Source organism: Pholcus phalangioides, unplaced genomic scaffold, assembly GCF_987345545.1.
Source record: "Pholcus phalangioides strain wild (caught in Gottingen) unplaced genomic scaffold, Ppha-v1.0 ptg000011l_1, whole genome shotgun sequence".
Classification (NCBI taxonomy): Eukaryota; Metazoa; Arthropoda; class Arachnida; order Araneae; family Pholcidae; genus Pholcus; species Pholcus phalangioides.
In genome coordinates this window covers 61,136,562-61,280,740 of record NW_028301604.1, presented here as the reverse complement: position 1 = coordinate 61,280,740, position 144,179 = coordinate 61,136,562, and the positions used below count along the sequence as shown (strand labels likewise).

The 144,179-nt window shown below is 36.0% G+C and overlaps 5 protein-coding genes across 6 annotated transcripts; 1 reads left to right on the top strand and 4 right to left on the bottom strand.

The window, feature by feature from the left end:
• Positions 1 to 4,790: 4,790 nt before the first annotated feature.
• Positions 4,791 to 20,045, bottom strand: LOC149080662 (mitochondrial coenzyme A transporter SLC25A16-like). The gene is made up of 9 exons (XM_089239849.1): positions 19,667 to 20,045; positions 17,186 to 17,278; positions 15,880 to 16,013; positions 15,287 to 15,350; positions 11,692 to 11,813; positions 7,977 to 8,043; positions 6,754 to 6,916; positions 5,484 to 5,552; positions 4,791 to 5,344 (listed from the first exon to the last, which is right to left on the bottom strand). Exons 1-9 carry the CDS (start codon positions 19,734 to 19,736, stop codon positions 5,170 to 5,172), a joined length of 957 nt encoding a protein of 318 aa, XP_089095975.1. The 5' UTR covers positions 19,737 to 20,045; the 3' UTR covers positions 4,791 to 5,169.
• A 28,451-nt stretch (positions 20,046 to 48,496) lies between these two features.
• Positions 48,497 to 59,676, bottom strand: LOC149080661 (uncharacterized). The gene has a single exon (XM_089239848.1). The coding sequence runs from the start codon at positions 59,467 to 59,469 to the stop codon at positions 58,048 to 58,050; it is 1,422 nt and encodes a 473-aa protein (XP_089095974.1). The 5' UTR covers positions 59,470 to 59,676; the 3' UTR covers positions 48,497 to 58,047.
• Positions 59,677 to 65,806: 6,130 nt separating this feature from the next.
• On the bottom strand, positions 65,807 to 81,289 carry LOC149080660 (transcription factor A, mitochondrial-like). Of its 2 annotated transcripts, none has more exons than XM_089239846.1 (7): positions 81,123 to 81,289; positions 74,035 to 74,198; positions 73,866 to 73,936; positions 73,609 to 73,758; positions 72,515 to 72,610; positions 69,466 to 69,522; positions 65,807 to 65,988 (listed from the first exon to the last, which is right to left on the bottom strand). In XM_089239846.1, exons 1-7 carry the CDS (start codon positions 81,272 to 81,274, stop codon positions 65,815 to 65,817), a joined length of 864 nt encoding a protein of 287 aa, XP_089095972.1. In that variant the 5' UTR covers positions 81,275 to 81,289; the 3' UTR covers positions 65,807 to 65,814. The 2 variants fall into 2 exon arrangements, with proteins under 2 accessions (XP_089095972.1, XP_089095973.1); XM_089239847.1 differs by having other exon boundaries at positions 74,035 to 74,130; positions 81,123 to 81,247.
• A 4,312-nt stretch (positions 81,290 to 85,601) lies between these two features.
• LOC149080659 (phenazine biosynthesis-like domain-containing protein) lies at positions 85,602 to 102,430 on the top strand. Its single transcript, XM_089239845.1, has 9 exons — positions 85,602 to 85,758; positions 86,653 to 86,752; positions 91,351 to 91,449; positions 91,980 to 92,092; positions 92,304 to 92,333; positions 95,009 to 95,094; positions 98,273 to 98,466; positions 100,631 to 100,693; positions 102,046 to 102,430. The coding sequence occupies exons 1-9, from the start codon at positions 85,663 to 85,665 to the stop codon at positions 102,153 to 102,155; spliced, it is 891 nt and encodes a 296-aa protein (XP_089095971.1). The 5' UTR covers positions 85,602 to 85,662; the 3' UTR covers positions 102,156 to 102,430.
• An 83-nt stretch (positions 102,431 to 102,513) lies between these two features.
• net (atonal bHLH transcription factor 8-like protein net) lies at positions 102,514 to 143,308 on the bottom strand. The gene is made up of 2 exons (XM_089239844.1): positions 141,692 to 143,308; positions 102,514 to 105,185 (listed from the first exon to the last, which is right to left on the bottom strand). The coding sequence occupies exons 1-2, from the start codon at positions 142,805 to 142,807 to the stop codon at positions 105,180 to 105,182; spliced, it is 1,122 nt and encodes a 373-aa protein (XP_089095970.1). The 5' UTR covers positions 142,808 to 143,308; the 3' UTR covers positions 102,514 to 105,179.
• Between the last annotated feature and the right edge of the window lie 871 nt (positions 143,309 to 144,179).

Sequence of the window (144,179 nt, the reverse complement as noted above, 5' to 3'; positions counted from 1 at the left end):
GCAATTTCCATCTCCCATCATATTCAATCCAGCCCGTCCTAAACGGTTTTTCATCTCTTACCAATTCCAAGTCTTGATAGATAATTTTGACTGCGTTGATTTCTCACCATTGAAGACCATTGGCTAATTTCGTTAAGAAGTGTGACCGTCATCATAATATATCCTCTTCAAAAAAAAAAAGACACTCTTCCCCACCCTATCTTCCATTTTTGCAAATGCTTATTCGAAAAGTTTCAACTGTGAAATGAAATTACACTAGCACAATAGCATTCTTTTTCGGCATTTGAAGAACTGATCATGGTTCCCCCCCCCCACCATGTTGGAATGTGTGTGTGTGTGTGTGTGTGTGTTCTGAATCAAACGCGAAGATTGTTTCTCAGAAGTGCTTGTTGAGTGTTAAACTAGTGCTGTCATCTGTCTTCCGAATTTGGAAGACAACTTATTATCAAGGACTACAAGAGGCTTGCAGTGCATCTGCATTACCTTGTCGAATAGTAGCAAAGTTGGTAAAAGCCTTTAGAGAGGGATGCATAAATATGTCGGGCAATAGATCACTCTCTTCACACCATCCAGAGATTAGACAGTAGCAATGGTATCGAAAGGCTTCTGCATCACTGGGAACTCAATGTACGCAACACTTGTGATTAAAAACTTAGGCATGCAAAACCTAGAACATTGCATATAGTGACACTTTCGACATGGATACTTTAGTGATGGTATTGCGAATTTTTTTTGAAAATGAACTTTCACTAATTATTGGCTCTTGGGAATCGCTCTTCGCGATTGCCACAAAAAAGTATCCCCTCTGGATACACACATGAGCCAAGGCAGACATCTTCAGTCGCGAATAAAAAGCCTACGCATATATATTTAGGTACAAATGATGCAGAGACAGAAATTATCAGTGGCAAATAAAGCCGAGGCGATATCTTCTGCTCCGAATGGAGCTGAGAACATTGCACCCTTTGCAGCAGTAAAACTATTTTCCTGCATTTAACACGGCTCTTTCCCAACTTTCCGAATGTGAATATCTCAGTGAATATCGCAGTTAGAAACATGGAATTTTTTTTTGTTGGCATCAGGGAAACAAAGACAGGGCAATAACTTCCTAATTGGGTTGTGAGGCACATGGGAACTGTAAAAAATTAATTTTTTTATTTTAATAACTATACAACCCCTTGAAACAAGATTGTTATTTGGAAACTTTCTAATTGGAAGTATACCTTTAGGATATAATACCTTAATTATAAGAAAATTCCAATAGACCAATCGGATAGCATTATTCCGCTAGTGTCCAATCAGGACGCTGCATTAGTATCTCACGCAGGCTCACAGCTTCATTCTGACCACGACGTTTGAAGTGAACAGACGTACTTCTTCCGCTGAGCAACCGAGCGTTAAGATTTGGTATTCAACCCAAGTGGGAAACTCGGTCAGCATGACTAGTGGTTATATTTTATTCTGAAGACGGCACCCATTGGTGTTGAAATGCATTAGGACTTTTATTTTTGTGTATTTGCCTTATTCTTTGGTGTCTTCTTAATATTCTTGGGCAAAGTTGATCAACTCTTCTATACCTTTAGGATCAACGGTTTGCCAGCAAAATGCTATACCTCTTGTTTTCTATGCACCAACAGGGTGCATGGAATTTTACTGTGGCAAACCTTTGATCCTAGAGGCATACTTCCAATTAGAAAAAGTATCCAAATAACATGTAGTACTCACATGTCATTCATGTTGCAAGGGGTTGTATAGTTATTAAATGATACGATAGTTGTGTGTCATATCAGACTTACTCAGACAGATTTAATAGTCACAAACTCATGAAAATAAAGACTTAACTAAATAATTCATGCTTACTCATATTCATTTAATGGTGGTCCATCCACTCAAGATTAATTACTTGTTTGAAGTATACAAATGACTGGATACCGAGTGAAGATAATTAGAAAGAAAAAAGTCACAAAGTAAACTACAGACATTTTCTTTCCTAAGAACTGTGTTTCTTTGTTCTGAACAGGACTGCGCAATAGACAGCCTCCTAACTCAGCAGCAGCTTGTAACGAAATTAGCCTCCAGGTGGCGACATAGGGCAAAATGATGAGAACCTCTCTATTAATTGTACGAAGTACAAATGACTAGATACCAAGCAAAGATAATTGGAAAGAAAAGTCACATTCCCAACTGAACTTATTCTTAGGAAAGAAAATATCTGTCCTCTGTAGTTTAATGGTAGAACACATGCCCAGAAAGTGTGAGGTTGGTGGTTCGATTCCCCACAGAGGAATGTGACTTTTCTTTCCAATTATCTTCGTTTGGTATCCAGTCATTTGTACTTCATACAATTAGCAAAGAGATTTATCATTTCGTCCAAATTATTTGTTGTTACATTTCAATTAGATGGGGGCAGGAAGTGAGATAGATAAAGAGCAACTTATGGCAGGAAGATCTTTGTCATTGGCGCTCCCAATAAGAACCAGTCTCTGTACCCAGTACTTGTTTCTTGCCAACAGCACTCAGTGTCGAACCATGCTGTGTGGTTCTGGTGCGAATGTCCATTACATGATCAGGATCCTCATGTTATTGCATCATAAAATAAAAATATGAACTCTTTATACAGTCCGTGTGCACAAAACCGCAATTAGAAAGTTTTCGTATCTCTCCTAATCCCAAGAGAAAAAATTCTGCTTCTAAGTTATATTCACGGAGATATTAAAATTTGAAAAACAGACAATTCAGGAAAAACAGCATTATATGCGGGTAAACCATGTGGAATTCTTTTTGTTATCATCGGGTGAGACAGGGCAACAACTTTCCAATTGGGTTTTTGAGCACAGGATGTCTGTATAAAAAGTAAACATTTTTATTTTAATAACTATATACAACCTCTTTTGCAACCTAATGACATATCCGCGAGTACTACATGTTATTTGGATACTTTTTCTAATTGGAAGAATGCCTTTAGGATCACCGGTTCGCCATTAAAAAATCTCATGCATCTTGTTATCTACCCTGTATATATTTTAGCTTTTTTTTGGAAAGTATTACTCATAATCTACAAAAAAACTAACAAAATAATGATTTTGGGAATTCCTGTGAGAATTCTCAGGAAATAAAATTCCCTGCTTCTGATTGGCCCCAAAATGTTGGGAATTTGGAACCCTAATGCTTACAATGTTTCCCCGTAAGGTAATAAATATGCCTGACTATTGCTATTCTTCTCTCCCCCCCCCAAGCAAAAAAATCTGTTACGGCTGCAGCACCATAGCCTTCTTTCCACCATACTAGATCTTAGAGGTGCAACACAAGTCTCTCTGATGGATGATCAAACAACTAAAAAACAGTAATTTCAGTCTTTTCTCTCCCAAAGACCTCATCAGTCAAGGACTGTGGTCATTTGAGCCAAATTCAACATTTTTTTTGTTGAAAGCAAAGTATATAGTAAATTTCTCACAAGTGACCATCACTATATGTGAGTGAGCAAAATGAAAATTGAGACTTCACACCCTAGATAACGTGTGCTTTCACTGTCCAATCAGCACTGTCAAGTAATGCATATCACATGATAAGCAAAAGACATCTGGCAGCCTTCACAGCTTCAGAGAGAAAGAATTATGCATTCTCTACCTTTTTACTTTCCATTTGATTGGCTTCTGTGAAAAATTTGTAGGAATTTTTTTAAACTAAGTTTTTTGAAATCAAACTGGTTTCAACCCTATACAATGGATGAAAGGTCACGCACACACACAAATGTTATTTTCCATTACAAAACTTATAAAATTGTAACAAAAATATTTTTTTATTGCTTTATCTCCTAGGAATGATTGCTGGACCACAGTACATAAAATTTACAGGACACTCAGTATATTGCAGAAATATTCAAAATTTGTTGAGGTTCTGCAAGAATGTTCATGTTAAAAACATCTGCTCTAGGGTACCAAGCAAGGGTCCAGTTCCCTCCTCAAAATATGTTACTGATAAATTTAGAATTATATGAACTGTACAATCAGTTCTCCCCAAAATAAATTTCTGGTTGCTGCCAGGGCCATCGCCGGGTTGTCTTAAGAGCATCCTGGTACTCAGTGACTTCTCTGAGGCCCATCTTTCAAAATATATTTGCTTACAAAAATTTTAACCAGATCTCATTTTCATGATATCCTCTTTACACTTCAGGCCATGCCTGGGTGGGCCCGTGTTAGGAGGACACTGAGCGAGCGTGAATCTTAGCACTCCTGTAATGTTGAATGGTAACAGGGAATTCAGTGACCCCCCCCCCCCAGTTTTGCCCAGACTATAAAACAAAGTGACTGATCACTGATAGCGTGGGGGATGTTTTAGTGGATATTGAATGTTTAATCGAATATTATAAATTGTTTAATTCTAAAAAAATGATGGGATCATAAGCAAAACTATTGTATGATAAGGACATCTTCAATGACCATTTAATCCTCATATTTATGGGCACCTCCCCTCCTGGCAAGAAAGCCAAAAATAATGGGAATACAGGACCTATTGTGATGATCTTTACTCCTATCAATTCACCCAACAATGACACATCTCAGTGATCTGAAACCTGCATGTAACAAAACAAAGAAACTTCCATTTATTTATTTGAGGAAGTTTACTTTAAAATATATCAAGACTTCCATGATTTTTTGCCAATTTGATTCATACCTTAAAATTACTCATAAGTTGAGATATCTTGGTCATTTTTGCATTCATTATTATTTTGTTTCCTCTCAACCATAAAAAAAAAAAAATGCATGAATAGTGCTGATGAAATAATGAGATAAAGAATAAAATGTGTGTTTATTTCTGTGTAAGACAGAGATTTTGAGTTTATTCAACTGAAACCAATGTACAACATGTTGTTATATCTTTAATTTCAACATGACTGGTCAGATATCCTTCACAGCCCAAGATAAAAAACATTTTGGCAAAATAAACTATATCCAAGTCATGTTTGTAAATAATTTACAGAATGAACTACAACATAATGGAAGTGTAAGTACAAAATAAATATGAGACTCCTGATGTAGTTTCAACATCTATGACTTGAGAAATATATAAATATAAAATACATTTATAAAATGCTGGATGAAAGCATTCAATATTAAAATGCAATAGGAACAACTTAAATATATAAAGTGCATATAATCCATTATCTAATCAAGACTCTATTCCTGTGTCCAAACCTAATAATTGCTTTGTAACCTCATAAGTGGAAAATGAGACAGCAACCATAGGTATTGCTCGTAAATAATTTATGCTCATTCCTCGATAGAGTCCATGTACAATGCCATCTTCACGGAATGTCAACACTAATGTCGTTACCAATCCTTTCCTGCAATGTTGAAAAACGAGATTATCTTCTATATTTACTAACTTTACAATTATGCATTACAGTTTTCTTTGACATTTTGCCAATGTATTAGAAAAAATATTTATAGCTATGCATAAGGAAATTTAAAAAAATGTATTACCCAAATCTGTGGGTTTCCGGTCGCATCATACTGAGTTGCATTTTCCTCCGAGCAACATCCAAAGGATATCTGAAGTAGGAGAGAAATTAATGTATAAAATGTTTTATATCATAGAATACGTTATTATAGAAATTTTAATTTTTTTTATCTATGCATCAATTTTTATAATCCTAGCCCTAAGTGAATAAAAAAAATAGTTCTCTTGGATGAATACAATAATTTAATCCAGAAATCAGCCACTACTATAACCAACCACACATGCTTCCCATAAAAATTCTCCAGAGAACCTCTAGAAAGTTCAGTACTATAAATCCTGACAATATATGTAGGTCTGGGGTTTTGCTGCTATGTGTTCATAAGAACTACAATCTATCTTCCAAATTGAAAGAGAGAAATTCGAAAATTAATGAACTTTTCTATATATGCATTTATGACTTATTTTTAATCTACAAACATACGTTACTGTGCATGGCAAAAATGCTACTGCACACACAAAATCACCATATACACCATTGTATACAATGGTTGAATATCTCATTATATTCTCATACCAATGGGGAAAAAAATGGGTCTGCACAGGTGAAAAATTAAAAAAATTTGAGGAAATAATTGTTTCAGATCTGGTTTCCTTTGTTAGTAGACTTTGTTTTTACCTCTAACTGTTCCAACCATAAATAGGTAACCAGTAAACAACTGAATCACTTGCTGATGATTTGCGATAAATGGGGGAAAGGAAAACACTTTATTTCGTGAACACAGAAATGTATATTTCTGACTACTAGTGCAGTTAATAGGGGAAACACGCTACGTTTGTGTATGAGGCATGTGTGTGAAGCTCAAGCTGAAAACCACAGGAAACAAACTACAGCCACCCATTAATGTGCAGCTATCAAGATTTAGCCCAAGTATTAGTGATATGAAGCTATCACAATGCTCACATAACCATGCATTGACTACACATCATTACTGTTTAACAATTGTAATTTACTACAGCAATTTTAAATTATTAAAAAGATACATACAGTTGATGCTGTTTATGACAACTATGAGTTACAGTGACTGTTCCATTACAATGACCGGTACAATAAGTCTAAATGTTTTCACATAATCACTCTCTTATATATTTCCCCTTTTAATATGAAGACCACCCAATAAAATTTATGTTTTCATTGAAATGATGGAAGTTTTATAACAAGCATCAACTGTATTACAGGTTATTACAGTTTATGCTTGGCAATCACATAACATACTAGAATGGAGACAAACTCACGAAACTGTTTGTGCTACAGCTCCTGCAAGACCACCGCAGATCAGCTTAGCTGGAACTGCTAAAACAATTCCTCCACTGCTTCCAGAATGTGATCGTCCACAAACATTTGGCATATATTCCAAACACAAGAGCTTTAACCGTTCAAACACATAAAATGAGAGGCCTATAATAATTAAATCAATGGTTCTATCACATACCAAAACATGAATTTTACTAATTGGTAAATTAATCAGAAATCTAATTTTCAGAAACAACAAACATTAGGAGACAAAAAAAAGTTAAAGAATGTATAATTTCAAAATTTTAACTGCTGCTGAAATGATTACAGCATCTTTTGATCTTACATAGTCTTTATTAAGCACCCTTGAGACTTACAAACTGAAATTGGTAGTATTTATCTAATGATATACTGAATATATATATATGGTTAGATACTGTGTGTGTGTGTGTGTGTGCATACACAAAGATGGACTATTAAGTATACAGGGTAAATGATTGAGTCCAAACACAGCCAAATAGTTTACAAATATAACAGAAAACTTGATTTTAAAAGTTTTAATCTATAGCAAAACAGATAAGTTTGATCCAAGAGGTGACTACAGTTCCCTACAGTGAATGGTTAAAAAAACATTATTTTGAAAGTTTTTGGCTATTGCCTGAAGTTAAGTTGAGAAATTTCAGTATTTATTATAGAAATATATTTAATTTGATATAAAATGTGTGAAAAAAATACACAATTTTGAATATATGATATGAAAAAAAAACAATGCTTGCACATAAAATTCTATCTATACTTTTTTTTCTGAAAGCTGTTGATATGAGAAGAAATGCATAATGTAAGAAATGCATAATGTAAGAAATACAGATCTTCCTATTTTGTATGTCAACATCATCTGAAAGAGGAAATTACCAAGAATCTGCAGTTTTAGCCTTTGTAATTGTGTTACTAACTGTAACTAATCAAAATCAAATTATTTGTGTGAAAATAGTTTCTATCCAGCTTATACAGGGTGATTCAGAAAAGATGGTAAAAATGTTAAGAGGTGGTAGTACACACAAAAACAAACAAATGAATAAAAAAAAAATTTATTTTATTTATTTTTTTGTGTACACTAACACCTCTTAAAAAGTTTTTCCCATCTTTTCTGAATCACCCTGTATTTATTTTTGTTGATTGTTATTTCTGTAGTAATACAGTATTTTACAGACAGGATTATATATACCTGCATAAGGAATCATTCCTAATATAGTAGGTGAAAGTCCTTTATACAGAGCTCGAACACCTCCTTCCTGTAATTCATTACAAAAACCAATTTAAGAAAACTAAAATAAAATTTTAAATTAATAGCTTTTCATTTCATGGAATTTCTCTAGGAATCCAAAAAACCATTCTAAATTACACTTAATGCACTTAAGTTTTCATATTTTATGAAAATAGAAAAAATATATAATTTTACACCTCAAATTAAATATCACTATTTCTTATGTAGTAATGCTAAAGTGCTGTAGAACAAAACCAAAATTATTATTAAAAATAAATCTGTTTTATCACTCAAATAATATTTCCTCCCAGCATAATTGTCAAGAATGATTTTTTTCATTGTAAAATATATTAAGTAATTTGTGTCACCTTTCATCAAATTACAATCTATGAGAACTTGATCACAAATAAAAACCTGTGAAAATTGTAATCTTCATATTCATTTCTTGAACAAAATTCACACAATTTGTTTGGAAACTTGGCAGTCATTTAGTAAGGAATTGTGCAGCGTTTAAGGCATATTTATAACCACTAAATTTATATAGTGGTGTACGTTCTTAAAAATCTGATCAGGAAATTATATGCTTATGTCACATACTCTAACACCTAAACACAGCATTTCTGGACACACATTCTTTGACAAAATATGTAAATCTTAAGCTAAACTACCAACCACCCTCTAAAATTTGGCTGTTTATTTCCATAACACCCAGCATAAGTCCTTGAATACACGTGGATTATTTCAGAAAAAACTGTTTGCAAAAGCAATTAGAATCTCAAAGTAATAACTATTGAGATAAAATGTTGTCAAATATATTTTGACTACCATAAGCAGAGTCATAACAATTCTTTTAGGTGGGGGGGGGGGAAATGTTATTTCTCCGCTCCCTCTACTGTAAAAGTTGATTTCATAATGATCATTTGATCATCTTTGTCGCACCACTGTCATTTCCTGCACACGAGGGCTAATTACGGAGAGACCTACAATTTATTGACAACTCCGAGCAGCAGCCTTTTTTATACTCACCGAGGGGTTGGTGCGCTAACTCCTTGATGTGGGAATCCCTGCAGTAGCATCTTTTTCTGTAGTCATATCACCGTTTCTGTTGTACCAGTCAGGAAAGTTTTCTGACAAGGATGAACCAGGTATCAAACTGATTTTGTTACTTTGTTTTGGGAAATCCCCCCCCCCCCAATGAAACCTCCTAGTTCTGGTCTCCCACTACGAGTATAAAAAATCAAAAACTACTCAAATTTTCACTCATTTTCCTTAAATGTCAACAGTAGAAAACTGAGCTTTTAGTAAAATGAATAGCACATTGCTTCTCAAATAAACAGTGGAACTTGGTTAATTCAAAGCTCAAAGAGGGACTGAAAAAACGTTTGAGTTATCCGAAATTTGAATTATCCAGTTCTTACAAAAAATCAAAAAATCTAGATAATTATAAAAATTTATTGAATACTAACACTCACTCCAAGTTTATTGTTGTAATTGGCAATTATGGTATAAAATGTAAATTGTCATAAACAATATTTCATTTAAAGAAATTTGTAATTTTCATTTGTTTTTCTTTGGATGCTCTGACACATTGCACAAAATCTGCAAGTTGGTTTAGAAAACTGAAAGATGTAATTTTACACATACATATATATATACAGTATAAAGCTTTACTTTTAACTTTACAAAATAATTTCAATGGCTATATCATTACACTGCTTTGAGAGTCCGACAAAAAAACATTTTTTTGGGTCACACTCAGTAAGATGCTCCAACAACTTGTCGAGTCATTTTTCTACCTTTTCTTTTTCAACAGATACTATTTTTCACTGTCAAGTTATTTGTGGCTTTGAAATTATCAAACCAATCTGGCTTACCCTTTAAAATTAAAAACCCATAAATTTAATTTTTTCTAGCAAACTCTTAAACTTTGAAGCAAATCACAGGGTAGCTCAATGATGTATTATGCTGTTTTTAATTTAAAACTGCTTCAAAATGCACTTATGTTCTTCAGGGTAATCACAGGTCCTCTTATTCAATTTTTTAAAATGAAAGTCGAAAAAGAGTTAAAGGAGACCCTCTTTTTATTCAAAGTCTTTATGATTTCATTGTCCTATACACACATACTTTTGTATTTTCTGAACAGCGGCATTTGCATCTATCCTAGCAAGCACTAATATAGTCATCCAAAATCTGATAAAACACCAGTTGCCCTTGGAAAGACAAAAGACAGTGTGTGGGACCAGTAATGAAATCATTGCTTTTAGCTTAGAGCCATAACAAAATGCTCAATTTTTGTTCATTATAATTTCTTTCAATACAGACTACATGCTATATTCTGGATAAGTAAACAACAGAATAACGAAAATGATGACTAAAAGGTAGCTAAGGATTCTGAGAAAACAGAAATTCTGCAAATGACATTTTAGTCAAGCTTTAAATTATCCAAAATATTCAAAAAAATCAAATTAAAAATGTAATATCAACATAAAATTGAATAAGAAACTCAAGGAAAACTCCTAAAGTTACAATGGCTAAAACTTTAAATGAACCAATTTCTCTTGTAATACATGAAATTGTACAATTTATCATTTTGAGAAAAATCTGGAAATTTAAAAATAAAAACCTCTTCCTTTTCTGTTTTACTATATAAATATAAAAAACTAACATAATGTATTGCTGTGCATATCTGACATGTTTGAAAAATTGAGGGACACTAGTTTTTTAGTGTTACTTTATATTTGAAATAGTTGATTTTGACATGCCAGATAAAACGTGGTTTTGACATTAGAGTATTGATATTTATCAAATTTATATTCATTAAATTTACTTTATTAACCACTTTCTTGTGTCAACCAAATGCGAATTTTGTTTTCACTTCTTGAAGTAATTTTTATAAAAGTGGCAATTTATTAGGCAAAACTCCTTTGCATATTTTTTTTATTTTGTACAGTGATTACTTTCAATTTAAGTGATATTTTTTAAGAAACTTTTCCAATGGCTCATCCATTTGAAGAATTGAAATCATCATTAGACTTCTATGTCTTGAATTAGTCACATTGCACAAACTTTCATATGCACTCCAGTAAATATATATTTTTTAATTTCTCAAGAAAGTAGATAAGTTCAGCTAATTGTTTTCCCAGTTCTGGGAATTTCCGTTTCATCTTCTGATCATAAACTGAAAACTGGATGCAAGTCTCTCTGACCATTTTAGGTCTCTTTCATCTAAGCATTTTTCTAATTGATCTGTTTTTGACAAATCTTGAACATTTGTTGGTGGTATACTCGAGAACTGGCCAAGAGACATGCCATTAATATTTTGAAGAAATATATGAAGAAAATTTCCCTAATGGATACCGGATATTCTTTTGATAAACCCATCATTGCATTCTTTTGTGTGAATTTCATTGCATAGGTCAAGTTGTATTGAGAAGATTAGCTACATAAAAAAGCACTGAATTTTTGAATTACCAATAAAAGAGGATTATTGAACAGATTTTTTTTAGAAAAAGTGAGAATTATTCCAGACTGAAGAAAGTCATGTTCTGAAAAAATGGTGAACTTTTGTGTTGATTTTTCCAATATGTTGCACAATCTCATCATTTTTAGACATTCCATAAAAAATGCATGGAAATATGTATTTCATAATGATGCAACAGTTATGAATACTTCTTACTTGTTTGATTATGCATGACAATGTGTCCAGAATTCCAGAATATATGTCTTCTCCAGACACTTGAAATGCCAGTCGTGCTCGCACAACATCCAAGGGATATGTAACTACAACTGCAGTCACTCCTAGAAGAAAAATATTTGTAAGCAAACATAATTTTTAAAATTTAAAAAATGAATTAGGAAGTAATTGTGGGAGGCATTACAGTGCCTCCCACAATTACTTCCTAAAAGCTAAACTCCACATATTGGCTACATAATCGACTATGACTGTCTAGTCAACAGCTCATGAAAAAAGTGTTACAATTAAATTTAAGTACAACATTAGAGATTTTACATCCCATAACAGATTCCCTAAAAACTAGTTGGATGAGAGCAATCTCAAGTAACATCATAAGGATCTGGGTAAATTGATGTCCCCTACCACATTGTCGCAATGAATTTTAATGCAATTTAATAATAAGATATATATACATAAGACCATTCAAGACTATCACTCCCATGCTCCTGAATACTACTCAAGTAGTTGCCCATGACTGAAGTGAACTGAAAACCCATATAATAAGCTAGAATTTATACAAAAATTATTTACAAAGTTGCTATTCAACAAAGTTTCTTCAAAGCTGCATGCATGCGTGGCTGTGCGCAGTGAAAATATATGCTTCCATGCACAGAAAATCACTAAATACACCACTGGTGTTTATGGAATATTGTCATACCATACAGAAAAAATGTGCCTTTCTATAATTTAAAAGAATCTCTAATTAATATAGACTTCACATATAAACAACAAAACCGAATTCATAAGTCAGAATCAATATTTAAAAAGTAGTAAATTAATTTAAATGAGGTTTCTTCCTTACCTCCATTCTTGATATCTTATTACATTTTATTCAAATGAAAGATCTAATAAATACAGGGCGATTCAAAACTCAATGTACAAACTTTTAGAGGAGGTAGAAAACACAAAAACAAAACAGAATCATAGGAATGTATGACCGGAAACCCCAACCTGATCAGCTGGAGAATAAACGAAGATGCAGAAATGACAAGCCAATAATGGGTGGGAAAACTCTTTATATTTAGCGATACTTTACATATTTATATATATATATTTATATATTTTTATGGGCATCTTTTTCTCAGCCACCTCGTGGGGCATTTTGTCTGTTGTGGCGTTGTATTTGTATTAACAGGAGGACAGTACGTGTACACACTAAGTTTCCTAACAAGTGCTCAAAGTTTTTACCATCCACAGTTATGCATGCTTCACAACGGTGATGCATTGATTTTCGAACTCTTTCAAAAATGCCCAGCATTTCGCAGACGTTTGCAGCTGCAACAGAGATTCTTGCAATGAGGTCTGTGTTAGAGTCAACAAAAATCCTGTAGACCATGGCTTTCAGGGCCCCCACAAGAAATCCAGGCTAAATATTGCTAAATAAAGTTTTTCCACTAATTATTGACTTGTAGTTTCTGCATCTTCGTTTATCCTCCAGTTGATCAGGTTGGGGTTTCTGGTCATGCATTTCTATGTGATTCTGTTTTGTTTGTGTTTTCTACCTCCCCTAAAAATTTGAACGTTGAGTTTTGAATCACACTGTATGCATACAAAGAAATAAAATTAGGCAAAATTTCACGAATTCTGCATATATATTTTCAGGTTTCTTCACAGATAAGATGATAAAAAGTTTCTTTATTGTATTTATGCATTTATAAATGCATCGATTTAAAATAGTGTAAGCGTTCTTTGATATTTCAGACTTATTTCACAAATTGTTGATGATATAACTGCAAAAGAAATAAATCTATCCTCAGTTCCCTACAACTTCCAGCATACAAATGCATCTACATTCAAAGCAATGTAAATATTTTATAACAAAAATTACAAACAAAATATATTAAATAAAAACAACAGTTTTGCATGCACAAGATGCGATTTATTGTCTCACGTCTTCTGAGAAAACAACCTGGATTCATGTTTGGATGATGGTTCATCATCTGCACTTGAAAAATTAAAAACGTTCATTCACGTCTCCAGTCTTCAAAATTTGGCAAATGAAAAATGCCAATACACATCTCCCTTCAACAATGTGTTAAAATAACAATTATATTATGGAATTATCAGAAAATTATTCATGAATAGAGATTGTTTTAAAAACACATTAATTACATTTAAGCAAAGATTCATCAAAAAATCTTGCCTATAAGTTATTCACTAATGCAATAACCTAATGTTCCCATACCATCAATGTGTGCTATTGTTGACACAACTAATTATCCAAGTGCATCATCACAAGGGCACATGGTGATAGATCAAACATTTCATTACTTATCTCATCACTCTAGCACAGTTGTTCCCAACATTTTATACTTCATATACCTCGTGGTGGAAATACGTAAAAAGCTTATATATCCCTTGAAATGTGTTGAAGGCTTGCATACTTCACAAATGTTTTCTATGCATTTATAGAACTCTCTAAATATGTGTATAGGAGCAGGTATTCACACATTTTTTTCCACCACTGTGGATTATTTTTCAACTATCCCTGAATGGTGCGTTATATAGGCTACCCTTGGGGTACATTTAACACAGGTTAGGAACCACTACCCTAGCATATAAGCATAAATCAATCAAGGATAATCTTAATTCATGATGCATATTGAGATATGAAATCATTCAAAAAGATATTAATGTAACTGAACAAATTATGGATTTCTAATTTGGTTTTTTGCATAAGTATAAAGCTGTCAAATATGGCAAGATATACATATTGAAAATAGAGATTTTTCAAAAATAAAAATGTGGAAACATCACAATTAATTTATTCACATGTTCTTCTGATGCATGTAACTTATAAAAAATACATTAAATCTGACACTACATAGTCATTCAGACAAGACAGATTTGAGAAAAACAACAAGTAATGTTTACAAAAAAAAACATGTTCTCAGAGTATGTGAAACCATGTATGCTAAATACTACTACTACTAAACTGTTCATGCCCCCTCGTATACATTCCTCTGTGCAATTTCTGTAGAATCAGTTCATATCGGCATGTGTGTGTTCTGAGACCCAAGTGTATTTGTGGTCACCAACAAAATTTATGTTATCAGAGTTGTGTTTATTTTGTGTTCTTGCTGGAGCTGCTATCTGCCTTTTATATTTTGAAGTGAAGATGGTAAATGCTTGAATTTTCATGTTATATAAGTATTATGTTGAAGAAGCTTAGAGATTTTTCAAATCGGAGACCAGTTTGCATTGGGCCTCGAAATTGGAAAACCAACTTTAGCTGACTACCAGTGTGATATCAACTGGGTTCGAACCTGAATCCTCACGATACCCACACAACTAAAAAGTGGTTGTGTTACATACTTCAGGCCTCATACTATTTCTGAATAAATATTACATGTTAACAACTTAAATGTTTCATTACTGTAAATCTGAATTAAGTCGCATTTTTTACAACTTTGTGCAAAAGAAAAGTTTTGCCTGGAACTATACTTTTTGACAACATCAGGATTTATAATATGTTGTTTCATTGGGATTCAAATACATTTCAGGAATTGCCAATTTTTTTTTTAAATTTGATACCTACCAGCCATAGAACCGGCAAAAAACTTTACAGCATGGGACTTTGTACAAAATGTGTCTCTAAGTACCTGCAATGCATATCATCTTAAACTCAATACAAAATATATTTATGAAACTACTCACACAAGTCATATTTAGGAATACATAATAACATGAAGGTACGATTGGGGTATTACAAGAGACCTGACACCAAATCAAAACAATCTTGATGATTATTTGTGCCAATTGCTAAAACACATCATATTTAGAAAAACTTCATTTGAAAATACTCAAAAAAATTATTAGCATTAATAAAGAAAATTCAGCAGAAAGAAGGAAAGTCTCTAATATTTTACATTATATGATATGATACATTTGCAATCTATCCTATGGCTTATTTTGTAAAAAATGGCCAAGTGAAACAAAGTTTTCATTTTAACCTGTCCATTGTTGATTATATCAAATACAGTTGATTCCCATTTTAACAAATACTGTTATAGCAAAAATCTTGTTATAGCAAAAAATTTTCTAATCCTAAAAAAAGTTTAGGCCTACATAGAAACTGTAAAAAGCTGGAATTCCATTATAATAAAACACTGTGTGTAAATAAGAATTTACCTTTTTGTATAATTCAAAAGATAAGAACTGAACAGCCCCGTATGGAAATATTCGAACCATTTGTGCTCCATTTCCTTTGTACAAACCGAAAACACTTTCTTTTTTTACAATACCTTTTAAGCCTGAAAACACTCCTAAATTTTGAAGAAATAAAAAATGTATATTTTATATAAGCTATATTGCATTAAACTTCACATCTGATTTATATAAAGCCATAAATAAAATCTTTTAATGCTTTAAACAACATTGATGATACCTCAATTCTTTGCCTTTTATTTCAGTATTGACAAGCCCAAATATTTTCCAAAGTTGATTTCTGAATGAAAGACGTTTCTCTATACCCCTTAGTTTGTATTTGCTGAAAGCCTAAAGCCTACTTCATTAAAAAAGATATGGTATTTAATAAGGGAGTTTGACAATTTCTGCAGTCGCCCCCCCCCCCAGTTTAACGGGTTATACTGACGTCTCCCTCGTTTGATCATTTTTGTTGCACCGCAGCCATTTTCTGCACATGAGGACAAGAAAAACTTGGGCCTACAATTTATTTGAAATTCTGAATGGAAATTTTTTTATTATGTCTGGCCGAGAAGTTTGTGCGCTAATCATCTTGTATTTTTGTTGTACTTCTGTGTCACGAAAGATTCTGACAAGAACTAATCAGATACTGACATTATGGTCCTTCTGAGAGAACATCTTCAGCTTCAGTACTACTAGTACATCACATATGCACCTTGTCCATATTCCTCTCTGTGGTACTTCTAAACGTTAACAAATTTAATATTGAAGAGTCTGTAAAAATCCTGGCTGGGGAGCCGACCTAAGCCTTTGGGCCCTGCTTTAGTATGTGGGGGGGGTATGCCCTTCAGTTGATCAATATCAGACACCAGAACCTAAGGTCTGAGGCTATTTGATCCCCCCCCCAATAAATTTTGTAGGACGTCTGCGCAACCCCCCAATAATGTCCGAAAGTGCAATGCACCCTTCCCTCTCCTGCGCACGCACTAGAGTCCTGTATATATACGGGACAACCAGCAACTTTCAGTCCCCCCCCCCCAAGTGTTTTCTTCATGTCAGTGCCTCTGATCAATATACCTAGTGGAATACATTTAAAATGAAAGATCTTCAGAATAAAAATAAAATTTTAGTTCCCTCCCCCCCGATATTAGCAATGCTCACATACCCCCTTTTCCAAGTTTCTTAAAATAAGGATGTACTCTTATCAAAAATTTAATTGGATTTTAAGAAATTGCATAATAAAACTCTGATAATAAAAACAAATGTAAAATAAAAATTATCAATACATTACCAAAATGCTTATAATGATGATTGTGGGCTTGAAGAAGTATTTTTATCCTATCCAATGGTGCAACTGTTGTTTTAGCACACATACCTGCTACTCCTATTAACACAAATACATGCATGTATTACAAATGTATAACATACTATATGTTTAAATGCAAACAAACATCATAATTCACTGTCATTAGTGTCAGGTAAATATATTTTGTCTATTTCGATCAGATTACATCATTTGGAAAAAGGTATAAAAAAAACTAATTTATACCAGTTATGTTACAAGTGTAAGATAGAAAAATTTCATGAAGACCACAAACAGATCAGGAATATTTTAAACAGTCTTCAATTACATGACGAAGGGGTGTTATGAGCATAATAAATTGCAAGTAATAGAAGTTGCATGCAAAAAGGATTCATAAAAATGCTTCAAGTTGCAAAAACCTACAAGATTGAAATGTATGGGAAAGGTTATTTCACACACCATAGCTCAGATATTTTAAATAAGTTGAAACCGACAGTGATCACATCAACAGTAGTGTCTTTAAGCATGGACCTTCCTAAGGTTCTCAAGTGCAGAAGGACCTCACGAAAATGAGATCTTAGCACAATTTTTGAGAGCAAGTATGCCAATCGGTAGACAGTTATTTCTAACCAGGTAAAGGGGGAGGGGTTACAATGCTCTTAATGCTTTCAGACCTTGCATGCATGAATGTGGTTGTTGCTTTTCTCACTGCAGAATTTTTTTTTTAACCTCAGGGAGTTAAGCCCTAACTTAAGGAGATTGTGCAAGTTTTGAGTAGAAATATGGTGAATATGAACTTTATAAGTGCTGCTCTCAGATGAAAGCCTCAACGTTGAACTTTCAGGTGGTTTTGAGATGGCTTCTAGGAGAAAATTCCAGATAAAATTGTATTTTAATATGAATATATCTTGCATCATTTTGGCTGAATAATAAGTGAAGGCTAAGTTTTTTCAACAGGCAGTGAATAATTTCTTTACAAAAAAAAGTAAAAACATGAAAAAAAAATATTTGCTGACATTTATGTTTTTAATGTATTTTTCGAGTGTCAAAAATGCAAAAACATCTTGAAAATTCCAAAAAAAATAGTTGGGTCTGAAACGGTTAAGATGGTCCTGATCATCAGCTGTATTGTGTGTATATTGTACTTGCGTAGTAAGCACATAACTACTTATATAATGCCCATATTCCTTATATAATGCCCTGCATTGTACCAACACTACAATTGCGCTTTTTTTTACAATAATTATCATTTTGGGAAGCATAAAAGAAATAAATAGTAACTCTCAGGAGTGAAATAAACACAAAACTTGGGGAAACATTGTACAGTATTTTGAAAATAAAAATGTATTGATACAAAAATAGTGATTGAAAACTAAAATAATCAATGAGAAAAATTGTTGAACATGAAATGACAAGAAAAATTATTTTCATAAATTTGAATAAGGATAACAAAATGTTGTTCTCAATGGCATATAATGACAGACTAAAAAGAAGGTTTTTGAGAAAGTGTGAGAACAGCCTGTTTTAACCAGTGAAATGAAACATGGCCAGACTAAATCACGGGTTCAGTGTTCCGCGGAACTCGGAGGGGGAGGGGGGTTCACGGTAACAGAAGCTGGAAAATTTTTATTGTTTGAACAATACAAATATCAATATCTATATTCGCATTCTTTTTTTGGGCTCCATGTAACAGTCTGGTAAACATCGAGGGTTCCGCGGAACTAAAACGTTGGAAACCTCTGACCTATACAAAACTTCCGCTGTCTTTCCCCCCCCCCCCCCGCACTAAAGAGCAGGTGGCGCCGAAATCGAAACTAAAAACACTGTTTTTATTAGTTAAGTGATCTTGAGGTTACTCAATTCTAGCTTTCAACCCTTAAACGCAAGTTAGATCGCAAGTCATATGTAAATTCAGCTTACTCAAATTCTCGTAAAAATTTTTTTCTACAAAACTCCAAGTGGCGCTAATTAATCATAGCTAAAAGAGATCGTGCTCAATGAAAAGTCGAAGCATCTACTCATACATCTATTAGATAACGTCATGTTAACTACTGTGAATTTCTTTCAAGGTAACCTTAACTTTTATTACTTCAGTAACGTCCAGTTGTTTAGAAATTCTTAGTCATTCAGTTCCTAGTAAATAAGTTACCGCACGAAAAAAACAAACACGGGCACGATAACAGAGTTGGACAACTGACAACTGGAATTTATCCAAGCTTACAGAACTTCAAGGACCTCTACAGGGGCGCGAGCATTTTTTAAATCAACATCATATAAATAAATACACAAGTACAGGTAAAACTTACACGATGCCTCACAACAACTTATTCACATGTAAACAAACGTAACGAACGTGCATTGAAACGTACCTACTAACAAAAATTAAAATTGTTCCATACTCGTTTTAAATAGAAAAATATATATGTATCTCCGGAATGACTAATGAATCATAAAAATGTATTTTCTTACCACCAGCAATGAAAGATTTCATATATACTTCGTATTGTCGAACTTCATTTTTCTTTTCGGCACCCGCCATTGTAAACAATTAAAAGGCGCGGTTGTAGGAATGGAAGCGAAATGTCAAAAAAAAAAAAAAAAAGACTACTGTTTTGATTAATATTTTTATTTTCTCCGTTAATGCATAGAAGAAAGCCACGTCGGCATTAACTTAAAAGATATTGTATGTCGAGCCGTAAAGAATATGTAACGGGAAAAACCAGTCCGCTCTGTCATATTCGTAGCCTCGAGGACTAAACAACACCGGCGCGCACATCTACGTACTCACTCCACGTACAACAAACGAGCTTCTGCCGTGGACTGTAGAGTGTCGGCAATCAGCTGTTCTAATGTATGGTTGTCTGGATGAGTAGAAAAGAAAAATGTCGCCAACGTTCGACCAAACACTTGCCAACAGGATGAGCTTTTTGGCTATACGGAAGAAACGACCTCCTGATATTAATTGAGAGGGTAACGTAAAGGTGTTTATCCTCGGGGTAAAATTCTTCGCTTTTTTGATTTGAACTCCAGGCGAAATCTACGGGACCTTTTTTAACATGGAATTCGCTCCAAAAATACCTAGTTGCTTTCTTGGTTAGTCAGCGATTGCGTAAAATTCTTCCCTACGAGTTAAACGATCCTTCGAGTAAACTCAGATCTCGATACGATCTCGAGTCTTTAATTACTGTATGTGCGTCACTGAAAATTCGCGAGGGGGGGGGGGGGAGAGGAGAGAAACAAACAAATTAGGCCATTGAGTAATCTTATGAATGAGATTTTGGTTTGATTATTTCAATACATGAGTACGTTTTTAATTACCGTTTTATTTATTTTAGTAAATATTACAAATTCAAATAAGTATTGTTGAAAAAACTAATCGGGACAAATCGTATAAATCGTAAAAACGGGACGAGTATAAAAAAATCGGAACAACGGAAATAACAGGAATGCCCCGTAATACAGGACACAAGTGGTCCATCAAATTGTTTCAGACATTTTACTGGCATTTGTTTTCAGAAAGGTAGAGAAATATTGTGTTAGACTATTCTGGGCAATCGCGAATAAACGTTGCATAGGGTAAGGGAGCCATTCAAGTATTACGTCAGCAGATTTTTAGCCATTTTCGACCCCTCCCCCGCCTTGTCAGCAAACGTCAGCACAAAACACTGACCCCCCTTTCCCCCCCCCCCATTGTCAGCAAAATTTCGTCAGCAGCTTAGAATATTTCATATCTTCAAAGAAAAGGGTGGTTGATGACGTAAGCAACCTCCAAACCCCCCCTCCCCTTGTCATCAGACATCAGCAAATCCGAAACCTCGCCCCCTCGATGGTGATGCAATACTTGAACAACCCCTTAATGATCTACTGTGGGAGTGCCAAATCCATGGGCGGAGATATGGGGGGGGCAGTGCCAAAGGAGGGGCCAACTGATCTAATGTGTATGCGCGTATATACAGTTGATGCTCGTTATAACGACACCACGTTATAGCTATCATTCCATTACAACGACCGGTAGGATAAGTCCCAAATGTTTTCATAGAACGACTATCATATATTTTACTTTCGATATAACAACCCTTCCAGTATAACGTCCGTTTTCGACGGGACGAAGAGGGTCGTTATATCGAGTTGACTGCATGAATTGACATCATAATGCCCCCTCCGGCTTTCAAGTCTCTTCTGCCTATGGGTCAACCTTCCCTTCTACACCCAGTGCCATCTTAACATGCATGGACTCATCTGGGCACGGTCCGGGGGGCCTCACGAACATTCAATCGCTCAATCTGGTTAAAATTTTCGACATTAAGCATGTAAATTGGAAGGCAGGCATTTTTAACCAAGTAGGGGCCTCAGAAAAATTGCATCGCCCTGGGCCCCATAATTCTCTTGTGACGGCCCTGTCTAGACCAGTGTTTCCTCAACCACCGTGCAGAAAAATAAATCATCCCGTAAGACAGTTGTTCTTCAAATGTTGTCACCCGCGGCTCCCTTGCCCTAGGCAACGTTTAATCGCGATTGCCCTGAATAGTCGAACACAATGCTTCTTTACCTTTCTGAAAACAAGGGCCAGTAAACTGTCTGAAACAATTTGATGGACCACTTGTGTCCTGTATTCCGGGGCATTCTTGTTATTTTCGTTGTTCCGATATTTTTATACTCGTCCCGTTTTTACGATTTATACGATTTGTCCTGATTTGTTTTTTCAACAATACTTATTTGAATTTGTAATATTTACTAAAATCGTGAATACACAGCGTTTTCATAATATAAATGACATGGTTTTTGGCAAAAATTATAAATGTTCATCTCGCCCATTTGTCAGGCTTAACGTTTTGTCCTCAATTTTTTTGGAATTTTAATTATGATTGGTGATTGTGCCTACTTTTTTCTGACGTTGTTTTTGATGACAATTGGCGATCTATATCGTATTTTACGGATTATTATTTAAGATCCACACATTTAACAGAATTTTATTTTTCATAATGAAATAGTCATCAGATCCTTAGAATGATCTTTCGTGACAAATTATTAAACACACTTATTGTTTTTTGCGATTTATAGCAGCCCTTTATTTCCAAACCCTTCAGCAGTTTTAGCATTAGTTAGCAAATTGCATTTAAAGCAATAAATTGCGATTTTTGGCAAAATTTAGTGAAATCCCCTATTTAGGATCGCGATCATATACAGTCAATTCGCGATAACTCGAACTTCGATAGCTCGAATATCTGTTCAAGTCAAAGTTTTCACTCAACCGCAAAACTTTTTCCGTATTTTAGTGTTAAAATTTTCCCTTAACTCAAAGTTTTCTTCCTTTAAGTCGAAGTTTTTGGAAATGAGAGAAATTTAAAAAGTAGCATTTAACAATATAGAATATTTAGCAGATTCATTTAACGGATTCACACACATTTATCTGCTTGCAAATTGTGAATGACTTTCTCACGAAAGAAGAGATAACTAGTCAAAAATTACTGCATTTTTTGATAGGAAATATAATCCTGTATACACTTTATTTATGATTCGTTTCATTTATACGAGTGTCATTCATGCGTCCGTTTTCATAATACAATATGTAAGTCAAGTTTATTTCTAAATACAGTATTTTCATTCAATAATTAAATATGATTAAATTAGAATAACTTATCTTTTCGAATTTCTTCATCTCCAGTGTAGTTTGACATTTTTCACCAAAACGGTATTCATAAGTAGGGCTGTTATTTTAATAAATTTTATTTTTCCCTACTCTCTGAAATCGGAATTTCCGATAAGTTGAACTAACGATAACTCGAAGTTTTTTGTCGGCTGCTGCACATTCGACTTATCGAGATTTGACTGTAGTATTGGATAGCAATTAGCATAGCAATTAATTGCTTATTGATTATTTATTGTCTTAATTTGAATTTACTATGCTGCAGTCTCAAAAGTATGAGAACCACTATTCTATTCTAGACAACGCGGCCATTAAACTGATTAGATGACCAGCCGCTGACCATATAAACATTTTTGTAACACCGCACACAATCCATGAAAAAAAAAACCGTTCATAATTTTGATTTTTTTTTGAAATAATCAAAGCAACGCAAATTTTGGATTTTCATCAAAAGATGTCCTAATTCCGTCCCCTCTTTCCAGTTATTATCTACACACATTTATTTTAATTGCTTATATTTATTATATATAATATAATTAGTTTATATATATATATAATTAGTTATATTTATATTGCTTATATATTTATTACTTCATGGTATTTATATAATTAGCTTTTTTTCATGAATAAGACATAGAAGTATTAAACACAGTACAAAAAGGTCCACAAGTGATCATACATTAATCAAAATTAATCTAAGTAGTCAGGAAAAAATATATGTCACAATAATATACATGGTATGAGTTTCCCTCTGATACTCGGAGCAGGACCGTCATTCCAACTTTTTCCATGGGGGGGCAAAGAACATGTACTCAATGTATGTGTGTATATATATATATACCATTTCTAGTGTATTTTCTAAACCCCGGGGGGGTCAGGCCCGTCATTTGGGGGGTCGTTGCCCCCCCCCCCAAATGACGGGCCTGACTCAGAGGGGACGGATTTAGGAATTCAGCTATAGCAATAAATTGTGACTGCTCCTGACTAAACGACTACAACTACACGACTATGACGACTATGCAACGCAACATTCACGTAGTGATCTATAATTATCAAAATCGCTAACTGATAAAAAACTTTATATACGGCGTAAATAATAACTGTTCAAAGTGTTGATTGTACTGTAACAAATTATAACAAAAACTATTTTTGAAAAATTGAAGCATAAATAAATAGAGCAAAGCAACTTCGCCACTGCAAGTAGTCAACCGGATGCTTCTGAAGAGTTTTTTAGCACTCTCGCACGATAGCAGCTCTATACAGGCAAATTAGTAAGAAGACGAAATTAGGGCACTTTTCTCTATGAGTGTGGACATACCCGAAAACCCCGATCTTCTGTGTGGGATCAATCTTCGTTCAGTTGATGAAGTTTCACCAGTGAAGTGTTTGTAATCCATAGCAGAAATATTATGTATAGTATAGGATATTCTACTGTTTAATCAAAATGACAATAGGGGGATGACGTTATTATATATTTGAATACCAACCTCGTTTAAATTTTTATAAGGAACTCGGGTTTCAGTTTTAACGCCAGTCGTTCTTTCTTTTTAACTCCGATTTTTATTAATTAATTAATTACCATGTTGGGTTTGAGATCGTGGGCCGCATAAACGACTGTGAAGGCCACATTTGGCCTGCAAGTCATGAGTTATCCTGTATAATCTGCGTATCTATGGCGATGTTTCTCGACCACGGGCCCTGACATCAGTCAAACCGGTAATCGGGAAGTGAGTGGTTCACCGTTTCATTTTTATCCATTTATTTCCCATAGTCTTGTGTACGATCGGGCCTTCCACTCACAAAAAAGAAATCAACCGGGCCGCGGGTTGCCAAAGGTTGAGAACCACTGATCTACGGGAATGAAGATGCAGCAAGCTATCTTTAAATACTGTACTCTCGAAACACTCGGTGCATTTATGCAATTTCTCGTGGTTGATTCGACACGAGATAAGATCAGTGTTTCGGCATCAAAACAATTGAAAACTATTATTATTACTAATTTTTTTAACAAACTTTCGAAGAAATAAATCTTAGCTGTGAGACGTTGATTATACAGGGTGCATAGGTAACAGGGTATGTGGTATTTTACTGGCGAACTGTTTATCCTAGAGGCATAGTTCCAATTAGAAAACGTATCCAAATAATGTGTAGTACTCAGATATTTCATTCATGTTGCAAGGGGTTGTATAGTCATTAAAATAAAAATGTTAACTTTTTATACGAACACCTTGTGCTCAAGAACCCAGTTACAAAGATGTCCTGTCTCTTCTGATGCCAACAAAAAAAATTCACGTTTGCAAGTGCATTCACTGAAGTATTTTTGAATTTGAAAAACGGACGAAAGTTGGGGAAAAACAGCATTAAAAATGCTGGTAAACCGTTTAGTGAACTACGACTGGTTGTAGACGCAATAATTAAATTTGATTTAAAAAATCATTCAAAAAATACATGTAGCCCATGTAGAAGAACCACAGTTTATTTTTTAACGCTGTATTTTTCATTGATTTTCAAGGTTTTCCCCCGTGAAATGTGCACAGGATGATGAAAATACATATTCAAACATATAATACAAATATTGCCGAAAGTCTTTCTCGTTAAAAATAAATAAAATATTTTGGCAATCGTTCTATAGAGTTCCTATAATTCTACAACGAATTGCAAACGTCCGCCAAGAATCGATTTCTACTGTCTCACGCCCCTTCTCAGTAGCGAGATTTAAAAATTATTTCTATGCGGTAGTTGCGTGGAATACCTTATATTATTATCAGGATTTTTTTTAATTATGATTTTTGCTTTCATGAAAATGTCACTTAAAAGTACATTTTAATCCTCTTCATCCCACTAAATCATAGAAAACCTCCTGCTTGGATATAAGTTGATACGTATTTTATGAAATTTCTATCCTATCCGATTTTCGAAGATATAACGCTTTAGTGGTAACTACCACATAGCAACAGGCGACAGGAAATTTAAGTAATTAAAATTTGAATAAATACCCCAATACAATTATATTAGGGCTGGGAATAGATTAACATTTTTAACAGGTTAATCAAAAAATTTTAATCGATTTTAATCGGATATTTTTCATAACTATATAATATTGATTGATGCTAAAAAATGTAATTCATTCATTTTATGCACCTATTCGTTAGATGTAAATAAGTATAGGAATAGACTGAGAATTAAGGCTGTCACTTAAAGTAATTTAATATTCGTATGCTGAACATATTTTGTTTAAAACCTGGAATTTCTTCATTTGGATCTTGTGGTTTTTTTTAATCGACTATTTTAGGTTAGTCACTGTGATTTCGAAACTACTTTCGATCCTACTGTTACTGTGTATTCCCCTCTTCAAACTCCTCTTCCAACTCCTCTTCCAACCTTTCTCCTCCCAAATGGTGCTTGTGAGGAGAGGAACTGATACTTCCAAGATTACGAACAACTACTGTTCATAGTGGAGACAATAAATTTTGGTCTTCCCTTTTATAACTTCCATCTCATACTCAATTTGAAACTAAATTATCATAACTTTTCGTTGAATGGACTTTTATTTCCCAATACTGAAAAAATTGATCACAATATTGATTCAAATGTTTTTAAATATGGCCACTTATCGAAAATGTTATATATTGGTACAATGATTTAGAACATTTAATGGGTTTCGTTATATATATATGAAGTGAAATTACTAACTTTTCACTCAAATTTTAATGGAACTTCAATCGTATTGTTCGAGTCGATTAATTCAACTAAAATTTTTAACTGTGATTAGCATTTTATCGATTTATCGACCCGATTAATCGGACAAGTCCTAAATTATATGTGATTTGAGTTTGAGTCATATAATTCGAGTAATTTAACTTCCTTTGAATACAGTAAAATGTATTTCAAGGAGACCTTAGAAGAAAGAGAATCATGGAAGAGTATCATGTCTGCCTTTATATAATACATCATACAATAGTATTCTAAAACAGTTTTTTCAATTAACACTTATCCGAGTACCCACTGGTCAAATACCGAAGGAACCACGAACTCCCACATCCCGGGCTATGCCATAGCTGGCCGCTATATTTTCATTCTAATTTCAGCTTTGTTCTGAACAAAGGCGCATTTATAGAAAGAGTGGATAGGTGTGTGCAATAGACCTCGAGGTGGACAATAGACTTGAGGTTAAATCCGATATGTATGCGAAATGCAGTAGGCCTACAACTAGGTGCGCTACGAACATTACTTGTACTTGGCGTCATATATATATATATATAGGTGCCGGAACCTAGGGACTGAGACCATTTGAGCCCTCTCTCCAATAAATTTTGTAAGGGGGCTGAGCCCTCCCAATATTTTCTGAAGAACAACGCAATGCACCCTCCTTCACTTGTGTACGCGCTTGAGTACCATATATACAGGACGACTAGCAACTTTCAGCCTCCTTAATGTTTTCTTCATGTCTGCGCCTCTGCTAGGCGTTCATTTACTAGTGTTGAATGGAAAGGATTAAAATAAAGCCATGTTATATATTTGTATGCATTGTAGCCGAATTATATTACGAATTTTCAAAAGAAGAAAACACCAAATTCGAACATTCAAATCTGTTTTTGACACAAAAATATCGGAGAGGAAAAACATTTAGGCAAATAAAGCAATGAGTCATTAATTCCATTGAAATATATGATGAAAAAAAAATATATACAACGAATGTTTTCATCGGAGTCAAAATCATCGCAAAAGTCAACGAAATTTACAACGACTGCATCAAATACGCAGAACAGGTGGTAGCAATGAGATGATGCAATTGGAATCGCAATAACATAAAAGCATCGAAAAAACACGCTTCAAGCTTTTTAAGAGGTGGCCATTAAAAAAACTGTGATTTTCTAAAGCGACTGACGTAAATTATCTTCATTGGAAATCATGATCTCACCTCTATATAATGTGTGCATAGCTTCCAAAAAAAAAGTATAATGCAACCCATGTAGTAAAGGTGGCGTCGGAACCGGGGATGCTATGGGTACTGGAGCACCCACGGAAATTTTTTGAGCTTCTCTGAGCATCCCCAGAATTGATTTGAAAATCAAAATTTTCTACACAAAACTCAGGACGAGCATCCGCAGGTTCGAAACACTTCCGACACCACTGCATGTAGTAGGATACCATTGGTTCTTTTCTGTTTATTACAAGTAAGTTTGTAAGTCTGTCTTAAGACGAGACGAGAGCTTCCGGTGCTTTGGTATAACTTCTTCGAAAAGTAGCCTTCATCAGAGATGATGAATTTTTTCTCTTGATGTACCGAATATTTTTTTTTTTCGGATATTCACGCTATACCTGCTGAGAGAAAGAGATATACTGCACATCTCCGACTATTTTGTTATCACTTTGTTTTGACCAAATAAGAGATACTGAGAAATGCATTATTGCTGAAGCCATATCAAATACCGTGTATGTTTTTCGTAAATGTGATAGAATAAACCAGGAATTCTTTCTACGTTCAATTTAATGTTAATCATTAATGTGTATAATATGGAACCGTGTATATTTGAATATACATGGCAAATACATGGTAAAAAAAAACCCCATGATACCCATTTCTTTTCTCAAATTTTTTTGGTATTTTAGAAAGTATTTTAGTATCGTTGCAGTACAAAATAACGGTTATAGTATAAGAACAATACTTTTTCATCTAGAAAGAGTTGGTTCCTTGTCGGTGTCATTTTTTGAGAGCTGTTGAAATTTTACGTGTTCAGAGATTTATAAAATCGTACAAAATTCGGGGAAATATAATTCAAGGTAAAAACTATATTCAACTTTGCTAAGCAAGATTTTATCTGCTTATAATTAACACTAAAATCAAGACACAAACTATATTTTAGCTAATTGAAAAATCCACTTTAATTAATTAAATGGCTGTGCTGGTGTATTTTTCAATTAAAAATATGCTAAAATAGCACCTATTTACACATCCGTATTTTCTAAAAAAAAAATTCAATACATTTTTTTGGGGGGTCGAACCATAGAGGGTTAATTAATCTCTAAAATTTCTCGTGACACTTCTGACCCATCTTATAGCACACTGTTTGAGGATCACTGGAATAAACTGTACCTGAAAATGAAAAATATACCTGATTTTTTTCTGGTATAAGATTTACATTGTGTGAGATTTCTTTTATTGTACATATATTGCTATATTATAGTCTGTGTGTGTGCAACATTTGTTTTATATGATTGTATGCTTGATAAATTTTTTTTACGAAATAGAAACACTAGAAATACACACGTTATTCGATGATTCGATAAAATAAAATCGAATTCGCTGTTGGCGTCAAGACGGTATTTCTCAAGAGCCAAAAGAGCGATCGGAGAAGCCTGATGGAACGATTCATAAGATGAAGATAGTCATTGAATGACGGATTCTGTTGACGTCACGGGTCCATTGAGGATGTGATGTTAAGAATATAGGCTGTGTTTATTCTCTCTCTCTCTCTCTCCCCTGTGTTTAGTGTTTCAATGGCATGCCAAGCACCTGAAGTTGCCGTGATTCTAGTTCGCCAGCAGGTTCATGTACGCGGAACTGCTAGCCGAAATGTCAATCTCCTGTTGTAGACGCACAATAATAGCGTTTTGTTAATTAGCTTCACCTTTCGTGAAAAAAAAAAGAGAAACATTATTTAGTTTTTCATTTCTCCACTAGGTGCGGAAGAAAATTTCTTCACGGATCACCTCTATTGATTTTGCAATAGATAAATGAAATTAAAATTATTCGCGTTCAATTGCGAAGAAAATGTTTTCTTTCGGGCCATGGCCCACAATTATTTTGCCTAGTAGAAAAAAAATGAAGAAAACTCACCCCGATTATGGGAATAGACATCCAAAAAAAAAAAGTTCATATATTACTACCGAATATACAGGTATACTGAATATATAATGTCCGTACAAAAAAATGTAAACACAATTTAACACAAAAATTAATGACAATTTCAAATTGATTAAAAAACAAAACTGAAGATAATTTAAAATTAATGAAAATTTAAAATTGATGAATTAAAAAAAAATTGAAAGAAATGATTCCTGCACTTATGAAAATTCAGAACTACGTAATGAAAGAAAAATAATTCCAGAATTGATGAAAGTTCGGTAGAAGAAATAATATATAGGAGATTGGTGAAGATCTCTTCAATAATTTGGCTTCCCCTGTTTGATTCGGGGCTCCGGGACCCCAGTTAGGCCCAGTTACTGGCTCCACAGTTAGAAACAAAAACGCTTTTAGTCACCCTGGACAAAAATATTTTTTGTCTCCCCCCCCCCCCTTCCCCCACGATTTTAGACGAAAAAGGGTGCATTTGGCGTCCTGAGCATCAAATACATCTGCCTTTCCGTAGTTATGGCTTTGCGGCGGAGTTCCCCTTTCTCGCGACGAAATATTTTCCAAAATCTGAATTTTTATATTTTCGTAGTTGAAAAGTTTAGACACCTTGTTTTTTAGTTTTGAGAATTTTTTTTTGCAACAGCACCTGTCGCACACACCTAAGGGCGGCTCTGGTACAAACATCCGATAATTTCAACGGCGTTGAAAAATAAAATGATGGAAATATATAAAACGACTTCCTTCACGGAAGAAGAGCTCATTAAAACGTGGTTCGACTAACTTTTCCGAAATTTAGTGATTCTCAAAACATACAGGGTGTCCCGTAAGTCCCGATTTGGCCTTTATCTTATCAACCGTTTATCGTAGAGGTATGATTTAAATTTAAAAAAATTCTTAAAATGTGTTCAGAAACCACACTGTACCAGTTTCCAGAGTGAAATATAGTGTCATAAGATAAAAATTTAAATTTCGTTCCTCTAGTCCTCTAACTTCCAATTAAAAAGTTGACATTCATATTACAAGGGGTTGTATAATTATTAAAAATAAAAAAATTAACTTCTTAATACGGACACCCTGTTCCCTGAAACCCAATTAGAAAGTTGTTGTCCTGTCTCTACTGAGGCAAATTCCACATTTTTAATTGTAATTATTCGTAGAGATATTTGAATTCAAAAAATGTAGAAAAGTTGAAAATGAAACAGGATAAATAAGGGTAAAACACGTTTTACCCGCAGTTATGAGGATAGGGTGTCCGTATAAAAATTTTTATTTTTTTTTATTTTATGACACACTGCACTTTTACTCTCGAAACTGGTACAGAGTGATTCCTGAACACATTTTGAGCATTTTTCAAGTTAGAACCATACTTTTCCGACGAACGGTACATGAGATAAAGGCCGAATTAGGACATACAGGACACCCTGTACATACCGACTAGATGAAGCTGCAATGAATATTTCGAAAGTCAGCATCATAATAAACCTGATTATAGAAGAAAATCCCGCTGTTCTACGCTGGGAGACAGAAGATTGGCTGAAATTAATAAAGAAATATGATGCAATAAATGTCTTGAATGTCATCGCTGACATAAATAATTCACAGGAGTGACTAACGAGATCTACCTTTTTTCTTTTTTTTTTGTTCTAATACCGCCTTATTCCATTTTTCAGATTTCGAAATAAATATTTCGGGTGCTTCCGGAATTGTCAAAAAAACGGTTGCTCAAGACGTTATGAATGAACTAATAATAAGTCTACCTAATTAACGTATGCAAAAATATGAATGACACGCGTGATTCGTGAAAGCAGCACAAAATAGCAATCGTAATAACTGAAATCTCTGTGGGACATTTGGTTTATGACGCATGACTGGAATATGTTTGATGTAGGAAAACAGAACATAAAAATACGGATGCAAATCCACGTCATATATACAGGGTGTCCGAGTAATGGCTTATTCCAGGAGGTCTTCAACGCATTTACCCGCAGGCTACATTTGGCCCTCGGAGCTTTTTGTCGTGGCCTACCGATCATTTTCAGAAAATGGTTGAAAATATTGAAAAACGATTAATTCTAGAATTAGGCCGAGTATTACACTACAAAAGTTTTATTAAAGTTCTTTTAAAAACTTAAAAAAATGCAACCAATAAGCCTATTGTTTACCGATACGTTTATTGGTTGCTTTTTTTCAAGTTTTGTAAACGATTTTTTATCGAACTTTTATAATGTAATCCCGGCCTTAATGAAAGAAAATAATTTCGGGATTGGCGAAAGAAATAATTTCTGAATTGATGGAAGAAATAATTCTAGAATATTCATGAAAATTCAGAATTATTGAAAGAAATACTTAAAAAATTTTTAAACAAATAATGTTAGAAAAATAACTTAATAGGAGAAATAATTTCGTAATTTCTGATAGAAATTATTTCACAATCAATAAAAGAATAATTAATTGCATAATTATTGAAAGAAATGATTTCTAGATAAATTGAGAAGAAAAATAATTTCAGAATTACCGAAATAAATAATCAAAGAATCATTTTAGGTGATTTCAGATTAAAATTAACCTCTGAATTAATAAATATAATCAGTAAGTAATTAATCAAAAAAATTTCAGAATTAGTAAAAAAATTATTTCAAAACTAATCAAAATTGGTAATTAATAAAAGAAATAATATCAGACTAAACAAAAGACTTCAAATATTTTTGTCCCTGTTCAATTCGGGGCCCCCTTTGACCCCTTTTATTAAGATATCACTAAATTACATGAGTTGGTAGCCCGCGGGGTTCGTGGATAGGTTCAATTTGGCCCGCCGTGTCTGAAAGGTTAAAGACCCCCCTGGCTTATTTTGATAGAACTACACATGCTTAATTATGCCGCACCGTAGACAGGGTATTATTCCAAGTTCCCCTCCCTCCAAATTTTCTATGAAGGTTGCGCATGAGAAATGTCGATAATTGCTTTGTGATGCTTTTCGCAGCAGTCGCGCTGACTGCCAGTCAGACCGAGTACCAGTCTGACTGGCCAGTTTGGACATCTGCAGAGCCACTAAAGATGCTAACATTGAACTTTATTAACCTGCAAAAAAACTTTACTGAGGAGTTACCCTCTTTAATGCAACAGAAATTCATAATTAATCATGTGTGGTTCTCTCACTGTAAGCCGTTACTTTTGGATTGCTCGGACACCCTGTATATAGAATGAAACATGTGTGTTCACTTTTTAAATATATTCACGCATCTCTTATGACAATGAAATTATTGAAATATCGAATATAGACTGTCCATTAGTTTTTGTTATGCTACACCAATATTTCTCAACTTTTTTTTTTTCCCCCTCCCCTTTCGAACTCGTTGTTTTCCAATAATTTCACTGTCTTTTATTTTAGTTCTTTTTCTCCCTTATCCAAAGACTCTGGGGGAGATTTATTACCGTTTTACCCATGCCCCTCCCCACATACTGGAGCTAAGACCATAGGCTTGAATTTTTGGTGGAACCTCAGGGGCATCCCCCCCCCCAGTCTTTTCACGGGCCCCTGTTGAGTAAATTTATAGATTATTACAAAATAAAAATAATGGGATTCATCTCAAGCTGGAGCCACGTCGCTCTCTTCTCCACCTAAGTGAGGGCCATGGTTTTTCCTCACAAATGGGGGAGTTGCACTTGGAATATTTAGTTGGGTATGACAACCAGTGTATAGGGTGATTATAATTAAAGTTCCCGTACTCTGAGTAGTTTTTCTCAAAACTGCTTATCCGAATACAACCAAATATTTTGGATGTCTTAATGAGACCATGGGAGAGAGATTTATGAAATAAAAAGTAGTAAATAAGTTCAATTTTCGACCACCAGGTGAAAAAGTGGTTTTTTTATTGCATTTTACATTTTCCTATGGTCCATATAGTGTATATACCAAGTTCAAGTTTCAATGGAATATGTCTACCAGAACGGACGCTATATAGGTCTAAGTAGTTTCAGTTTACTGACACTCAAGGCCGTCTTAAGAGCATAATGGGCCCTCGGGCCAAGTGATTTTTCTGAGGCCCTATCTGGGAAATTCTTGAAAATTTCAATCAGTTCTCATTTTTGTGAGGCCCCGGACCGAGACCGGGTGGGCCCATGCGTTAAGACGGCACTGCTGACACTGCTCAGACCAATGTAGCACACGTCAGTATACAGACACCACTCCGACCTATAAGCGCCTGTTGTGGAGGACGTATTCCATTGAAACTTGGTATATATGCTATATGATCCATGGGAAAAAGGAAAATTCAATGAAAAATCTCTGCTCTTTCACCTGGTGGAAAAAAATTGAACTATGTTTTTTTTTCATTTCATAAATCTCTCGTCCATGGTCTCATCAAGATTTTTTGAGAAAAACTACTACTGAGTACGGAAACTTTAATTATAATCACCCTGTATATGTATAGGGTTACCAGATGTCCTGATTGTCGATGCCATTTTAAACATCCTCATACGTTTTGAATTTTCTTCCTTTTGTCCTCATTTTCAGGTTCCCGGAGTTACTTTTCTTTTCTTTTAGGAAAAAATCCCGACAGCATCATGGGCTCTCAGGCAAAGTAATAATTGGGGCCCCGTCTACATGGCTCGAAATACCAACTTACCAATTTTAATTTTTAAAATCATGACGCTAAATCTCTATCTTGGAGTAACCTATGCAACCAAGGCAGTGCCCGGGGGCAAAAGTTTAAGTATTAAATTTTCATGGTAATTTTTTGACGTGCAGTTGACGTTTTCAAAGTGGGCATAGTGACCATTTTTATCACGTCAATTTTGATACAAATTATAACTTACCAAAGACGTCTTCGTAAATCGAGAAGCTATTCATACTTAGAATAAGACAACCATGAGTATTCTTTATGGGCATTGTATAATTTTTATCACGTGTATATATTGTTTATAATTTTTATTAGTTGCATTTTTAATTGGGTTGCTGTATTTTTGAAATATATGACATCCATATTTTTTTGGGCATCTTTTTCTCAGCCACCTCGTTGGGCGTTGTATTTGTATTTGTCAGGCGTCAGCTTGGGGCCCTGGCTTTTACAATGCGAAGAAATCATATTTGATAATGTAGAAAATGTACCCAATCTTTGTTTGTACATGAGCCAGGGCGATCTTAAGTGAGTCATAGGCACCTGGGTCGAATGATTTTCTAAAGCCCCCCCCCCCCCTGCTTTAGCAATACCTCCAACCCTAGAAATACCTGCCTACCAATTTACATACTTTCTGTCAAAAATTGCACGCGGATCTCGTTTTTTTGAAGCCAGTCCTCTCGACCAAGTCAATGTCCCTATGTAAGTATAGTCTCCAAAACCTAACGGCAACGACAAATTTCAATCCAGGACGAACTAAGCCTCGGAAAAGTGGAAGGATCACTTTGGGGGAATGCGAAGAGACCATTTTTTGGGAATGAAACAGTACATAATGTACCCTTTTTTTAACCGCTGCTGAACAATGTTCAGAAAACCTGAGCTGCTCGTCAATGAGAATTCCCAAATCGGTGATCCCAGTTGCATCCGGAATGGCACCACCATTCAACTCGTAAGTGAAAAGTGAGTTGTTCAAACCAAAATGAGTGACCATGCACTTGTCAACGCTAAAGGTCATGATTCAATCGTTAGCCCATCTTGCTATCATATTAAAGTTTTTCTGGAGCCTCTCCATTTTGCTTTGATTCCCAACTCCCACATAATCTTCACGTCATCTGCGAATTCGCTCACAATCTCATCGATACCCTGATAGAACTTATCGATAAAAAGTAAAAAAGGAATACGACCAAGGACACATTCCTTAAGGTACTCCACTTTTTACACCTGTCCAATCAGTAAATTCCCCGTTCACCATAACCCGCTGCTACCTATCTCGCAGCCACTATTCTATCCAATTCAACAAGTTGCCCCCAATCCCAATCTGGGGGCACACATCTCTTTTTATTTCCAATCTGTGTGTGTGTGTGTGTAACCAGTGCGTTTTCAAATATGGGCCCACCAGTGCTCGGTCGGGGGTTCACGAAAATGAGATCTGATAAAAAATTTCGGGAGAAAGCACGCGAATTAGTAGGCAGGCACAGGGACGGGCTTATGTATTTTGCGGTCCATTGCGAAAACAGCTTTGCGGCTCTCTAAAACTGAGTTTCTCAATACCCCAGAAACTATGAACGCCTTGGTGCACGCACCAGTGGCACCCGACGATAATGAATATCAAGCTCTATTTCATGATTATAAAAAACATAAAAAATGTCATTTGACAATAAATTCGGGCGATAGTGCAGTCTAGCAAAAAATTTCAAGTTTGCCCTCATGCGCTTTAAAGGTTACAGGGGGCTGTTGGGCAAGAGAACCGATTATCCGCGACCGAAACTAGATACCGTACTTTCAGCCCGGCCTCCCACGTGTAATTTTGAATAATTTTTAAAAAAGAATTTAGTGTCCCTATCTGGCCCAGCGCCCGGAGGGCACTAGATCCACCTGCATCCTTCTCTTATCTAGGGAGGGGGGGAATCTATGAAAACCCTATGCCAGAGAGGGTTCGATGTCAGAAGTTTGAGTTCTTGGATAGAATTTTAACTTATTTGCTTAGTTAACGTCGAAGCCAAAATATAATCAACGTATTTTTATCCCGTTTTTGGGGTCCCTAAAATTTAGCGACTCCGTGCGGCCGCACCTTTCGAAGTCCAAGTCCGACCCTGGGAGGCATTTATAGCTTGGTAGAGGGCCTCATAAGAATCACTTCGCCCGGGGCCCTCGATGCTCTTTAGACCAGGTGTTGTCAACCTTTTTTTGCCCATGACAGTGCCGTCTTAAGATATGGGCCCACCCGGGCACGGCCCGGGGGCCTCAAGAAAAGAGGAACCTCACAAAAAATGCGAAGTGGTTGAAATTTTCGAAAATTTTCCAAGTAGGGCCTCATAAACATAAATTGGCCCGAGGGCCCATGATGCTCTTAAGACGAACCGGGCCCATGGCCACTTTCAACCATTTCTCATTCCTATGGCACCCACCTTGCAAACATGATTAATTTTTCCTCCCCCCCACCCCCGATTTCTGGTTAGAATATATTTATTCAGTTATTGTTTTAAGTATAAATATGTTTTAATTTATTTTCAATTTATGAAAATAAATGAAAAGAAATAAACATAATATATATACACTACAGTAAAAAATACAATAAATTATTCTCAATCAATATGAACTTGGTGCTTGAAGACGGCACAATGTCATCAAATTACTGTACTGGATAGAATTTATATTATTTACAAATTAGTTTTTTCGTGGGTAAATGTTAATAGTTTTATGAAGAATTACCAGTGTTGTAGCTTTCAAAATACGCATTCTTATAGTGATAGAAATTGCAAAAGGTGGTTTTGCAAACAGTTTTTTTACTTTTATTCTCTTCATGCAGATGAAGTAGTAATGAGGAAGTAGCCACATACAAATTGAAAGTTAAAATTTCAAACTTTCACATCATTTTCAAATATAATACATACAGGGTGCCCTGTAAGTGCTAATGTGGCCTTTGTCTCATCAATCGTCTGTCGCATAGGTAGTATTCTAATTTAAAAATACAATTCTTTCATTTTTGTCGCACCACGGTCATTTTCTGCACACGAGGGCTAATTAGACCGGGACCTACAATTTATTGCCGATTCTGAACGGCAGGCTTGTTTTTTATACTCATCGAGAGGTTGGTGCGCCAACCCCTCGATGGGGGACTCCCTGCGGTAGCAATTTTTTGCTGCGGTCAAGTCGCCGTTTTTTGTTGTACCCCTGTGTCAGGAAAGTTTTCTGACAAGGACGAACCGGGTATCGAAATCGCGACACCTCTAAACATCCTTTGGTACTTTAGGCGAGTATCTTATCGACCTGGGCTACCGCTCCCTAAAAATTGCTCAAAAGGCGTTCAAAAATTGCCCTATACCAGATTTGTGAGTGAAAATACAGTATGTCACAAAGTAAAAAAAAATAAAATTTTTTATGCAATGCACTTGTTCTCTAGCTTCCAATTAGAAAGTTGTTGCCCTGAATCTTCTGAGGCCAACAGAAAAAGATATTTGAATTCAAAAATCGGAGAAAAGTTATGAAAAAACTAACGGACAAACCTTTCCCTCATTCATACTGTCTTTTCCCAACTTTTCTCAGATTTTTGAATTCGAATATCTCAGCTAAAATTGCTTTAGAAACTTGGAATTTTTTTTCATCAGGAGAGACAGGACAACAACTTTCTAGTTGGAAGTTAAAAGACAGGGAACCATATAAAAATTTTGAATTTTTTTTTCTTTCGTTACACACTGTATTTTTACTCTCAAATTTGGTACAGGGTAATTTTCTAATGCCTTTTGAGCTTTTTTAAATTGAAACTATACTTCTACGATTGACCGTTTGCTGAGATAAAGGCCACATTAGCACTTGCAGGACACCCTGTATATCAAGGATATAGTAACAGCCTTTATTTTTTAACTTTGAATTAAAGAAATGATAAGTGTGAGATTTACAAAGGCTCGGTTTGCGAACAAATCGGTTTACGAACAACAAAAAATTATTCGGCTTACGAACTAGTCTTGGTTTACGAACACACGAAGAAACCTGAATCTTGAGTAAAGGATATTTCAAAAGTTCGTGGTCCTGTATTTTTTTTTTATTTGAGAGAAGAGTTAGTTTGAGAATTTAATTTCATCTGAGAAGTCCGTTCATGCCCCAAATACGACTTCTATTATCCACTCTGTGATCCATGGATCAGCAAGTGATTCCAAACTTCAAGTAGCTTTACGTCAGAAAACATATTTGAAAATGTTTTACAATAACTTTTGCATAAGCCTTAATTTTACACCCCTGGTTCCATCCCGAAGGGTATTCATGTACTTTGCGTAAACCGGACGCCGCCATCCTACTCAGTACAGATCTGACAGTGCGAGACGGTAATATTCCCCGAGTCGAGAGCCAGCGGAGCCAGATTCGAGGGGTGGTGCCAACCCTCGCCGGTCTTGACGGCTGGTCAAGAGCTGTTGACCCCAGGGCTTAGTGCAACGTACACCAAGCAAACAGCCTCACCCCACCGTGTCAATTCGGAGAACCCCGGGCTATCAACAGTAGGGTAAAACTAACCTATCTCACAACGGTCTTTCGCATATAAAACTAACTTTTTCATAAAACTAACTATCTCAATAACTTCTCAAAAGATTATTTTATTATTGACAAAGCTCAGCAGCAACTATTTTACATAAGGGGCCGTTCAAGTATTAAGACCCCCTCCCCCCCCCCCCTGTCAGCAAAATTTCGTCATCAGCTTTGCCCCTCTGAATCCTAACTCATATTTTCATAAAGGGTGGTTGATGACGTAAGCATTATCCAAACCCCCCCCCTTGTCATCAAAAGTCAGCAAATCGGAAACCACCTCTCCCCCCCCCCCCATCGACGGTGACGTAATACTTGAACGGCCCCTAACTATGAATTTGGCTTACAGGATGTTGTGGCTAGATTGTGTTGCGCGCAGATATTATGAAAGCTTTGGCCAGAGACGGGTTAAGGTCGGTTGAGGCCCGGACGCGGATGAAAATATTGGATTACTTAAATTAGAAAAAGTGTAAAGTTTAATTAGAACCTCTAATTCGAAAAAGTGTAAAGTTGGGGATTTGCGGGGCCATTCAGAAGTCGGGGCCCAGGTCAGACTTCACGGTAGGTTCACAACACGTACGCACATTCCAACATGTACGAATTTCTTAGAAGTTCCGCAGAGGAATATGAACGAGGTGCATATGTGGTTTAGTAGTCGGGACCCAGGAAGCGTGACCGGTGCGCCTACCATTAAATCCGATTTTGGCTTTGACAATGGGATTATAGATGATATTAATGAAAACAGACATGACCCTAGCATCGGAATCATTTCTTTTCTTTCATATTATGGTTATTTTTTCAGTAGCTTATTAATAATAAGTTCATTATTTATTAAAATCATTAAAGTAACGAGTTATTATTTCAATGATTTTCGTTGGTCTCACGTCATGCACAAGAGATGCTGTAAGAATTAACACTGAAAATCTTCGTGGTGTCAGGAACGTATAAATTAATTTTACATTGATTTCTATGCCTATGGTAAAAATTGTGTCGGTTTACAAAGAGTTCGGCTTACGAACGGACATCAGGAACGAATTAATCCCTTCGCTTACAAGTGATTGGCAACAAATTCGGATGATCTCTACTTCACGAATCGGCAATAAACATGGTAACCTTGTCCCAACCTAACTGCACGTTAGAAAAAGGAGAAGGAAAAAAAAGTAGAAGAGAAAAGGAAGAAAAAAAAATTGAAGTTTAAAAAACAACATAATAGATAAATAGATTTCTCATTTCACACCCTCACCCCACATGTTCTCTTTCACTCTTATATGTATATAGTAGAACGATATACATCATATGTGGGAAAAATTACAGTACTATTAGGGTATAAAAACGAAAAGGGAAGGAAATTATAGGGTTGTTTTGAAGGTTCTAGTGGTTATTTTCCGTTTTTTGTTTTCTAAGTTCGGGAAAGGTGTCTTGTGAATCGCAATCAGACGTTGAAACTCTGAAGAAAAGGTGTCGTTAATCCAGGCACTCACAAACGTAATATAGTACACAAATCACGAGTTTAAGACAAAGAATATGCCACTTACAAAGGTAAGACAATCACTCAGAAAACTCTTCCTGACAAAATCAATTACAAATCTTCCGGCAAGCATTGGCGTACGCAAAGGGGCGTTTTGGGGTTCTAACCCCCCCTCAAGTTGAGATTATAGTGTTATTTTGCAGGAAAAAACGTAAACCCCCCCCCCCCACCTTGAGAAGAAAAAAAAATTGAAAGCCCTCAGAAAATTCTGCGTATGCCGGCAAGTGTTTCAAACTTGGCACCGAAGAAGTTTTGAGTGAAATTTGAAGTAATTTCTACTCAATGTGTGGAAAGCAAAAACATACAAGATGAGTATCATTGAAAAGTAGTGAACAAGAAAAAAATTGATAATCTGCAAAAGCTTGCTGAATGTACATTCAGCTGAATATATATTCTACCACAGACTATGCTGAATTCTACGACATGATTTTGAGTTGGCCGACATCTGAAGTTAAGATAAGAGAAGATTCCTACTATGCAGAATAGTGAATGATATTATATGATTATTTTATTTCTAAAAAATATATGTAATTGACCAACAGCAAATGCAATGAATTTATTTTATATGACATGAATGTCGCTCTCCGCTTGTTAATACAAGATATGCAGGAACTGGATTTTGTGAAGATATTTATTATTTGAGATGTTAATTTTTTTTAAGGAAGGAAAAACTCATCTCTGCCTCTACCGGGAGTCGAACCCGGGTTCCTCGATTGCCGGACGAGTGCTCTGAACACTAAGCTACAGAGGACACATACACCGTTCGGCACATATATACGCTCTAGCGAAGGAAAATCGCTATCTCCTCTGTAGCTTAGTGTTCAGAGCACTCGTCCGGCAATCGAGAAACCCGGGTTCGACTCCCGGTAGAGGCAGAGATGAGTTTTTCCTTCCTTAAAAAAAATTAACATCTCAAATAATAAATATCTTCACAAAATCCAGTTCCTGCATATCTTGCATTAAATTTATTTTGTTGCAGAAACCCCCTAAGTACAGAGACTGGAATTTTTTTTACCCCCCCCCCCATAACCTTAATGAATATATATCACGTTTCCATTTCATGTATAGAACCGTCCTTCCCATTCAGGAATTTTTTCGTAAAAAATATGTTTTTAGTCAAGTTAGGTTTTTCTTGATTATATCAAAATTAGAAATTCTGCATTTATATATGGTGTTTCTGAAATAAACGCTTCAATTATGATAATTGATACATGTATATTCCTCGCGTACACTAGATTCACCAAGAAATATCAATATTTGTGCAAATCCTGATATATATATACACTCATTGTCATAAAAATTTGCGCACCAAGAAGTAATTGTCGGATCGTAACGAAACTTGGCGTGAAGATACGTGTCTGGCAGATATGCAAATGATTAGATGCAAAGCGTGATTGAATAATGTGTAATACCACGAGAGGGCGTTGAACTTCGTTCTCCATGGCGTATAAAGCAGGTACGGAGAGGAATTCGGCCTGTTCTTAATCTGTTGCAGAGGGATGCTTTTTCATTAGAGATGCCGTTACGCCACCTTCGAAGACAATATTATCTAGCTGTCAGAGTTCGAGAGGGGAAGAATCATAGGAATGATAGAAGCCGGGTGGTTAGCTCGGCGAGTCGCCCGCCTCTTGGGCCGATCTGACTTTACTATTAGGAGGTGTTGGGACCAGTGAATGAGAAAGGTCGCAGGCACGGCGGCCAGGCTCAGGACGCCCTCGGCAGACCAATATCAAAGAAGACCGTTATATCACTCGACAAGCACGCACAGCGCCAACTGCATCATTATCCGCCATTCGGACACAGGCAGCAGCTTCACTCCAGGCCCGTGTCTGTCCGTACCGTCGCGAGGCGCCTTGCTGAAGAACATATTGTATCCTGGCGCCCATTACGTATGCTACCAATGGAACCCATTAGCCGTCGCCTCCGTTTGGAGTGGTATCGAGCTCAACGGGATTAGACCGCAATCCAATGGAACCAAGTTGACTTCTGCGACAAATCGAGAATCAATTTGGGCAGTGATGACAACCGTGTACGTGTGTGGAGGCCCCATGGCTAACGCCTCAATCCTGCCTTCAATACACTGCGGCACACCGCTCGCACAGCTGGTGTGATGGTATGGGGTGCCGTTGCATACGACACCCGGTCACCTCTAATATTCCTCCACGGTACCGTGACAGCCCAGCGGTACGTTCGTGACCAATGTGTTGCCACAAATGACAGGGCTCCCAGGAGTCATTTTTCAACAAGACAATGCTCGACCACACACAGCAAGGGTGCCACATTAACACCTTTCCTTGGCCTGCCCGATCCCCAGATTTGTCACCAATCGAGCACATCTGGGATCACTTAGAACGGCAAGTTGGGCAGCCTAGGAATTTGATTGAACCAGAGGCGAGCTTACAGTAACTGTGGAATGAGATGACGCAGGACCTGTATGCTTTCCGTATCGCATCGTGTATTCAAGCTAGAGGTGGCCCAACAGGGTACTAGAGCCTCCATTCATTTGTAGTTTTTCTTGCAAAAAATGATTCTTTTGCTTTAATTATGTAATCACTTACTTATAATATCAGCGTTGTACACACCCCCCCCCTTTTTTTGTTTCTGTGTTTGTAGCTTTTTTTTCTCGTTAGCTTTTCATTTTTATTCCAATGTGTATCTATACTCTATAATATAAGATCACTAACTCGAAAAGGACCCGTTTCTATGCAACAGAAATTGGTGACGATTTTATGTGACAAACGGAAATCAGTTACGTTTTTTGTGTTACGGAAATCGGTTAGGATTTGGGTCAAATTTTCATTTAACAATCCTCAACAAATCGGGAACTGTTTGATTTGACCAATCGGGACCAAGTTTTGTGCATGTACCGAGAGGTATGAGGCCGTTCAAGTATTGCGTCATCATCGTTGAGGGGGGAAGGGGGTTTCCGATTTGATAAGTGGGGGGGGGGTTTGGATAATGCTTACATCATCAACCACCCTTTATGAAAATATGAGTTAGGATTCAGAGGGGCAGAGTTGATGACGAAATTTTGCTGACAAGGGGGGGGGGAAAGGGGGTCAAAAATGGCTAAAAATTTGCTTACGTAATACCTGAACGGCCACTATGTATATGTTACCAGTACTCCCAATACACAGGGTCCGGGTACCCAGGGTGGAGGACTGGACAGATACCTTCATGGAGAAGTCGACAAGGTTTGATTACGAGATTCGCGTCGATGAATCTCATTGTTTTCTTCCTTTTCATTGTGTATTGTACTGTACTGTTTATTGTGTGCACTGCAAATAGTGGTGCATTGGGTATTGTCATTGGCGTACGCAAAGGGGGGGGGGTGGGTTCTAACCCCCTTGAACCAAAATTGTAGTATTATTTTGCAGGAAAAAACGTACACCCCCCAGAAGGAAAAAAAAATCTGAAAACCCCCGTCGAGATAATTCTGCGTACGCCTATGGGTATTGTAGTGCATTGCATGCTGTATTGATTGTTGTAATGCAGCGGTTATTGCGTATTGAGGTGCATTGCATATTACAGTGCGTTGCTTATTGCGATTCATCGCCTATTGAGCAAATAGTAGTGCATCACTGACTGTGGTGCATTGCGTACTGTTATGCATTACGTATTGAAATACATCGCATACTGTATTTCTTATTGTAATGCATTGCATATTATGGTGCTTTGCTTATTGCGTGTGTGTGCGCGATATATAACGTATTGTGCTGTATTGATTGTTATGGTGCATTACGTACTGTGTGCTGCATTGCTTATTGTGGTGCTCTGCTGATTGTAGTGCATCGCGTGCTATATTGGTTCATTGTAATGCAGTGCTCCTGGCGTATTGTGGTTCATTGCGAATTAGGGTGCTTTGCTTATTGCGATGCATCGCGTTCTGTGCTGTATTGCGCATTGTGGTGCACTACTTCATGTAAGGCACTGCTTAGTGTTCCGTAATGCCCATGGTGGTGCAATACGTACCGGGCTGTATTACTTATTGTGATACTGAATATAGTGGTGCACTGTATATATTTTCATTGCCGATGGTGGTGTACGGCATATTATGCTGTATTGCTTATTTGGGTGCACTGCAAATAGTGTCGCATTGCGTGCTTATTGAGATACATCACGTGTTATGCTGTATTGCTTATTGTGGTGCATCGCGTATTGTCAGGCATTACGTTTTGTACTGTTTTGCGGTGCACTCTTATACATTGTATATTGTAGGGCATCGCTTGCTGTATTGCTTATTGTAATGCCTTGCTCATTACGACATATTGCCTATTCGTATTGTGGTGCATTGCGTATTAAGGGCCCTACACACGCTCAGTTATACCTGCGCAGTTATGCCTGTACAGGCCAACTGTGCAGGCATAACTGAGCGTGCACAGGCGACCTGAAGGGAATGGTTTTTCGATTCGGTATAACTGAGCGTGTGTATGAGCCATCAGGTATAACTGCGCAGTTATTTTTTCCCGCTTTCTTATATTCGCCCTACTTTCTTCCCTCTTCTTTTTTCACTGATAATGTAATAGAACAATAATAACTGAATAACTTGTTTTGGAGAGGGATTCCATTTAATTAGAAGAAATTTTTCTAATGGCGTAATTTTCACGATATTTTCTTACAATTTCATATCGAATAAAAAAATCGAAATAAAATTTTAGAAATATTTCGACCATTGTTAAAATTAGCAATTTTGTTTCTGAAATCACTCTTTTCAATAAATTTGCCCGAAATTATGCACCGAAACACACAAACTCTATATTCAAATAATGTGCTATGACTATTAATTGTTTATTGATTATTTAGAGAGGAGGTCTCTAACCAGGGTTCTTGGAGATTTTAGGGGCCCCGTGGCATCAGATTATTTTAGTATTCTTTCACATGCACTTCCTTTAGAAATCAAGATTCCTAGAAATCAAGCAGGTGTTTATACGAGTTAGTTAATGTTTGCAATTTCAAACGCAGGATTCCCACTCCTTTCTTGACCGAAAACCAGCAAGCATCAATAGGACAAAAATCACTGTAATTTATTATTTTCTTTTACATTTAATGAATCTCATTGAATTTGTTTTTTTGGACACATCTCGTCAGATTGCAACGAATTTCAACTTTCAGCTCAAACATTGGAAGAAAAAAATTCAGATGAAATTACGCTAGTTAAACGTAAGAAAACAATCGAAAAATTCTTTGAGAGAGATACGATTGATAATATAATTATATCATTGAGTAATACTATTAATATACATACTATGCTTAATAATAAATCAATTTCAAATTGAGTTGAATTAATCGAAAGAGGTCGCGTGAAAATGCAGTTTTCTTTCAAGGAAAAACACTACGTAAGTTACCATAAAAATTTTCAAGTCAAAAAAATTTTTTTTTTTAAATCGACGCTATCGCGAGAAAAAAATGCTATCATACGATGCTGAAGGAGCATGTATCCCCTATCTGTATATTCAGAGGAGAAACGATGCTTGTTTTCGAAGATACAGTCGACGCTCGTCAACTTCACGTTATAGCGACAAAGACTGGTAGGGTAAGTCCCAAATGTTTTATGTTTTACTTATATAACGACCGTCCCAATCAGGCCCGACCACAGCCCCAAGTCTCCCCCCCTCGCTACGACCTTGCTCCAAATATAACGTTCATTCTCGATGGGACGAAGGGGTCGTTATATCGGGCGTCGATTGTAATACCAAAATTTCTCTTTTATTGCCTATACGTATTGTCATAATCACTGTAGATATGGATAGCATTCTTGATAAGCATGAGTAGGCAGTAGTGCCTTTTACTTAAGTCATGAAAATCGGTCGTTACGAGAGGTTTTAGTAACATAAAAATACATTATTGTACTTATGGTGTAGATTCAACAAACATCTTCCGTTACAGCAGTCTTCCTCAAAGTGTGCGTCGCGGCTCTTGGGCGTCACCCCCCTGCCCCTCCCACATCCTGCCGCTGGGCACAGAGGCTATTCTCTTTGCCGAGTCGCCACTATAGTGAATTTTTTAACGTGGGAAAAAAGAATGATTGGAATCATCTCGGGCTCTGAAACCAGAATCCTGATCCCAATCCGATCTTTGTGGGGGTTGGGGGGGAAATGGCTCGAATAATGACAATATTCATTAGTAAAACCAGCCCCCGGGGATGCAGGACCCCAGATGGTGTGGAGATCTGTGACAGTAGGCTTTACCGATCAATTTACAGTTACAATACATCTGGAATGTACAGCGCACATTCAAAGGGAGAAAAACACTTTTGCTCTGATGAAACAAGTACGAATTTCTGTGTGCAATATTAGTTTTCTTTTCCTTTTTTTTGCCCAAGGCCCATATTTACAAAGGCTTCCTTGGTAAAATGGTCTGAGTTTTCGAAAACTGATGTTTTCCTCTCGTCCCCCCATCACCCCCTTGTGTCCATTCATAGCCTGAATAGTCCTACTTTGGGAAACACCGATTTCAACACTCCACCAGAGTTTAGTTTAGTTTTCACGACTCGAGGTTTATAATGACGAGTGATATTCGAAACGGGCAGCGCGAATGTTTGGAAGAATTCATTGAAATGTATAGGAATAAGAAATGCTTGTGGCAGGTGAAAACTAAAGATTACCATAACAAAATTAAGAAAGATGATGGTTATGAGAGATTGGTGTGGAAATAGATCCTCTAGCGAACAGAGACAGTGTTGTTAAAAAAATAAACAGTTTGCGAAGCAATTTCCGAAAGGAATTTAAAAAACAAAAAAAAACTTTGAGTAGGTATCTTGATCCATTCTGAGAAAATTGTGCCAATCTTTTGGTGCAAATCTCAATTCCTGTAATAATTTAACGTGCGAATATTGTTGCCTTTTTTTAACCAATCTTTGTACCACATTACCCGTTTTTTTTTTGAGTTAATAACTTTCAGTGCCATAACCAATCCAACTACACCCAAAGCATCATCCGTGGAAATAATACTAGAAAATTCCGAACTTTATAGACTATGAAAAAATCCGAACTGATCAAAAGACCGCGAAGACAGAGATCGAGGAATGAAAATATCCCCACAGATTGCCTAGAATCGGTTCCAGAAGCTTCGCCTGCACAGGTATAACTGAATGGTGTGGATGCATCGAACCGTTCAGTTATGCCTGTACAGGTATAACTGAACGTGTGTAGGCCCCATAGACTTAAGATATAAATTATATTCCTACCACAGAGTATTATTACTCTGTGGTAGGCCCCTTTATGGTACTTTGCTTATAGTGTGCTGTCATGCATATGGTGGTGCACCCCTGATTGTAGTGCATCGCGTATTGTGGTTCATAGCGAATTATGCTTTGCTTATTGTGGTGCATGGCATATTGTAGTTCTTTGCTTTTTGCGATACATCGCTTATTGTGAAGCCCCCCGATTGTGGTGCATTGAATATCGCTATGCATTACGCATTGTTGTGTATCGCGTGCTTATTGTAATGCTTGCGGCGTATTATGGTACTTTGCTTATTGCGCGATGCATCGTGTATTCTGTATTACTTATTGTAACGCAGTGCTTATGGCGTATTATGGTGCTTTGCTTATCGCGACTGACTGTATTGCCGATGGTGGTACGTTGCGCATTGCATGTTATGATATACCACATATTTTGGTGCTTATATATATAGTGATGCATGCCCATTATCAAGAGAAGAGTACCCTTACAGCAAGTTTAACATACGAATGCATAAAATCAAGTTGATTTCAATCCTTGAATGAAATGGCATTTAATGTTAAAATTAAATTGATCAATTGCTGGCGAGCACGAAATCGGACACAAACATCGAGCACTTTGAGCACCGCGGTGCTCGCGAGCAACGGTTCGCCAGTTAAATAAGTATTAGTTTTGATATATTCTTTTATACTGGGTTGCTGTATTTTGGTTATATTTGACATCCATATTTTTCATGGGCATCTTTCTTCAGCCACCCTGTTGGGCAATTTTAGTTATCGCTTTTTTTGTAACAGCATAAGTTCAGTGGCACCAATCTGGCGCATAATGGTGAGATGCATGATTAATCTTTGAGTGAGAATAAAAATGTCCAAAGAACTTTGACGATGAAAACTTAAAAAAAAAAACTAACACTAAATGTTATGAATATATAAATCACATTTCACAACATATTGACTTCAACACTCATATATATGCTTTTAATGAACAACATTCAGCTACATATATAAATTTGCACAACATTTAACATAATGATACGTGATAAAGCTACCTCTAGACGGAAAAAAAAATGCTGAATCCTATGAATTTTACAGAACTAACAATTTCAACTACACACACACATTGACTTTAAACTATCTATTTCATTATAAACACTGTGCATATAAAATTCTGATGTGAGATCCATATAGATACACTAAAACAGATGAACTCGCTTATAACCAATCAATGAAAACTATGGCATGTTTGATGGAAACTTTTGAATGATAAAGAAACAATCTTGAATATTTTAAATAAATGATGGAATGCCAATTCACAAAGATTCTCAATTTCTTACTGGCACAGGAATAATATACAAGTTGATCAAATGAAAAAGTGGTGAGTCCACAATTGCAACGAATATGATGTAACAAAATCAACCATGCAGAAGGTTCAAGTTGTAGAATCAAAAACATATACTCCTTTGTAAAGAACTTTGGGCTATTAGGGCAAGTAGTAATAGAATTAGGGAAGTTTTCTTTTTAATATGGGATTTATAGTATTAAAATATACAGGATGTCCTGCAAGTCCTATAATTTGGCCTTTATTTCTTCAATCGTTCATCGCATACGTATGGTTCTAATTCAAAAAATGTTCAAAATGTGTTAAAGAATTATTCTGCACTAGTTTTTGAGAGTGAAAATAGTGTGTCATAAAATAAAAAAACTAAGTTTTTATATGTTCCCCTGTCCTCTAACTTCTAATTAACCCTGCCTCTTCTGAGGCCAACAAAAAATATCGATGTTTTCAAGTGCAATATTGTTGATATTTTTATTCAAAAATCTGAGAAAAGTTGGAAAAGAACAGCATAAATGAGGGGAAGAAGCATTATCAATTAGTTTATACCAGTTTTCCAAACTTTTTGTTCCATCGCCCCCTTCAGAATGTTTTCTCTCTCTTTGCTCCCCCCCCCCCTCCTCAAGCAAACCCATAGGATCCTATGTTAAACTTGTAGCTTTCATTGCCCCCAGACCATTCCATCGCCCATTTTAGGAAATACTGGTTTATATTGTTCTTTCCAAACTTTCCTTCAATTTTTTAAATCTCTCAGCTAATATTGCCCTTGAAAACATGGATTCTTTTTGGGTTACCCTCGGGAAAGATGGGGCAACAACTTTCTAATTGGAAGTTAGAGAACAGAGGGACCATATAAAAATTTAGATTTTTCATTTTATCTGTACACACTGGCACTCTCTCAAAACCATACCTCTATGATGAATGGTTGATGAGATAAAGGCCGAATCAGGACTTACAGGGTCTCCTGTATAAAGGAATTACAAGATTGTAATATTATTATTAAATTATACAGGTGGTGTGAAACATGCTGAAGCAACATAATGAAGATTTCCACACTTCATGTTAGAATTTGCACACTCACTGGTATAGATAGTTACAATGTATCAACATAACTCAAAGAAGTTAACAATTCTTAATCTTAATTTTGATTGCTGTACAATCTTTGCAAAATTCTATATTACATATTACAATTTTTCTTTAAAACATAAATACTTTAGAACATTTCTTGTCATTCAAAGAAAAATTTTTACTCATTACATTTATAGAATTTAAAAATCATGGAATTTTTTTTAGATTTTTCCCAAAATATTAGCAAGATCATAAGTTATGATGCAAATCATATTTTACAATTAAATGAATTGTGTTACCAACAGTGTTAAATTCAATTTAAAAAATCCCCTTACATTGATCTAAGGGAATGTTAAAATGCATTACTCCCTTTCTCATTTGATCATTCTTAGACATCATAATTGAACCTAAGTAGTGGATTTTTTTTTATAGTAATTTTTTTCAAACATACATTTTCAACTTACCAAATACATGGGATTTAATGAAATAACTCAAACATGTCAACAAAACAGGAAAACACAGCATATTGAATACATCAATACTAAACAATGACAAAGATTGCATGATAACAGAAATATGTTCACTGAATATTGCTGACTAGTATAAATGCAAATACCTTCTCTATTAAGGATTACTCAACAAACAATAGACAAAAAATGAGAGATAATAGGATAAAAAATATTAATGTGAGAAAAGAACAAGTGTCAATATGAACAAATAGACACGCACAAGACGAGAGAAATAAAATATTCTTTTAAAAACTAAATCAAAAAATTTTCAAATAAATTCAATAATAAAATGTATAAAAATTTAACAAAATAAAAACTGCATTATAAAATAAAGTGTCAAAAGTATGGTTTCTGAGCCAAGACCGTAGCTTGTCTTCTCAGGGCCCTGAGGCAGATATTTCCTTGGGGAAGGGGGGATATTAAAAGAGAAAAAAATATGCAAAACAAATGTACATTATTTGTGAGGCTCCCATTTGACACAGGCCCCGGTTGTCCCAGCTTAGTTACGACACTGTTCTGAGCATTAACATAACTAAAACATGAAAAATAGGAATATTAAAAATTCAAAAATATTTTCAATTAAATTGCAATACTGCAATTTCAAAGGGAAGACTGGCATAACAGTTCTAGAATGCTTACATGAGTTTTTGGGGAAATGATTACAATCTCAACCTTCTTTTCTGCAATTACAAGATGTTTGGCCAAACTTGATGCTTTGTATTTCAGTAATATTGAGATATCTTGCCTCCTTATATCACTCTTCTTGTGGCAATGATAAGCCCAGAGACTGTGTTTTGGTTGTTTCGAACTCAATCTGTTTTCCATCCTCCCAACCTGTTGATCAACAGCCAGTGGGCAGAGCCAGATTTTCTCATTATAACAGAAAAAGAGTGTTCGAAATAGCCTTTTCACTTCCTGTTGAGATGGCAAAAGAATATATGTACATTATATATCATAGAAAAAGCTGGTGTTTTTCTCTTTTTTAGTTTGTTGCCTGTGAAGTTGGGGGGGGGGAACGTTCTTTGTGAAAAAAAAAATATGTTGCATTTGTGATTGACATGAGATTTTACAGAAGGTCATTTCTACTGTTACCAATTACAATGTGGATATCAGTGGAATTTATAAAACAGGAAAATTTTAATGAACATTGTATCAGTGATAGATTAATTATTGCATGGTACCTAAATACTATTTCTATTATAATGCAGATGTGCCACATAGAAATAAAACTAAACAGGATTACTAGCCACCTGCTTTTATTTAGCACAAAGTCACTCCTTGGGTTCTACATTTCTTTTAATGTTTTTTTTTTTAAAACTAAGATTGTTCCGGTGTTATAATTTCCGTGTTGAAATGTTATGAAAAAAAATCCATATTACTCTTTCTCTAACATGAATTTATTTTAGTAATTTCATTTCCGTTAGCCCTCTCATTTATTTATCAGTTTAACATTTTAAATGTATTTTCCAACTTAATATTGCATTTTTGGATCTCATTATGTGAAAACCAGCATGAATTATAGAACATTCTGATACACCAGCTGTTAATTTCATCATTTTATTTTTTTAAATATGCTCTATATGTTATAGGAGAAAATAAAAAATATCTACAGTGGATCCTGCTTGTTTTTCAAAAACTCATTGAAAAACGTTTTATGCAGAAAATCTTAGAGAATTGGTTAGAGTTGAGACCATGAAAATAAGTCTTACTAAGAGGGAAAATGATTTAACTGGGAACATTATAAGCAGGATGGACTATATCTGTATACTTCAATCTGGTTCAGCCATTTTTAGTCAATCTTAACTTTAATAAGAGATTTGACATGATATAAAAGGCTAACTTCATTCAACCAGAGATCCAAGTGTTACATTCATGCCAGTAATTTAATACAGACAAAACGTATTCAATGGCTTTGATCCCCAACAGAATATGCCAAAATCTGCATCGTACATCACAGAAAAATCAGTGCTACTGTAGAACAATCTGGAAAATTTTTAGAAAAGTGTAGAAAATGCTATCATGGGAATTTTTACTGCAGAACATTTCCAGTCAGCTGAGGGCTCATTGCAAAACATTCTGCTTTAGGGGCTTTGATGTAAAGAATATACCTGGGATTCTTAAAATTCTGGGGCCCACTTGGAAATACAGTAAAACCCCTCTTACTCTTTGAGGCACATGATTTTAAAGAAAATAAAAACCCTAGTTGCACAGAATTTTTTATTATAAAAAAACGGGAAAAAAACATTCATTTTGATTTAACAAAACATTACTCAAAATAAGAAAAAAAATATTTCAATAAGTCCTTTTTTACAGCATAGCATTGCCAACTGAAAGAAAAACTTTAAATAAAATATTAAACAATATGACTGAGTAACTTCAACTTTTCGAGGTGGGTTAAAATATATCCCACCTCATGCATAAAAAGCTAAGCAAAACATGGGACAGCTTTACACACCTAGCCCCGAAGAGTTTTAATGGTCACCCCTCTTTCACAAATAAAATTTTTTTGTCCCGTAGGTGTCCACAAAACAGAGGTTTTACTGTATCTTGCAATATCCACATCTTATCGTGACACATTCTGTACCATCTTGAAGTAACACATTGTTTGGGAAACAGCCCCATTAGTACATTCAATATAATTTTTATCCTCACAATATCTTGCAGGACTCTGAACTAATCTCACAGCACATGCTTTGGAAATTGCTGGAAAAGACCTAGTCAGTTTTCTTCCTTTTAGCTGTGCAATTAAAATAAGAGATTTGAAACTCTTTAAAAAAAAAGTTTAAACAAACAAAACTAACAAGGAAAGGGTCCAAAGGTGTCATCCTTGAAAAATTATGGAAAAATTAAAGTACATTCATCTCACTCAGAAACACACAAAAACAAAAAAATTAACAGCGAAGTTCAATTATTAAAGCCGCAAAAAATTAAAAATTACAACAGTTGGCTATTCGTCATCTCTTGCGTTTCTTTGCGTATCTATAAAAAATTTTCTTTTCACTCTCTAGTTGTTCACTCCATTTTTGTTTTCTGTTGAATACTAAGCGAGGAGAAAAAAAAAGAATGGTGGGGGAAGAAAATAACAATAAAAAAAGGGATGAGAGACAAAATAGCATAATGTATATATATATATATAAGCAAAAAAAATCCTTTTTTTAAGTTTAGCGCCTTCGTGTGTACGTTTCCTTCTTCCCCTTTCAGCTTCTTTCTTCTAGAAAACAGTTATTTCATTCTTCCCTCCCCCTTCTTTGTGTATGATGTATCTGATCATGTGTTGTTTGAATGACATTACTAACACTCTAGGGTTGTGGGATTTTTTGTCATTCTTGGCCTCTATTAGCGTTCAATATATTAATATTTAATTTTTTTGAATGACCCATAATAATTCCGCCAGATATTTTATATTCTTGGGCCCATTTTAACGAGTGGAATTAGTGGTAATTTTTTTTAAGCTTTTTGAGGATGACACCTTCTGACTCTTTCATTGTTAGAAGAGATTCTTCTCAACATTGCTGTCATAAATTTTATCACTTGTTTGAAAATAGCTGCAGATTCTTTTCTTTTGCACAACAAATATCTAATTCTAATATACATTTACAAAGCACACTTCACAATATTAGTGCATCACAGAAACATGAGATACATCCTATATCTAACAGGTTATCTAAAAACAGTCATAAAAGAAAATCAATTACATGGCACTGACATTCAAATTTAGAAATCTTGTTTAATCTAATCTGAAATAAATATTTGATAGCAACAACATGTCACACAATATAAAGCTATTAACCACTACAACACATATACATACATTACTTAATATCAGTAAAATATTTATTCAATAACAATGAAAATTTGAAGGATAGGATTTATGCATAATACAAACAATGCTAATAAAGCTATTTATTTATTATTTACAGAATTAGATTAACATTAGATTCACCAGTTGGTATAGACTGTCACAAAAAATACTGAATTTTTACTACAATGTTAGATATTTTTAAATGTCAACTTTAAATTTATCTAGCACTTTGCACTGAACCTGTACAATTAAAAATTGTGAGTTATATATCTTTATGATTTGTTTTTACAAGTGATCAGTTCAATCAACACGGTAAGCTCATAATTTATACCAGAAACATCTGAATGATAAGGAAGATTTAGATTTCTTTCGCATTAACCCCTATATAGCTGATAGGAGAAAAAATGATGGAATATGAATTTGACAGACGTGTCGCCAACATTGCAGGGATATGGTATTCTAGAAAACAACTCAATCAAATTGAAGAATGATTACGTCACAATGATGATCACTATTTGATCCTTTTGAAAATTCTCTTGGATAGAAATTGGTTCGGACTAAATTTAGTAGTTTATATTAACAATACATATGAAGTAATGTAAATTTTTGAACAACTTCTGGTTATGATATTTTTAAACTTTATCATATACAGGTGAACTTTTATAAATAAAATTTTAGATATCTCAAAGTAATATAAATTTCTGGAAGCACTTGGAGATATCAAAGTTTAACTGTATAATTCTCGTCTCTAATACTACTTAGTCAGGTTCTAGATCATAGATGGTAGAGCATGGTACTATACATGTTCTTTAAAGACATCAACCATTGATCCTTAAAATATAAACTTTTTTGCTCTTTCCATACAGTATTAAAAGTATTTTAGAGCTCCTCGGTCTTCTTACACATAAAAGGATTAGTTGTGTAAAAAATGACAATTTCACGCAGCACTTGAAAGAGCTTTTGCGAGCTTTGACAAAAATTGTCAGGTATTACAAATGATTCAGTAACAAAATAGGTACTGGGAGCACAAACCCATTCATAAACTTTGTCAGATGGTTTTTCAACCCTCTATGATGCATTAAAATGCCATGGTGTAGATAACAGGCAGCAGTTGATAAATAAAAGCTACAGACACTCAACTGTTTGAAAGTTTCCTGCAGGTTGGTGCCGAAACATTAGAATACACAGTGAATACTTAGGATAACAATTTTCTGAATTTGATGCTCTTTTAAAATGCACTACGACAAAAGTAAGACATCTTTAATACACATGATACAGTGGAACTTCAGTTATCAAGTATAATTTGTCATGTAAATGTGTTCACAATCCAAAATAATCAAAGTAAACCTCCCATAAGAAAACAATGGAAAAATAAATCATTTGTTCCACAATTTTTTTCAAAAATAAAGTGCAGGTTGCATCATTGCATTTTTACTTCATACTTAATATTAAAGGCTGATGGATATTCAGAATGATAAAAAAAACCAGGAGAGAGCCTCACTTTGAAATCTACATTGGAATTAAAAACACAAGAGGGCGAGACAATCTTTTATGGGCTTATGCTACGAACACCTCATCCCATAGGCCTAGTCAGTGGCATCTTAACAGGTCCAAATCAAACAATGAACCCCCAAAAAACTATTGAAGGTTTTCATTAATACACACACAGCATTTTCATTTGGTTTTCATTGAAACAATAAAAGGAATACTGAAAAACGCTAAATAATGAACACGTCTGAAAATAATTTGCTGATGAACAAAGGTAACAGCTTAAATTTTTCACATTACATATGAAGATATTCATCAGCATAACTAAGCCCTCAAAACTGCACTGCCTGTGCAAAAATTTCTTTGCAACAAATCATAAAGAGTTCCTTTTTTTTATATTATTTGTTTCATTCAACTTTTGTTCATTTTTATAATTTTGAATGTATTATGTATGAACATAATTATGTTGTATATATACAACAAAATTATTTTTACACAATATTTCACAATACACATGAATAGATACGATATAAAATATATTTTAAAGATTATCTGTGTGTATTGTGAAATATTGTGTAAACATATATTTTTTGGCGTTGTATTTGTATTTAATTCACACTGATATTTTATGGTATCTATTGGTAGTATAGGCCTATTACATTTTGAATTGGCACACACGTCGCATGCTATTACACATAATACATAAAATATATGTGGTGATTTGATTTATCTTTTGTTTTTTGCATTACGCTATATTGCGATTTCAAGTTTTTCTCCGATTTGTATAATGCTTGTTACTTAGGTTTGTATGCCTCGTGCCATACTCTGTGGTACACAAGTTGTTTTTGTGAATCCAATTTTTTAAAAAATCACAAGTTGAAAGAAAACATTGTTCAATCTTGGGAAAAAAAACTTTTAAATTTCACGACATTAACTTATACGATGTATAAAATTTTTAACATGGCATGGCAAAACCATAAAAGCTGGTAAACAATTCTCAATAACAGTGAATCCTGATGTATTTTTACATTTCATACAGCTTTTGCAATAAAGTAATACAGTATAATAAAATACAGTATAATTAATAACTTTTTCTATATTAAATATCTGCTAGTGCTTTAACAAATAAGATTTCAGCAAGATTGGACCCCTAAAACTGAAAACATGCATGGACGTTTCACTCGTATGCCATGCTTGATTCAATCATAAATTGATACTAACAAACACACAAACAGCATGTAAATGTTCGTGTGGTTCAGGTTTCAATCACAAATTATTTATTTGATGTAATGAAAATAGATCACTTATTCCCATGCTGTGGGAGATCAGAAAGTTGAGAAGTTCAAACTTGGTTGCATTCCTAACGAAAATATTTATCAGATACACATAAACTGTCTTCTAATAAATCTTGTCTTTTAAAGTTCTAAAAGTAGAACTGACAATACTATGCTTGTCAATCACCAACAGCACAGTTGTAACAATACCATTTTAATTCTTCAGAAAATATTTAAAGGCAACACCAATCCCCGTACATTTTTTTTACATCTTTTTCTCGATATTCTTTTACAACCTAACATAAAAATGTTCCTTTGAATGAAAGATACTATGAATATTATTGAAACCTTTAAACTGTACAACACTGCATACTTTCACACTTGTAGTCACCACATCTTCAACATACCCTTTATATAAATTATGCCGCAGCAATGAACTTGGGTATTTTCAGGCTGCATAAAATATATTTTTTAAATCCATTCAGAAACACCTGAAAGTTTCACATCACAGCTTCACCTGTGGCTTAATCAAAAAAAAAAATTTGTTTGCCTCGCATTCATTGTTAGAACAGCGGGGAAGTGATTTTCTCAAAAGATGAGTTGATGATTAGGCAACACACAAACTACTAATACACTGCACAGCTATTCATATGCATGATGTGAATACATTTAATTGAAGAGCGACACATCACACATGCAGCAATTGTAAATCCATTCTTAGTGGTAGACTGAATCAACATTTAATCATTAAAATTTTAAATTAATACAATATCTTGTTGCTGCGACCCCCCCCCCCCCCAATTTACATTTTTAAATTTTCATGTATTATAAAGTTTGTTAAAGAAAATTTATTGATAGATGATGAACATATACTGAAGAGACTTCAAACCAAAAGATGAAATTGAAAGTCAAAGTCAATTCTTGATGAAAATAATACAAAAGTTTGATGGTTATGATTAGTTAAAATCTGCCAAACTTTCTTTTATGCATCTTAAAAGCCATAAATACGTCAAAAATGAACCAGTCTTTTACAAATCAAGCCTCAATGCTGACCTTATGATGTTTTTCAAATTTGCATTGGTGAGATAGACATAAATCTTGTTCCTTATCTCATTGGGAAGCTCTTTCGCCTCACTATGGTTAAATATGATGTTGACTGCATTCGTCAATCTGATTCTTCTGTTTCCTTTAGACAGCTGATACCGAATCATCTCTCCATAGGTTCGAAAAACTTTGGCACATCTTGTCAATTCTTCTTGAATTTCAAGAGATAGATAGCCAGCTAATTTGATCTCATCATTTTCCAAAAGAAAATTTCGTAAAGTAATAGAGGTATTGGCAAGCTTGACATTATTCATTTTATGAACAACTGCTTTGCTGGTTTGCCAACATCTGGATAAAGCAGGATCATTATCAACTGTATCTGGTTTTGCAGCTCTTGGGTTACACAGTAAAATCTTCCGAATCAACATCTTTGGAACACTTATGCGTCTCTGGTATGCAGGTGACACAGCTGATTGCAATGGTGTACGTCCGCTTACTTCGCTTGTCAAATAGGCTGGCCCAGTAGATGTAGTAGCTACAGGAGCATGAGAATTTTCTTTGGAAAGTACATCAGATCCAGCAAAAATAAGTTCTTTACAAACAACAACATGGCAAATTAAATAAATTGGTATGGAAATAACAGCATGCAAAGTATTTCTTCCATTTTTGTCCCTTGAATCTATGTCTGCACCAGCTTCCATAAGTAGTTTGACGATTCGTGCATCACCCTCTAATGCAGCTGCAGTGAGAGGAGTATACCCATCCATGTTTTTGACATTAACTTCTGCACCTCTTTCCAATAAAATTTTCACTATATCAGTGCGATGACATTGAGATGCAATATGGAGTGGTGAATTCCCGTGATTAGATGTGGCATTGATATCTGCCTCAGCATCAATCAATAATTTTACAATGGATATCGAATCATGGCAAACAGCTGAATACAGAGCTGTCTGGCCATTGTGATCCCTGATGTGAACATTTGCTCCAACTTCCAAAAGTTTCCTTATTGCATCAGTGTTTCCCTTAGAAGCAGCTATGTGCAATGGTGATTTACCTTCCACATTAATCACATCAATTTCAGCTCCTGCTCTTACGAGTATATCTATAGCGTCAGTAGATCCTGACTTAGCAGCAAAACTAAGTGCTGTGTTTCCATTGTTACATTTTGCATCCAATTCGGCTCCCCAATATAGTAAATACCTTAATAAACGTGACCGGCCGTTCGCGGCTGCCCAATGTAGAAGCCTTTCTCCTCTTTCGTTGGATGAATTTACGTCGGATCCACCTTCAAGTAAAGCTTTGGCTGTCGCAACATCTTCTTCTTCAGCACTTTCCAACATGTTCTGCATTCGTTGAAGCTGCATCAATTTTCTTGGCTTCTTTTGGGGAGGTGAGGGAGCCATTCTATATATTTCAAAGTATATTTCTGTCTTAAAATGTTACAAGGGCTATTGCCAACAAAAGGTGAACTTTCCCTTAATAATAAACTTAATAATTAACTTTCCCCGTAATATTAATAGAAGAGGCGTCCGCTCCCTTTTCTAGTATATTTAGGCAATTTAGAAACAATCTGTTACTTACTGCGTTTTAATTTGTTGTGTTTATTTCGATTTTGGACCACTCAAAATGAATGATCCTTTCTTTAGTTTTTAGTTAAGGAAGATTGTTTACGGCTGCACTTGATCTCTCCACTCCATTCTATACACAGCTTGATCATCATATGACCATATTTTATAGTAACATATTTCATAGAAACAAATACTAAATTTTTTGAAATTATCAAAAAATCTCAGATAGGCATCACTGTTTTTGTTCAGCTGTTATGAATTTGCTCTACACTGTAGATCCTCATCCAGAGGCACTAACAAAAAAAACATTGAGGGGGGCTGAAAGATGCCAGTCATACCGTATATACGGGACTAAAACTGAATGTCATATTATGGGAAAGTATGGAAATCACCAATTCACTCCGTGTTTTTGCTGTAATCAGCATCAATTTAAATGGTTTTCCCCTTTATTGGTGGTTTTTTAATGGAATTGGTCTCTGTTTGAATTTTTGGAAAAATCATTAAAAAAAATCGGGAATTTTCGATTTGAGAAAAATTATGATCTTATTTTTTCGGCCTCTTCAGAAGTGTTTGGCTTGCTCTTGTGAAATTGATTCTGTAGAGACAGGAATAGGTGGAAGTTAGTGGGAGCAAGGGCGGGAAAATGTGAAGAGTAGTCCAGAAGTTCCCAACTCAATTCCTGAATCTTTATCTTCTTGGCTTTTCAAGTGTGCGGCCCAGCGTTATCTTAGAGGTAAAGAATGTCAGAGAACGTTAGAGGCTCACGAACGATGCCTTTTTCTGCTTCAAAATTTCATAAGCATGGCCACAATGCACTTCAGCATTGATTACTCGCCCACTGGGAAGAAAGTCATAGAAGATTATTCCACGGTGATCCCACCAGACAGACATAAGGACCTTCTTGTGATCTTGTGTGTCAGTGTATGACTGGTGACCTTTTTTGCCCTCTCACCGGGATATTCCTAGCTCGATTACCGAAGGGAATGTCCATTGTCAAACCGGTACGTATACGACTGTTCCGGCACTTGGATGGTCTTGGCATAGTAGACTTTCCTGAGATGGAATTTATCGCTGTTGTAGCCCTGGAAGCACTAGGTTTTGATTTCCAGTGGAAACAATGATGTGACGAATTTCAGATTTTTCAACAGACATTTCACCAGTGGCGTAGCCAGGTTTTGGTCGGTGGGGGAGCAACATTCGGAAAACGAAATTTTTTGTTCTCGCTTTAGGCTCAAATTTAAAATTATGCATTAATAGAAAGAACTTGAAATTTTTCAATTTAAAAAATAAAATTAGATTAATTAATTTTCAATTGACTAATTTATTACATTTTTTAAATTAAACCTTTGTCAGGTTGGCAGCGCACAGTTTGAGAACCCCTAGACTGAAGTGTTCTTGGTTTTTCCCTCTTTGGTTCACCAGAGGGCCTTCGGGTAATTGCTGGAAAATCGCACGACAGCAAAGTACATAAGTATCGTAAAGCCTCGGATAAGTGCTAATTGAAAAACACTGGTCTAGATAATCTTTTAAGAGTGGACTCAACAATTCGCGGGCACTTTTTCTGAAACAGTATACGTATGTGCATATCTTCAGCTTTAGTTCAATGTACACGTCAAATAATTCAGTGCGTCTTTTTCAATTGTTCACAGTTTCACAGAACCTCTGATCTTTTCCGTAAAAAACATGATATGGATTCAAATATAATTCATATACCGTGTTGATAAATTTTATATGAACAATTACTCATTGAAAAGTTTTAATTTCCATTCAAACAATAAAATTGCAATAAAAGTACTTTCATTTGTCTTGTAACAACCAGTAACGAATAGGCCAAGGATAATTTTTAAACACCCTGTCAAGGTTCATTAACAAACATTTTGGATAATTTTGAGATTTTCTTCCTGAACAGAATTTTAGAGTTCAAAAGAAATTAGTGATTTTCATTTCGTGATTATGACGCAAAATCATTTACGCCATTTAATATCACGTCATTTCATGACCTTCATTGGTCATGAATGTCATGAAATGATATACTTCATTAAGGTCATCAAGTATCACGTTATTTCTTATCCTTTATTGTTCGTGGTCATTAAATGACTTTGAAATAACGTGATTTTTTTTGACTGACGTCATTCAGAGAAAATGACCAAATTTTCACGTCATATTTGATGTCAGGCGACTACTTAGGGAATGATGATCAGGGGCTACGGGTGCCAAAAGTTTAAGAAATACCGGATTAATTGGAAGGGGGATATACGTGTCATGGGTTATAACAAACACATTGGTTAAACTTTTTCCAGGAAATAATTTCTCCGATTCAGCACGCAACTGTATATACATAATGATGAGGCAGTGATTCAATAAAACCGAGAAACTACACCATGAAAAAATACAATAATTCTGAGAAAGTCACATATTCAACACAAAATTATGCAGTATCAATGTATAATAATTATGGTACAATACATTACCGTACAAATATAGATATGACTGTAATTTCCTCTCTCATTCTCTACAATTCAGAGTGCTATTGACCCAAGATCAGAGGTTTTTTATTTTACCTACCTTTAAGAAAAACTTTTCCAGAACCCCCTTTGTGAGTTTCTGGAGAGATTGAGAGAAAAGAGATCCTGTCAAAAGCTCAGAGCGGTTTTCCATCTTTCCCTAGTCTTTCACACTGTCCTATACACAAACTAGTAGCTGTTGCCAAGTCATCTAGAGATAACAAGATAACATGGCGATGGCATTTCTAAGCACTCTAAATCTAACCAAGTCTCTTACACATAAGGTGATATTTCTAGTAGCTCAAGCTCTACTTAAGGCACCCAAAGAAAATGTGATACTTCTTGGAGCTTGAATCCTACCACTTCATAAGTCTTTCCCAAATAGGTTCCCGCGCCTAATTTCTTCAGAAAGCCCCTTGGTGGCTTCGTACAAATGAACAAGCATTTAGTGAACGCCATATCCCAAACCTGTATTAAGAGTTAACCTTTCAAGCGGCTTTGCCATATCCTCAGAACTGAGGCACCTATGGAAGATATGTCTAGGAGCTCTACTAAGAACGACCAATAACAAGGGGAAAACAGTTACAGCAAGAGGCGGGCAAAATTTTGTCCTTTAATAAAGGCGGGAATAGCGGCTGTTCTGAACATGCTTTCAGATGAAGAGCTTGAGAACAATTTTCAAAAATAGGATATACAGTAAAACCTCGATAAGTCGTCACCTCAAATTATCGAAAAATTATGACGGCTTAAGCGGAATGACGACTTAAGCGGAGTTCCGTCAGTTTTAATGTACGATGTTATGAAAATCGTATATATTTAAAGTAATATGACATAAAAGTATGAATCAAAATAACAATATTAATAAAATTTATAGATAGCGAAAGAAAAATAATAGCAATTTTTTACCTTTTCTGATCTCTTATCACTTAACTTATAAATACAAATACAAATACAACGCCACAACAGGCAAATTGCCCAACGAGGTGGCTGACTTAAGAACATCATGGATCCCCGAGCCCCTACCTACTACTGCTACACCACACATGCACCCCCCCCCCCCGCGGAACCCCCCAACGAATCGGTACATGCGGGAATGTGCGTGTACGTGTAGTGCAACCTGACGTAAAGTTTGTTTCTGTGTAATGCTTGTTATGTGTAGTGCTGTCATCTGCCCCCAGTTTTACTAACTATGAGTGAAGTGTTATGGCTGAATGATTTACCGTAAAGTATTGTGGTAAAATGTACTGGTCCACTTTGATTTATACTAGTAATTTTTAATTTAGACTAACAGAGCAATTGTTTGAATAAGTAGCTTTTCTTCATAACAGAACTCCATATTGCACATTAATGTTACATGTACATCAAATTTAATTTTAGTGTTTTAATTCTTCATCAGTAGTTCATAATACAACTACAGACAGACAGACATGACCGCCCAGAGAGACCATCTTGGGGGGATGGTTTGCGCTCTTTCCCAAAGTAATACAACTACAGGGTAATCTCTAACACTTTTGACGTGAGGAGGGGGGGACCTTTGCAGGGAAAAGTAAACAGAAGACCAGTGAAAGAATGTCAGATTTTTTTTCAACCAAGATATTTTGTTTAAATTTGAAGCTCTAAATTAGTAGAGCCCAGCTTTCTGATTATTTATTATCCGTGTCCACGTTACACTTTGACTTTAACTTGATTCTTCGATTTACATAATTTTTGATTTCCTTGCACTATATGTAATCTTTGACATATCAATAAATTTTGGTTTTGCCGGAGGGAGGGTGAAGTACTTACGTTGCTTCTTGCGACAGAGCTTGGGTGTCTCACCGTTTCTCGAGTAGAGCCCATGCAGAAATGAGATCTAGCTTGAACAGTCCCCAACGTTCCAAAAACCCTAGTCGGCAAATTAACTTCCCCAGCGTAACTTTCGTTACTTAAATTATTCCGTTTGGGTATATAGGATTTTATGGTGACTTTTAAGCATATGGCAATGCTGTTAATGGGAGCCATAAAAATAGTCTTTTCCTCTTTCTCAAACTTTTTCATAGTGACGACTTAACCGAAATTAGCGACGAGTAAAAGAGGGTTTAATAACATTGTGGTCTACGAGAGCTGGAAGGGTCTGAAGAAAAATGACGACTTATCAGGGTGACGACTTAACGAGGTTTTACTGTATATATATATATATATAATGAAAACTTTCACCTTTTTTCTCTTTCTTTTTCTCCCAAATGAATAATACAAACTCAATCACTGTGAAATTGCAAGGGGCGCATATATAAGTGGAGATTTTTTTTCTCACTCATTTTATGGTCAATGAAGGTAGAAAATGAAATTTTTGTGGAGATCAAAATTTAGAAAAATAGGCGTCGATGTAGGCAAAATTCTGATTGGGGGAGCAATCGCTCTCCCTGCCCCCCACGACTACACCGCTGCATTTTACGTCTCGTATTACACTTGAAAGTTGCAAACTTTAACGTTTCGAAAATTATCACGATTATGCAAATGAGACTGCAAACACGAACGCGGCAGCTGATCTAGCGCTACCTATCATTTTTGGTAGGAACTTTGTTCCCCACCTAATTATGTGAAAGAATTTCTGACACACACACAAATTGGCTCACCGATTTCTTACCTCATCATGATAGCGAAAAACCATCGCTCGATCCACCTGCATTCATTCATTTCTATGCGACTTGTTCACGAGATTGTCCAATTGCAGGGCCACCATTATTTTCAACTATATTTAATTTTCGTATACACACAATATATCAATTAGTTTATTTTTCTAAGGGTTACCGCTATTTTTATTTTACTTTACCCAATCATTCACTGAAACCGAAGCTTCGGTTTCGCTTGCGTTATTCACGAATTCAGGCCATTATCATTCTAAAAGTTAGTGTAAAACCAGAAAAACGTACATGCCCATGACTGAAGAGCGTGCATCTATAAGGTACAACAATAATTTTTTTTTTCTATGGGGGGGGGGGCAGTATTTTGTGATAATTGCTGTTATTTTGGGTTGCTTTATACATTGCAGATATATTTGACACCCCTACTTTTTTATGGAATCTTTTTTTAGCCACTCTGTTGGGCATTTTCCTAACGTGGCCTTTGTATTTGTGTGCGAGTTGTTAGTTATGTATGGACAAATAAAGTATATGAGGATAGATAGAGAGAGAGAGCTGTTGTAGGTTTGAATTTTCGAACTCTACGTTCCTCTTTCCCCTTGGCACTGCAAATTGTATTATTTCCCCTTTTGTGTTTTGGGAGTGGCTGAAAATGCTTTCAATACAAACAAGCAAGTACAAGTATTTACAAGTCAGCACACACGAAAAATAAAGCTTTCCATGAACTTTATTGCCAGTAGTATATATTTACAAAGTTGGTTTGATTATATAATTGGTGAAATCAATAACTTTCAATTTAATAAAATAATTTTATAAAAAAAAATGTTCTGTATAAATCCAGGATTGCACTATAAAAGCTCTTTTACAAAACTTGAAAAATGAAGCATATCAGTTACATTCAAGCGAATATAACCAATTGGCTTATCGGTTTTTCAAATTTTGTAAAACATCTTTTATCAAACTTTTATAGTGTAATCCCGGCCTAAAGGATTTCTTATTATCAAATTTAAAAAAAAAACGTTAATAAAATACACACAAACGAGTAAGTTGCCATTTTATTTCCTTTTTATTTTTGTCACAGGATTTTCAGTTGTTTCCCTAGCTTTCAACTTGATCTCGTCATAAGCCTGTAATAATGTTTGCTGACCACCTTTTTTCAACTTTTCCCGCCATGCTTTCATTTCAGCTTCATATATTTCTTTTTCTTTTATAGCTTTGTTAGCATATATCTGAAAAAAAATGTCAATTGGCATAATTATTGAAAAAAGGAAAAAATTCCACTTGGATTCTTGGAAGCCAATAAAGCCATAAATAAGTGAATGAAAATGAAATTTTCCACTAATTCTGATTATCAGACTATTGATTTTTCTGTGAAAATTCTTTAAACAAGATGGATAAAAAAATTGATATAGTTGATAGGTAATTATTTTATTCATACTATAGTGAAATTATTATAATCACTGGCAGTCCAGGCGTAAGGAGCTAGCCTCTGACTGGGTTCAAATCCTGGTTTGGGCACGGATGTCTACTAACAAATTTTCTGGACAGATCATAATGATCTCTTGAGAATGTGTGATCACGTTAAAAAAAATTCCCCCTTTATTAGCATTTCACTCAGTCAATATACTAAGAGATCTATCTAATATCAATAAGATATGTTTATTTTATTCGGAAATTGAAACTATAAACAAAACGTTTTCAGAGAAAAGTAAAACATCACAATTATTTAGTAATTTTATCAAACTGCCAACAAGATCCGAGTTTTTGTGCGATAAAGATAGGTTGGTATGCTTGCCCATACATTTACACATTCAAGTTTGTGAATATAGCTTAATCCCTTGACCACCACCACAAGATAAAAAACCTTCTGACAGATCAACCTACTTTTTATGAAATTTTTATTCATGTTGGCTCACACATAGGACAGTGGTTGGTGGAATGCAAACATGGAACTCTTATACTGCATACTCGTATGAATATGAGCCATGTAGTAGACAAAGTGTTAATTAGAAAATTATGAAGTTCATCTAACTTCCCGAAAGTTGGATAAATCTATTGCTGAAAGCTGTCTTTAGCATTTACTTTAATATAACTTGAGATAGAAAGAACATATATATACAAAACATTCAATAAATTTCATGTTTAAGCTCACACGGTTATAAATCTATTATAATATAAAAAATTACATGAAGGAAAATATATATAGAGGCAATCTGTGAAATAAATACAGTAAAGGTCTGTTATAACGAGTATGGCTTATAATGAGAATCTTGCTATTACGAGTAATTCGCAAGTATTGTGAAAGAGCTAATGATACAGAAAATATTAAGAGTTAAAGATACCAAAAAATATTAAGAGTTAAAGATACCAAAAAATATCCACTTATAGCGAGTTATTTATGAATGAAAACACAATCACTATAACGACAACAGATATTCTTGAAAAGCACGTTTTCCTTCCCTTTTTTTTTTAAAGAGTTATTCATAAAATGGACTTTGAAAAGTTACATTTTTTAAAATCTCATGCTATTCATGTATTTAAAAATAGGCATGTCAGTACCTCCCCCATAGATAAGACCACATGTGTCGTATCTTATCTTTTTGCTATCTATATAAGAGGTGGAAAAACACATTTATCTATAGGTTTGTTGGTTGGGCAGGTGAGACTCAACCTCTGGTTTTGGCATTGTTGTGTGGTTCCCTTAAAAAATCCCCCCCCCCCCTTGGATTCTTCTACAACTGGACACCAGCTAAACAGGTATTAATCATCTTAACTGCCATAAATGTTACTGAACATTCTTATAGTGCAACAAATGCTCCACTTGCAGAAATTGCCGAATTCAACAAAGTGCAAAATTTTGTTATATAATAAGAATTGTGTGTGCACGAGAAGTTATACAAAGGCTACAACAGACAAAACATCCAACAAGGTGGTTGAAAAATATGCCCATAAAAAATATGGATGTCTATAACTAACTATGTCTATATCTTAACTATATCAAAAATACATTAACTCTGTTACAGCCAGTTTTTTTCTTCAAAATACTCTTCCCAGTTCTGACTAATCTTTTTCTCTCTTTTTACTTATCCTTCTATGAGACTTAGACTTGTTTTTCAGGTTTCCACCTCTGACAAGATTTTTCATTTTCTTCCTCAATCTTCACAAATCCAAAACATACCATACTCCCTATCAGGGAAGTCTTCTGTCATTTTGGACTTTATGAAGTTAACCCAATAAGAGCATTAAAAACCCAATAATTATGATAAAATATAAATATACTGCCCATAAAAAAAAAACTGATTGTCTCATCAAGTATGGATAGCTTCTCAATTTATCCCAATATATTTATTATATTTCTTTCTAAACGTGTCAATCATGTTAGAATTCACGACCCCTGGAGGTAAGCTATTTCACTTATTCACAACCCTATTGGACAAAAACTCCCTGCAATACCACAACCTAGAATTATATTTTACCAATCGATACTGGTGTCTCTTTGTCGAAGCAGTGTTGATTGATGGTGTATTGGTCTATAAAATACCTCATGGTCTATTTTATTCATCCTGTTGAAAATTTTAAACACTTCAATCATCATTTCCTCCCTCCCAAAACCTGTGCTCTTCCAATGTAAACATATTTAAAAAAAATCAAGTCTCTCTGCATAGCTTACACTCTGTGTGCGATCAAGAGCATGTGTGACTCTTCTTTGTACCCTCTCGACCAAGTCAATGTCCCTCTGTAAGTAGTCTCCAAAACCTAAACAGCAAAAGCATACTTCAATCCAGGATGCACTAAGCACTGGAAAAGTGGTAGAGTAGAACGCAAAGAGACCATTTTGAGAATGAAACCAAGCATAATGCATGCTTTTTTAACCACTGCTAAACAATGTTCAGAAAACCTGAGCTGTTTGTCAATGATAATTCCCAAATGGGTGATCCTAATTGCATCTGAAATAACACCACCATTCAACCCGTAAGCGAAACAGGGTTGTTTGAACCAAAATGAGTGACCATGCACTTGTCAATGCTAAAGGTCATGCTTCAATCATTAGCTCATCCTGCTATCATATTCAAGCCCCCATCCCAATCTCATGTAATCTTTAAGAATTTGCCACGTTGGATCCAATCTAATGCCTTCTGGAAATCAAGGTAAACAATGTTGACATTTTTGCCTTTTTCCAAAGCCTTAGTCCTGTAATCATAGAAAAAAAGGATGTTGGTTACACACGACTTCCTCCCCTTCTCGAACTCAGTATGGTTTTCAGACACCACATTATTTTTGTCTACTTCACCAACTGCCATTGATAATAATTTCCAAAATTTTCAAGAGAGCTTGTCAAACTCACTGGATGATAATTTGACACAGTTTCTCTACTATCCTTTTTAAATATCGGAACAACATTCCAATCCCCTGAGATGATATCCTCAGCAACACTACTCCTGTAAATCTGTGCAACTGGCTTCAGCAATTCATTAGCACATTCCCTGAGGACCCAAGGAAAAATATCATCTGGTCCTGGTGCTTTGCTTGCACCTGCATTTATGAGAAGTTTTAGGATTTCCACATCTTCCACTTGAATTTTGTTAAATTATGAAAAAAATCCAAATGGTTAATTTTTTTATATTTCAGCATAGAACAAACATTCCAGAGAAGTTAATGCTTTTAAACTTGATATTACAATGCTCAAAATATGTGTATAGAGGCACCTGTTTTTTTTCTTCTGAAAGAGCACGCCAGGACGCAGCAACTTCTTTATTGAATTCCTGCAATACAAATTATATATATACAGCGTGGGCAAAAAACCATAAAAATTTTAAAAATTAATAAAAACTGGAAAATTAACCAAAATAAAAAATAGTTTATAGGGTTAGCATCGCTAGATCACAGGAATTTTTTTAAGACAGGGAAAAAATAATTAAAAACACCCGATAGGTGGCGCTGGTAGAGCAACTTTGGTGGAAATATGCAAATGAGACGGTTATAAGAACTTGCGCTCCTAATCCAGAATCAGTTCACTGTTGCAAACCAGGATGCTGAGTGCGAAGGATAAAGGTTCATTGGTGAAGTTGTTTTGCGTGGACCAGGAATCAGTGACCATTGCCTTGCGTAAATTCAGAGTTCAGAAGAATGTGAGGACTGGAAAAGGGCCTTTAACAGCGACAGGCCTCATAAAGCTTGTTTAGCGATTTGAAGAAACTGGAACACTGGAGGATCGTGTAAGAGCCGGACGACCATGTTTAAGGAAGGCACGTTTGCTGCGTGTTGCAGCCGAAATGGAAGCGTTAGAGCCCAAATCAGCTGCAGGGACCAGCAGTGCTTGTGAAGCTGCTAGACGCTTGGATTTACTACCATCCTCTGTATGCAATATTCTTCGTGGAGTCCTTGATCTGTACCCATACAGATTGCAGTCATGCCATGAACTTTTACCAATGTATACAGCACAAAGGGAAGAATTTGCAAGGTGGGCTTTCTCCAAAATCAAACACAATTTGTTTTTACAGAAACAGTTTTTATTTCGGTTATTTTTATGGTTTTCATGAATTTTTAAAGTTTCTATGGACTTTTTGCCCACCCTGTATATAAAATTAATGGAACATTGATCTTAGGTAAAAAAATCTGCAAAAAAGTGAATTTTTGTGAACATAGTAATAATACACGCGTACTTGCTACCAAAGCTAAAATACACTGCTGGCCACCCAAATTGCAACACCAAGAAAGACAAGAGATATCGCAACAATATTTATTTTGTAGATAACATGTTGACCAAGCATCAAATGATTAAATTTATAGACTTCTGTGAAGTGTGGTTCCTGCCAAAATCAGTAGCCAGAGTAGCCGCCATTGTTGGAGATCACCGCTGCCACACGCCTCGGCATTGATTCAAAGAGACTTTGGATGTGTTCTTGGGGTACAGCAGACCAAGCAGCTTCCACGCGTTGCCAAAGTTGATCTGGTGTGGCAGCTGGGGATGTAATCTGGGTCAATCGTTGAGCAACCATGGACCACATGTTTTCTATCGGCGAAAGATCCGGAGAGCGAGCTGGCCAGGGAAGCAATTCAATTAATCGATTGACAAAGAACCTTTGGACAATGCGTGCCACGTGTGGTCGCGCATTATCCTCTTGAAATATGGCTGTGGGTAAGCCCTGAAGGTAAGGAAGGACAACTGGCTCCAACACCTCGGAGATGTAGCGCTGGCTTTTTAAAGTACCGGCAATGCGTACTAGAGGAGTGCGAGAGTGATATCCAATACCGCCCCATACCATAATACCCGGTGCAGGACCAGTGTGGCGGTGCATAACGCAGCTGTTCAGCATCCTCTCTCCACGGTGTCTCCAGACTCGAATCCGACCATCGTGGTGTTGCAGACAGAAGCGTGGGTCGTCAGTAAAGACAGTTTCATTCCATTGTGCCGTCCACATCCTTCTTTCATCGCACCATTGGCGGCGGAGACGTCTGTGGTTCTGCGTCAAGGGTAGACGAAGCAATGGACGTCTTGCGGACAGACCACTCTGCTGTAAACGGCGTCGAATGGTACGCGCAGACACTGGATGATGCGGTACAGACTGAATGTGCTGTGCTATGGTTCGTGATGTGGCTGAGCGATCCGTCACTGCCATACGCACAATACGCCTGTCATCACGTGAAGTGGTGCACTGAGGTGGATGCGATCGAACACGTCGGTCCGTCGTACCCTCCTGCATCCAACGATCACATATCCGCATTACAGTTGTTTGGTTTCGTCCAACACGACTACCGATTTCCCTGAAAGATAATCCACAATCTCGGTAGGCCACTATCCTTCCTCTGTCGAACTCGGATACTTGATCAAAAGATGATCGCTGTTTTCTACGAGGCATAATTGATAGTTTTTTTGAAAAAACCACAAGAAAAACACAATTGCCGTACTTCAAATCGTCGAAATCTCCAAGTCTTAAATAGCGCTTTGAAGTGGCGCCACAGGCGCGCGTGATGTGCGTCTGCGCTGAAATTCTAATCATTTGCATATCTCACCTCCGCTAATGCATGTTGTAAATTTCATATTATTTGCATGCTTCCTTCAGGGTGTTGCATTTACGGTGGCCAGCAGTGTAAATCAATTTTAAACAAAACTATATTACATCATACAACTAGTGCACCAAAGAAAATCAATATGAATAGCAGCTACCAATCTACCTTAGAAGCAAACAAAAGACTTGCAACAAAAATTCTAATGTTTATCTAAACATTTTGTAGTACAATGAAAATTTTATAAAATTACCCCCATCTATCTTTCCTCCATTAAATTAAGAAACATTTACCACTGAATATTTCTGACTACATTGAAAAAGAAATCGGAAATGAACACATGAAAATTAAATTAATATAAATTTGATAGATTGGAATACGTTATTAATCATAATTTAACAACATATTTTCTTGTTATTTTATTTAATTATTTCATGAAACGAATGTATTAGTAACATTAAATTTTCAAATCTCACTTTTAATAAGGGTTGAATGAATGATAATTTTACAATTAGCACAGAAACAAAAACAGGTACAGTTTTCTCATCTCCAGAGTTTTGAACCATCAAGCTTTTCAAGATATTAAGTAGATACACAAATTTATTTGCACCTTTACAAAACGGAATATTATTCCACTCTATTGATGTTCTGTTTTGTACGGATTTTACTGTATTTATAATTTTCTGGGGGAAAAAACAAAATACACTAAATGTATCAGAAAATGCTTAAAAGCATCACACAACTTACTGGTAGCGATGAAATATTCTTTCCTTTTGCTTCATCTTGAAGAAATATTGTATAGGCAGATGTAGATGCTTTAGGGATGCCAGATTCTTTTAGCATCTACATGAAAATATTGTGTAAACTTTGAGTTTAGCTTTAATATTATTAAATATACATAAAATTAGATATGAATGAGGAATGAACATAAAAGCTTGTAACACTATTATACACAAACACTATTAAACGCAATATTTTTGCATATGTCAAAATGTGCTATGAATACCCATGTAAGGCCATTGGAACAAACTGGTGGGGGAGGGGCATAAAAGCTTTAGCTATAACACATGATCCTGTGGGATCACTTAGGAAAGAAGATAGGCAGGGAAAGAAAAAAAGTTAAGAAAAATTAATAATTAAGAGTGAAGTGAGCTAGGGAGATAGATGCTGATCTAGATACTTTTGTATGACATGAATATTTCAAAAATGTTGAGAGTTATCCTGTTTTCTCTTTATATAAAGAAAGAGAGGATGGATTTATGCTATGTACTATTCTCGGGGGAATACTACAACTATATAAGCACCTTAGCATGCATTTCAATATGTTACAACCAAGCAATATATAACTGAATTCCATGCTGAGCTGTTTTAGTTTGTTTCACTAGTACACAATGTTAAATATCATTTAGTATTCACAAGCCAGTTTTTCTCAAAACATCTAAAATTGAGTTACTTAGATGCAGTATTTGCACTATGATATTGTGCAAGATGAGCATTGCTAATTATGCAAATATCTGTGATGGGAAGTGAGCATTTCAAAAAGGATTTCAGTGATTTCACAGGAATTACAATCTCAGTCAGTGTACGCTGCTCTACAAGTAGAAATCCCTTTTTATGACATAGAAAAATCAATTCCCCACCTTCTTTTGTTATTGCTGATCCCAAATACTCTACCAAAATTAGAAAACTGCACAAACAAGAGATAACAATTTGCTTGTAACAGATTGTCTGCTTTTCATGACTGCTTCAAGCATTGGTTGTCAGTCTTATTCACATTTGAATCATTAGCAAAAGATTTACTTTTGTTTTTGAAGTGCTTTTAAATATTTGAAAAAAGTTACTTTTTTAATACGCATATTTTTCCTTGCTTCTTTATTTTTAGCCTTCAATTTCATGAGAGCCTCTCTTTGTTCTTCAGTCAAGTTTTCATAATATTCTTTATGTGCTTGAGCATATGAGATCACGCTATCTCTGGCAATATTTTCATAAACCTAAAAGTAATGAATGCATAAGGTGTGTCTTAAAAAAAGACATCAAAATTTTAGCTATTATAAACAATTTTACTAGCACGTTATTAAACAATTTTTTTTGTGCTCACCTCTCTCGAAGCAGCATTTAGTTTTTTCCACCTTTCAGCAAGAACTTTAGTTTGTTCGGTTGCACTAAGAGCTTTAAAATGAATAAGACAAATCAAATAAGGCAAATAAAGAAATGAATTATTTATGCTGTAGTGATTCAATTTGCAGATAATGAAATGAAAAACTCACATGGATTTTCTTTTAAAACTATATTGCGATTTTCTTTGCAGAATACTAGATATGCAGTTAAAGGTCTCCTGGGAGGCATAGGTGGATCATTTTTTGCTGCACAAGACGAAAAACGGCTATTATTTTTCTTCACATCTTTATTACAGTTTAATAAGGCTACAAACCTGAAAGATTCATAAGTCTGTTTTAGGAAGACAACAAAAATAACTTATACATTTAAAAAGAAAATAATTTATCTATAGGGTGACCAACTTGATTGATTAGGTCACAACAAACGTATACATAATTTGTAGGATGTGGATATCATATTAATGTAAAGGATGGTTTGCAGCATGCAAGTAACAGTTAACGTTATAGCACATTGTCTCCACCATCTTCTGTCATTCATTACAGTATTGCTTCCTATAATTTACTTGTGCATTATTAACACCAGTGTCTCCCAACCTTTTTGATATCACAGACCAGGGCTGGAATTAGAGGGGGGCGAGGCAACTGCCTGAGGCAGCAAAATTTAGGGGGCTGCAATTTTAGGTGGGAAAAAAAACACAGATATAGAATTATTGAATTAGACTTGTGGGGGCAGCAAAATAATGTTTGTGGCAAAAATCCTAGTTACGACCCAGTCACAGACCCCCCCCCCCCCAGTAGTGAAGGTGAATTTTCTGTGGACCCTCCCCATAATATCAAAAATTAATTTTACAGTGCTAAATGTGTTATTTATACAATGGAAGAAAATAGGAAGTAATCCTGTGAAATGAAGAAATTGATAGTTCATAATTGTAAGGCATAATCCATTGTGAAGTTGTTGGAGATTTGCAACATGGGGAGAATGCTCACTGCCAACATATAGTTTGACATAATCATTATTGTGCCCTGACCTTCAAGTCTATCTTAGCCTATGGTTTGCAAGAATGGAATTGGTGGCTATGATTGCATGAGCAAGGTGAATCTAAACTTAGCAACATTTAATCATGCAATAAAAAATGATTAGAGGAACAGCTATAGTGTCTATCAGGGATAGCCAACTTCTCCCTGTTAGAGGGCCAACATAATGGTCAGATGCAGTGTCGCATGGCACACCAGCGACGAAACTCTGGTATATAAGCTGCATGATAAAAAAAAAAGAGAGGAGAGAGCGGGGAGGGAAACTCTGTCATATAAGCTGCACCCAGTATGATCTCTTGCTATGGCATCAAGGGCCATAAAAATTTTGACTAGATTTACTAACTATTGAACTAAACTTTTCACATTTAATTAAATACTAACTATTAGAGCCTGGATTATATGCACTAAAAAAGTGGCAAAATATGCTCTGAAAATGCCAAAATATCAAAACGGTCTGACTGAACTACCAAAATGTGTACTTAGGCTAAGTACTTAAAATACCAAAATATGCATTAAAAAAATGACCAAGCAAAAAAAAAAACAGACATGCTTTTAAAATGCATCTTTTCTATTTCTTCGTGCATATGTATTCATTTACAAAAAACATATCCTTTCATATATATATACGGGGTGATTATAAAAAAACTATCCCGACATATGGGCCCCTAACTATCATACCATTCACAGAAACTGAATGAAATTTTGGCATAAGGTATTTTGAGGTATGCGCTCAAGAATGATATGGAAAACAACAGTGTCACTCACTCTAACAGTTACGGTTACAGTGAGAAAATTTCGAAAATATCAAATGGCAACACCAAGTTTTTTGTATTGGAATGCGATCTCCATACTGAAAAACACTAAATAGCATTAAAATGGCACCTGTAGCACGAAAATCCCCGGAGCTAGGCAAGGAAAAAGTAAAAAGGACTTTGCCATGCACCAGAGCATTAATGCTCGTTTCATTCGTCACACTGTTTCTTCGGCTGAGATCCCAGCCTGATTAGTCCTAAACAAGGTCATGTGGAAAATTTGTGAAACACAATAAAATGCTTTATTTTATGCTGCTTCTCTGTCCTTATTGGTTGTCCTCACTTTTAGCCTATCTACCGCCGGTGATTTTCATGCTACAGTTGCCGTTCAAACGCTATTTAGGGGTTTTCACAATGGAGATCACATTCCAATACAAAAAACTTGGTGTTGCCATTTGATATTTTTGAAATTTTCTCACTGTAACCGTAACTGTTAGAGTGACACTGTTGTTTTACATATCATTCTTGAGCGCATACATCAAAATACCTTATGCCAAAATTTCATTCAGTTTCTGTGAATGGTATGATAGTTAGGGGCCCATATGTCTGGATAGTTTTTTTATAATTACCCTGTATATATCGCATATGCAAACAACTTATACATATTTTTTATTCAGACATTTTTTAATGTCTAGTTTGTTACAGCTGCTCAATAACGAAAATACCAGTAACAAAAGAATTTCAATAGTATTTCTAAAAAAAATTTAACACTTTGACATATCTCTAGAAATAACCTTACAATAAAACAGTTAATACTCGTAAAATAATTTATAAATATACATTAATTCACTAAATTTCACCTGCGGGAAAAAACCCGATATTTTGAAAATATTATGAACAATATTTATTTGAAAAATTATAAAAAAAATTGAGTGAGCTTAAATAAACCTTCAAAAATATGCACTTATACTGAAAATTCTTTGATTTTATGCATTTATATGCATTAATGCTAAAAAAGGCCAAAATATGCACATATGCATTTGCATATAATTCAGGCTCTACTAATTATAATAATTTTAATGAATTCTTAACTGAACTCTTGATTTTTTGGAACAGACAGGGGTGGGAAGTGACTAAGTCCATTTCGTAACAGCAAAATTCAGGATTTGGAGCAATTTTGGAGCAGAAAAATATGGGATTCGGAGCAGATATTTATAAATTGGAGCAGTGAAATTAACAAGAATATTTTCGTTAACCCTCAACCCTTTTCAAAATAAAACTGCACTGTCTTTTGTTATCAAACATCTTTTCGTCAGCTTAATTTTTGTTTTTGGTGTTTTAAGCTTTTGACACCTTGTTTGAAAGAGCGGCTGTCATAAAATGTTTTGCACCCGTCTATTTAAGATGATTTTTGCTTACTGAGGGCACTATTTGCTGCCTTGAACAGCGGCACTTCAAATGAGCTAAAAAAATTTTATAAGTTTTTAATTTTTTTATACTTGGAAAGAAATTGTTGCAAAATGGGAGAGAATTTCGGAAGAATCAACTCGATGTTTGGCGATTCAGCACTCATTATCTGGCAAGATTGGCGATCTGACACTCGCTATTTGGCGAGATTGACTATTTAACTCTCGTTATTTGGCGATATTGATGATTTAACTCTCGTTATTTGGCGATATTGACGATTTAACGCTCGTTATTCGGCAACATTGGCGATTTAACGCTCGTTATTCGGCAAAGTTTCTAAACTAACATTCGTAATTCGGCGGACATGCGCTTTTTACTCCCGGAATGAAAATGTTTTGCACGAAACATCGAGATTTAACACATGACAATCGACTTACAGTAATTTCTGCTGCTTCCAGTGACGACTTTTTTTTTAAAACGGAAACACTCGAATTTGCACTTTAAAGCTGAAAGGCATTGCAAACCATCTTCAGTTAAACGATCACGGACAATATCGGGGTTTCGCGATGGAAAGCCCGATCAGGGGCCGATAGTCTAAGGCGATAGTTTAAGTATAGTGGAATAAAACACGCTCTTTCTCGTAAAGAAACGTTTCGTGGCTAGCAGGAACAAAAAATTTTTGGCGTCCTTTCTGAAATTCCGGGCATACTGAAGCGAAATTCGCTATTTGGCGCAGAAAAATGCGAAAATACGCTATTGGAGCAGGATGGCGCAAGATTTGGCGCAATTGGCGCAGAGTTCCCACCCTTGAACAGAGTATATGTTCTTTCATAGACAGTGATATCAGCGCTGAAGGAAACTGTATAAATAGCTGAAGCGTGGACTATAATTTCTTAGCACGACCAGACTTAAATGTTTGCCCCCCCCCAAGCTTTCAGGGCTGATGGTGGGATTAATGATGGGCTAGTAAACAACCTAGGAAGGTGTATTTAATGTATGTCAGTAGGCCTAAGTAAGTAAGACCGGGCTGCTTCCGGCTCCTTACGGGATTGAATTTTTCCAGTTTTTGTCAAAGTCGGGAGATCTACTCTGCAAGTCCACATAATTGGACTTGGAAAATTTTTGGGGTTGACACATCTGATTTTCCAAGTTTCTCTGAAATTCATCAGATTCAACAAAGTCAACAGATCCATTATATGCGGTCAGTGGCGTCGGAGCCGGGGGTGAAGCACCCACAGTAATTTGTGGCATGGGTCTGAGCACCCCCAGAATTGATTGAGAAATCATAATTTCCAATATAAAGCTCAAGACGAGTGCCCACAGGTTCGAAACATTTCCGACGCCCCTGTGTGCGGTCTTAGAAAAATTTCCACTGATGGCTGGATTTTGGTCTTTTCTTTCTTCGTGATTGTGAAACTGGTCCCAGTCACTTCGATACAAATGTGGTATTGGTGTAACTTTTCTCTGGTTTTTCAAAATTGTTGAACTTAATTTTCTCCCGAGATTTTTCTGGTTGGGGTTTTTAGCCCTCAAGTTGATGTTGTCAGTTGCTTGCAGCTCAGTCAAATCTTTTATGCATGGTTCAGATATTTTTTTTTATTTAGTTTTACGAACTTAAAAGGAAAATTTTTGAGGGAAATTTTGCCCGCCGAGATTACCGCGATGATTATGCAAGAAAATCTGCTACTGTTACTTCCATTGAAATCAATCATGTGACCTGTGGGTTTAAAGAAGTTTTATCATTGTGTGTTGAAAATACAAATTGTTTTGTCAAATCAGAAATATATTTTTTTCTATATTAATTGCAATTTTGTCAATCGAAACTTTTATCAAAAATATAATAATAATTTTTTTCATCTTGTCGCGGGCCATACAAAATCACCTCATGGGCCACGTGTTTGCCACCCCTGGTATGTATAATCCCTTTTTTTCTTTGGCGATTTCCTTTCTAGCTTGTTGGTGCTTTTCTTCCTGGTTGGTGATGGTCAGTCATTTTCTTTCATTGCCGTACTTTTTCCTGCTGGTTATTATTATTAGTATTCCTTCTGCTTCTAGGTTGCATTTCTTTTTATTGCTGTTGGTTATCATCTGAAGGTGACGTCACCTTTAGAATACTAGGTCGCTAGTAATCTGTGCAGTCTTAAGGTATGAGCCCACACGGGCACGGCCTGGGGGCCTCACAAAAATGAGACCTGGTTGAAATTTGAGGCCCTACCAGGAGAATTCTCAGATTTACTTGGTAGAGCCTCAGACAAGGATCTCCATTTGGCAAGGAGACCAGTGATGCTCATAAGATGACCCTGCTAGTAATAATAGGTTTTTGTATATAGCGTTGTATTTGAATCGAAAGTAGTCTATTACCATTTTACAGCTTTTTTTTGTTTGTTTATACCAGTTTCCCAAAGTTTTTGCTCTATCGCCCTCTTCAAAAAAATTTTCATCTCATCACCCTCCCATTTCATGCCAAGCCCTTAGGACCCTATACTAAATCCAAAGCTTCTACTGCCTCCTATACCATTCCATCTGCCTAAATTGGGCAACACTGGTTAATACTTTGTATTGTATATACCGTTTTCCCAGCATGTGTGTTACATTGTTTTTCTAGTTGGAATATTTCATTTTCTCAGGCTGTACATTTCACACATATTTCCATTTTATTAATTTTTTGCACCCTAGGCCTAACAGTTTTAGTCCTGCAATCATGTTTTTATTGAAACCAAAGACTGTTTTGACCAAACCCATGGAGATTTTTTTTGCCCTATTGTATTGTTTTAAGAAGAGTCTAGGTTTTTATTTCTATTCCAGAAAATATCTATTTGTATACCAGAACAGACCATTGTATTATTTAAAAGAGAGTCAGCCTATTAATCCAAAAGAAATAATTAATAACAAAAGTAACAAAATCACCAATTAAAAATTTTAACATTGGAAAATCAGTCACCAGATTGGCGTTCACCTCAGTCATGTTGGTAGATAAACATTATCGTGAAAGGTAAAGCGATATACATTCTAGCGTAGTGTTTCTCAACCTTTCGAAAAATGACCAGCAAAATTCCTGAAACAATTTGACAGACCGTGTGTCCTGTATTATGGGTCATTCCTGTAATTTTCATTGTTTCAATTTTTTTTATACATTTGTCCCATTTTTTCAATGATACTTATTTAAATTTGTAATATTTACTAGTCGTGAATACACACACAGTGTTTCAAAGTATAAATTATATTATGGTAAGTATGGCAAAAATTATAGATATTCATTTCATGTTTCCCAGTTTTAACGTTTTGTCCACTTTTTGGAATTTTAATTACACATGGTGATTGTGCCTACTTCTGACAATGTTTTTGATGGCAATTGGCAATGTCCCATATTTTACGGATTATAGATCACAGTGTGTTGTAATTTTCTCAATGAAATATGGTCATAAGATCTTTTGAATACTTTTTTCGTGAAATACATTTTTTTTTTACTGTGATTCTAGCAGCCCTTAATTTCTACACCTTCAGCAATTTTAGCAGTAATTAGAAAATTACATTTAGAGCAATAAATTGTAATTTTTGGCAAAATTTAGGGATATCTCGAATTTAGGATCACAATTTCCTGCATTCTCCTGGATGATGCATAGTAAACCTGAGTATGACAGCATAATTTCATTTGAACCCATATGGATATCATAATATTATCAATTATAACGACTGAATCAAGTCTGCGTGCGGGCCACCTATGCCATCGTCGCGGACCAGAGGCGGAGAAATGCTGTTCTAGTGCATCCTGGTAATGTTACCATGTCAGTAACACCAACAAATAACTCAAAACTAATTAGCAGTTTAGTCCACGGATATGAATGAGGCTCGAAGGTAAATGCTTAATAATCTGGTGTTATGAAAAAAAAAACCACAAATATTGCAAAAAAAAAGTTCATTATGCATTAAAACTTTTCCCGCGAAAAATTACAGGATTAAAATTTACTTGTTTCTATAAGCATACGTATTCAGAGATAACTTTGCTATCACTAGAATTTATAAACAAACGAGGGTGAAACTTACCTGCATGCGACTTTTGATTGTTTTTCGGTGAAAATGATCAATTTACGAACAACTAACATGTCCTCAAATAGGCAACAAACAGCAACCAAAGCACCGCAATCCAAATCATAACAATAGTTAGTTGTAGTAGTATGAGTGGGGTGACCATACATCCCGTATTTCCTGGGATAGTCGCGGTTTTTTTTTGTTTTTCCGACTTTTTTGCAAAAATGTCCCGGTTTTTCACTATTTTCAACAAAACCAACTTGACATTTTTTCTTCATTCTGTTCCTCAAACCAACAATAAAGTTATCTTCCCAACTCAGAAATCGATTATCACGACTACAAAATAAGAATATTATCTCACATATTTGTGTCATTTCCGACAATTTGCAGTAGCGCTCCATTTCCCGCGATTGGCTACTTTTCTGTGACTTTAGCATGAGTTGGCAAATTTGCTTGCTTTTGGCATTATTTTTGGCAATAATTGGCAATGATCCGTATAACCTAGTATTCCGAAGCCAAATATACCATATTTTTTTGAGCAAATATGGGCAGCTTGAGTATGAGCGGCCTTAGATCACACGACTTTCATCTTTTCCCACGTTCTTTGAGGGTCAATGAAATTCTCATGCCCATACGTCCCTTTTTTCGAATGTTTTGGCCACGGTTCCCTCCCCACATCCTAGAACAGAGCCCCTAGGCAGAGGCGTCGACATGAAGAAGATATTGGGGGGGGGGCTGAAAGTTGTGGTCGTCCCCTTATATACGGAACTGAAGTGCGTACGCAGGAGAAGGAAGGTGCATTGCATTTTTTTTCAGAAATTACTGGGGGAGGGGTCAAATGGCCTAAGCTCAGCGTCAAAGGTGGATTCGACTGATCTAATGTACATATGAATTGACATCATCATCGTGCCGCCCCCCCCCCCCAGACTTCCAAGTCAATCTCCTATGCATCTATAATCTCTCCGCTTGCAACACTAGAAGAACTATGCAATGTACAGTGACGCCGACATGAAGAAAACATTGGGGGGGGGGGCTGAAAATCACCATCCGTTCCGTATATACGGTACTCAAGCCAAGGCCGTAACGAGTAGGAACTTGGGCGTTTTGTCCCCAGAAATGTGAGAAAATAACCGTAAAATGGGAAAAAGATGGCCAAATCTATTGTTCTATCACTTTGGTCTCCCCTCCCCCCCGAACGAAATTTCTGGCTACGGGCCTGACTCAAGCCCGTACGCAGGAGACGGAATGATGCGTTTTATTGTATATTGATGAATTTTTTTGTGGGGGAGTTAATTGACCTCAATCCCCCTGTTTCGGTGCCTATGAATGTAGTGCGATAAAATAATGTTTCCAGAAAGCTCTTTTATTCAGAGCTTTATAATAAAGTTTCATAAAGTTTGAAATGACCTGCTGATCTATGATCCGGATAAGAGGAGCCGTATTTGATAGCGGGAACTTTACTCTGATGAAAGAAACTCTTGATTCTTCAATCAAAGTCTGTCGAGAAAAAAAGTATTCTCAACTTTCTCTGAAACAGGCTTCCTTGGGGTCCAGACTGTTTTGCGTGTTCGTAAAGGGGCCATTCAAGTATTACGTAAGCATATATTCAGCCATTTTTGACCCCCTCCCTCCCCCCTTGTCAGCAAAAGTCAGCAAAACACTGACCTCCCCCGTCAGCAAAATTTCGTCAGCAGCAATAGAATATTTCATATCTTCAAAAGGGGGTGGTTAATTAATGACGTAAGCAACCTTCAAACCCCCCCCCCTCCTCTCTCCCTTGTCATCAAAAGTCAGCAAATCCATCCGAACCCCCCTTCGATGCTGACGTAATACTTCAATCACCCCAAACCGAATAATTTGTTATTGTTTGTAAACCCAATTGTTCGCAAACCAAGGGTTGCCTGCAGAAGCGGATTAAAGCCGGTTGAGTCCCCAGGCGAAGAAAAAAATTTTGGGCCCCCCTTAAATTAGAAAAAGGTGTAAAGTTTGTGTTTTGCGGGGCCCTTCAGAAGTCGAGGGCCCGGTGCACCCGCCTTTAAACCCACCTCTGGTTCACTGTATTTTTAACTGCTCGAACTTTTCAAATAAAAATGGTCTGTTTTGGAACGAAATTTACTTAACTTGAATTCGCTGTATGTTCAGTGAAATAAAAATCATTTGCATAGCATTACGACAAAAATTGTGAACTTCCATCTCAGATACTTGTGATGTGTTATAATTATTATTAAATACAGCGAAACCCCTATTTTGTGGACACGAGCGGGACAAAAAATTCGTCCGTAAATAGGTATGACTGTTGATCAGGGGTTTGAAATGCATAGTTTTTTTAAGGGAAATTCTTATTTGGCCGTAAAAGAGGGGTGATCGTTAAGAAAAGTTGTACTGTACCTTCATATCGGCATCGGAACGTGGGGAGGGGGAGAATGTATATAGTCCTCCAATAATTTTATGAGGGGCGGTTAATGCTGATCTTCCCCAATTCATGAATACACAGTGAAATGCACATAATCCGTATTATTCGTGAAGTATACGTGAAGGGTGATTTTTATAGTAATTGTATTTTATTTCAAGAGTTTTTTATATACACTGTAATTATCAACTTTCTCTCTTGTTTCAGTAACCTACAGAAAAAAAAATTCGACTTTTATGGGCATCTTTTTATCAGCCACCTCGTTGGGCATTTTGCCTGTTCTGGCGTTGTATTTGCATTTCCTTTTTAATTAGAGTGACCATACGTTCTGTATTTCACGCAATGTTGGCCGTTCCGATTTTTCTTGTAAAAATGTTCCGTTTTTCTCGTATTTTCAACGAAGAAACTTGAATTTTTATTCTGATTGAAATCAGTGATTAAAATCATCTTCCAAACTCATAAATTATATTACGAAAATTACGACTATAAATAATAATATTCATCTCAAAATTTTTTGTCAAGTATAACGTTTCATTTCGTAGAATTAATCTCAATCCACTGTGATTCGCAGTAGTGCTTCATTTCTCGCCATTAGTGACTTTTTCAGTTATTTTAACAATACAGTAGTTGGCAACTTTGATTACTTTTGGCATGATTTTTGGTGGTAATTGGCAATGTCCCGTATTTTTATTTGAATTTCAATAAGTCAACCCTCGGTTGGTTTTCTGTGGTTCCCAACTTCGAGGCGCAAATGCGAGGCGATCTCCCTGTTAAAAAGTCTCGTCACAGAGAGCAATAAGCCTACGACGGTTCAATCAATCAATAATTACACTTCACCAGTCTCGTAGAAAGAAATTTCGTTCGGGGGGGAGGGGGAACCAAAGTGATAGAAGAATAGATTTTGTCTTATCCCACTGTTTATCGTACTTCTTTTTAAAGGTGTCAATTGTAATAGAATTCACGACCCGCGGAGGTAAGCTATTTCATTTATTAACAATCCTATTAGAGAAAAACCACAACCAGGAATTGTCCCTTAGTAAACGATATTGGTGTCCCCAGTTTAACGTACCAATTTTGCCCATAAAATCCCAGAGTTAAATGCATTTACGAAATTAACATATATAGTTATATAGAGATTGAGAAAGTTGCGCAAACTGGATCACGATATTTTAAATTTGATGTCAGTTTTTTTCACTGTATGCTACCTTTTCTCGAATCAAATGCTGAATGATTCTGAATCGATAAACTAGATTACTTGAGTTGACTTCATTTGTGTTAAACATACAATACAGTATTTTAGTATTTAGAGCTCTTTAACATTTTGTACTGTATTGCATTGAATCGACTGATTATATTCTGTCATTATAAGCAAGAAAATTAACTTCCAAAATTGTAAATTTTCTTTCTAAAAATGAATTTGGTTCGCGTTTTAAAAATTACTAAATCATGCAATCTTTTTTTTTAAATGATTTATTTATTTTTCGAGAAAAACAAGTTTCAAAAATCACGAAAGAATGCACGCAAGCAACCCTCCAGAATAAATAATTGGAAGAAAACCAACTAAAAAACAAATCACGATCTTCTGTTCGATTTATCTAATGCCTAGCATGTATCGTGCATGATATACGAATTTGTATATTGATCAAAGCAACTTTTCTTTTCGATAATAAATCATTCAAAACAAAATATTATGTAAAAATTACTTGATAGAATTCAGTCAAATAGTAAAGTTTACGTGTTTTCTCTCCAGCGTTTTTTTATACTTCAATAACAAATGTATATATATATATAATGAAAAGATGGTAACACGAAATAAGTTTTTGGAATTAATTTGCGAATAAGATTCTATTCACACTTCGATAGTTTACTTATAAAAAAAATAGTAATATATATCGAAGTGTGAACCGAATCTTTTCTACAAATTAACTCCAAAGATAGATTATAGAGTTCTTGATATTTATTTTTCTTATGGCGTCGAGCCAATTCTAATACATTTCAAGGTTGTTTCTAAGTATTACTTGGTCGACTTATCATAGAAGCTGGCGCTTCTCAATGGGATAATTTGATAAGAGGGAACATTTGCGTTCAGAGACATTACTAAGTACTGCCAGTGGATACAATACCATAGCATCAGTGAAAGAAAACATGTCTAAAACTTTACCTTTATACATAGTTGATGCATTTACGAAAACACCGTTTTGTGGAAACGGTGCGGCAGTATGTTTGGTCCCATTCGGTCAAGTAAGTGATTATATAATTGTAGAGAAAAAATATGATTTTTCTGATATATTCATTCTGATGAAATTTTGGTTGATAAATTAGAACGAAAAATAGAACTTTAAATGCATTAACTATCACTTTGGTAGAATAAATATGCATGGATTTTTGCATAGCAGTTTTGGATGAATTTTAAGTCGATAAAAAATCTGTAATTTAGTTCGGTTCTTTTAACTAATATATTGAAGAAAATGAACTGATTCATTTCAGATAATAGTATCAGAATAAGTTTACTGCACAACCAAATTTTCTACGGACCTTTTGCTCACCCTGTACTTAACTATATGAAATCAATAGGCCTTCTGAATATTATGCCGACGTGAACAAGAAAAAAAGAGACATTTCTCTCCACCGGGACACGAACCCAGGACAGCTTGCATACCGTCAAGCAAGCGCAGTGACCATTATACCACAGAGACGATCCTATTTCCTTAAAACATGCACAGTAGCGTTACTTGCTGAGTATAGACATTGGAACCTCTTTTTAACTTCAGCTAATGGCCTCCAGGTGGCGGCAGAAGAGAAGGATGGTGAATTTTTGCTCTTCTAAGGTACATGAACCCACATTCATAAACACCACATGAACACCGCATTCCCAGTGGACAGAAATGACACTTTTTCCCTGTTCACCTTTGCATAATATCCAGAAAGCCTATTGATTTCATGTATTTTAGCTGAGCAAAAATTAACCATCCATCACTTAATTGTATAATTTGTTTCTTCAATCATTAGAATGGCAGTGAGCATGTGCATTAGGCTTCATCAAATTATCCGAATCGAAGTGAAATGTGACAAAGAAAATCATGAAAGTCCATTGACGCTATTATAAAATTTGACATTTTTATTATATTTTTGCAGGAACTTCCATCTGAAACTATGCAGAAAATTGCTGCAGAGATGAATTTGTCCGAAACGGCGTTTGTCAGCCCTGCTGTGAAGGAAAGTAATTTCGAAAATGGTAATGGTAGTAAATTTTCAGTAATAGAAATAATGACAATTTTCAATTTCAACGCAAATTCAAAGATTTGAAGTTTGATATTTTAAATTTTGTTGAAAACTTTTTCTATTGTCTTTAAGTAACGATTGTTCATTTCGATATATTGTACATGAATTAATCAATTCCATAACTGATATCTTTGCTATTGAATTGTTGATTAAGTTTGCACACCCGACATTCTTCTTTCTCTATTTAGAAGTAAAATTTCATACATTCGTACCGTAGCCGGTCAATTTGTCGCAATCAACTTGTCGCGCTCAACTCGTCGCGCATCAATTTGTCGCAGTGCCAATTCGTCGCGGTACAAATTCGTCGCAGAGCCAATTCGTCGCGATACAAATTCGTCGCGGTACAAATTCGTCGCGATACAAATTCGTCGCGGTACAAATTCGTCGCAGAGCCAATTCGTCGCGGTACAAATTCGTCGCAGAGCCAATTCGTCGCGGTACAAATTCGTCGCAGTGACAATTTGTCGTGTAACCAATTCGTCGGGACGTCAATTTATCGCAGAGTCAACTCGTCACGCGATCTGTATGTAGGTTTTTTTGTCTCATACGTGAAAAAATAAACATGAAGAAAAGTTTTTTTCCATCAAGAAATGCACGCAGTTTACTAAATTTTTTTTTTTGTCATTTCGAAAAAAATCATCGAAATTAAAATTACAATTGATATTAATGTTTTATTATTTAATTATTGTAAATGTTAAAAAAATCATTTTTTCTATGATAAAATTTTAAAATTCTGTAAAAAAATGTCGGTGTTTATGATATTCCCCAAATTACAGTACAGCGGAGGCTGTCTTTAAGTGTAAACTTGTATCTGTCCCATGTGGAATCGAGACTCCCACCAACATTAACCACTACAGTATCTCCACAAGAACCTGAAATAATTAATAATTTAATTTAATTAATATTTCATTTTCACCGGATAAGCCACACTTGTCGCTTTCTCTCGAGATTTGCATTACTCGTAGCGAGGGGAGTTGGGGCGCACACCGAGATGATAAATTGCGATCACATACATTTTCAAAATTTAATTTGCACCGGATAAGTTGCTCAAGTTAAAAACTCAAAAAATCCAACCAATAAAGTTCATAGGTTACATTCGAGCAAATGCAACCGATAATCTTATTGGTTGAATTTTTCAAGTTTTATAAAAGGACTTTTAGAACACTTTCATAGTGTAATGCTAGCCTTAGATATATTGTCGGTAAAAAATTCCTCAAAGATGTATTCCCTACATGGCAGATACATATTCAATAGTGAATTAGGGCCATTCAAGTATTACGTGAGCAGATTTTCAGCCATTTTTGACCCCCTCCCCCTTGTCAGCAAAAATCAGCAAAACACACATCCCCTCCCCCGTCAGCAAAATTTCACCAGAAGCTTAGAATATTTCATATCTTCAAAAAGGGGTGGTTGATGACGTAAGCGACCTTCAACCCCCCCCCCCGCCATCAAAAGTCAACAAATCCGAAACTCCCTCCCCGATCCTGACGTAATACTTAAATGACCCCTTAGGCAAATTGTGCTTTGGGATGGGCATTGATCCTAATTTATCATCTTGGTGTGTTCCCGCAACACCCCTCGCTGCGAGAAATGGAGATCCCGCCAGAAAGCGGGAGTGCGGCTTATACGGTGAAAATTTAATTTTGAAAATTTATTTTATCGTAATTTATCATCTTGGTGTGTTCGCCCAACGCCACTCGCTGTGAGAAATGGAGATCCCGCCAGAAAGCGGGAGTGCGGCTTATACGGTGAAAATTTAATTTTGAAAATTTATTTTATCGTAATTTATCATCTTGGTGTGTTCGCCCAACGCCACTCGCTGCGAGAAATGGAGATCCCGCCAGAAAGCGGGAGTGCGGCTTATACGGTGAAAATTTAATTTTGAAAATTTATTTTATCGTAATTTATCATCTTGGTGTGTTCGCCCAACGCCACTCGCTGTGAGAAATGGAGATCCCGCCAGAAAGCGGGAGTGCGGCTTATACGGTGAAAATTTAATTTTGAAAATTTATTTTATCGTAATTTATCATCTTGGTGTGTTCGCCCAACGCCACTCGCTGCGAGAAATGGAGATCCCGCCAGAAAGCGGGAGTGCGGCTTATACGGTGAAAATTTAATTTTGAAAATTTATTTTATCGTAATTTATCATCTTGGTGTGTTCGCCCAACGCCACTCGCTGTGAGAAATGGAGTTCCCGCCAGAAAGCGGGAGTGCGGCTTATACGGTGAAAATTTAATTTTGAAAATTTATTTTATCGTAATTTATCATCTTGGTGTGTTCGCCCAACGCCCCTCGCTGCGAGAAATGGAGATCCCGCCAGAAAGCGGGAGTGCGGCTTATACGGTGAAAATTTAATTTTGAAAATTTATTTGATCGGCGTACTGACTCTGCGACAAATTTGTACCGCGACGAACTGATTCTGCGACAAATTCGTACCGCGACGAACTGATTCTGCGACAAATTTGTACCGCGACGAACTGACTCTGCGACAAATTTGTACCGCGACGAAATGAGTCTGCGACAAATTTTCACCGCGACGAACTGACTCTGCGACAAATTTGTACCGCGACGAACTGACTCTGCGACAAATTTGTACCGCGACGAGTTTGTAGCACGACGAATTGACGCTGCGACAAATTGATTGCGACGAATTGTCGTGCGACAAGTTGATCGCGACGAATTGACCTAGACCCCATTCGTACACATTATGTTTCATTAGAAATTTGTTAACGATCGTTAAAAGATACAAAATCATATTTTTTTATCGTTCAATTTGAATCACAGTCACATTATGCATAGTTGGAAATGGGTTATCCTGAGTGGGTTCTGAAGCTCAAAGCTGGCAACTCAGTATCTAAGCTCCATCAAATCACAGGTTTGCGTTTGATAGAATGTGTTGAAAGACATAGATAATAATATTCAGTTTTGGTTATGTGCGAGCCGTATCTTCGTGAACCTAAAATTACGCTATTAAATATACAACGTAATAACAATGCAATGCTATATAGAAACGACGAAGCTAAATACAGTCAAATGTTTCTAGTAATACACAGCTTTATAAACTGTATTGACTAAGGTTTAATACATATTATTCGTAAAATATATGTGGCTGTAAATAAATATTTACCACAATGATATTTTATAAACATATCTATATAATTTTTTTAATGAATAAGATACTGAGAATCAATATGTTCTAGAAAATGTGTATGTAAGTGGATTGTACTTTTTTTAATAGAGATATGGTGATGCAACTGATACATAAACTGATGCATAAAAATGACTTGGGGGCCGTTCAAGTATTACGTCAGCAAATTTTCAGCCATTTTTGTCAGCAAAATTCTGACCCCCTTCCCCACTTTGTCAGTAAAACCTCCTAAAGCATACTGGTGGGATCAGAAACATACGCGGAAGGCATAGGGAACTCGTGCGCCTCCCCCCATGGGCGGAGATGGGGGGGGGGAAGCCCCCAGCGTCAAAGGTGAAGTTGACTGATCTAATGTATATATGCATATATGAATTGACATCATCATCATCGTGCCCCCCCCAGAAAAAAATGACCGTGCCGCCCCCCCCAGACTTTCCTTCAAGTCTATCTCCCCCTATGCTCCCCCAGACGAAAAAAAAAATATTTTTTCAATATAAAAAACATTAAAAAAAAAAATTAAAATTTCGAAAGAAAATACCTTTATATGTTATTATAATCGATTTCTGTTAATTTCAATGCTATTTGAAGGGTAAGAACTCAAAATTTCTCTTTCAGAAATTCATTGCGACCCACCCTTTACGCCATATATGGTAAACCCTTGACCCGCGGACCAAATGTGGCCCTGAAGATTATCTGATGTGGCTTGCCCCCCTCAAACCCAATTTTGTAAAAATGAACTAAACGGCACATTTTTACAGATCGCTTAAATGACCCGTGGCACAATTCCAGAGCATTTAAGTGGCCCATGGCACATTCTCAGATCACTGAAGTAGGCCCGTGGGGCATTCAAAGATCACTTAAGTAACCCGCGACACAGTTCCAGAATACTTAAATGATCCGTGGCAAATTTAGAGATTACTTGAGTGACACGTAGCACAATTTTAGAGCACTTAAGTGGCCCCCAGTGTGGTTCTACTTCACTCAAGTTATCCGCGGAACATTCCCTGATTAATTAAGTGATCCGTGGCATAATTACGGATTACTTGAGTGATGCGCTGCCAGTTCCCCAGCACTTAAGCGGCCCGGACACATTTCCTGAGTACTTGAAGGATCCGTGAAACATTTAGAGATCGCTGAAGTGGCTCTGTAAGGGATTTATGATTAGGAAGAATGTTGGTTCAGGTGCCCATAAACTAGCGAAAGTTTTTTCTCGTTTTAGGCGCACCGAGTAAGATGCCATTAAGAATATTTCATATTTTCATAAAGGGTGGTTGATGACGTAAGCATCATCCAAACCCCCCTCCCCCCCTTGTTATCAAAAGTCAGCAAATCGGGAACCCCCTTCCCCCATCGATGCTGACGTAATACTTGAATGACCCCTTATTGTTTTTTCCTTTTTCAAGGATCGCAATATTTTTTAAGATGGTTCACTCCAACATGTGAAGTAGCACTGTGTGGGCACGCAACTCTTGCAACCGCATCAGTTCTGATAAATGTTTGTGGTAAGTTTTGATTGTAATGCTATAGTATTCGTTTTTGTTTCGAATCCCTATTCCGGCATGATTGTCTTTGTTAAGTCGTTTGTAATTAAGTTTAAATCTTAGTTCTCTGCGCAATTGAGTCAGATACATGCAAATAACCATGACAAAATAACATTGCTTAGCAGGTTTTTTTCTTGTACTGTAGAGAAGTTCAAATACCACATACCAATTCAATATACAGTCGAATCCCGTTTTAACGAATACCGTTACAGCGAAAATCTCGTTTTAACGAACACTTTTCTAATCCCCCAAATAAGTTTACTTAGGAACAATGCTAGGTAACTTGGAATTCCTTTATAACGAAATTTCGTTATAACGAAGTGATTACTCCGGTCTCTTGACGTTCGTTACAACGGGATTCGACTGTATATAAATTAGGTTTTTTCACTCTTTATTACCAACTTTTTTAAACAAGATCCAATTTTGAATCTTCATGTATTGGGAAATATGATCGAAACACGACATTTGATTAACCTACCTTCACGATTTAGGTAACCAATCAAACTGCTTGAAATTTTCGACAAAAAGTGGAAAACTTCAGTCAAAGAAACTTGAAAATGGCAAAATTTCGATTGATTTGCCAGCTTATGAATCAAAAAAAGTGGTAAGAATTATGCTTTTTTATAATCGCTTTTCCGTTATATCATACATGAATCTTAAGTAAATATGAAATTTACTTTAAAATTGGACAGAATTTATGAACGTTTTTGTACTAGTTAGTCACTATGTTCGAAGAAAATACGTGAAAGATATATATTATACGTATCGATGCAATTTTTGCATGGAAGTGAACAGATCTACTTTTCTCGTTTCAGGACCCCAAAGAGTTTTCAGACATCATCTCGGTAAGTATGCTTCCATCTTCAACATTATACCAGTACGAAACGACAGTTGATTCAAATATTTCAAATTAATATAAAAAATGTGAGCAATTACGTAATTCTGAACGTTACGTTTCAAAGTAAAAGTTCTATATTCCAGACATACAGGGAGTCTGAAACGAATAAAAATTTTATGGTTGATACAATTTTGCTGAAAAAACAGGTTAGGCAGTGTCGGACACTGCAGCAGTGGTATTCGTGAAAACATCAATCGTTTATAGTAAATTCCAATTGTAATTTTTTATAATAATAATCGATGCCTACATCAGGCATCGATTTCAAAGACGTTTTCACGTCAAAGAATGTTTTTAAAGTAGTTTTCGGCCCCGTTGCAAGTCCAATTTCGGCCCCTCGCCACCGCATCGGGCATGCCGAGTGGATCCAATGAATCTGAGTCGACCTCCATTGCGCTGTCCATTTCATTAGCAACAAAATATACAGCCATATTTGATCAAGTCTCGCCACAGAGAGCAACAGTCCTACAAACAGTACAAATATTCAGTCACTATACATCACTCACTTCACTTCTAAGATATAGATGGCAGCACTGAAAAATCATACACAACACTAGATACGCACTCAGACTGTTAGGTACACGCACTTACACTTCCGGCACAACTCACTAGGTAGTAAATCGCCTATGGCAATAGACCTGAGTTGTGCTCGGTTTGAAAAAAAGAAAAGAAAAAAAAAGCCATATTTGATCGCCGCTGTGGTGGTCGAGTGGTCATAGTGACGGACTCGCATCGCGGGGACTCGGGTTCGAGCTCCACCGTCGCCACAGTGGTGGTCGGCTGAAGTTGGTTTTCTGTGTTTCCCAACTTCGAGGCGCAAATGCAAGCTGATCTCCCCGTTAAAAAGTCTCGCAACAGAGAGCAACAACACTACAAATGTTCAATAATTACACTTCACTCACAATTTGAAATATAGATGGCAGCACTAATTCACGCACAACACCATATACACACTCAGACTGTTAGGTACACACACTCATGCTTCCGGCACAACTCAATCGGTAGTAAATTGCCTATGGCGATGGATCGGAGTTGTGCTCGGTTTGAAAGAAAAAGCCCCGTTAGATGCCGCCGGAGTTGACCGTGCGCGCTTGCGTTGCCTACATTCACGGCAGTACTGCGCGTTGTTCTTGGGTTCGGGCCAGCCTTTTCGGTGTCATTCTCTTGGTCATTTCTTGTTCTACGCATTCGTGTCCGATTTTTCTTTTTTTTGGTTGCACTTTGCACTGATATATTGCTACATTTTGAAAAAATCCGGAAATGTTAACACTTTTTTAAAATAGATAGCTTTGTAACTTTTCAAGCGTTTAAGATACAAACTCAAACCTCAAAACAGCACAGAGTTCACAGCACATATACTCCTCTTCAGAATAACAATTGATTCACTGTGATTGAATAAGGAGTTTCTGATATATGGTCCCGTTTATAGACACGTATGGAATCCGAAAACTCGAAAATCGTTGGTTCACTTTGCGCGTGCGCAGTTCCTGAGGTCAGACTGCCACAAATATCAAAATAATACAAGCACAAATTTTTATTTTTGTTCTTTAAAATGAGACAAGATGGCATCGCTATGTCTATTTTTGATGGAATTATTGACTTTTGAAATCAGTTCGACAAAAACTGTCGCTCATTTGGACGCGATTGCATCCCCACACCCGGCATCAATTTTAAAAAGACGTTCTCTCACGTCAGAAAAATATCAGCAATAAGAGAAAAATTGAGCAGCGATAGTTTCACTCTCCAGTAAAATGAGAGAGTCGGTAGAAATTTAGAAAATTTAGAAAACTGCATTTGTGTACCGTTCCCAATAAAAAAAAATATGTTCAATTAAATAAAATTCACGCATTTCTTGATTATACCAAAAGAAATTCATTCCGTAACATTTATATGGAAATTCTTCGAGATATCGATGATTGAAATGATTAATTTTTGCAACTTTTCACGTACTAAAATAAATTGATGACTAAAGTCAAGAAAAGAAACTTTCACATTTTATTTCAGACCAACTACGGGTGCATTCGCAAGGAGTTGCGTGACGAAATCATTTAAATTCTCATATCTCAGAAAGTATTCAGAATCTATCATCGTTTTTGATGTCTGCATGTAGATCTCGTTAAGGCAGATCTGATGATGCCACTCCGGTTTTAATACTTGTTTTGGTCTGGACACCAGGCTCGTGGCCCGCTTTCGTAACGAAATTGTTTTACGCTATATATCGCGAGATACCGATGATACCAATTTCATTATGCTAATACCTACCACGCAAAGGTAGGCACAAAAAACGTATTCACGTCAAAACTGGCGGCCGTGTCTGCGACACAGCCTACCCTAATTTTTTTTTGGCTGATTTTCTTTGATGTTCAGTTCTTTTTTTTTTTAATTTCTTTCATTTCAATTTTAGCATCAACCACAGCATTTTTATTCCATTGAACACCCTTTAGAGTGGAGGATTTAATTGATTAGTAATGCATGAAAAAATTAAAGTTTTATCATGAAGAAGATGAAATTGGTTAACTATTTAATAAAGATACATGACGATATGGAATGAGTATGCCGTAAAATATATAATATGGCATTCATAGTTCTTTTCTAAATTGTTATTCTTTTGACCTCAAATTTCAGTTTGTTTCGGGAAAAATACCTATAGACGAAGTATCAATTTCTGAATCAAAGAAACTCGTGATTAGATTAAGTGACACTCTCACGAGGTAAGCACATATTAGAAAATGACTTAACCTTTCAAGCGGTTTTTAAAATTTTCCTGATCCGCATTATAGCTGTCACATTTGAAATTGCGAAACCTGCGCAAATTGTCATCTATTTTTAAGAAGAATTTTTTTTTTTTCCGATTGCGAGCTGATAACTGCTCTCCCCCCCCCCCCAAACAAGAAAATTTACTCCACACATCGCTTTTATTTCCCTCACTATGATACAAAACCACCTGCCATGACGTGTGTGGCTTTCTGTAGGAAGAGAAATACTTTTTTTTTGGGAAAAATATTTTTGTATTATTTTATACTGAGTGTATATTTTTTATAGTGCTGAAAGAAAGGGAAAAAACACACAAATCTCTTTTTTTCTCGGATTATTTAACCTTGAACAAGAGCTGATTCCACCAATAGGCAGTTGATTGGTTGGGAGAAGATGGAAAATGTGCTTTACGGTAAAAGTACCTTCAACGCGCTTTTAGAAGACGAAATTTTCTTTGTGTCGGAAATAAAGCAGATCAAGTTCGACGAGATATCTCGGGATTGCCGCTGACAGGGTTAAAAGAAGATACGATGTATCTGCGAATAATATAAAGTCGAGTCACATAATTTGACCACCAACTTATATCCAGATAAATGGTTTTATGCAGTCCGGGCCACAGAAGGGTAGTCTGAAAGTGACGCAATAAGATGCTTGAAAGTTGTTAGATATAAACAGACCGCAGTCTATTCAGTAGCTGCTGGAAAGTGCAAGTCGGTATATATATATATATATATATATATATATATATATATAGAGAGAGAGAGAGAGAAAAGAGAGAACACAACGATAAAAAATCGAGTTGGTCTAGATGTGCTCGATTGGGGTTCTGGAGAATCGGAGGACAAGAGAAGTATTCATAGACGTTTTGGTCATGCTCCTTCTTCAATTTTTCAGATATTTCAGGTTCACCGGGTCTGTTGTGTTATCGTTCTTGAATATTCCCTGCAACACAGGAAAGACAGTAAACATTTATTGAGGTACCTGATCTATAAGGATGAATTAATAATTATTACGGTTGAAAATAGGTTCCAGACGTATCAATGAACCTAGACTATGCCACAATAACATTTTGCATACTGCTACCATCAACTTGTATTGCTCTAGCAATGGTTACAGAGTCCTGTTCTCGGATCATCGTTTCCAGGCGCAAGAACAGCCATCCATTTCACATGGCATAGACTGCGACTCATATAAGGAGAGGTAACCCTATACTAATCTGAAGCTCCAAAGCAGAATAGGCTGAGATGTACGTCGCAGAACAATTAGTGATATTGCAGAAGAATCTGGAAGAATTTTAAGAAAGGTGTAGGAAACACTATTATGGGAATTTTTACCACAGAATATTTCCAGTCAGCCGAGGGCTCGTTGCAGAATAATACAAAACATTCTGCTTTGGGGATCTGAAGAAGCCCCATGTTGGTATTGTCTTGCAAATTAAACTTATTTGTACCGAAGCAACCTCGTTTCCATGTTTGCAGTGACTATCCGTATGCTCTTGAGTTGGTGCACCATACAAAACAAGGTTCGCAACACTGATAATCTGACTTCAGACCAGCGTTTCTCTAACTTTTGTCATCCGGGGCTCTCTTGTCATGACAACGTTTATACGCGGCTTCCCAGAATATTCCAGAAGAAAAAGAACCACTTTTCAAAGCACTAAACAGGCATACATCAATTGCTCACCACGATATCCTTGACAAAGGTTGGCGATGCACACTTTGAGAACCGCTACTTTAGAAAAAAGTCTGGTAAGTCTATAGTTTATTCCTGACTATAGATTATGCAAATGCAAGAATGGTGTGTCGGTTAGCCCTCACATATCATCTCAGCCGATGTTCGCCTCTCGCACCAATGACATTTAGTGCTCTGTTGTCTTTACTTAAGTTAATCGCAGTGGTATTATTTGTATAGTTACGGTACGACACCAACACGCGAATATGTGGTGTTTAATATATATAAATATGTATATAATATATACTACCCACTGTATATTTTTGGTGTATTTGATAAACTGCCCAGTTTCAAACATACTGTGATGCTTGGCTGGAAAACTGCCAGTCGTCTATTTTTTTAAATCCGATAAATAACTTGTTTTACTTTACGCGTGACAGTAACGACGGTTTTTATTTTCAGAATGCATATGATACGCGTGGCAAATGTGACAATCATAAACTATGCATAATCGCCAAGCTTTTCGTAAGTTTGATAAATTTCCCTAAATTAATCACTTCTACCGGCGATTATGCATAATTACCCAAGCGTCGCATCGTTGGTAAACATATAAATCGTACTATATGATAGTCTATACCAGCGGTTCTCAACCTTTTTGTATATAATGTTTATGACGGACCTCTGTAGACCTCTTTTTTTTTATTGATCTATCAAATTTACTGATTTATTTCATTTTCCTCGAGTCACCGCGGAGCCCTTGGCAAGTGCACACGGATCCCCAAGGGTTCCGCGGAGCACCGGTTGAGAACCGAATTCATACATGTATTGTATCAGTACACTGGGGTCCGACTATATTAACCACCATAGGCGTACGCAGAATTTTCTCGAGGGGGGATTTTTCAGATTTTTTTCCTTCTAGGGGGGGGGGGGGTTTACGTTTTTTCCTGTAAAGTAACACTATAATCTTGGCTCAAGGGATGAGCGCCATGTTAACCACAATTGTACGCCAATGTTAACCACACATACTAGACTTATTTGGAATTTTTTTCATATTTATTAAATTCACAAATTACACTAGGGCAGGGGTTCTCAAACTGTGCGCCAGTTATTATGTATAATAACCGATTTATATATATCACATTTACCGTAACACTTACATCCCACCTTATATTCGGATTAAGACCGTTCGCAACTATTGCCTTATTTCATTAGCGACACATAGTTGGCGTCAAAAATAGGAGGTGGCTATAATAATGTGACTCGAAATCGTACATAATATTACCACGCTTTTTTATCTGCAACGTCATCATATTCGATTTGTTTTCAAAAATTGATTTAAAACGCAACCAATAGCCGGTTTCATTATTAGGGCGTTTGTTGATTCTATCACAGAATTTTCAATAAACGCTGCATCGCCTTAAATTGGAATTGAAAGAGAAAAATCATTTCGTTTTATATTTTTAGGCAACATCTCGAGGAAATAAAACCCGATTATGGGAAACTTCTATCTGTGAAGAATGATCATCAGGTTATTGCTGTCGTCGTCACTTTACGAGGTTCCGTAGATCCAGCTTGCGTTAGTGCAGATGGTGAAGCTTACGATTTTATTTCCAGAAACTTTGCTCCGTGGCTGGGTGTCAACGAGGATCCTGTAACAGGTTAGACTAGCGTTTCTCAACTTATGGTCCGTGACGATCGCATAGGTCAGGGGTTCTTAACCTATAGGTCGCGACTCAAACTTGAGTCGCAGTGGTTTCCGAGATGGGTCGTATAAACCCACTGAGTATTCTCAGAAATCACGACGGAAACTTTAATCGCAAAGTCTTTCTAAAATAAATCGTACAAAACTATTTGCCGCCAGTGGTTTGAGCTATGGGTCACGTTCCACACATGATTCTCAATGGATTCCAAAATGGGTCGTACAAAACCTCTTAAAGCCAGGGATTCTCGAGCTATGGGTCACAACCGAAAATTGATTCCCAGTGGGACTCGAGATGGGGTGTAAAAACCCTCTTGCAGCCGACCGAGTATTCTTGAGCGCATGGTCATGACGAAAATTTTATAGGTCATAAAAATCTACTTGCAGCCAGGGATTCTTCAGTTATGAGTCGCGACCAAAACTTTATTCGCAGGGGCTTCCTAGATGAGCCGTACAGACCCTCATATAGCCAACAATTCGTGAGCTATGGGTCACGAATCAGAACTTGATTTGCAGAGGCATCCGAGATGAGTCATTCGAATCCGCTTGCAGCCTGTTATATAAATGTATTTTTACTTATGCTGCTGGTTTCACACATTTCGAAAAACATAGTCCCATGGGTCACGAAGCTGATCTTGTTGTTGATTTTGGGTCACGGCTAAGAAAGGTTAAGAACCCCTGGCATAGATAGACTTCAGGTAGACTTGATAATTCGATTATTAATTGAATGAAAAATTATTCAATTGTTATATAATTTATATTTGGCACTATATGGGTTCAAATAAATACACTACCATATGAATTCAATTAAAAATAGTATCTTCGTACTTAGGTTCACCCACCATACCTTATCAAGGAAAATGCGATCCTAAATAGAGAATATCACTGATTGTGGCCAAAAGATGCAATTTGTGACGAATTTGTTAATTATTGCAAAAATGAATGATAGGTGGGGAAATAAAGAGCTACTACAAATCACAGTAAACAAAAATACATTTGACGAAACAAAATTCAAATAGATGACCATATTTTATTGGGAAAAATCAGGGGAACTGGGATCTCTTAAATACTGTAAAATACGAGACATCGCCAATTATCAGCAAAAACTTTGCCATAAGTCCGCAAAATCCTTATTTGTAGTTAAAATCACCAAAAAAATTAAGGAAAAAGCGTTAAACCTGAAAAATACGTAAGATGAATATTTGTGTTTATAGCCATAATTATCATAATAATAAATTGTGAAAACGCTGTTTATTTATGATTTAGTAAATATTAAAAATTTAACTAAGACTCGTTGAAAAAACTGGACAGATGAAAAATACAATACAGAACAACGAAAAATACTGGAATGTTCCGTAATACGGGACAAAAGAGGTCGTCGAATTGCTTCATAAATTTTACTGAGCCTTGATTTGTTATAATTACTGAAGTCGTAATACACAGTGTTTTCATAATAAAATTATATTATGATAATTACGGCAAAAATTTTAAATATATTTATCTTTGACATTCATCAAGTTCAACGTTTTTTCCGCAATTTTTCATAAATTTTAATTACCATCGGTAATTGTGCCTGCTTTTAGCAATGTTTTTTGATGACAATTGGTAATATTCCGTATTTTACTGATTATTATTTAAGATTCCAGTCTTTACGGGTCACTCGTACACACGTACACACATGCTCTAGGTCATTCTTTTGGTCATTCAAATGCTTGCACGCACTATAGGTCACTCACTGACTTGGTCATTCGCTCTGTAGGTCATTCTTTTGATCATTCACATGTTTGCTCATGCTTCAAGTCACCTAATCACTTACTCACGTGCGTGCAAATTCTCTAGTTCGCGTTTTTGTTCACTCACTGACCTGGTCCCTAGCAGATACGGATTTATTGAGATTTATAAAAATTTTGCCGCCATTCTCCATTCTAATAATTTTCTTGGGCACACTCATTCCTTAAATTCACCGCCCCTCTGAACTTGCTGTCCTGGGCCATATCCCGCTCAGTCCCCCCCCCCCTAAATGCGCCACTGTCCACATATTCAATAAAAGAGTTATCAGTAAATGTTTTGATTTGGTTTCACTATTTTTCAACCATTCATTTTATTGATTATTAATGTTTCAGGATCTGCTCATTCGGTTTTAGGTCCGTACTGGTCGAAAATACTGAAAAAAGACAAATTATTTGGTAAGCGTTCTTATAAGAGTACAATTTTATCAATAATATTAAACGAAATAACAAAGCAAGGATTCGCATTAGTAGAGTGGTAGTTGTATTTAGTAGAGTGATTAGAGAACTAGCCTCTAACTGTGCAGGTCTGGGTTCGAATCCCGGTTCGGGCATGCATCATAGGCGGAAATTGACTTGGAAGTCTGGGGGGGGGGCAAGGTCATTATTGCTGGGGGGGGCCACGATGATGATGATGTCAGCTCATATATACATTAGATCAGTTGCCCCCCGCACGCCCCCCCCCCCGTATCTCCGCCCATGGCATGCATGTTTACTAACGCTAACGAGCAGAGCCGCCCTTGGCAGACGCGAGGCCCGGTTCGTCAATAATTTCGGGACACGATTTTATATATTCTGTGGGAAAGGGGGAATCGGCACATCCTAAAATTCATACATTATGAAAAAATATATGCAGCAATGTGAAAATTTTCCATACAAAAATATAGACACAATTATGTAAATTTGAAGGAACAAAAAAATAGAATGAAAATTTGTTACAAAATTTTTTTCATTTAATTAAAGAATATAGTTTCAAAACCAGTTAAAATTTATATCTAATGGAAGTTTCTTCCATTAGATATAAACTAACGTAATTCTAACTAACCGTCTGAGAACTAACGTAAATTCAGAATCGATGAATCAAAAATGAGAAAAATAATTAACAGAGATTGTCCCCCCCCCCCCGGTATCCATGAAAATTCAGAACAAATGAAAGAAATAATTCCAGACCTAATAAAAATTCAGAAAAAAAAAGAATAAAAATGAAAGAAATACATCCCCAAATTTCAGAATTGATCAAAAATTCAGAATTTAAACTACGGTTATCATAACCGTAAGTGTGAGCCTTATGCCTTATGTGACCGCACCTGTCGCACACCCATAAGTGCTGCTCAATCTTTTGATGGTGATGCATTCCACAATGCAATTGAATAACTCAAATTTTAGAATATCAGATATCTCTAAATGCGTTTTTTTCTTCAAATATATTACGAGATAAATTTCATAAAAAATAAAGAGGCACGACATTTTTTGATGGTATGGGGATCGTATAAAAAATTTACGTTTTTATATTCCCTCCTCCAATTATGGTAGTGTTTTTTCGCATCTGATCGGGAGTGGTCACTTGACTGTAGTTGCATAACTGTAGTTATTTCAGTTCGAAATGAACCGGTGGACCCAGTATGATATAGAAATAGATGATAGCAATTAAGATGTTCGCGAAAGTAATTTTTTTCAGAGATTCTATATAGATACTGAGTGTATGAGAAATTTTGTAAAATATATATAATAAGATTTTATTTTTATACTAGCGAGGCAATGTTCAGCTCGAGGAGGGGATGTGCAAGTGGAACTAAAAGAAGGAAGAGTCCTATTAGCCGGAGACACGTGTCTTGTTGTACAGGGTAGGATAACATTTTAAGCACAGCTGTGACTCACAAAAATGAAAAAGACATTGAAAGGAAACAACAGTTTAGAAAATGCTAGTAGAGAAAGAACATCTGTTTTGAGAACCGCTCATTCTCATCACAACGAATTGCATGTACAGCGATATACCATATTTCAAAAGCTGTACTAACATACATTCGTATCTATTTTTATATTTGAATGCAATAATTTTTTCTTTTTTATCTATTGATGCATATATATTTTTCAAAAGAATCGTGGAACGAAATAAAGCATTTATTATTGCACTTCGAAATTCTCGTGTAGTAATTTTCTGTTTATTCAATTTAAAATAATTTAATCACAAAATTATCATCGAAGAACAACACGGGAAATAGCATACTTAAAAAAAAGTACATTTTATTTACGAATCTTATTTCTCTTTTGTTTTTTTTTCTTCTACAAACAACATTTTGGCACTCACAGCCACAAATACTAAACTTCAGACAGTTACACAAACTATATTACAAGATAATGTTTTACGTAACGCATTCAATAAATCTATAACAAAAATATTGTCTTAGTACGTCCTCTGAGTACTACGCACGGGAAAAAAAGAGAAGAAAACGTGTGAAAAATGTAAAAGACTTGATGACATTTAAGAATATTTTGTTAAAGTTACAGTATACATTTTTTATTGCCATATTATCATTATTATTGTTCCAATAGTGATCTTATTTTTTTTTTTTTTACATTTTATTTAAAGGAAAACAAAAACCTTTACACATAATAATAGGTGTGCTTCATTTAAATTCATAAAATGTGATTAGAAAATTAAGCTTTAGCCGGATTAGCATGTAAATGGTTTTTTAATGAGAAATCAATGTAATAGAAAACATACAAAAAGTGACTATTGTTGTAATCGTAATCGAATTCTTAATCTATCTGAATATCGATTTTTTGGGATGATTAAAATCTTTCACGCTGTACCAAATGTTCACTTAATATATTGAGGAATATGAAATTACTATTTGAATTCAGGCACGAATCTTTCATTTAAGTATAATATATGCAAGCTTAACTAAGATAAACAACCGAAGGCGATCAAACAGCCATTGGTATCTTTTCGTTGTTATGACTTTGGAAGGATGAAACGTTTTCTTAATTGATTCTTATTTTTTAATCGAAACCCTGTTTCCTTCTTCCCGTATCACAATTTTAATTCTCGAAATTATTTGAAAAATTGTCGAGACAATTTCCCCGAGTAAATAATTCCTCAATTTCAATTATACGAGGAAACGGAGTACCTCGAGTAAGTCCTCATATGAAAAATAAAGTGCAAATATACATTATTATACACATTTACTTGTCCAATCCTTGTCATATATTCTTGTTTATATATATATATATCCGTTCGCAATGCAGTAACTGAACGTAACGTCCTACGAAATAAAACATTAAAAATAAGAAAATCTGATATAGAAAATATGTCTCAATTTTTTTCTACGTCTCTTTAAAGTGATAGTTAAATTAAATATTCGTGTAATATGGCGTCATAATTCTGTTGGGTAATATAATTATTTTGTCAAGAATGTCACAGAATAAATGTCAAGAAAGTGTTTTCTTTTTGTTTCAATTTACATCACCGAGAGTAACACCAAATAAGGCTATATATATATATCATAGCTGGTTTTGCATTTCGAAAACCTTCAAATATATATTTTTTGAAATACATTTTAACATATACATCACTTTAAATGACGAACGAATATCATAATAATGGATATTTTTGATCGGTAGTTTTTGGGAGATTGTGATCGTTATATAATCCCAGACGTTCCACATCACTTGCCGATCTTACTCATTATTCATATAAGTCACAATCTTAAAAAATTTACATTATCTACTAAATATATATCTCACACATTCCCTACAATCGTCTGGCTTTATAATGGTAGAAAACACCAACGTGATTTAAAAACTCCGGTCATATTTCCTCATTAGCAGATATTTTTCCTCGCCGTATGAAAATTTCCCAACTTCCTAATGATTTTTCGATGAATTTATGGAAAAAAAGCGATGTTGTGTTCCATGGAATATTTCTTTGAGCTCTAATATAGTAATAAAACTTATTGCTTTGCACTTCATAAAGATGAGTCGGAGATGCAAATCTTAAATGACACGCGTTAGCACCACACAATGCTGAAAATAATTCGGTTAAAAAATTCGATTCCTATATTTAAAAATGGCTCGAAGAAAGAGTTTGACAAGAGATCAGAAAAATGACACTTATTTTGACCTGAAAACGCACAAATCCGTTGTTTTCAGATAATTTTTTTTTTCAAAATTAAAATCTAAAAATTATAATAAAAAATTAACACTCTAAGTTACACAGTAGTTTTTTTAGGAACTTTAAATCATGCCACTAGATCAAACCTGAAACATTACTAAAAGCGTCGCTACAATATGCGTATGCCTAAATCAAGAACGCATTGAATATTTAGCTACGTGGACGTATATGTTCGTTAAAAGAGTTCAAGAATCCAATTAATAGTTTCCTTGTAACGTAGAATTATTCATCCTAGCTTTCTATTTTGTTTATTATTATTATTATTATTTATTTTTATTTTTGTAAAAACTCTTTCAGTCATGAGGTTCATCAGGTACATACATTAATGTACAAACATCAAAACGTGAATTTTTCTGTGTACACAAAACACACAATACCAACAATATGTAACATAGAACTCGTTCGATGCATATGCTTCTAATTAAATACTGAAGAAAATTTTTCTGCTATCACAAATACAATGGTACATACATTAATCACAATGTGACAAAGTAAAATAAACTTCTGTGCAAAGATCTTTCCAAACGCTTCAGACATTACTGGAAGCTTTGTCTTTTTCTCCGTGACGAGCGTGTTTTTATTTATTTTTTGAAAGAAACGAGGAGGCAATCGTTGTTAAATGTTGTCGTTGTTGCTCACAGATCATCTGGAAGAACTATTTCTCTCAAAACAAAAGCTCCAGTCTGGAATTCCGTCGGTTTCGTTAGGAATTTACTCCTGAAAAAAAATGAGAAAAATGAAATTAAAATCTGACTAATTTAATTAGATGATATTTCCAATTAAACTAGACAATATTTTTGGATCAAGAAAATTGCAATTGAAAATTCAAAACGCTGCGATAATTTGAAAGCAGCGACGAAAGGATTCTCGATAAAGAACATTATTCATATTAGAATTAACAGCAGCAAAGTATCGGACTACCTCTCTCGTCACTTTTCTATAAAATGGTACTGGAATGAAAAATTCAGAAATTTATAACATTTTTTGATAAAAAGCTTCTCAAAACGGTGAAAACAAAAATTAATTTTTTACTGCTTATGTCATTTTGTATGAAAAAGTCATTTTTATGTCGAATTCTAAGCGAAATCCATGTAATATTCGAAACACGATTGCAGAAAAATCTTTGAAATGTATATATATATATATATGATGATTGTTATGATGGATATATGGTTATGAAGCAAAATATAAAGGATTGCACAGAGTGTCTCACAATCGACTGACGGTTTTAAAATGGGATAGCAAGAAAACAGTGACAGATATCAAAGTCATTCTTGAGGAATATAAATGTGCGAAGTTAGGAATTTCAGGTACGTCATTCGTGTTGCAAGGGGATGCATAGTTATTAAAACAAACAAAGCGACTTTCTATACGGACGCCCTGTGCCCAAAAACCCAATTAAGAGATGTTTCCCTGTCTCTCTTGATGCCAACAAAAAAATTCAAAGTTTCTAAGTGCAATATTCGCAGAAATATTTGAATTCAAAAATCGAAGAAAAGTTTGGGAAAGAACCGTTTTCCGTTATGCTCTCTTTGCTGCCTTTTTCCCAACTTTCCTCCGATTTTTGATATCAAAAAATACCTCTGCGAATATTGCACTTAGAAACGTGGGATTTTTTTTGTTGGCATCAAGAGAGACAGGGCAACAACTTTCTAATTGGGTTTTTTGGGTTTTTTTTATTTTTTTTTTATTTTAACAGCTATGCATCCCCTTGCAACATGAATGACGTATCTGAAATTCCTGACTTCACATTTATATTCCGCAAGAATGACTAATATGTGTCACCGTTTTCTTGCTATCCCATTTTGAAAACTATCAGTCGATGTGGGACACTACGTTATATTCATAAGTTACACCGAAATCTGTTGATGTACGTACAAAAGTACGCATTAATTCACACAATCTCTAACTTACGTTATTAAAATTGTGTTCATTTCAAAATGAAGAGTTATTTTAAAAGTGTGTACATAGGAAACTCCCCCCGCTTTTTTACAGCCACCCCTCTGTTAAGAATTTTCTTGTCCAGCTGTGGGGTCCGCAAAAGAAGTTTTTCTCGGTATTTTCATTGAAAAAAATAACGCTGAACATGTCGAATATGTGAATTGAATATTTATATTATTCAATTATTGTTATTGAAATCATCTCTATGATTAAAGTGAAGACAATGAATTCTAGTAAGCTTTGTTGAAAAAACGAAACGGTCAAAAATACGGGAAGGTCTCGTAAAATACAAAGCACACGGTCTCTAATTATCACGCAAGACATGACGTGACAAACCTCACCGCAAATACGTAGTTGTTGCAGTTACTGTCAATAATAATGGTCAGTAATACTGTTTCACTACAATCGGTTTACCCACGCCATCGCTGTTAAGGCGAGGCGTATTTACGGGGTGGGGGGTAAGAAGGCTATTGACCAGGGTGAAAAAGCTCGGATGGGGGGTAAATTTGTGATCAAGAACATTAAACTAGAACGGGGAGGGGGAGAAAAATCATAAATCTACTTCTGTTGTAACGTTCACCACGTTTTAGATGTGACCATTCTAAAAATCTAAAAACTGCTCAGAATATTTCTCAAAATATATAAGTGAATGCATGAGTTACGGGGCTTTTTTTTGCGTTTTACAAAGAAAGTCTCAGTGATAAATGGTTTTATCAACTTCGCGAGGTTTTCCTACCTGTCGGTAACTAGTCGTGAAAATATAGACTAATTGAAGTGATTTTTATGCTAACAGCTGCCGTTTATTTTTGGTACTTAATATTAAATACGCAAAAGAGAGCCGCATTTTATTAATGCTCTTCAGCTGCTCGCAGGTGCACTGCTCAAAATCGTAACGAAATCCACCTGCTTCTGTCTCTTGATCACGAGACGCATTCCACTGCTATCTTCTCGTTTCGTAATAGCACAATCTTGCTATCCATATATTACAACAATTTCACCAAATAGGTGTAGTCCCGAAAGTTCGAGAGAGATTCCGGATAATCGAAGTATACTGGGAATTTTTCGAAATTCCTTATCAAAACGCTTTACGTATTTCTTTCGTTTGATTCTTAGAACGAATACGAGTAATTTCAGTTTCAAGGGGTCTTGATCTCTAGGCTGGAATCTTCAGTGGACCCCCATGCTCGAATTTTCCACAGGCTCTTGTATAATAAATTTATAATGTAAAAAATAATAACAGACATATATCGGGGCCCAGGGATATCAGGGACCTTGTCAGCCTGACTCTTATAAAGAAGCCATCGGTCCTGACAGATCTAATTTTAACGAACCAAGTGCGGTTCTCAACGTGTGCGTTGCGGCTCCTATGGGAGTCGCCAACCTCTATCAGGGGTGCCGCGAGGAGTTGGTGTAGTGCAAGGATTTTCAACTGCTGACGCACCGCGGGCCACATTTTCAGTTTCAGCCAGCCCCGCGGGTCACTAAGCTATGCTACACGTATGCTATCAAAGAGCCCGACGGGATACAAGTATCCCGCGGGCCGTGCATTGAAGACCCGTTGTAGTGATTTATGCATGTTCAGTGTTTTGAAGTGATCCTTTTCTAAACTATTCTAGGGAGCAGCGGGTAGAAAAAGTTTGAGAACCACTGAAGTAAGGCATATTGAATTGAGAACAAAATGGGTGACACTAAAGAATAAGTACGAATACAAAGTCTAAGGGCCCCGCCACCCATCTAAGAGCCACCCCTCACCTCCTAAAGCCGATTTATGTTGTTTTTTGGATAATCCGAGCATGGCTTCACAAGGGTGGAGCTGACAGGGCTCCAGTCCTGGGGCCCGGGTTAATTACCGTCATTTTTTTGTTTCTTTCATGCTACGAATTCATTATAGGAAAGTCCGGCTGGGAGGGCTCACCGAAGATCCTAGCCTAGGGCCCTGCTCCAGTATGTGGGGAGGGGGGGGGGTCATGAATCCGAGGTAGCCTCTCGATTCTACCTCGGATTATTATCTAGATTCTATTCTAATTCAACTTATAATTTCAGCTTGAAAGTTTATACATGTTTCACCAAAGCAATCTTTCAAAGCTTTATCATTATTTCATTGATTCATCGGGAAGCAAGAAATAAATCAACAGAAAAAAAAGTATAAAATTCATCAAATAAGTCATGTTATAAACTGAGAATGTATTAAATCTGTGACCCCTTGAAAGTCAGTCTAAATCATAGCTTCCCAACCTTTTTCGTCCCCCCCCCATCGCCCCTTTCTTCAAAAATGTTTTTCTCTCATCGCCCCCAACGCAATCGAACCCATAGGATCCAATGTTATACTCGTAGCTTCTAGCCCTCCCCCCCGGAACATTCCATCGCCCCTAGGGGGCGTTAACGCCCACGTTGGGAATCACTGCTCTAAATTAAAACCTCGAGATAGTAATGATTCATATGTGCTGCCATCTATAGAAAACCTACAGAGCTCTAAGATCTGGAGTATATTTTTACTTGAAAAATGTAGTGATACACCTTGAGTCACGAGTTCAATTCGTACCTGAAAGTTTCTCGTGTTGTGGAAAAATCCGTATCTCGAAGCAAACTTTGCTTTTAAAATAATGGAAATCTCTTGAAAATTCGTTTCATGCCCCCCCCCCCCACAATATTAATATTCGTACGAAAATCAATTATCATGATATAGTACGGTGCATTTCAATGTAGGATAAAAATGTAGTTTTTCTTCGAGTCTCACATACAGAAAAACAATTGCTTAAACCTGTTCGAAACACCAGAATATACACACACTTTCATGCGTGAAATAAGATTTTCGCTTACGTTATCAAGTTCGTAACTCAAATCGTTGTTAATTCGTGAACACATTTTTTGCTTCCAACGGGGTTACTCTTAACTGGAGGTACCACTGTACTACCGTAAATACGATTAAAAATACATCCTGGTTATAAAATGCAATTACGAGTTTGAACCATTTTTTATTCATCAACAATTTTCTCGAGTTTTATATTATGATGATAGTTTTTCCTAGTATTTTTATATTCGTTATGTTTTGATTCAGCATAACCAAAATCACATAGTCGCATAACATATAGCATTCTAAGCGAGTATAGCATGGCGAAGTATAAAATATGCTACGTAATAGTTATGAGTATGGAGGATATACGAATATTCCCGACATACACACAATACGAAATTTCAAAAACATTTACCAGCAGATGGTAAATCTTATTCATTTCAGTACACGGAAACACAAACAAATCATTAACAAATAACGACATTAATAAAGGATTGCTTCGTAATTTCACTAGAAGCCATGACGAAAAACGTACATATTACTTAACACACGAGACACGTAATGCTTAATTTATAACGAAAACATTTTGCAAACAACCCCCTTGATTATTTCAAACATCATCGCCATCGCGATTTTATATACATATAATTACTGATTTTTCCTTTTTTTTTTTTATTTTTCAAGGTTTTTCATTTTCACGATCGACCATGATGAGGTCGGATGGATTGAAAACTCTAATAACGTCGAATCCAATTATTTAGTTCAATATTATTTCGTTAATTATAAGGCTGATGAAAAGCAAGTTCTTTAATGCTCTTCGAAAAGCGTTCGTTATTTCATTTAAGTGAGAGAAGCAATTCGACAGCCATCGCCGGTTACCGATAAATTAGATTTAGTCCGACAAAACGAACGCATCTGCTTTCGAAAAGAAGTTGAAACAATGCTCCGGGGAATGTACTCCAATTTAGTCGCTTCACAGTTTAAAGCCCCGTGGAACAGACAAAACGGAAACCAACCCATTATTTCCCAATTTTTTGTACGAATTTCACAAAAGGGAGAAAAATGGATATAAAAATGTTGATCTCACGTTCCGTATCGATGTACTACGAAAATCACGTTCAGTCTCCAAACACAATAAAATAATTAAACGAAAAATTGTTGAGTGCCAAGATATACTGTGTTGTTTAGATCATTAGATCAGACAACTCAAGAGTGTGGTTGATATCCGTATCCCTCTTGCTCACACACCATCGACCATCATTAATTTCAACTTGCATCCACTGGAAACGAACGCGTTGTCTATACTCTGGGTTATGTCACTGAAGGAACTTGCTTACGCCATTCGTCTCTAGATACAAACAAAACGACTGAGCAAGATGGAGTTTTCTGAATCGCATCAAAAGTCATTAGAAGAATGAAAACGAAAGCAACATTCTGGGATATAGAAAGGAAAAGGAATAATAAACTATTGCCAGATGGCTGCTGAGCCTATTGACATGACATCAATGATACAAACACAAAGGCAACAGGCAAAATGCTAATAGAGATTTGAATAAAAAACAGAAATAATTTCAGCAACGATTTCAAGGTATCCAACTATGTTAAAAACGTCATTTTGGAAGAAAATATCAATTTTTTCATTTTAATTTTTTATGAGTCCCATTTCTTGTGATTCCAAAAACAGGCCTTTTTTGTTTATACAGCATGACGCTTAGAACCGAAGTTATGTCCACTTTAGTGTTGCGTTTTTGCATCAAGTAATCTGTGAATAAAAACTTTAAATGCATTTTGGGAAGAATACTGTTTTTGACATTTTACTTGAGTTTGAAAAAAATCATTTCTACAAATCTGTTGTTACAAAATTTTGATATGATATTTTTCCATATATTGTTAAGGTTTTGTACCAAAATCTAAGGTCTATCACATATATGTGTTTGCAGAATTACAGTGTTACACACGGTATTTGTAGAATGAAATGTCAAAAAGTTCACATGCACATCAACAGATTTTGGTGTAACCTATAAGCATAACATAGACTCCTTTAAATTTTGCTTCATAAAATGCATATTCACTAGCTGAATGTACTGCGAAAATAACAAAACATTTCATTCATAGAAGTTTTTGCAATCGTGTTTCGAATATTACATGAACTTAGCTTAACATTTGACATAAAAATGACTTTTTCATGCAAAATGACGTAGGTAGTCGGAAATTTATTATTGTTTCCACCATTCTGATACATTTTCTAGCAAAAACTCACTTCAGTATAATTTTAATAGTAAAGTGCTAAGAGAAAGGTAGTCGGATACATTAAAATGAAGACGTTTATGATTTGGAGACAACTTTTTTTTCTTATGTCGTATGACATATAAGTCATATGAATGCAAACCCCCGTGAAGATTTCCACTGTCGCGAAAATCGATTCGATCTCTCCCTCGAAAAGGTGTACAGCCAACCAATCTGCCTCCATCAAACACAGAAGGTTCCACCATTACCGCCACCCACAATTCATCCCTTCTCTCTCTCATTCAAACTCGCCAGATGCAATTGGGAGGCATCTTTTAGTGAAAGAGGCTCGAGAGCAGCAGCAGCAAGTTGGGGAATGGAGCGTGTGTTTTCTACAGAAGAGATGCGATGGGAAGAGAAGGTTTGAGTTAAGCCGGCTGTGAACAGCAGATGGAGGCGTTGCAGGAGCTTTTGCGAGGGAGGCAAGAATAAACTAGTGGCAATGAAGGGAATGGATCAAGTTGGGAAACGGGGGTCGGTCGCTCCAAACACAATAGGCTACCCACGGAGTGCGTTTCCAGAATGGAAGATTTATTAATTCTGTTGCCGATTGTTCCTGCGACTGAAACTGATTCGGGTGATCAGAGCACAATGAGCCAGTTTTAACGGGCTTTTGTGCTTCTAAACAAAGATCACAAGTGGAGAAATCGAAACAAAAACGACACAGAGTGAGAAGGATTCAAAAGCGGGCCTCAAATAATTATGTAAATGACAAACGGCGTCCTAATCATGTGTTGATGAGAATTGTCATTTACAAGTGGTAAACGGTTGCCGATCACTCGAATATAACGCACTAAATATTTCGTAATTTTATTTAAAAATATAGGTTGTGCTGTGTTATCGACAAGGCCTCAAGTTTAAACATGAATACGTCCATTACACCTCGTAACACTGCGTAATACGACACGTTTGGCCCATAGTAATCAGTACTTAAGATGTGTTCAAATTAATGGGTATATCGTGGGATTTGTCTAAACTATTGTAGATCTATCGATTGGTTTCTATCTGCATCTTGAACTTCATGAAATCTAGCGTAAAATTACCGTATATACTCGTGTATAAGCCGACCCCACCACTTCAGGACCACCAAAACCGCAATAAATTGGAAACCCGTGTATAAGCCGACTCCAAAAAATCCGTCATTTCAGAGAAAAAAAAATTCTTATATTTTCATGCAAAATGAATAGCTCTCTCTTCTCTCTTACGGAAATTTACAATAGAAAATGATTCAAACTTTTTAATCCACTTCCTCTGAGTCTCCAAACTCATAGTAATCCATCAGATCGTTTTTATCCTCATCTGGGCTGTCATCGCCATTGTCACTTTCAAAGAGGATATCATCTTTAGTTCCGTCCATCGCATTGCTGATGCAACACTTTTTGAAGGATCGGATGATAATTTCGGTGGAAACAGAATTCCACGCCTCATGTACCCATTGGCAAACTAGCCCAATGTCAGGTTTCTTCAAGGCACCACTTTTTGTTTCTTTATCATCGGAACTCATCCATTCGATCCACAAATTCCTCAAATAGTCTTTGAGAGGCTTGTTGATGCTCACATCTAAAGGCTGTACAATCGACGCGTTAGCCCACCTGGTATCAAAGCCAATGATGTTTTCAATTTCTTTGCCTCGGCTTTGACATTATCGGTTCTGCGGGGTTTGAACATATCCCATACCATTAATGCCGGTTTCTCGAACACTTTTACAAAAATGACTACTGATTGTGGGGTCAATATTTTCTCATCAAAAAGTGACCCGAGTATAAGCCGAACCCCTACTTGAAGAACGAATTTTTCCACAAAAAAACTCGGCTTATACACGAGTATATACGGTATTTCATTAGGTACAGTGCCGCAGTTCCGGTACCCGAACCTGAAGACGAATTCTAACCGGTGGGGTATCATCCGATTCGTTTAAATGATCCGTAGGTGCCAAAAACACACACATATATAGTATATAGTTTCCAAAACTTGTTTCTGTTTTAAAACACAACCGGTTCGGTCAGATAGCTGGTGTACAAGGCGTGTTCAGTTGAAAAATATCTATTATATGTACCAAACACACAACGCACTACAACTGTTGCACTAAATCTAAAATAGTTTTTACAAATATCTTCGTATTTAAGTTTTTCAATATTCGAAGATTTATCGCATCAATTTTTACATCAAAAAATCAAACCAATTACTCGCTTTTAGTTCGATATATAGAAAAAGCATACTAAACCAACGGTAAATAATCGAACACACGTTATGATTTCTCTCAAGCACAATAAGCTTTTTATTCCCATTACTATCATTTGACAATAGCTCGGAACAGGAACTAACTCCATCATGTTCTTAATGACCTTGGAATCTCATCTAGAGTCCGATGAAGTGAGTCAATGCACCGGGGTACCACGAGCAAATTGCATGCCAACACCTTTAACAACTTCATGAAAAGAAATGCCGTGTATCATCAGCAAATGATATCTTTTCAAAAAAAAAAAAAGCAAACAAGTGCGGAGGTGAACTGAACCTGCGTATGAAAATGAAATGAACGTAATCCCATTTTTTATAAATGCATTTCTGTGCACTCAGAATATTAGAAGTATAGAATTTAGTAGGATTTTTTTTTAAATAGCCGAATAAGTGAATTAACAACATTGCGACTTAATATGTTGAAATTATTAGATATTAATGCCAATTTTATTAACACTTTTTTCACAATAAAATTATTTTTATGGTGCTCAAAACTGAAACTAAATAGATTTCATCCAGTAATTTTATTGTGAAAACAACATGATTGAAAATTTCTCTCATATCAGATATGAACTTAAGTGACATTAAATTGGATTTTTTGGAGAAAGGAAAAGAAAAACTGATTTTTTCCCGAACTAAATATTAACTCTCTCCACCTCCATAAAAATGTATTGAAAAAACAAATTTTTTTTTCCAAAAGCGGATGTAAATCGGTGCTGTTTTAGCATATTTTTAAATTAAACAATACATCAACCCAACAATTTAATTAATTAGAGCAGGTAAAGGCTGATAAAGCAGATAAAGTCTTACTTAGCAAAGTTGAATAATTTCCACCGCTAATTTTATTTGCAATTTCCTCAACTTAGTGAAATTTTATAAATCTCTGAACACGTAAAATTTCAGCAGCTCTCAAACAATGACAAGGAACCAACTCCTGGATGAAAAAGTATTGTACTTACAAAACCGGATTTTGTACTTACACTAAAAGATGTTTACTTTCTAAAATACCAAAAAAATTGAGAAAAGAAGTTGATATAATGGTTTTTCTACCATAGCTTAAAATATAATATTAATAGGGCTGAGATGCGATTAATCGGTTCGGTTAATCGCGGTTGAAAATTTTAGTTGAGTTAATCGACTCGATCAATCCGATTTAAATTCGATTAAAATTTTTATTAGTTCATAATTTATTTTGATTTTTTTTATGAAACCGACTAGATGTCTTAAATTATATTCCTAGATATAGCATTTCAGATAAGTGACCGTGATCCTATTTAAAAATACTTGAATCATTATTTTCATCAAATTTTTCATCATGGGAGGAATACAAGTCGATTCAACGAAACCTGGTGATGATATTAGTTTTGAATTAGGTTCGATGGAAGTTTTTTATAGAAAACAATACCAACATTTGTTGTCTTCACTGGGAACAACAGTTTTCATACTTGGGAAACATCACATCTCCCCCCCCCCCCCCGCTCCTCCAGTATACTATTTGGGAGCAGTTTCTAGGAAGAAATGTAACAGTATGAAGATCGAATCAGTTCCGAAATCAGTGACTAACCTAAAATGAATGGTTTGTAAACAGACAAGATCTTAGCGAAGAAAATGCCAAAATGTTCAGCATTACAAGCATGTGCAGCCTCAATTTCTTAATCTATTTCATTATTTGTTTTCATCTAGCGAATAAGTGGGTGAAATTAATAAAATATATTTCTGTAGCATCAATGAATAAAAATAAAGTTACCTAATAAGTTTATTATAAAGTTACTTATAGCATTTGAAGTACCAAAAAAAGTATTCGATTAAATTTTTTTTGATTAAGCAGTTAAAAATTTTAATCGATTTCCAGTCCCAGCGCGCCGTAACTAGGATTTTTGCCGCTCCCGCAACTTTAAAATTCGATAATTTTATAACGGGGTTCTTTGTTCCCACCTAAAACTGCCACCCCCCAAATTTTTCCGCCTGGGGCAGTTGCCATTCTCTAGTTCCGGTCTTGCCCAGCACTAAATATTAATACATAAACATTAATATCTCGATTCTAAGGGAAAACAACAAACAAAATGCCAGTTTGTCTCCGTATTGGTGGTAATACCTATCAACAAAAACAAAAAAAAGGAGACCCACTCTTGAGAGTGTCTGTCTCTCGCACGAATGGGATTTTGTCGTGGAAGAGCAACAACATCTTTTAGCGTGACTCCATGGAGATGGTGTAGAACATTGGGATGAGAGAGAGCAAGCACAACGATGGATGAATGGATGCTGCCGCTGCTGTGTGGAATGGATGCAAAGAGACGAGGTGCGTGCGTGGAGCAGGTGCCACAACGGATCGATTGCTCTCTCTTCTCTTACTACACCAGCTTTTCCAACATATATCCATCTGCATCATTGTCCTCTCTCCCAACAACGTCGACAGCAGGAACAGCGGCATTCTTTACAAAGAAAGTCGGTGCAAAAGACAAGCATATATTTATACGTATACATACCACACGCACTTGCTTTTACTCTGTCGCCCACTCATAACAACAGCAAAGGAGGTCCCTTTTTTATATTATTCTCCTTCACATTCTACAGCAAAAATTCATTCCATACTTCTTTTTTTTCTGCATTTACAAAAACGAATCTTTGCTCACGTTTTTCTATCGGTGCGTGTTCACGTGCACATTTGTGTCTTTACAGGTGAGTATGAACGTTCACACATCTTTCACATATATTCGACAGTTTTTAAATTTGACTTACTTCGAAGTTCTTCCTCTATTGTCTTGCTTAAGATTATTATTCCTAGTACGATAACTTTTGAAAGAAAATCTTCATGTTGGAGTTCAATAAGAAGATCGCGAACGATGTACTAAAAATTACACCAGTGGTTTTCAATCTTTTTCGATTCGGGAGCCCTTTTTAGTATATAATTACTAGGGCGGAATCCCGTAAGCCTCTTTTTTTAATTTGTTTTTCAAATTTACTAAGTTATTTTACTTTCCTTGAATGGCCGCGGATTCCCAAGGGCTACCGGTTGAGAACCGCTGAACGAACAGTGAAATTTACAGAAATTTTCAATTTGCATTTTATATTTTATATACGGGGTATAAGAAAAATTGAAAGATGAATTAAAACGAAAATCGAAATTTGAAAAATTGAAAGCACAGAAATAATGCAACGGTTGTTCTCAAGGGGAAACCCCCAACATTGTTCCGAGGTCAAAACGTTTCTGGTGATTATAGGCGTAAGCAGAATTTTCTCAAGGGGGTGTTTCAATTTTTTTTCTGCTCGGGAGGGGGGGGGGGGTTACATTTTTTTCTGCAAAATAACACTATAATCTCGGCTTGCCCCCCCCCCCCCCCCCCCGCGTACGCCAATGCTGGTGATGCTAAGCCTAAAGCAGTGCAATCTACCATCCGTTCCCCAACGTTTTGTCTGACAAGCATTGGAGGTTAAAAGACATATATAAAAAACAGCAAATACCAAGAGAAACATAAAACATAGCATAGAAAAATCGCAGAGTAGAACAACGAGCTAATGGATATTATGTGTCTAGTGGTGATATAGGCCTACTGTATTTCAGATGTGTTCTTCTGAAAATAAAATGAAAATATATATGTGGTAACGAACTATCTTACACTGGTCTTCGTCCTTTAGAATGCAGTTGCTGTCTTATTGGATTATATGATCACCTGTTTACAGCAGGTGAGAATAAACTCACTGCTGCTACTTCATGTGAAAAGGAAAACAAAAGTGTGGGAGATGATAAGCTGCCCTATAGATAAGTGATGCAATCTTTATTCATAATCTTACTAACGATAAAGTATCAGAGAATATGCCCTCCATGGTTAGCAAAATGGTGGCCATGGTAGTAAATGGTTTTATAACAATTAACAGGCCAAATGAAATAAAATGGCTCATAATTTTGAATTTTTATGTTTTATTTTAAATAGCGTAAGGCCGGTATTACACTATAAAAGTTTGATAAAATCCCTTTTATAGAACTCAAAAAATTCAACCAATAAAGCTCATAGGTTACATTCGAGCAAATATAACCGATAATCTTATTGGTTGAATTTTTCAAGTTTTATAAAAGGACTTTTAGGAAACTTTTATAGTGTAATACCGGCCTAATACGATTTTAAAACAGAAATCACCCATCCTTGTCTGTGCAGTTTTTCCGGTGGCCTCTCGGCATCTACTGTAGAAAACAGTATGAAGACTCCCAATCAGAATACCTTGATCGGGCATTCTGATTGGAGAGGATTCAATAAGTTTCATTTCTCAAAAAATTGTTTTTTAACAAGGGATTCTATTTCATTTTAGAATGCCCATCGTTCAAAACTTCATTTTAATAAGTTTCATTGAGTGTATAATTCACTTCTAATAAAAGATTTCGTTTACCAGTCGTTTAAAACGATCATTTTTTAAGCAATTATTATCATAAGCATCAGTCCGCGGTCCACATATAGCGGCTACAAGAGCCACATTTGTCCCCCCCTCCCAGTCAATGAGGTTGTGTATGCATGATCTAATCCGTACCACGTTGTTAATAATTAAAATATTTAAATTATACATTACATCGTGGAGTTTTCATCATCTACATTTTTGCGTAACAAGACATGAGCTCGTACATCTTTCAAATAGGACATACTTCTTTCTTTTCAATCAAAAATTTAACTGCAAAATACGCCGATTAGTTTTTCCGACCAAAGAACAGACATGAAATGATATAAAACACACACACAACGCGATTTAATATATCGGATGGTCCTTATTTAGAAAAAAAATGGAAGAAGGGTCGCGCGTATCACCTTAATGGAAAACCAATGTTGCAGTCGTAGATGTATGTATCGGACCGGAAGGTTTCCGATGACGTTCATCAGATGGGGATCTCGTTCATCCCAAAATTGGTCCGAAACGACTGGTTATTATTATTGTCATTATTATTATTTTTTCAATCTATTAATAGAGAAAGAGAGAGTATAAACGCTGAAACTTGAAACAGCTGGAAACATTCAGAGTTCTGTGAATCAACTAAATTACCAGAAAAAAAAAATAGAGAACGAGAGAAGTTTCAATGTAGAATAAAGCTGTGGCTATATTGATCGAATTGCTCTCCTTGCCATCATCAGCAATAGCACAACTTGCTTTATATACAGTAGTATTCCCCCTGCAGAATTACAAGTCGGGCGGGTGTAGAGAATTTCTCAACTCTCCGTGTTTTTTTTTTTTTTCTGCCACCCCCGACTCTTTCGAATTTTTCCTAGACATTACACACAGATGGCATGATTTTGATTTCAGCTGAGCCAACCCTCAACACGAGACCGCGCTACTGAAATCCTGTGTGACTCAGCAAAGCCCGTGGCATGCTTCATCCTTCTTTCTCTTTCTGTTGGATTTCTGGTTGCAGAGTCAGCTGTGATGTACCAGAGGTAAGAGAAAATAGAGTAGAATTTCGGATGGATCGGAGAAGCAATGTGTGTGTGTAAAAAATATTTTACCGTAAGGTGGGTTGTATGTAAGGCTGGAGGTGGACGAAGTTTTTTTCAGATTCGGTGGCAACTGAAAAGCGCTATTGTGATCCATCTGTATGAAGTGGATTTACGCATAGCTCTTTTTCTCCTGACTAAAAATAAGATAAAGATACTTCGAAAAATTAAAAGAAAAAAACCGATAGTGTTGGATCGGAGAATTTGTAGGGATTTATTTTATTCGTGGTACTTGACGAATGAAAAACTATACGATATGGCAATCATCTTCTGTATCCTATGGTGAATAATAATTGAGGAACACTGAATTTCATCTTTAACTGCGAAGATGAGTTTTATTGAAAGAAAGAGATATAGAAAATCCCGACCAAAAAAAATCAACTGTCAACATTTTTTTTCTAATGGCTAAAGACATTTTTATAAAATGTGAACATCTTATATTCCCAAGACATCTTTACGACCTGTCCAGGGAATTTGTTAGTGTTAGTAGACGTCCATCCCCGAACCGAGATTCGAACCCAGACCTGCAACAGTCAGAAGCTATTTTGGGTCGGTAATATCAACTATTTTGCTAGCAAACCACAAAACTTTCGAAAGATGACACACAGTTTCCGAAGAGATGGAGAAAGGTGATAAAGAGTCATCGTTGTAATACAGGGTGTCTCAATGGGTATGCAGAGATATTCTCAGATTCCTAATGAAATCATCGAAATGAGTATTTTGGTGTGTGACGTGAGTATTTCTGAATATAAAAGCACATCATAGTCTAATTATTACTACAAAATTTTGTAGACTAGATTATAGCCTATACATGACGTTTTTTTAGAGACCCCCCCTCCCCCCGATGTTATATATTAAAATGATTGTATCGATCATCTTAGTCGGAATCTATAGAAATCTCACGCTCGCACAGATTAGAACACCCTGTAAAATATAAAAAAATATATTTTTTGTATGTTCTACTTACTAATGAGCGAAATAAGCATTTCAGAAACAACAGCATCCATACAATTATTTAGATAAATGTATTCTATATTGTTAACACTTGGTTGATTTGAAAAAGCTTGAGATTAGTCTTGCCGAGTGTTCAGCTCACAAAAAGCAGGTCAGTCAAGTGAATGATTTCATATTCCCAAGGGCACAGTGACACGTTCAGCTTTAATCATAAGCTTGGAGTGGGGAGCTACACCCTGAACACATAAAAAATAATGGGGGAAATATATACAGCTTTGAACAATCAGCAGCAGATGTGATTGGAATGAGTGCTCCTTACAAAAGGGGGTGGGGGGGGGGGGAATAAGCTATCTCACTTTTTTTCAGTGCCTGTACAGACGTTTAGGCGCACGTGTGTAATCAGTAGATCGAAAATATTGGTTCAGCACTGAGCGTCCACTATTATCATTGTCCAATATGGCTAACTTATCCGCTTATATAAAACTTCAAGTGTAAAAATATTGTTTCAAATGTTTTCGTTTTCATCATTCTAGATGCTTTTGAAGTCAAAAAAATAATTTTTTTTAAAGTTACAAAATTTACATTTTCACGCGTTTTCCGCGTCTTATAAGCTATTGCACTTAACTGGTTAAACAAAAAACCCCATCGTTTTATGACCGAAACTGACAGTTATAGCTAATTAAAGTAAGAGAGCACCCTTTTTGATGAGAAATGGAGGTCACACATACACAGAGTTATTCCTCTGGCAAATAATTTTGACAAATTTTATTTATTTATCTGGAGCACCCTCACAACTCCTTATGTTATGTCATTGAATTAAATCTGAAGAAAACCATACTGATAATTAGATACAAATTTTTATACCGTTCATTAACCCTTTATTCGGCCGTGTTGCTCTGAAAAACAACATGGTTTTCTTAAATTTTTCAAGTAAAGGCACTTTATATTTTGTGAGCTCATTTCAGCACTAATGCTTCTAATCAACTCCTAAGCATCCGATTTTTACCTGTGAGCTGTTCATGAAGTTTCCATGATTATCAGCGGAATGATTCAAAGGCACTCATGCCACGTATTTCTTGACAAGAAAAGCAAGAACGATTTTTGACCCTTTAATTTTGGAGGGAAATATCATGTTTGGAGAAGACATATCGCTGTGAATTTTGTTCAATAGCGAGATAGAAAAGTAAATTGGCAAACAATAAATGACTTTTTTAAACTATTCAAATCTATGTAAATCATATAAATACGGTATGTTTCCTGAAGTGCACAACATTCCATATTTTTTGAGATACTGACAATAAATTTTTTTGTCATGCAATATCATTCAGGGTACCTCATTTGGGGTACCTCAGGGACACCCTGCCTATTGATGATTGCGACACTATTTTTCCTTTTAATTATGATCTCTGACATCGTTAATAGTACCAGACGAAAACGAAAAGAACACAACTATTTCATTATTAAACTCATAATATATTTAAAAATTTAAAATATATTAATAAGATGTAAAATAAGTTTAATATATTAAATACTTTTAAACTTATTAATATATTGTTTTGCAGGAAAACTTGGTTTTCAGCCCAGTTTTATTTTTCATTTGTTTTATTTTTTTGACAGAAAGCTTAGTTTTTCAATGCAGTGATGCCTCGGCTTACGAACTTTTCGGCTAACGAATATTTTTTCGTGGTTTTCTGCCTAACAAATACGGATTCGGCTTCTGAACATTTTCGTTGACATGGGTGCGCGCGCTAACATACAACCGTCACGTCACGAGCTGAGTTTTAGAGCCAATCATCATCAGAATTGGTCACTCGAACCCTTCCACCTCGGAATCTTTTTCTAGATATGCAGTTCACTTCTTTTTTTGAAAGATTTTGAATCATTTCATGTAAAATGAAAGATTCAGCTAAAATAGAAAATGCATTGGGGGAAGCTATGTTTTCAGAACGCGTACTTTCAATGCAAGTCTCTTAGCATCAAACTGAACATTATGGACATTCTAGGAGGTTATCTTTTGCATCTGCATGTACCAGATACAGAAATGAGCTGACCAAAGCACAAATGGATACGGGACACCTACGAACTCAACTGGATTGTGTCGTGTAGACTGTCTTTAGTGGACTAAAGCTGGCGTTGGTTGTGTGCAGTGTAAAATAAAAAGATCTCGTCTTCTTATAAACTTTCATTTATCTAATGCTGAATCGGTTCATTTTAGCTTTCGATCAGTTTTTGTTTTTTATAGTGTTACTTAGTGTTTTAAAAAACTTATCTTCACATTTTGGGTCGTTTCTGAGACAAATTAAATGATTTCTCAGAGTAACCTATGGAAAATCACGTTTCGGTTAACGAACGTGACTCCGGAACGAACTATTTTCGTTAGACGAGGTGTCACTGTTTATGGGATAAATATGGCAACTAGATTAAGAATCTGTATTCTCGAATCAAAACGTTCTGAATACACACAGGAATAGAAAAACTTGGGCTATAGTTCCTATAAACTAATATAAACGTTCTTTAACAGTTCGAAAAACTCAGTTTCTCAATTTAATTATTTCCTAATGAAATTATCTCTAAATATCTTTAATTATCTTTATCTACTGATAGCCTCTCCGGGCAGCTACAATCATCATTCATTAATTTTTAATCAAAGGGGAAGTTCATTTGTTACTTGGCTCATTCGGAGTTGATTTTCTAGAGAATTGGTAACGTCCATACTTACATCTTCACTGATTTCATTTACTTGGCTTAACACGAGAAATTTCTTTATATACAACTATTGTATTGCCCTTGCAGAGAATATCGACTTTCGTGTCCAGCTGAGCTCTCGCCATTTCATGAAAATGATGAAAAAATATGATAAATATATATATATTTGAAGGGGAACATTGGAGAAAAAATAGTTCCGTTTTCTTTAGGTCTATATACCTTGCCGCCATCCATAGAGGAAAAAAAGAAAACAAGAGGAAAGCGTCGATAAATTTCGAATTTCTCCGAATCCCGTAACCTAGAGCGCAGGTTCAATAACCAACTTCGCCAGATGTCGGGGTCTTTTCTGGAAAAACAAGAGGAGCAATACGCGTGGGAGAGGCAGAATACAAGAGAAAAGAGGATGGATGAATGCAAGAAAAAGAGATCAGCAGTGGATAGAAGAGTAGACAAGGGAGAAATTGGATGGGAAGAGATAGAGGAGAATGTGTTTGAGTGCTCTGCTACTAGAACAGAAAAGAAGGCATAGCCAAACGCATCTGGCCACTCGTTTTTGTCCACCATCACCCACGCCCAATCCACGCCATGCGCCTGACGGTTGTCGGATCAGCAGCAACGAGGAGGATGGTATTGGGATGGCATCTTCTGCAAGGTCCAAAACTCTCTCTCTTTCTTCTTGCTTGGCGTTCAACTCATCTCTGCTGCTGATAGCCGTACAAAGCGCGCGCGCGCGCACAATCCATACAGAGACCCTTCTTTTTTTTCTCAAAAAGTATGAAACAGCCACTTCGTGTAGTTTCTTTTCAATTTGTGTTCCTTTTGCTCTTTCCTTTCAGAATAGGTTTTTTTTTAATATTCTATTCACCACATTCTTTTCTTCGGCATTCGGGTGAAAAAAATATACCCAGAAACAGATTGAAGAGAAAGAGACTGGTATGATGCTACTGTACTTTACATATCGGCTTGCTGTTGCTTCAACTCTATAGATTGATGCCTCGCTTTAATGATAGTTGATGATGACGGTTGGCTCATAGTCCATTCACAAAAGTTAGAGGTGTAATCTTTCTTCTCTGCCCCATAAGAACATCTCGACAAAAGCTGGGTAAAGGTATTATTAATAAAATCTGGATAAAGGTTAATTTTTTAACCACTTGATCTAGACAAAGGCGGACCATTCCTACAGAGACCAGGACGCATTATTTCCGGACCTCTCTTCTCCTATCTTCCGAAAATTTGCCATCTTGAAGAAAAATATTCTGCATCGTCTTCATGAGGTACAATGATGGTACAGAGCCTAACTTAGATGCTAATAGTATTCCATATAACCCGATACCCATCTTTTAAAAAAAATAGTGTCCCATCTAACCGTAAAGAATCGCTTGCTAAAAAAAACATAAGCACAGCATAATGAAATGCAACACTTTTTGATGGCCATTGTACTTAATCTGAAATTATTAGACTCTCTCCCAATGGTTAATAAACACACTTTTGAATACTTGTCTGAGTACACACATTTCTGGAAATTGAAAAGCAAACGTTCTCCTATAGCAGAGGATGGTGACAACCGAGCGACACCAGCTATAGAGCATCACGGGCCATTTTGAAGTAGTTTATCACTCTTCCGCTTGGCGGTCATACCCAAGGCGGAGTAAATCCGGTATTCCATATTAATTATCCAACTATTCCATAATCCCCACATTTCCTACATTTGTTTTCATAAATAAAATACAGAATCTCAAAGAGAAAAGTTTCTCTGAAACCGTTCCTTGATACAGGTAGCCGTTAAAATTTTCTTTTTATATATTTATTTAAAAACGTGTTCCCCAAGAGATCTGTGGTTCATCCAAGAAAATTGTTAGTGACAAGCACATCCGGATTCGAAATCAGATGTCACAGCCGAAAACGCTACTTCTACTTTTACCTGTGTCGACCTGTTGTAACTCTTCGTACTGAATTTTGAAATTGCACGGAACGGCAAAACAAAATGCTTCCGTATACTATAGTAAATTTCTTTTCTACGTGTCTGTTACTCTGTGAGAGCAGAAATGTCTCGGCCATGCACAGCTTAGAGAGAACATTGCCTAATAGCCAGCCATCTGGCATGGATTTCCTCCTCTGCGACTATACCGAAAATGAGTAAAGTCAAGTGAAAGTGAAAATGAAACTACCCTCCTTAATAAAAAGTCTCCCTTAAGGGAAAAGCTGAATGGAAGCGGCCTTTTAATGAAGAGCTGGCTAACAATAAATCCATAAGGAAAAATTCCAGACCCGCAAAAAGTGAGGTGGCTTTCAGAGAAATTTTACTGTATTTTCATTTAAGTGGTAACCAAGGCTTGACAAATTCGAGATTCCAGGTCACAATAATGATGAAAAAATTGGAATTTGCACCGAAAAGTATGTACGATAACCGAATTGAGTCACGACAACTCATTTTCAGAAATTATTTGAAATTAACGTTAGTTTGCACCACCGTTTTTACGGGGGGGGGGGAAATATACTTTGTTTCTAAAACGTTTAGCTGTGCCTAATTATTTTCCAACTTGTCAAGCCCTCTGGTAAATGACGTTTTTAAAAAATATAAATATCTTATTTTACAATGCAAAATGGACCCATTATCGACGTACGAGAGTGTCGACAGATGCAGTGAAACCTCGCTACAACAATATTTTTCAGATCTTATTTGGAATTGCCTAGTATCTATTCTTTGATACAACGATATCCTTTATTACGATAAAAATCCCTCCATAATAATTATATTTTAAAGAGATTTTGAAACCACTTAAAACGATATTCCTTTTATATTTCGCTCAAAAGCATCTTCAAAAAATATTTTTAAGCAACTCATTAGTTTTTATTCTTCAGGAGGTACAAGTGATAGTAAATTGTCCATGGCGATAGACCGGAGTTGTGCTCGGTTTGAAAAAAAAGAACTGTTGTTGCTACTTTCTGTGCAAGACAAACAAAAGTATTTTTTGTGAGGTAAACCAACACCTTCTATAGTAGAAGCTAGCTACAGATGGCGCTGGGTAAACTCCTCTCTACAGGATGAAACACCTGAGTTTTTCAACTAAACAATTAATTATAATTTTGTGCTGCCAATATATGCTCATAACTGCATTTTCTGGCGGTACTAACAACGACGATTTGGAAGGTAACAACGTAAATTTGGTGGAGCGTGATGATGCTGTCATGCTGTCACTCAATATAACGATAATTCCTCTACGACGATATATTGTTTCTTTGAACGTTGAATATCGTTATATCGAGATTACACTGTATATGGAAACAGTTTTACAATATCTCAAGTAAAGAGAGAGACTCACTGTAGTAGTCAAAACCTATAAGTGGTATACCATCAACATAAAGCTCGGTTTTGTCTGATCCCTTTGCCTCCTGTCTTAGCACCAGGATATACCCGGTGATAACATAAACAGGGAGAATCTGGAATTAGAAGATGGGAGAAATCTGTTGTTACCGCGTGCCTGCCGATGGGGTCCAGGAATAAACCCAAGCTGGTAAAGGCTAAACTTAGAGCTAAACTCGAGAATCCCACGTGAACCAACATGAAGAAGCCACACACCTACAGGATAGAGAACCCCCTGTTTCAGCACAGATGCATTATCTCCTTAAACACTCAACACTGGAAAAACGCAAACAAAACCAAAAAAAAAAAAAAAAAATCCGCCATGATTTTTATTTTTTGTGAAATTCTGAAAGAAATCGAATATCAATCTGACTAAATTTGAATTCCAAAAAGGCAAGCAAAATTTTAGGGTATGTCCCATGAAAAAAATACAAAACTCAATACTATTGTTGAATCTATGGTTAGTGTTTGGATGAAAAGGTAATAAAAAGAAGTGTTTTTCCCCCGCGAAATCATCTTGCAGTTGACCTTTCAACTTACGGAAGGGAGAAAGTCGCAATGAGCTGAAAAAAGGACGATAGCGGGGTAAAAAGATGAACATTCTGAACATTCTGATGGCACGTGGGTGGTTTTTCGCTTTTCAAGAGAAAGAGAGTAAAGGCGTGCGAGGAATTCAACAACAATATTTGTCATGTATTTGTAAGATGGCCTATAGACCCACACTTTAAACCAGAGTCATGCAACACCACATCACCGATACTGCCAGTTTTGAAGAATCAACAAATGATGCGCTGGAGAGTACAAATTTACACATACCGTACATAATATATTTAAAACTTTGTACTATAAATCAATTGCTAACCTCGTTTGCCCCTTTCAGGGCTTCGCGGTCGTTTATATGTACTGCATTATTATACACTGTAACGCAACCACTCTCTCTAGATTTTAATTCGGATTTTTTTATTTTATGTTGTAAGGGCAGTTAGGTAATTTTATTTGTTAACCCCTTTTCTCTTTTTTCACTTGGTAAAAAATTAAACAGTAAAAAATTGTGGAGTTTTAATATTCGGTGTTTGAAGGGAATCACCTTTTCAATAGCTTGAAAAAAAATGAGATTGTATAAGGGGTTTTTTGTTTCTCATTTTACATCTGGAACTTCGATCTTGTCCCTCTCCAAGAGTAATTTATGGCTATATGCTATTCTCTTTTTTATTGCGACGTGCATATTCTCTGACGCTTTTATGAGGACAATTTCACTGAACAACTTGAGTACGGTGTGATGTTTCCTAAAACACGAAATCAGTTAACACCATTATCATTACGTCTCCCATCTGAATGAACGTTTTATATGTGTATTTTCCATTCTTTTTTTTCTTTTTTTTTGGCAATTTACACTAATTTCTAGAAAAAAAAGGGGTACACACAAGCATGTGCTTTTTTTTCAACACACAATGATTGTCAAAATAGATCTCCATAACATAAGCATTGCCAAATCTCTTGGATCTACCCCGAAGTGGAAAGATTCAGATTTCTTTCAGTAATTTGTACCCCTTAAAGAGACTGCAATAAAGAAAATTGATTCTACTAAACTACATTCTCTGAAAAGACGACTATATCTTGCCTTTTCCTTTATCGTTCGAGGAAGCAGTAGTCTGCGTGGTGCATTTGAGATATAGTAACAACGGATACTTTACTAATCAGAGTTGGATTTTCATTATAGGGAGATAATTTCTTTTCATAAAAAAAATCATCAATACTTTGAAAAGCTCAATTCCAATATTTAATTATAGATACGATTTCCTGTGATGAATTCGTCTACTACTGTGAAACCTCTCTGAAAAGATACCTCTCTTTAGGGTTATTTTTTTTATCATTCATCATTTTTGTCGCACCACGGTCATTTTCTGTACGCGAGGGCTAATTAGACCAGGACCTAAAATTTATTGCCTATTCCGAACGGCAGCCTTTTCTTTTCTTTCATACTCACCAAGAGGTTAGTGCTCTGGATGTGGGACTCCCTGCGGTAGCAAACTATTTTTTTTTTTTGTGGCCTGGAATTTTTCTCTTGAGATAAAATTTAAGGGCCAATTTTATCCAGCTTCCTCCTTTCAGCGCAATTTTAGGGTGAGGAAAGATGCTTTCGTTTTCTTATATATTCAGTAAGCAAAAGAGAAGTAAATGTTCATTACTCAATTGTATAACTCAAATAAGTTTCCCTATTAGTTTGCATTGAGGAAATGTAGTTGCTATACTGTATAAAGCGATTCAATTATACGAAAAAGGCAGTTGTAGTGAATGACATCCTAGCCACGTAAGTATGGCTTATCTCTTGAATAATAGGACAATTTTTTAGAACTGTGGTATCAACTAATTTACCTAGAATATCACTTCAATTGAGACAAAGATATATATAGTAATATATACAGTACAATGAAGAACAAAAAATTTTTAATAATTCCAGACTTTTATTCCGTGTGGAGAGGAGGATCATGGTTTGGTTGTTTTTTTCCACTCTGTATACCTTAGATATAAAATAGAATATAGGTTTCCGAGTGGTATTTTTCAGTAGCAAAAGCTCTAAAACTTTTCATTTTGTTTGCAATAAGAATATCTGTACCATAGAAACATTCATGTTTGTTTGGGTTTCGTGGAATCATTTTATAATCAACAAGGGTTCTGTGCGAAAAAAAAAAAACTTTAGAAACTTCTGCATTAGAGCACTGATGGAAATGATTTATTTTTGCACATTTATGGTCCGAAAGAGAATTTTTTTCCATTTACCTCTATCAAGGGGTCACCTCTCTAAATAGCCAATTCACAAAGGAACGGAGGATGCTACTTTAAAGTGAGGTTTTACTGTATTTCAGAAGACTGCACAAAAAATATTCCCTCTTGTTTTTTCCTTGGTCATCTAATATATTTGCAGCATTTAAAATAAACGGGTAGTCAATTTAGTGTGTTCCTTGTTGTGTTCTTTTTTTATTATTAGACTCGTCTTTTACCACTTGTTTAACGTCGTTACTGCTTCTTGACAGTTAAGAACGCGGACTCGAACACATTACTACAAGTAAGACTGCCAAATATGTTACAAAGGCACGCGTTCGGAATTCTCGGGGCAAGTGCTCGGTGAATTTCATCCAATTTTCTTCTCGCAACTAATCTGGTGTCTTCTCTTTTAACTTGAACAACATCATCACCAGACCGCCGTCATGGTCCATTTAAAAAAAAAGTGGGAGTAAATTGGGGAGAGTGAAAAGACAGCACACGTCCTTTCCCCAGATTCGAGCACAACACACAGTCTCATCATTGCTGGGAAAAAAGAAAGACTACTGACTCCTTTAAAACAAACCACAGCTGAGAAAAGACATGCAAAAAAAGTGCATGGGGATGGAGCAGACTGCAGAGTATAAGATTCCTTCCATAAATCGTCGGCGTGGAAAGAAGCCTAAAACATGTGCGATTCTTGTTTTTTTTGTATATATATATTTTTAAAAAAAAGCCATTGAACCAACCATATAGAGACTGCTGTTGTTGATAGACCAGTCAGTCACCAGGCGGACACCTTGCAAGGAATTCGGACTCGTTCTCACGACTCTTCCGCTTAAAAAGGGTGTCTGGTACAGGCCATCTGGTGAAAGAAAGGATACGCCTACTTAGACCTTACCCTGCGTATATAGATCGGGAGGGAACGAGTGGGATGTTTTATGCCTTCTAGATGCCAGTTCTAGGAAACAAAAATCACTGCCTGTAATAATCAGGAACACAAAAAAAAAACCTGGGACCTCCGACGTACTTTCCTCTTTCTTTTGTCGCTGCGGTATTAAGATACGGTTACGTTTTGGCCCGGTACTCACCCTTGACTTTTAAGATATAAATCGCGTGCCATGTGGTTCGTATTAACGCACACAATGTACACTAGCAATGATTCATTATACTTCAAATAACTTATAATAATAGAACTATTGGTGACGCCATTAATATATTGGCTCTCGAAGTTTGCGTCGCGGCTGTCAGGGAAGTCGCCAAACGTTGTCAATTACATCGTGTCTTGCTGAAGATATTATTGTGTGCCTAATCAGTGGTCACATGCAACCAGAGTTTTTAGGTATTTATACAGTTATTATTCACATCAGGTACAGGGAGCGGTAGCCCGGTCGATAAGATGCTCACCTAAAGTACCAAAGGATGTTTAGAGGTGTCACGAGTTCGATACCCGGTTCGTCCTTGTCAGAAAACTTTCCTGACACAGGGGTACAACAAAAAACGGCGACTTGACCGCAGCAAAAAATTGCTACCGCAGGGAGTCCCCCATCGAGGGGTTAGCGCACCAACCTCTCGATGAGTATAAAAAACAAGCCTGCCGTTCAGAATCGGCAATAAATTGTAGGTTCCGGTCTAATTAGCCCTCGTGTGCAGAAAATGACCGTGGTACGACAAAAATGATCAAACATCAGGTACATGTTCATAGCGTAACGGAAGTCACGGGGGCCCAAAAGTTGTGAAACCAATGAATTAACCCTTACAGTGGCAATCCGAAATATCTCGTCAAACTTGATCTGCTTCTTTCGGTAACCCAGAAATATCTCGGGTTCTTAGCACGCTTTTATTTTCAATGTGGCAGTTATAATGCGGATCAATAAAATTTTAAAAACCGCTCATATATGGCTAATGCGATTGAGGGAAAAGAACTCGATCACATCAGGCCATCGTTTGTACACCAATGTTCAATATTGTGAAATCAGTTGTGAGCTCTGCATGAAATTCTTTTCTTTTCATTTCAAGTTTCCAGGTTTTTACGAAGGATGATTCAAAATTTTTTGTACAAACTTTAAGGGGGGGGGAATATATATCGAAAACACACAAACTATCATATATTATCATAGAATGAGCGGTAGAATCACAATAGCAAAGGCAATAGAGGGTGCTTTAATAGAATTCACTAGAAGTTAAAGTACGGTACGATACCCAATTTTTTTCGACGAATTTCCTGCAACGTGTGCTATCAACCTTCCAAGGATGCATGTAGCTATTTGTTTTATAATAGTGTTTGCATCTGAATGGATTGTATTCGAATATATATTCTGTAACGAAAAATGCTTAAAATTTGCCCCAAGAATTCCAATCACCCTGTATAAATCGAACATTTCGAGTTACTTTGTTCATTTCAGATCCTCCCTCAATCACCCAATGCGAGTACATAGTAAGTATGTACAGTATTTCTGTCTTCATTGGGCATATTTCACAGTGGATGTTGCGTCTTGAAAAAGCATGTGCTTTTGTTGTTGTTGGTACCCCGCCACCAAACAGTTGTAATTTCGGCTATGATAAGGACTAGTAAAAGAAAAAGCTTATGAGTTCTCGCACCTTACAACTCGCAGGTGGTTTTTCAAGCGCAGCGGGAATTCGTCTCTACGGCGCCGACTTGCTTTGAGACCTTCGATCTTGACCTTCCCTGTGCTTCAATGTTCTTACTGCTGGTCTTCGTTGACTTCTAGCGGGGCCTCCCTCGCTCTCTTCCATCCCTCCATCTCTCGACAAGTGCCATCGTTTTCTTAGGGACCCTATACAAATCCCAAAGTGCCATCTCTGTAGTAAAATACTCGAATTAAGATGCTAATAACCGGTGAGAAGGGCGTAAAATGGGGATACTATATACGAAACACTCTAATGAACGACGATGAACGAACACATCATCATCATAAGGAAGGGAAGCAAAAATGTCATTAAAATTTCACAACTCACGTTTGCGAGTAAGAAAAATGAGAATTTTTTTTTTTTCTCAGCCATTTTCCTGCTTATGACGATGCGTTAATGCGCAACAATTTACGAAGGTTAAACATCTGGCTCTTTTTCGAATTAACGTCATTATCACGGAAGTACTCTATCGTCTCGTTTTCTTTTATTTTACAAATATGAAATTGGATGTTAATAAATTAATATTTCAATATGAAAGTTTGAAAATAAAATTACGTGTATAAAATTTCTTAATCAATCGAATTAGAACCAGGAAAACATCTAAATCCCATTGTTGCGTGAATTGACATCCGATAACATTATTAAACTGCATTAAAAACCTACTCGTCACGAGAGAAGCGTGTCTTTTTAGAGATTTCAAAAACGAAACTTTGAGTATGGAATCTGGATTGAGACGTGATTTGCATTCGTCTAAATCAGTGACTCCCAAATGGTGTGTTACGGATTTTCAGGGTTCCATGAGATTTTTGGGGAAATGAAATTTTGGGGATGAAATTCATTGGTGCGTTATAGGTCACAAATACATTGAATTTCGGAAGAAATTTAATTTTTATTCCACGTGTCACCCTTTTCCCGGTAGGACAAAGGTTTTTCCAAAAGCCTGTGGGTTGCTTAGACTCAATCACTTCATTGAAATTGCATTGTAAAAGAGCCGTGATTCCCAACCAGGGTGTCGCTACCGGACAGAGGTGTCACAAGTTATTGAAAATTCCTAATAATGATAAAAACTTGCAAATTTGGGAATCCCTAGTGTAAATGAAATGTATACAGAAGTATCTCGAGTTACGAGAGCTTTGACTTGCGAGTAATCCAACATACAAACAAAACTATTTGCTAAAAATGTTTTAACTTTACGACTTACAAGCTTCAAACGTGTATTAAAAAAGCTTGGGTGGTTTTTGTGCTGCTTATGCATTATATTTGTTTTGTAAGTGAAGCTACTGTTATTCTATATATCTATGGCCTAGGGAGAAAACTTCGTATCTCAATTTTTTCCGAAAATAAGGTTTCTGTTTGTCTACGGAAAATAGAGACCTCCTTTCTCATCAACCAGACAAAGCACATCATCACTAATGAACGTATCACCACGTATCGCTAAAATTGAAAACCTCGTAGTTCTTACCAGTAGTTGCAATAGTATGCATATACACATTTTTGCTTCTTCTGAGGATTTTCCATAGTTTTAAACGGTAAAGTTAACTTCACGACATGAGGAATATTCAGAAACTAATTATAATCGTAACTGGAGATACCACTGTGCATGAAGAATGCCGCGAATCAAAACCGAAACTAACGACGAGATCCATATAAATACAACATTTTAAACTTACGGTTATCAATTTCATCGAAAGCCTAACTGCGATTTTGAAATTTCTTGAAATTTTTCAGAATAAAAAATTTACGTCTCGATTTTTCTGAAAATTCCAATCCAAAAAAATAAAATCGATGGAAATCGTTGGAGTTGCCGATGCGATTTTTGATATTTATTGTAATTTGTGGATGAGTCCCTTTCCAAGAATGGAAAAACCACTGGCTCCAGACTTGGCTCACCCAACTTGCACGCCATCATCGCCTTGGGACGGAGGATGCCCCTCATCACTCCACCCCGAAATGCTTCGGCTTCCAAGCAAAGCACTTCAAGTTTAGATTATCACCCCCTATAGTCAGCAACGTTGCACCATCTTTTTTCTTATTCTTTTAATCTGTTTGAATGTTGCTTGGCCCTCCCTCCTCTTTCATCTCACTAATATTTATTATGCCAAACAATTTCTTACTTTTCTTCTTCCACATTTTAATTATTTGTTTATTTCATTGGCCAGCGACGAGCTGTCGGAAGCTGATAGACAACTTGTAAATAATGTTCGGCTTCAACATAAATAGAAGATTAATATCCACGATAAGGATCATCCATTCAGTTTTTAACTCCACTCTATCGTGTTGGAGATGGGGGTATAAAATATTGCGGAATAGTCTGCAATCAGGAAACATCAAAATGGACCTCCGGATTAGTGCGCCCACTCTATCCACAGTTCTCCTACTTCCATCTTCAAGGGTCAAGTTTAATGTCAAGCACTCGATGATATGCCATTCATTATAAAGGATGGTGATGAATTCTTTAAGACATAAAGACTACAGGAAGATTCATGCTCAGTGAAACGCGTATGAATGATCACGCTCGTTCTAGCCTAAATAATTCATAACAGTATCACCAACAGGTGATACCTGAGGTCCTGGGATTTGCCAGGTACCTTTCTGTTGTGTGTTCATTTGAACGCTTCTCAGAATCACTGCTGTGACTTTTGCAAATCAATGTTACTAAATTCTGTCATTAGTTGAGCCCAGCCTTGCAAATTTTCAGGTTATATACAGGGTGATCCAAAAGTCACGCAAATCGTTGTAAACTATTTTATTTTTTAAATGCTACAAAAAATGAAACAACGAAACAACATTCATGGATGCAAAAACAACATTCTATTCGAAATGTCACAACTTATGTTCAAAATGTGAGCCTCTTTTGTATATACAAGCGCGAATTCTTTTCTCCAGGTTTGTGGCTACTTTTCTTGGGGCTTTTCACTCTCTGACCATTGTTTTTGAATTTGAACATAAAAATTTTCGATCCATCAAATTCTGGTGTTTTGACTACTGTATTAACATATCCTGTTGAATTAAACCAGACTTCATTTGTGAAGAACACAAGTTTTTCAATGTCATTTTCATCAATGAATGATGTTATAGCCATCGACAAAAACGTAAAAAATGTTTAATTTGATAAGGAGCTTCAATTCCTGAACAACACGAACACGATAATCGCTAAGCTGAAACTTTTTCAGGGCTCTGTGTGTGAGCGGACTCATATAAAAAATCTATCTGTGATGCCAGCTTTCCTTCACTTTTTGAAAGTCATTTCAAAATTTTGTTTTCTGGTTAGTGCATTTCTTGCTGGTCGAGTAGAGACGGACGCCCACTTCTTTTCCGGTCTCCAACATTTTCAGTTTCTCGATACCTAGACAATAATTAGAAGATTGTTGCCGTGTTGGATTGCAAAAACATTAGAAAATTAATTATTCAATGCCTATATAACGGCTTCAAATAAATGAGTTGAAAAATATTGCTCGATCATAAATATTTTTTCTCTTGGGAAAAACCATCTTGACTACACAGTAAACTAAAAGCTACTGAGAATAATCGGTGAGCACGGAAAATGAAAAAAAAAAACGAATTTTCAGTTCAAACAGTGTAGTACTGCCCCCCATTTATAAAAAAAATCATTTACAATCAGTAGAATTTTTAAAATTAAATATTTCGTAATGTGTTATTTGACTTTTGGATCACTATGCCTTTGGTCACGATGACACTGTATTGCAAAAAAATAGATTTAACCTAATCTTGATTTGGCCGAGACAGTCCTGATTTCAAGCGTCCGTCTCGGTCTTTTATTAACGCATTTATATTACTTGAAATTTCAAGGTTTCATGGTTTAATTTTGAGAAATCGATGTTGTCGTAGTTTGAACCTGAGAATTTCAAAAATGTCCCGGTTTGAGCATAAAAAATTGTGGTAAACCCATAAAGAAAAAATGACCGCTGATAACTCCCATAAGAATTAAAGAAATCTGATGCGTGGCTTAAAAGAGAATTTTAAATTTTTTTACAATCATTGCATTTGGGAGGCTCAAAGTGGCTTGTTAATCTCTTATGTTGTGATTCCTAAAAAAAATGGAATTTGCGAAGAGTCCAAGAAGAGAATTGAATTATTCGTGGGTTTGATATCATTTCGTACACCTGGTGGTGTTCATTCATGATTTCAAGATCACGTTGTCTGATGGTACTTCTAATGACACTCACGAAACTCCAGTCTAATATTTCCGTTAGAGACAACATTAGTATGATGGGGGAATACCCGATACAACACCTGAGGAGTTTCTTCTATTTTTTTTTATATGTAAACACTAGACGTGCTGAGATTCTTAAGCATGCATCGTTCGGTAGGTAACAGTCCTCAAGAGTCGAGAGAAAAACTCCCTCATGTCCTCTTTCCATCAAAATCTTACTATATTATCAACGAGTGGGAGAAGCTAGAATGAATAAAAAAAAAAGCGAGCAACACTAAAATCTCGTGCCGGTAAACGGATGTCGACCACTAAGAAAAAAAAAACATTGGAGAGTACACACAAATCGTTGTACATCATTCATATAGGACTTGGCCTGACCCAGCTTTTAGACAAGACTTTGTGGCTGCTGCTGGATATTGGTCGGGTATGTGTAAGGTTGGGGTGGTTCACATAACGACGACCTTTGACGCGTATACCTATTCTTTTACATTCGCTCTCCTCCTCTCCAGAGAAATACATGTATTCTCTTTCTTCTTTAACATCTAGAACCTGTTGCACACCTGAGAATTGGACACCTGTGGATCCTCTTCTTCTTGTTGTTGTTACTGTAGCAGCAACTTTCTTTTTTTCAGGGAGGAGAACTCACATTTGTCAGTTGAGAGAAAAAAATTATTTTTTACGGCTGCTTTTTTTATATTTTTATGTATTATACCAAAAGAAAAAAGGTGACTTGAGGTGCTCATGAATGTGGACGTTTATTATCATTATTACTACTATTGTATGACGGAATTTCTTTTCCTTTTTTTTAGAATAAGTTTTCTAATGTCTCACTGTTGGAGGTATGATCAATTCTTTTGCCTTTCGCGTAACTTTGATATAAAAAAACTATTCGACAATGAATTTACACTCTGAAGAATTCTCTCTTATTTTCAAGGTATGCAGCATACATGATCAACACATGACCCGCGGGCCAAAAGTGGTGCTCGGAGTCATTTGATCTGGCCCGCAACCTCAAACGTAATTTTTAAAAATTAACTAAGTGGCACTTTTCCAGATCACTTAAGTGACACCTACGGTGCAGTTCCACATTACTTGTGTGGTCTGTGACATAATCTCAGATCACTTAAGTGACATGCGGCACAGTTACAGATCAGTCAAGCGACCCACCGCGCACTTACAGATAAGTTAAGTAACTTGCAGTGTTGTTCCAGATCACTTAATTAAGCGACCCGCGACACGTTTTTCAATCAATGAAGTGTCTTGCACTATCCTAATGGTTGAACATCCTTGGTATACAGTAAAACATCTCTAAGAAGGCCACTGTTCGTTCATCTGAAAACCGGCCTTATAAAGAGTTGGTGAAAAAATCATAAGTCTAAGAATATTATGGTAACAAATAATTTATATGGTAATTCTGCACACAGCAGAGGAAAAAGTAATCAATAAATTGTCTTTTAGCAATGAAATAAAATTGATATCGGAAACGCTTGGCTTGGATCTGATTGAACCATGAACACCCATGAGAATCTTCACGAACTCTATATCCTATATAGACATTCAATCTTCATCTCAGTTAGATATTTTAAGCAATTGTTTGGAAAAAACATTTCTGATAAATTGTCCTATTACTAGAAAACTTCTCCCATATTCTCTTATTTTGGGTGTCATTATTGACTTTAGCTGCCTTTTAAATTTTTGAATCACTTGATACAGCGTTTCTTCAGCAGATTAAAGATAATTTTTGAGCTATACAATTAATTAATAGCCCGAATTCCCTTCTCCTTTGTCTGCCGAGCAAGTGTGAAGTCAGGTCTAAACCATGGGATGAAACTATCTCCTTCATGCTCCCAACATGCAGAAGGAGGGCTTCTAGGCTGGGAGCTTTGGCGAGCCCCTAAGTCAGACTTTCACGGGTCCTTCTATCGTTAATTTATAGCATGAAAAACGAAAAAAATTATGGTAATTGTCTCCGGCCCCGGGGCTGGAGCTCTGTCAGCCCCACGATTGTGGGTGCCCATGATCTTCTTTAACCAAAAAATGGCTTCCAAGGGAGGAAGCCGGATACAATCACCCTTCAGAGAGGTTTTACTGTAGTCCTTTGAATAATCTTTACTAAGAAAAAGCACAAATTCTACGGGTGGGGGTTGCGAATTTTTAGCGATTTTCTTCACACTATGAGTATTTGATCATATTTTTGGGATGGGAAAATAATAATAGCGACAAATTTAACGGTAGCATTTGTAGATAACTATGAAAGAAATTATGGAGAAGTTTATGACGACTGCCACACAATGTTATCGACCTCAATGAAAAGCAAGAAACACCTTTCTAATGAGAATTTTTGGAAAAGGAAACAACAAATAACGAATTAAATTTGCATTTGCTCGAATGGATCAACGACCAAGTGCACTACATGAATATTAATGACCTCGTAGATGATTCGGGATCGTTCACTATCCATCATCTCAACAATACGTGATCTCGCACCAGCCGAAAAAAAAACAAAAACATTTTATTATTATTATTATTTCGCAAAGATGGGAAAAAATTTTAAGAAAACGAGAAAATCGAAATGTACGCTAATCAAAAAGGGAAAGAAAAATCGGTTTTTCTGTCATTAATTTAGAAATTTCAGATTGATGGAGAGTAGAAGTCAAGAATAATAATTCGCATATACATGTATACGCGTTCGTGCACCAAACCTTGGCAAAAATGATTTCATTTATGAATCTAAAAAGAATAATAGAAAAAACGTGGGTGAAATATAAGACTGGATGTAGTCATATTTACAAAAGAATCCTTCTTTGCTATCGAAACCGGTCGAACTACGAATTCGTAAAGAATAATTGTGTTCGTTTTTTTCTTCTTGAAACCAAAAGAAAAAAAAAAAAAGACGTCAATGACGTCATTATTTTTCCTTAACTTTCACCAAAAAGACGAAATAGGGTTTTACCTCTTCACAACAACACACCTGGTGAAAAAAGAAAGAAGCGGCAAATGTGTCTTTTCAGAAACACACCTGCGAAAACACGTGCTGAATCACCAGTCCGAGCAAGAATTCGCTTTCTATATACGTACGTACACATCATGTTTTCTTTCGTTTTTTTCATGGAATGTTGTGTATTGTACCGATCTCATCATACGGATATTAGAAGGGTTGATTTGATTGACGCCATGACATGCAACAATGCAAAAGAAGAGTTCTTTTTGGACGATTGTAAATAAAAATGTTTAGTCGGTAAAAGATCTTAACCGTTTGAGCGGAATCGACGAGATATCTCGCCTCCTTAAAAGCCTCTTATTTGAGCATTGATAAGCCCAGATATTTTGTAAAGCTGATTTCTCAATGAAACCCTCTTCCATATACTACTTACTTTGCACCTAGTGAAAATCTGAAAAATGCCTACTTCATTAAAAAATATATGGCATCTTAAAGTGATTTCTACAGTGCCGCAGAAAGGGTTAAGAACTAATTTTCACACGATTTCAGGACACACAAGAAAGTACTGCACTACGATACTGTATTTACAGTTACATTCAAGGTCGTCGTCGTCCCCGAAGTGTGAGAAAATGACTGAAAAGAGGAAAAAGATGGTCAAATACATTGTACTATGGCTTTGCTCCCCCCAAAATGCAAGTGGTCCCCCTATGAACGAAATATCTGGCTACGGGCATGGTGACATCAATACGAAGGAAATCAATACTGGGGGGCAATAACACACATCAAGCTATCCATCAAATATTTGAAATCATTAAGAAAATGCTATTCAAGAATATCAGACCTTTTAAAACGAATTTAATCAAACTTCAATTTCATACAAAGTTAAAATTCGAGTTAACATCATTCGATGGATATTTTATTATTTTGACAATTCGCATCAGTATATTGATCGTATATTTATAAATTATGGCCGTGGGGGGATGCTTTCACAAAAATTTCTAGACTGGGCTCAAAAGGCTCCCAAGTCACCATATTTATATTATTTGTCATCAAATGAGGTTTTTTTTTAAGTTTTTGGTTTTTTCGGCTTTTGATGATTGCTAATGGACTTGTCTACGATATTCGAGAACCATGTTTTTTTATGCTAGTGATTACCCGTTACATTATGAAAATTATACACATCAACTAAACAATTTAGAGCATAGTATTCCAAACTTTTCATTACCATCATTACCAAAATTGATGAATATTAAAATTTGTATTCGGTATTTGAAAACAGAAAATAAATAAGGTAGCATCGAAAATAAAAAACCGTTCTCAAACTTCAGATCATTATGATTCCACCATCAAAACATTTTTCCCAGCGAAATTAAGCAGATTAATTGATAATCTTTAGCAAAAAATTATAATTTTTTGAAATTTCATACCGTTTCAAATAGAAAATTTACAGAGGCGTTAAGCAGCCGCAGGGGAAAACGTTTTAAGGACGGTTGGTTGGGAAAATTAACAAACTAGCTGAGATTAGGGCTTGGCGAATCCCAGGTGGCAGCTTACCATGGAGACTAAAAAAATTGTTATTGGTGCCTGATGTGGTTACTAAATTAGTCAGGGCACAAAATTTTTTAAAATCATATCATTATATCTATTACATGAAAATGCAGTAATATTATATATTAACACTTTCATGTTAATATATAATATCTATATTAATATGAAAGGGAATGTCCTAGAAAAATTGAAAGAAATATCATTTTCGGGCATGTTTTTCCCTGAAAAAAATGTTTTTTGACTCCTAAGAAATTTTTCTGACGCCTAGATTTTTTGCGATTTGTTATGCCCTGGCTAAAATAGAAAGATAAAACTAACTCACAAACAGATGGAAAGAAAGGTAAAACGAATATATATATATATATATATATATATATGAATTTCACACTGATTGCTTTTAAATAAATGTTTGATGCGATAAATACATCGATGGATGCGATTCACTATAATGATTAGTTGTGAGTTGTTGTAACTATTAATTAATTGTATTAATTATTAACGTTTTAACGGCCAATATTCTCCAATTGGGAACATCAGTTTTATCAATTATAAAAAGAGATGTTTTTTCATGAAAGAAAGCACTTCATTTTTTTTTAATGTGAGATTCCACAATTTTACAAAACAAAAATTTCAACCATTTCAACACATTTTTATGTTATCAATTTAATTTTTTTAAATTACCTATTTTTAAGGAATAATATATATATATATATATATATATATATATATATATATATATACATTTTTTTAAATTTTAATGTTGTTTCTATGGACATGGGCAAGTCCAGAAAACGTACAGAAATTTTTTTTTCATGAATTTTTTGATTGATATGTCTAAACTGATGGATGTGAAGGGGAAATAGAAGAAAAAAATTGTCAAAATCATAATCTGAATTCGGCCAGTAAAAAGTTGACTATTTGGAAATAAAACTAACCACATGGACAGAGGCGCACCGGGAACGGTGCGCGCCCGGGGCCCCGGCTTCTAAAGGGCCAAAAAAAACCCAAACTTAACACTTTTTTCCAATTTAAGGGGCCCAATTTTGTTTTGCGCCTGGGGCCTCGACTGACTTTCATCCGCCACTGCACATGGGTAAAAATTATGCCGAAATTAATAACGTAAACTTCAGAGAGAGACATACTACTTACTACAGTAAAATCCGTCTGAACGGACACCAGACGCGGTCACCCCTCTTTTACGGCCAAATAATAATTTTCCCTTGACTAATAAAAGTATGCATTTCAAACCCCTGATTAACGGTCATTCTTCTTTTACGGGAGAATTTTTTTCGTCCCACCGGTGTCCGCAAAAGAGAGGTTTTGCTGTATATATAGACTTTGTTTGTGAAAATTTAAGTGTTTGAAATGATGAAAAAAAATTAGCCACTTACTTTAGTGCGACGTCGAGATTTTCCTTCGGCTTGTATTGTCCTTGTACACTGTTCAACGCATTCTGATAAAGATGGTTTATTCTGTTCTTGACTATAGTCCTGATCGTTTAAACATCCCAATGCGACAATGTATGCACTGGCTATCCTCAAGATGGCCAGTTTCGATAATTTTTGGTTATGGGCATAGGCTGGAACGGCACGTCTCAAGCTCTCGAATGCAGCGCTGATAGTATGCACCCTTGTCCTTTCTCTAGCATTGGCCTCGATCCTTCGTTGCCGGCTCATACTCTTATAGTTTCGGGGTCTTCCTCCGGTTCTCATCCGATCATATAGTCCAACAACGGATCCTTCGTCCGGTTGTTGCTGGTCGTTGTCTTGAGAGGGACGTTCGTAAAAACTACTCGATGGAAGTATCTTCGTTGATGAGGACGACGACGACGGTGAAGATGACCCAGAAGATGAAGAAGCGCAAGAGACCGAAGAACTCACGGATCCTCTCGAGCTTCCCAATATGCTGCTAGGTACTACTAACAACTCGTTGTGCGTTTTCATATTTAGCATCTCCAAATTCGTCGGCGTTATTGCACTGGGCACGGTTGATCCTCTTTTTCGTATCACAGACTGTCTGTGGGTGGGACCGGGAATCAGAGGTTTCGTGAAATCTAACGGCAGTTCCTCGTCCTCGACAACTACCGGTGATGGCTTGATCGCGACTTTTTTCGAACGTCGTTTTCTCGGTGGTTCTGGATCAACCAGGCAACCACTATCACCGCTGCTAGGTCTCTCTCCTTCGTCGAAGGCATCGTCCAGTTCACTACCACTTTGGCTACCGCATTCGACCATATCCACGGTGTCGTTCTCTTCGTCAGTGTCCCAGCGGAAACGTTTCATTTGAAGAACATCTTTACGACGTTTCGGTTCCGACGATTTCCTCTTGTTGCGCCTGCTTTCTGGAAGACACAGGTTTAAAGCTTCTTGTTCGACCGTTTTCTTAGTCTGAGGTCTGAGATCTACACCACTGTCGTCACTGAAGGCATCGCTCTCTTGAGCATACCCACCGACTGCGCTATTCCCTGTCGCAATCACTGCGGCACGGGCTTTAAAGCCCGTAGCCATAGTCACCTGTTATACACCCGACAAATTCGAACAATATGTCTGCATCAGCGATACGAGTCCGTCAGTAAAACCAATGAAAGATCCGACAACAATCCAGTTATTCGAAGGGATCTATACTATTGTTTTTTTTCTTCCTGAACAAGATACCTATGTTTCAACTGGGGAGACTAAAATGCATCGTTATCAAATGATAGGGCTGATTTTGCAGAGAATATGAATCTCGAGTTTGTGTTGATTTTTCCATGCCACTCTCTCACAAGGGAAATAAAAAAATGTAAATAAAAGCTAATAGATAATCGTGGTGTTTTAATTACCCAATAGCCAACTAAGCAACTCGGCGATTCCAAACAGCTGCTGCGCTGCGGTAAATCACGAACATACTACGAGAAGGACGTGATGAAATCCTGGTGCGGATGGATTCAATCGCAACACACACACACGCACGAACCAGGGCACGCGACTCTCTCACTGATGCTACTTAACTGCTTTCTGCTGATGCTGGAAGACAACACACAATCTCTACATCCAAAATCCTCTCTCTCTCTCTCCCGTCCGTTTTGTCGCCAACATTGCTTTCCCCAGGGTAGAAAACGCGCCAACCGTCTCTTTTTTCTCGTGATTTCGGTTTATCAGCTAACTATAAACAAGGATTTGTGTTGCCGCTTCACTATCAATAAAATCCGTAAATAAAAATAAATCTAATTATTACGGCACCTTGAATATAACGTCGATATTTATCGGTCCCAGCCGATTCCCATGGGGAATAATATAGTAAAAGTCCGTTATAGTGAGTAGGGTATATGCATGGCCCCCACAAGGGTAGGACTAATAGGGCCCGGGATGATTCTCAATAGTTTTTGTTTTTCACAGTGTGAATTTACAATAGAGAGGCCCATGAAAAGTCTTGCCAGGGGGCCCGCCAAAGATTCTAGCCTAGAGGCCCTGCTCCATTATCTGGGGGGCCATGGGTATATAACGAGAATCCCGCTATTACGAGGATTGTCAAGAGCTAATATTGGAGACATAAAAAATATTCGTTTATAACGAGTTGAAAATTGGGAAGCTTTTCCCAAAATTTCTCAAAAATTCCAGTTTCTTTCTATCTCTAAGAATTGAATTAAGGATGGATTTCTATCACTTATCATGACACAATACAATATTCTGATTAACTATTTTAATTATTTCTTTATTTTCACTGATTTTAGAACATTTCTTTCATTAGTTCCGGAACACTTTCTTCATTAATTCTGAAACACTTTTTTCACTAATTCTGGAGTTTTAATAAAGAGAGTTGAATTTATATCTTTTATTTATTCAGAGACCATTTTTTTTTCATTAGTTCCAGAACATTTCTTATTATGAGACTATTTCT

Bases quoted from the DNA above. Each gene is read 5' to 3' on its own strand.
- LOC149080659 (XM_089239845.1), top strand. From the start codon at position 85,663: ATGTCTAAAACTTTACCTTTATACATAGTTGATGCATTTACGAAAACA. The intron at 86,753-91,350 runs GTAATGGTAGTA...TCCTTTTTCAAG, and splicing joins GGAAAGTAATTTCGAAAATG to GATCGCAATATTTTTTAAGA. The intron at 98,467-100,630 runs GTTAGACTAGCG...TTAATGTTTCAG, and splicing joins CAACGAGGATCCTGTAACAG to GATCTGCTCATTCGGTTTTA.
- LOC149080661 (XM_089239848.1), bottom strand. From the start codon at position 59,469: ATGGCTCCCTCACCTCCCCAAAAGAAGCCAAGAAAATTGATGCAGCTT.
- net (XM_089239844.1), bottom strand. From the start codon at position 142,807: ATGGCTACGGGCTTTAAAGCCCGTGCCGCAGTGATTGCGACAGGGAAT.
- LOC149080660 (XM_089239846.1), bottom strand. From the start codon at position 81,274: ATGTATGGTCACCCCACTCATACTACTACAACTAACTATTGTTATGAT. The intron at 72,611-73,608 runs GTAACTTTTTTC...ATTTTCATGTAG, and splicing joins AAAATATGCGTATTAAAAAA to ATGCTAAAAGAATCTGGCAT. The intron at 65,989-69,465 runs GTGCCTCTATAC...ATTTTTTTTCAG, and splicing joins TTTCAGAAGAAAAAAAACAG to ATATATGCTAACAAAGCTAT.
- LOC149080662 (XM_089239849.1), bottom strand. From the start codon at position 19,736: ATGGCGGGTGCCGAAAAGAAAAATGAAGTTCGACAATACGAAGTATAT. The intron at 11,814-15,286 runs GTAGGTATCAAA...TTTTTCTTCTAG, and splicing joins TTTTGCCGGTTCTATGGCTG to GAGTGACTGCAGTTGTAGTT. The intron at 6,917-7,976 runs GTATATATAATC...TAATTATTATAG, and splicing joins AGGAATGATTCCTTATGCAG to GCCTCTCATTTTATGTGTTT.